We start from the raw sequence: 144,179 nt of genomic DNA, 5'->3' as shown, positions 1-144,179 counted from the left end.
TCCCCTCCCATCCCCCCCTCCACTCCACATGTAGGGTGATGCCTTCTAGGAGGGGGTCATCTAAATCTGTCAAGTCATTTGGAGTAGGGACTAGGCCTTTTCTCCTGTCTCTAGGTTAAGGGAGTATTCCTCCATGGGGGATGTGTCCCCAAAGTCCTTTTGTGTACTAGGAATACATCCTGGTTCCACTGTCTGAGGTCCCTTAGACTGCTCGGGCCTTCTAGCTGAGACCCATGTTCAGGGGGTCTGAGTCAGTCCCATGTTGGATTCCCAACTATCAGTCTGGGGGCCCATTAGATCCTCCTTGTTCAGGTCAGCTGTCTCTATGTGTTTCTGCACCCTGGTCTTGTCCTCCCTCTCTACATCTGGATTCCAGTTCGGCTCAGTGTTTGGTTGTGGGTGTCTGCTTCTGTTTCCATCAGCTACTAGATGAGGATTCCAGGATGGGGGATAAGTTAGTCGTCAATCTCATTATTAGGGTCAACCTATTTTGTTATAGAACTCAGGACCACCAGCCCAGAGATGGTGCCACCCACAATGGGCTGAGATGGTCCCACCCACAATGGGCTGGGCCCTCCCCCATCAATCATTAAGAAAATGCTCTATAGGCTTGTCTATAGCCAGATCTTATGGAGGCATTTTCTCAATTGAGGCTCCCTCTTCTCTGATGACTCCAGCTTTTATCATGTTGACATAAAACTGCCCTGTATGATGTTATCTGTTAGAAGATCTTTTTATTGAAATCGTGACTGAGGACCCAATGCAAAACATCTCAAACGAGGGATGAGTTTATAACTAAAATGACAGGAAGAGGCACAGATTTTGATGAATGGGATTCAGTCTTCAACAAGATGACTGGGTCCATCTTTTAGCTTTGCCTCACCACTTCCTGGCTCCACTCCACTCTGTAGCATGGTGATGTTAGGCTCCCATCCTGACAGTACCCAACATCAGATCAATGGAGTTAGAGGTGCTGCTTCAGCTAGCTTGTAGGAAAGTCCTGGAGTTCACTCTGACGGGGTGTCTACCCCAAAGTTAACCATTACACTAGCTGACAAAAAGCAAACAAACAAACACTGTCCCATGAAATGCCACTTGTAAAAGCTGAGAATATGCAGGTGAGTGGCAGTAGTCACCAAGAAAGAAGTTGTTAGTAGAAATGTAAAAATGTGGTAAAAGATAGTGTTTACGCCAAAAATTAGAATCAATTGCCTCAGTATTGAAAGTGTCACTGGTACCCTAACATGAGAGGTGGGCAGTCTTGCAGGTTTCAAAAGGAGAATGGCTTCCCTCTTCCCACTACTCCCAGCTGTCATTTCATCTCATGCTGGGCAAAAGCATCCTCTCCTGTAAATGCCCAGAGAGGCCATCCATGTCCATGCCCATGGACTATTGTTTTGAGATTCTGATCCTCAAAGACCCTTTGGACTTGTGGAAAGGAATGAAAATGAGGAGGGGCAGGTTTCTATGGGCAGTGGACTAGGGGTAGCTGCTCAAGGGACCTACTGACATCTTTCCTGCTGCCTGAGACCAGTTTCCAGCCTGGAATCCTGGAGGGAAACCTTTCTCCCACACCAGAACCAGACAGAGTATGCAGATGGGATGCCACAGCAGGAAGGAGGCAGTCTCTGCTGTGCTGTCAGGAAGCATGCTCCCTTCCCAGGAGAAGCCAGAGTGTTTGTCCTTAAGAAGGGGGCTGGGAGAAATTGAGGCAGGGCTGGGAGAAGCAATCAGTGCATACCTACTCAGTGGGAGCAAGCAAGCTTCCTACTCAAACTCCTTAAAAGCTTGTCCAATTCATTCAAGGGTACTTCCCACTTTCTTTTCTAAGAGGCTGGATTTATGTTGAGGTCTTTGATTCATTTGGATTTAGTTTTGTGCATGGCAATAGATATGGATCTATCTGCAGTCTTCTATATGCCAGCATCCAGTTATGCCAGCACCATTTGTTGAGGATGCTTTCTCTTCCATTGTATAATTTTAGCTGCTTTGTCAGAAATCAGATGTTCATAGGTGTGCAGGATAATATCAAGGTCTTCAATTTGGTCCACCTGTTTTTGTGCCAACACCAAGCTGTTTTCAGGACTATAGCTCTATAATAGAGCTTGAAGTCGGGGATGGTAATGCCTCCGGAAGTTCCTTTACTGTACAGGGTTGTTTTAACTATCCTGGGTCTTTTGTTTTTCCATATAAAGTTGAGTATTGTTCTTTCAAGGTCTGTGAAGAATTGTGCTGGGATTTTGATGGGGATTGCATTGAATCTGTAGATTGCTTTTGGCAAGATTGCCATTTTTACTCTGTTGATCCTACCTATCCAAGAGCATGGGAGATCTTTCCATTTTCTGGTATCTTCACTCCGGTGGGTGCTGTAATGTTTAAAAACATTTGGAGAACAAAAGCCCATTTTGAAAGCATGTTCTACAAACGAATCATGATTTCAATTGTGTGTTCCTTCTCAAGAAGAAATGGGCAAAAATGTACCCAGGGTTTGTTTTTTAAAGGAGGAACAGTGATGCTGAACAGTTGGTTTTATATTAGCCATACAGGAACAATTGTGAATGTCCACCTTTTGGAGTGTGTGTTCTTGAAGTACACAGAAGAAGCAGTAATTTGCACTTCAGATACTAACAGAGAAAATGAAAGTGACTTCAAATTGTATTCATTAATTTTCATACATTTCTAACAATAGCCTCCAGATAGGTTAAAACTCATCTTTTACTGTCTAATTTGGGGACATTTTCTGGTATAGTTGGTCATAAATCTTTCGAGGAATAGTGCTTTTTTTTTTTTTTTTTTTTTAAGAATTAATGGTGATCCCTCAGTGGGGGCAGGGAGCCACTGTCACACCCACACCCCTATATGTTTTTTCTTTGTATCTGAGGTGCTCCTCACAGGCTTGGCAGCCCATGGTTGCCACCAATTTATGGACACTGTCCCACACAGAAAGGGCACGTCACCACATTTTCCTGCTAATGCAATCTGGTCTTCCTGGAATTTGTAATATTTTTCTAATATGGATAGGGACTATTTTTTTTGAGAGTGCATAGTCATGTTAAAGTAAATACCCTGGAGAAATACTTTCAATTAAAATTCAGAGGGTTTAGAAATCCAGGCTACAAAGGATTTCCCTGACCTACAAAGCCTAATAAGATTTTTTTCCTTTCCATTTTATCCCTTCTCATACCTCCTAAGTGTGTGAGGCTGCCCTGCTTTCTTACCTGGTGGCCCCATTTAGATCTGCCCTCTAGACATTTCAGTCAGCAAATGGCTTTCAAGAATATTTCGAGAAAACTTGACATACTGATCTACTCTCAAACTCGATGATTTTTTTTTTTCTGGTGTAAAAGATTTTTTTTTAAAAACCCATAAACGCAAACACATGTGCATATGTGTGTGTTGTAAGTACACATTCATGTAGGTATATGCATGCCTAGGTAGGTTACCGTGTGTGTGTGTGTGTGTGTGTGTGTGTGTGTGTAGGCCAGAGGTTGGTGTTGGCTGCCTTCTTTGATTGCTTTCCATCTCATTTTCTTAATATTTATTTACCTAGTGTGGATATAAGCACACATGGAGGTCAGAGGACAACTCCTCCATGTGTGTTCTTTGGCTTGGCAGCCAGCACCTTTATCTTCTGAGCTGTCTTACCGGGCCCTTCTCTCCACCTTGTGTTTGAAACTTGTCTACCATTGCAACAGAGCTTACAGTTGCCTGGGCTGGCTAACAATGAGCTCAGAGATCCACATCTGTTTGTCCTTCCAGTGCTAGGGTTATAGGTGAATATCCCGGTGCTAGCTTTTGTGTGGATGCTAAGGATCTGAACTCAAGTACCACAAGTATGGTGGGTACTCTATTGACTGAGTCATCTCCTTAGCCTAACCAAAAAAAAAAAAAAAAAAAAAAAAAAAAAAAAAAAAAAAAGTCTAGTCAAGAGAAATCTGAATAGGATTAGTGGTGCATGTACATGTTTGTGGTATCAACACTTGGAAGTCTGAGACAGCAAAAGTCCCTGCTACATAGCAGCAACACTGTCTGAAAAACAATCAAACAAACCAAACCAAATAAATCAGCAAAACTTCCCCTCCAACAACAACAATAAAAATTAGCTAGCAGATAGGTAAAATTCATGATGACTCATTAAAGGGTCAATGTAAGAAAACAAGGTCATGGCTGGCTTGGTGATTAAGTATGTTCCTCTTATAGAGGACTTGAACTCAGTTCCTAGCAACCATGCCAAGTGACACACAACTGCCTGAATCTCTAGGTCCAGGGGAGTCCCTCTTCTGGCCTATAGCTGAGCACATACCCATATGCAGATAGGCATGCACATATGCACAATTAAAAATAAATAAATACTAAGAAAACTTGAAGGGAAGTTGCAGCAAGGATGAGATGGATTTGGTATGTGGATATACAGTTAGGAATTGTCCTCTCTCTTGTAGAGATCAGTGGTGACATTCCAATTATCGCACAGGCCATGAATACCTGGGCTCAGAATTTTGTGGTGAGTTTCACATATTATATATGTGGCACACATGTTCAGTTTAAGTACAGTGCCCCAAACCTAGCTACTTGATTATTTAGAGTTCTCACTATAAGGATACTAAATGCCTGGGCTTTCCTAATTGGGAAAAAAAACTCTCTTTATCTGTAAATGTGTTCTCATTAAGATTCTGGTTAAAAGAAAAGATACTAGCCCCAAATTTGTTAAAACACCCACATTAGAGCCTAGAAGCAGGAGATAGGTAAGATGAATGCAAAGAGTTCGTTACAGTTGATTCTTGCTGGGGGAAGAGCTAGAAACGGGGAGTTCCAAGAGAAACACTGAGCCAGACACTTCGGAGGCCTTCTGCCCGGGGGCCTACAGGCCAGAGCCTGTTCAGAGCACCCAGAGATCGCCTCTGTGAAGATGTCCTACGTAACCCTCCCACCCAGTCCTAGTGCCTAATGATGCTTTGTTTCACTCCCAGGATCTGAAGATACAACAACCACTATTGCTAAAGACACTATTGCAGGACCCAGCATGCGAGAGGGAACAGAGGTTTGGGGAAGACTATGAAGTTTAACTGCACAGATGATCTCATGTTCAGTCATCAAAATCCAAGGAGGGAGGGACTTGCTAAAATTTCCACTGCTGGGGGTAACGAGTCATGACCTCATTCTCTCTCACACCAGTTGTAGTGAAGATGCTAAGAATAGCAAGTAGGATCCTTTTATTGGATTTTCAGGGAACACTCTGGGAGGCTGGGAAACAACTATCACCTTCAAAAGTTGGCCTCCAGATGGCTGACAAGAAGCAAAGTGTCTAACAAACCTCAAGAAGTAGGGTAAAGGAACTCTGAGAATACTACAGAATTTCTTTACAAAGGAAGCACAAATTGGACTCTGAGTCGCAAAGTTGTGGGATTGTCCTTAGGAAAAAATAGAGAGCTGGGTGTGTAACCTCAGTGGCACAGAGTTTACTTAGCATGCTTGAAACACCAAATAGACTAAGTGTGGTGGTCCAAGACTGCAATCCCACCACTTGGGGAAGTGGAGGCAGGAGGAACAAATCACTCTGCCCTGCATCACAAGCTTGAGACCAGCCTGGGCTACATGAGTCTCAGGAAAGAATAAAAATAGGTCAAGAGGAAGGGCTTAGGTTAGGGCAAAGCAGGGCTTAGTGGGTCATGTTAGAACCGTGTTCTCCTTACTACTCCACCTCCCCAATGTCCTGTTACACTCCAAGCAGTCTCTCTAGAGCAGCCACCAACTTGTGCTGTTACCTGGCAGCTCTGAGGACAAGTTCAGTTCTCTCTACTCTCCAGTTTCTATAATACCTAGATGATCGTGAATTACAACTTAACTTCTAATCGGTGCCTTCCTGTCTTATGAGTCCTACTGGTGGGCTAGGTCACATGGCCTAGGATACATTATGTGCAACTTATTCTCCCTCACTCACTTCCCAAAATAATCAGAAGTGTAACACACACCCCAACTCCCATTGCTCTCTGGAACTGAGGCCTCCGTCTCTTTCTTTGCAAGGACCCCCTCATGCTGTGCGTAGTTGTTCTCTATCTGTGTGCTCCCCCACTTTTCTGGGCTCCATTATAACTCCCTGTGGACATGAGTCTCTCCTGATGAAACTCTTTGGAAGTATTCAAAAAGAAATAGGAAAAAGAGCTACCTTCAAAGCAGCTGGATGACAGTTTGGGTTCAGACCCCAGCATCCCTGTTTCTTCCAGACATATTTAGAGGGTTCAAATGGACATGGTACCCTTAGGGATGCCTTTGAACTCATGATTCTCCTGACTCATCCTCTTCAGCGTTTGCCCTCCAGCATGTGCCACGTAAGGGATGCTACTTTCAGTACTCAATTCATTCAACCACCCTCTCAGTGGAAATCATCTGTAGACATAACCTGCTACCAAACATTTTATATAAAAGGAATTGATAGGGTACTAAGAGGATGTTGGGCTAGAGTAATAGGAAACCTGTTTGTGGTGTCATTCAGCACACAGGGTTATTTTTTCTAGTGTAATAAGGTATCCAGGAAGTCGGTTCTTTTCATTTGTTCAACCTTGGGTCCTCTTGGCTGTCCCTTCAAAACCAAAATAGGGGTGGCAAGCTCTAGCTAAGTGAGGCAGATAGAAAAGGCAGAAGGAAGACATGAGACAGCTGTCCCCATCTCAATGAAAACAGAATTCTACCCAGAATGGGAGTCTCCCCTAGTGTTATGCTTGAGCTGTACCTGCTTCTAAAAGGATCTGGTACACTTTTTGCCCCCTGTACCTCAGAGTATGGATGTCTTTGGAGCCATGATCATAGTAGCAATCAAATTAAAATGGGTGCAGCTGAATCAATTTGACTGGCGTTCTCCTGAAAAGGAGAAATGTGGATACGGAGACATGCATGCTGGGAGACTACCCAGTGAACATGAAGCAGCCACCCATAAGCCAATTTGAGAGGCCTGGAACTGGGGCTTCCCTCACTCAGATGAAAGCAATCTTGCTAACACCTGGATTTCAGCCTTCAGAGGGAAGCAATAAAATGTTACTGTTGGTTAACCCGGCCTGTTTTGGTTTCTCAGCAACTCTAGGAAACCAGTACATCGCAGAAGATTCCCACTTGAATCTTATTGGTCAAAACTCTACCCCCAGACCACTTCTAGCTAGGGAAGCTGGGGAGTTCAGTTTTGCACTTGAGAAGTGGATGCAAGGTAGTTAGGGCATCCTTCAGCTTGGAGTAGAAATTTGAAATAACACCTTGGAGCTCAAGTTGTGCAGTGGAAAGAACATAGGGCTTCCTTTGCCATGCCCACCACATCGATTCGTACATAACTTCTAAGTTATTACAAAGGGGAGTACCATGTCTGCTCTTAGAACTTAAGGGCTGGCAATATCAGGAACTTTCCTGAGGACCCAGGATAGCAGCAGATAGGGATGTTGCTTTTGGAAGTGTGATTGTTTATTCAGTCTGAAAGGGTTAGGAAGATTCTCAGATCCAGTAGCTAACCTGGAACAAGCAAGACTTTTATTGGAAGTTGTGGCAATAGAACAGGATTAGAAGCCCCCTAAAATCTAATTCTTCCCCCAAAGGAGGTGTCATTTGTGAAATGGGAAGGATGCTACAGAAAACAAGCCTTTATCCTCAGGGTGAAGAGGAATAAACAGGTAAGGATGTTGTTGTCTGGGAGCTTCATAATACTGCCTACATACAAATTCAGAAAGAGGGTATCAAGGGACCCCAACTTGAAATATTTCTCTTTTTAGCATGTGTGTGTATTTGCATGTATGCTGTGTGTGTGTGTGTGTGTGTGTGTGTGTGTGTGTGTGGTGTCTTTTTTGATGGTAACATTTCTCCATTTTATTTTCTGGGACAGAGTCTTTTGCCAAATCCAGATCTTTGCAGTTTCAGCAAGCCTTACCACCCAGCTCCCCCAGACAACTCTCTGTCTTCTCCTGGAGAATACTATTATTACAGGAGTATGTCACACTGCCTTAGTTAGGGATGATATTGCTGTGATGAGACACCATTACCAAAACCAACTTAGGAAGAAAGGGATTTTTCACTCACAGTTCCATGTAAGAGTTCATCATCAAAAGCAGTGAGGATAGGAACTCAAGCAAGGCAGGAACCTGGAGGCAGGAGCTGATACAGCAAAGGCCATAGAGGGGTGCTATTAACTGGCTTGCTCCCATTGCTTGCTCAGTCTGCTTTCTTAGAACCCAGGATCCTCAGATCAGGGATGGCCCTACACACAATGGCCTGGGCCCTCCCCAATTAATCGCTTATTAAGAAAATGCCCTATAGACCATTCTTATTGAGACATTTCCTCAGTTGAGGTTCCCTCCTTTCAGATAACTCTGACTGTGTCAAGTTGATGCAAAACTAGGCAGCACAACTGACCCCTTGTCAGCTTGACACACAAACATACAATGTTTTATTTCTTGTTCATCTCCAAGATTACATATGAATATCAATGTTACAATATAAGCATTCCAAATTTTAAACATCCCACAGTCTTTAAAAATTCAAACACTTAAAAATTCAGTCTATTTAAAATATTTAGTCTCTGTAAAAACAGTCAGTCTCTCATAAATCCAAAGTCTTTGTAAAATTAAAAAAAAATCTTTAAAAGTTCAAAGTCTCTCAACTTCTCTAAACAAGTTGGCTACTTTCTTATTTCAAGAGAGAAGAGCCAGGGCACTCACAATGAAATCCAAGCAAAATTAAAGTCTAGTTATGTGAATTACTCAGTGTCTAATGTTTGGGATCCACTCACTATATCCTAGGCTCCTCCAAAGGGCTTCGGTGCTTTTTAGGCTTGTCGTCTAAGCTGGGGCAGGCTCCACACCACCACTGCTACTGTTCTTGGAGGTTATCCCACGGTACTAGCACCTCCTAAATGCTGGGGTCCCTTGCTGCAACTGGCTTGCACTTTCACCAATAGGCTCTCCTTGAGGCTCCATCCTTGTTCCACAAAGACAAGCCTCAGCTGTTCTACACGATCTCTTCATGACTTGAAAACCAGTAATACTTGGGCTGGCTTTTACACTACGGAGTTTGGCTGCCAGCATGAGGTGCAACCTTGGCCTCTTCTGAAGCACAGCTTCTGCATGCTGACCCAGAGGAAACACTTCCTAGACAATTTCCCTTCAATGATGGTGGGTTATTTTTGTTTTGTTTTTTGGGGTGGGAAAGGGTTGCTTTTTGTTAGGTTGGTTGTTTATGTATTTATTTATTTATTCATTTATTTCTTTATTTTGAGACAGGGTTTCTCAGTGTAACAGCTCTAGCTGTGTGGAACTTGTTTTGTAGACCACACTGACCTGACCTCGAACTCATAGAAATCTACCCTGCTCTGCCTCTCTAGTGCTGGGAATAAAGGCATGTGCTACCACTGCCTGGTTTTCTGGTCTCTTCTTAATCACCACTAATTTCTCAGCTCCAGCTGACCAGCATCAATTATCCCGGCAAAGCAAATGTTTTCCTTCAGTGGTTCTGGTCTCTTGCTAATCACAGGAGAATCTTCAGCTCTAGCTAACCAGACACCACAGACTCTTCACACAAAAACCTCACAAGCCCAGCATCCAACACTGCTTCCAACAAAAGACTTACTTTATTTTTTTCAGTATACTTTTTAGTGACTTTGGGAGGGATTTCACATCATGCACCTTTCCCAGTACTTCTATGTCTTCTCTCCAGCCTTCTACCCTCCCGCTCCCCTCCACACACAAGAAAAATTTAAAAACAAAACAAGAAACAAAAACTAAAAAAAAAAAAAAAAAAAAAAAAAAAAAAAAAAAAAAAAAAGAAAAAGAAAAGACAAAACACTTTGCTCCTCCACCCTTCCTGCCTTTCTATTATATATCCATTTGTCATAATGGCCTGGGGAGCTGTGGTGTGTCACACAGTACACACTTTTGTCTAAGCAGCTTTACTTGCAAATGTTCACTGCAGTGAGTTGCTGGTCTGATCCACCTCACCGACTACTAGACCCTGATGATCCCTCAGGACCAGTTTCTTCACTTGTTCAGGCAGCTCATAGATGGAATAGATGTTGGGGTGAGCCAACTTAAAGTGCTGGCTGTGAGCCTGGGTGGTAGCTGAGCTGATCAGTCTGGGCTTCTGCCAAGACCACCCCCTCAGGCAGCTCTTCCACTGGCCACTGGGGCCAGTTCTCTGGTGGGGACAGGGGAAGCTCTCCCATGATCTCCAGGGGTAATGTGGGCCACAGACATCAACACAGATCTCAGCTGTGGTAGGAACACTGACCCAGACATGGCCTTTGGCAGCAGCTTAGGCTTGGATGTCACCATGTTTCCAAGTGACAGCACAGGCCATTCAGATTAGTGTGGTCCTGGTGACAGTGTGGCCCTTGGACACCAATGTGGGCTCAGGTGGTGGCCCAGATGCCAAGCATTCATATGGCAACATTCTTATCTTACAAAACTCCTATAGAACAGCCCACTGAGCTTGGAATACTCAGTGGCTTTCTAGCCCAAAGTTCTTCCATAGTCCTTCCCAAAACAATATGGTCAGGTCTACCACATCAATACCCTTCTCCTTGTACCAAATTTTCTTAGTTAGGGTCAGTATTGCTACAATAAGACAATAAGATCAAAAGCAACTTGGGCAGGAAAAGGTTTATTTCATCCACTGTTCTGTGTAAGAGTTCATCATCAACAGTGAGGGCAGGAACTCAAGCAGGGCAGGACCCTGGAGGCAGGAGCTGATATAGAGGCCATGGAGGAGTGCTGCTTACTGACTTGCTCACATGGCTTGCTCAGCCTGCTTTCTTATAGAACCCAGGACCACCAGGCCAGGGATGACACCACTCGAAAAAGGGCTGAGCATTTCTCTGTTAGTAATTAAGAAAATGCCCTACAGCCAAATCTTATGGAGGCATTGTTTCAATTGAGGTTCCTTCCTTTCCAATGACTCTAGTTTGTGTCACGTTGACATGAAACTGGCCAGCACACCTGCCCTCCAAGCTTTTATATGGATGCAGAGGAATGAAACTGTGGTCCTCACATTTGCCTATCTAGTATATAGTTCACTGAACACCCCCCACACCCCACATACCTTCTCTAACTCTAGGGTATAGCCTGGGGCTTTTATTCAAAAGTACTTTGCAGCTCTGTAGGTCTAGATGGGGCTGACATTCTATGTTGCCCAGTTGTTTAGACCTGCCCTGGTGGTGCAGGTCTAAAGGCCATACTTGGACAGCAAAGTCCATCCTGATAGCCATAGGGAAGCCAGCCAGGTACCCAGAGCCTTCCAAACTGGAATTCTGAGGACCTGCTGGGGTTGACCCAGCACGAAAACAGGAAGGATCCTGGCCTGAGTAGCCTATAGATTTTTTTCAACAAATTCAGCCTACAAAACACTGTGGGAAAGTGGGAAAGTTGGATGGAGAGACACACAGCAGAGGACAATTACAAACAAATGGTACAGATTAGCCTGGAATGTTACAACAGAGTATGTCACGCCATTTAAAAATCATTAAATGATAATACTCAGGGGATTCTGGAGACAGGCCTAAGGTAAAGACCTTATTTCCTGAACTCTGTGGGAATTTTTACAACAGCCTGCTTGGAGGCCCACCAAAATCTCCTAAGTCAAGATTGTATTTTTATTTTGACATCATTTCTTTTAAAAATTCTAGGAGTTACAACTAAACTCATTGAGTGTATGGACTCAGAAAGATAAGCAATAATCTCTAGGAATCAACATCTGTGCTTTAAGTTGGAGTGAGGCCAAACAGCATACTGATGCTGCCTGTGTGATGACCTGGGTACAGGCAGGACTATGGGCACAGCCAGTGTAGCAGATCATGGTGCTGATGCTGTGGTCTGGATTCAAATGTGCCTGGATAATTAGCTCCTAGCTGATGCTGCTATTTTAGAAGGGTGTGAAATCTTTAGGAGGTGGAGTCTTTCTGAAGAAGTGGCTCACTAGACTGGTCCTATTTCCTGTCTGCACTCTGCTTCCTGTCCTATCAGGATCCAATCAGAAGAGGACAGGATTCACTGCCTGCCAAATATCCACCCTTCTATATTGGACCCTGTCTCTTTAAACTGTGAGGAAAAATAAAGTTGCTTGTCAGAAATTTATCCACAGTGATGATAAAATTAACTGATACACATGGTTTCCTTGTTGGAAGGATGATGAGTTGTATAATGTATGATAAATCATCCCAGTGCTTTACAGAAAGGCTGATTTGAGCTCCATGTAAGAAGGGTTTGTTGGAAGGCTTCAGAGTACTACTGTCATCTAGATACATCACCCTCAGAGTCCCTACAGGGTAAGCACACAAGCAATCACGAACCGTGTAGCAAGGCATGAGAGCTTTCCATTTAGTTCACTAGCCTCATCACCCCGGAACTATGCAGCCTAGAGTGGTTTGTTTCAGTTTTCTGTGTCTCACTATTTTAAATAGATGGACAGTTGGTGGGTTGTGCTTCACGTTATTCTATGCCTACAACACAAGACAGGCACAGGATAGTGTATGGCAAGTCCTTGTACAGGACCAAGTACATAGCAAGCCTGTGTGTACTGACTATAATTATCAGGTCTACCCATTTTGCAGGCCAAAGTGATAAGGAGTTAGGAAGGATACCAAATGTGTTAGACTATTATATTTAATATGTGTTAAATTAAGATACACTTGTAAAAATTAAGTTGAAATTACCTTAATGGAAATATAGAACCCAACACTGACCCTAAACTGGTGGAAATACAGTTGGAATTCCACTACATATTCTTTGTGGTGGGCAGTGAAAAATGAATACATCTACAGGAACTAAAATTGGATGGGTTGGATGAACAGCTTTCTTTTTTAAGATTTATTTTTATTTTATTTTTACTTTTATTTTGTGTTTTGCCCGAGAGAGAGTGTGTGTGTGTGTGTGTGTGTGTGTGTGTGATGTGTGTAGTGCCTAAGGAAACCAGAAAAGTACATCATAATCTCTGGAACTGCAGGTCATATGCTCCCACGTGGATGCTGGGAACTGAACTCAGGTTCCCTGCAAGAACAGCAAGTGTTCTTAACTGCTGAATCATCTTTCCAGCTCCTAGATACATATCTTAAAAGGAAATGTTCGGTTCAAGGAAGACAAGACTCCAGGAAGATTTGGTAACTGCCAGCATGGCCTTTAGGGGTAAAGGAAAAGATATATTGGGGTGGCGGGAACTACAGAAGACAGATACATACCAGTGTGAAGATGTAAGATAGACACCATCTTAATCTTAGAACTGACTGGGAAGCTTACTCCAATCAGCTCTGGCACTCAAAGTCCTTCCCTTGGAAAGGATCATCTATTGTTGCTGTTCACTGCCCACCATCTTGCACATGCTAAATAAATGTTCCAACAAAGAGCTCTGCCTCTTGGTTCCCAGACAGGGTCTTACTATGAAGCCCACACTGATCTGGAGCTTGCTCCTCACCCATCTCAGCATCCCCTGTCCTGGAATTAGAGATGTGTACCATCATGTCTGCTTCAAACCCAGCTTTTTGAAATTGCTGAAATTTCTCATCCAACACCATCTGGTCTACCTTTGCTGGAAGCACACTAAGCCTCACCGTGGTGTGGAAACACTTTCTAAAAGCCGAGACTGGGAACATGGAGTTTCAGGTTACTCATTGTAAAAGCCAGGTGGAATCTGCCCTGCATTTAGATTTCCATCCAAGAATTTCTTATCATCTTGGTAAAGCAGCTATGATTTTGTCCATACCCATTTCTCCTAGTATTCTGGTTGTTTTACAGAGGGAGGAATCTGCTCTAATAATCTTCTCAGCTGTTACTCTCCTTAGTTTTCATTTAGATCTATCTTCGACTAACATGTCAGTTGTGAAATGGGAAGAATCACATTCATCCTTGTAGACCTAATCCCCAACCTAGTGCTTGACAGGACAGACTGTCAGTTGCTTCTGAGTAATTGAAATTATATAGCTTCAAATGAGAGAATCTGGGTAGTGGCTTCACCAGAGTAAAAAACCTGTAGCTCAGTTTTCCCTCATTTTAAAACCAATGACTAAATTCACAGAGCTGAGATTTTTGTGCTCTAGATACTTTGATTGACAAAGCAAATTTAGAGTGCGTGAGCGCATGCACACACACACACACACACACACACACACACACACACACACACACACATAAAAAAATCACAGCATGATCAGTATTTACTGGGAAACCTAGCTAGAATGATAATGGGAACCAATTACATTTCTGTTTTTCTTTTTCCCTTTATATTTGACTTTTGTCTTTTATTTAAATATGAATAGGTTTCTATATTAAAGATCTTGTTTTTTATTGTATTTATTCATATGAATATCCAGAGGTAGAAAATAATAGGCAAGTATGAAAATAAATAAAATTGATACCATGTGTTTATTCAAGTGTTACCAAGGACAATCTTGTATAAGTCAGTCCATTCTGAAAATGAAATCACAGACTAAGAGGTTGCCATGGTAAGGACAAGTCAGAAAGGAGAAATTCAAGGTTGCCATTGCTAACTGTAAAATTTGTGAAGTAGATCTCTTTCAAGCCCAAGTGACCTTGAAAGGCCATTTAGTACTAGGACATCTTACCTCCTGACGATGTGAAAGAGGCTTGTAGTTAACTTCCTAGCTAGTGTTGCTGCTGGTTCATAAAAAGGTCCATTATCACATGGTGTTTTGTAATGTGATGACATTATGATTACATAGTTTCTCCTTTTAAGAAAATGTGTCAACGCTGACTTAAGACTACAAAGGTTCACGGGAGAGAGACTTGGTCCTCAGCCTGTGAAGGGCTATTAAGATGATGTTCAGCCACCTGAATCAAAGTCTCTAAAACCATGAGCCAAAAGAAACCATTCTTCAATTTAAGGTGGTTTTTCTCAGGTAGTTTATCACAATGAAGGGGAGCTGGCACAACTGGAGGATGCTTTATTGGAAATATATTTGTAGAGAAAGATTGGGTGTGGTGGCACATGCCAAGGAGAATCCCAAGTTTGAGGTCAGCTTGGGCTATATAGTGAGCTTCAGACCAACCTGAACCATAAGAGGAGGATAGCCTGTCTTTAAAAATGAAAACAACAACATACATACTGAATATTATACATTAAACATAGTATAGATAGTATTCATATATACAGAAAAATTCAGTTACTAAATACTAAAATCCCCTGATGCTCAAGGCCCTCATATGAAGTGGTAGTACTTGCATATAACTTCTACACATACTCCTGTATACTTTAAATCATCTCTTGCTTATTCATAATACTTAATATGATGTAAATGCTGTGTAAATACTTGTCACACTGTATTGCTTAGAGAATAACTAAAGAAAAATGTTTATGCATATTGAGGATACACTTCTCTAGGTATATGAGTGCATCTCTGCTCTGTGGTTGACTGAATCCAGAGCTGTAAAATCTACATAAAAAACCAACAAGCACAGAGATTTTTTTTTTCTGGAAATCTTAGAACCTTTATTTTCTTGAAGTCCATTTGGCATCATTTGAAGTAACATTTCCTCTTGTTTAGCCAAATTGACAGAGCTGGTACAATGTACAAACACTACCAGAGAAGGGGGAATCTCATTTAAAACTTGCACTTACATACTTTATTGGAAAAGTTATGAATTTTTTTATTTTTGCATGTGCAGTTGTACAATGTACACAAACATACATACATACACACACACGTGTGTGTGTGTGTGTGTGTGTGTGTGTGTGTGTGTGCAAGTGACCAGGCATGCACATATGTGTGAGTCTCTGTACAGAGAGAGATCAGAGGTCAACATTGCATGTCTTTCTTGATTACTTTCTACCTTATATAATGAGACAGGGTCTCTCACTTGAACCCAAAGCTTACTGATTCAGCCAGTGTAGCTAGCCAGCTTATCACAATGATCCTCTATCTCTGCCTCCTGAACACTGGGGTTACAGGTGGGCTGCAGTGCCCACTTGGTGCTGAAGTGGGTGTTGTGGATCTAAACTCCTGTCCTCAAGCTTGTGGACCAAATGTATTAACCACCTACTCATCTCTCCAGCTCCAGATTTAATGAATTATAGAAAAAGTAACATGCGTTTTTCTACAGATGGTAGAAAATTCTCTGTAGGATTGTTCTCAAAAGGGTTGTGATGCAAAGAGTCTGCAGAAAAGAACTGAACAAAGGAACTGTTCTAAAGCAAACATTGTCCAATTATGAGAACCGGCACTTCAGAAAAACAAAGAGGGCTGTAATCTGTGGCACAGGTAAATCATGTGGCCTCACATTTGGATGGCTGGATACCGAGAAGACTCCTTCTGGGCTGCACTGTTTTTGGTCTTTGTGAAATGGGATTGCTTTGGCTTCCCATGTAATGACATTGCAACTTGGATGCAATGTGGGAAAAGAGCATTTGTCAAAAGCAAAAATGAAATGACTGCTCAGGGTAAAGCATGACCACATTGACCTAATGTAATCCTTGACCATTGTAAACAGCAAGGAGAGTTAGTTTAGAACTAGGAACAGTCGCAGGTGGGCACTGAACCATCATGTCTCTGTTAAGACTGCTGGGGAGAATGCCCCAGAATTTGCCTGGTTACTCCTGAGAAGAGCAATGACCACCATTAAGAACTGTGGCCTTTTCTACCCATTCAAAAAGCATCCTTCGTAAGGAAAATTCAGTAGAATTCAAATGAGCCACTAGTCAGCAAAAACCTGCTGCTGACATTATTAATCTTCCAAATTACTCAGATCCATCATATACATAAAAACTCATCATCGGGCACTTGTGGAATAGGTATCCTTCACTTAAGAAATGGTCACTGTCAGCAAAGTTTGCAGTACTTAGACTTTCTATCAAATCAATCTTATTTTCCCATTGATTTCCATTACAAAATCTGAGATGCATTCTGCTGTTAACTACCATTAACGGCCTACGGAACCCTTTGGAAATGGCACACTTAAAAGAAAAATGATAATATCCCAATAAAAGTGACATTGATATTTAATATATTAATAATAACATTGTGTTGTATTCAACATGTCACAACAACAACAACAACAAAAGATAAGGGTAATACATTAAACTGCCTTACATTCACAGAGGAAAACAATCCCTAAAACATGGAAGCTTAATTTATGGCTACTTTTATAACTTCCTTGGAGTTTCTATCCTTCTACAGTAAAAGTCACTTTTTATCATTTAGAAAAATCTTCTCATTTCCTGCTGGTTTCTTTCTTTAAATCTTTGCTCAGAAATCCTACCAGGCCTAACCATAGTGGCTTAACCTTGTGACTGCAGGATTTGAGGAAACTGAGAGCCTTCTGGGAGGAATGCTACAGAAGTTAGCACTGAACCTATTAAAGCGTAGAACAGATGCTACCAGTGCCCTGTGGAACTCCTAACAGAACCCAGGAATTGTCTAACTACTGTCTACCACTGGTCATACATCTGTGTTTACCATATTATCTTAGCACAATATGTTAAGTTGGACTGAGTGTTTTACTGAATATAAATTGAATGAGTAATTGAACTTCAATGACTTTGTTCATTCTTCATCAGTGCTTCTAAGGTCTAGTTTTTCCTGAACTGGACAAGTGACTGATGATATTGATTTCCATAGAATCATGCTATAATGGTAGCATTAAACATCTAAACATAAAGCCTGGGCTGGATAATCTTGACAATGGGCTTTCTCTGTATTCCCAAGTTTCTTACTTTTTCATCACAGCCTATGAAGTTTTGTTAAGCAATATGTTACCAGGGAAAAGCAAATTAACTCCCTAGCCCATGTCTACAACTGGTAATGCCCTAGTCATCCTTTTACCCAATTTGTATGACCCAGAACAATGCCAGCCTCAACAATCTGGGTTGGCTTTGACAGTTTATGTGAAAATAAATGTCCTATTAAACTAGTACCCATAAAATTCTGAAACACTAAAAATAGAAAGATTGGGGTACAACTTGAAGCAATATCAGCAGGCTACTGGTTAAGAGTCTTTGGTTAATTCAACCAAGACCAAACTTATTTTTTAGTGGATCATGTTCAGATTTCTCAACATGCCAGTGTCTTAAGACTGAACCCACAGAGAGAGAGAGAGAGAGAGAGAGAGAGAGAGAGAGGGGGGGGTCCACGCTAACTAAACTCAGAAGGACTAAACAGAATTTTATTTATAAACATTTTTTAATTGACGATAGCAATCATGATAATCACAGTGGCCATTTTCCTTAAGGAAGTGCATCTTTTCCCTGCAGGCTGAGCAAATGAGATGCCAGAGTATGAGTAAAAGGAGAGCATAGAATGAAAATGAAGAGAGATATTCAATCTCTAGAAATGTTATTGTATATTTGTGTGGTGGTTTGAATGTGATATTTCTGAGGCCATGCTGGAGGAAGTATGCCAGTGGGGTTGGGTTCTGAGAGCTTAAAGCCTCACCCGACTTCCTGTTCACCCTCTCTGTCTTGTGCTTACAGTTCAATGTGAGCTCTTTGTTTTTTGCTCCTGCCATCAGGCCTGCCACTTGCTGTCAGCTGTGCCTGCCATCATGAATTCCAACTCTCTAGGACTATAAACCAAAAATAAACTCTTCTGTAATTTTTCTTAGTCACGGTGTTTTGTCACAGCAACAGGAAAGTAACTAATACAAGAGGCCATATAAAGCTGACTCTTTTCTCGACTTTGACTCACAGGGACAACTTTCTCCTGTCTTCTCTCTCTTCCATTTCTGTCTTCAACATTTAAACCCTGTCTTCTCAGTTTTAATCCACCTCTTGTCATGCTCGTTTACATGATATAACCACAGAATACTCCCTAATTCACACTTTCTTTTAATAAGAGGTGTGAAAAGAAGGAACTTATGAATACTTGAAAGTATTTTTTAAAATTTTATTACAATTATCAATGCATATTAATGAGTTTCATTGTGATATATTCATGCATGGAAAGCATTTATTAATGATAAGATCATTTGTAAGTTGGTCACTCTTTCAAATGTTCCTTGTTAATACTTCCCTTCTCCATGAAGAGAGAGGCAACATAATGCAAATGCATTCAATTCTGTTGCAAAGCGAAACTGCAGATCTTGCAATGGTGTTCATAATGCCAATGAAAGTGAGGTCAGGGAAGCCACCAGCAAATGAGGACTGCAGAGTTAATCTCAAAATGAAGGTAAAATCAACAGGCAAGGTGACTATATTGCTGTGTCAGAAAAGAATGCTTCAAATATGAAAGAAGTGATATCTTCCAGGATATCTATGAAGTCTCATATTTTCATGAAATGTCCCTCTCTTTGATTATGCTGTAAAAGTCTAATATTGGACAAAGTGACATAGGAGTTGAGTAGTTCCTTCCTCCCACTGTAAGGGTTATTTCCTATGCGCTGATGGCAAAGGACTGATTGAGAAGAGAAAGCACATTGGATGTGTTGAATTAAGCAAAGCTAAAGTTTTGTGTGAGATGAGGTTCTTCAGAAATGAGAACCCAAGGAAAACTGTTTTGTGTTTTGTGCCTAGGTTTGATGAAGACTGGGCAGTTGTGTGGAAATCCAATGTACAGTGATAAATTTAGAAGATAAGCAAGGCCTGCTGCTCAAATGCTTCTGCCAGTGTTGGGCAGGATATTTTCACTATGAGGATCTTAGGGGAGACAGTGGGAACTCACAGGGTGACATCCTTACTTGCTATGGGCCACTTTGGAGGACAAGAATCCTTTTTTTTTTTTTTTTTTTTTTTTTTTTTTGATACAACTTCAGGGGAGCAAGGAGAAGCCAGGGGCCAGGGTAACCCAGAAAGATTTTGTTTCATTTTCAACCCAAACTACTCAGCCAGAACAATGCCATTCCTTAAGACAGTGTGTATCCCAGATAGGTGCTTCATAATTCACAGGCAAAATCAAGTGATGTATTACGAACTCATTCCACAATTAGCACAAAACTGTACAAAACACGTTTTTTTTTTTTTTTTTTTTTTTTTTGCTCAGTACCACATAGGTGTCTTTAGACTGAAGTTAGTTTTAAATTACTTTTTTGAGAATTTCACACATAAGTACATAAGTACATGTTTTGATTAAATACACCCCTCCCTTTCACTCCTACAACTTTTCTCCTATCCCCTACCACCATTCCTTCCCCATTCCATCCTGGTTTTAAAATACACTGAGTCCACTTACTGCTACCTGCATTTAACATTGAGTTTTAGTTTTCAATAAAATTCTAAACAAACCTTTTTTATTAAATATATATATATATATATATATATATATATATATATATATATATATATATTCAGTTTCTGTTTGAGGTAGATTTTCTTGAGGAAGCCCTACCAGTCTTAAGCACAACAGGATAGGACAAAGCATTCATATATTAATGAAGCCGAACTTACCTGGTGGCAGTGTATGCCTTAGTTATGCCTATGAGTGACATGTCTGTATCAGCTACTTTCATGTCATTGTGGTGTGGTCCAAGGCTCATTAACAACTTGAGGGAGGAAAGGCTCATATGGGCTTATGGTGTTGGAAGGGTGAAGTCCATCATAGCAGAGAAAGCATGGGGAGGTCTCTGTCTGTGGCTGCAGGTCACATCTAATGGACCATGAAGCAAATAGAGAAGGATCAGACCCAGGCAGGTAGATCTATAAAGATCCCACAACTTGCTACCTACTCTGGACAGGCAGGCTTCAACTTCTAAAGGCTCCAGAACAGTACCACCAACTGGGGATGTGAATGTTTTTAAGATTTACTTTATGTGTATAAATGATATATATATGTGTGTGTGTGTGTGTGTGTGTGTACACATACATATATATCACCAGGCACATAATACATACATACATTCTGACTCCTGGTGCCTGCAGGGGACAGAAGGGGGCATCAGATTTCCTGGAAATGGAGTTACAGATGGTTTTGAGCCACCATGTGGGTGCTGGAAATCAAACTTGGGTCCTCTATAAGAGCAGCAAGCACTCTTAACCACTGAGCCATCTCTCCAAGCTTCATATATTAAATTTTTATTATTTATTAAAATATTCTAATTTCTGAATTCATGGAGTTAATATTATTTACTTTTGGGTATTCCCTCTAGTATCACTTCCAAAGTATTTTGTTTATTTAAGGCAGAGTCTCACTGTGTAGCCTGAAACACAGAGATTCAGTTACCTCCACCTCCCAAATGTTGAAATTAAAGGTATGCACCACCACACACTGCTATTATTATTGGAAATACTATCATCAGTGTTCCCCAAGACGATGTTTACATAGGAGAGAGATTTTGGAGTCAACTTGGAGGGGCATCTATATCTGAATTTGTTTCTGGCACATAACAGACATGGGACAATGAATGAAATACACACATTCTCTGAACTTCAGTATCATCTTCAAACACTGCACTAGTAAAGACCAGATGTGAACGACATCAGATGTCAGATACTGCAAAGGCATTCAACATGGGAATCAGAAAAGTGCAGGTTATTTTTGTTCCCTTTTGATCTTAATTTGTTGATTATTTTGTATACTGGGATACTTTACATGTGATTTTGCAATGTGAAACTATAATTTCTAGGATATTAAAAAATACCTAACAAAATCCAATATACAAGAAAGCCCATTGTGAGTAGTTGGGCAGTGGAGTCCAAGAGGCTCCCAAAACAATGTAGGTTATTTCTATTGACTTTGATTGCCTCCCAGAGGTTGATGGCTGATCCCTATTCGCAGAAAATGTGCAGAGGTTGGACTCAGAGGACTCAGCTAGGCCTGATCTGAAAGATTCCTCTCTGAGGACTAGTTTTTACATCACTGGAAGACACCGTGCAAGTATTCAAGAGAGGCAAGGAACCCTACCTACCTGGGATGCCTATAAACTACAACAACCATCACCATGGCATGGTAACCCTAGTGGCAGTCATTTCTTGGTGGTAACCAACAGCTCTGTAATGGGACTTAAGGCCCCTCAGCAGGAGGGAACTCAAGGAAACCTAGCCAACTACCCAGGGCTAGTGAGGTCATGGGTCTTAGAGGAGAACCTACTACTGCTACTTTATTAGGCCAACTTGTCCTTACACCCACAGGTGAATGTAGCTCCCACCCTTCATCAAAGGAATGTCCCTTTACAATAGACCAATACCATTACAGAAAACCACTACTTGTCAAAGAACAGTTGCTACATCTACAACAAACCCCCTGCACCCAAGGTTCAGGAAACACCAAGGAAGAATAGGTAGAAAGAATATAAAAGCCAGAGGACCAGGAAATCTGTTGTGAAGTTATGTCTCCTAGAAATGACAGGGAGCATCACCAATGAGGCCTCAGAACAAGTACAATACCAAAAAACATGCTAACAGTGAAGGCAGAAATCTCAGCAAATGCAGGCAACTAAAGAATGCTGAGGAGAACATTTTCTCCAGGCACGAGTTTCCTGATGCTTAGCTAATACCAACTGGTCAGCCCTAAAATCAAGTACAAGCAATACTAAATGGACTGAGCAGGTTATATTTGATATATATACATATCAAAATACACCACATACACACATATATACATATATAAGTGCAACAATAACAAGAAAAAGAGGCCATGAACTTGAAGCAGGGGGCATGGAAGGAGTTGGAGGGAGGAAAGAGAAGTAAATTTAATTAAAAAGCAAAAACAAATTAAAGCATCTAAATATGATAAATGTTGAAAGCATACCTTTTAGACTACATTAGAATGAATTCTTGAATGTCCTATATTTTGAAAGCAGAACTCAAAATGTTACTTATACTTATAAGATTTACTTTGTAAAACTTTTTGAACATTTTTTTTTTGTAGGTCCAGTGCCTGCAAGTTACATGGAGAAAGCTTCAATGGCACTTCTCCAACCCGCTAGAGCAGTTTTTATAAATATATCTTAACTTAAAACCAAGAAACCCAATGTTTTGCCAAGCGGAGCCTCATACAGAAATCTTTTAAGTCCGCCACTCATGGACTTGAAGCTCTGCCAGGTCACTTCCTGCCTATCTAACCATGGTCAATTTATATACTAAGCCAGAAGATCTTCATCTGTTAAGTTAGAGTAATGGGAATTCCTATATTGGGGTTGTCCTGAGTGTTAAAAGAGGCATTCTTTACATATGCATAATGTGTGATAACCAGTCACAAAAATCTTCAAAAGTTAACATATATTTTGTTCAAAAATGTAATAAGCCAGGTGTGGTGGGAAACTCAGGAGGCAGAGGCAGGCAGATCTGTGAGTTTAAGTTCAGCTTGATCTATAAAGTGAGCTCCAGGACAGCCAGGACTACACAGAGAAACCCTGTCTCAAACCAAACCAACCAAACAAAAGCAGTAATAGTAAAAATACAAAACTGAAATTCCCTTGAGCCTTCAGCAAATTATGTGATCTTGCCTTGATGTTGCCTCCTGTATCCAAGTTCTTTTTCTTCTTTTATTACTCATGAATACATCTTCTGCACTAGGCTCTTTCAATGGATTTCTGCCCAAGCCCTGTCACCAGATAGTATGGGGGTAGAGTGGAGAGGGTGAGGTCTAAGAAATTAATGAAAGGGCTTGCTACCTTGCTTTCTTTTTCAAGACTCTGGTCTGTTCCCTATGAAGGCTATTAGTAGTTCAGATACTATTTAACTTCCTTGCTTAAAGTCTGGAGACAGTGACAGCTAACATTTAGTACTTCTAATAGTGCCATTACCATGCTAGGTGAATTGTAAACAGTATTTTGTCTCTTTTGGCAAATAAAGGCAGAGATTTGCATTCTTGTTCCCGTGATGGGTAGGCAGAAGCCTGACTGCCATTTGCTCAAATCATGCAGCCAATCAGTAGCAGCGTTCTTACAAGCAAGACATCAATTATACAATTAATTTTGTTACTTTGACCAACAATCCCTGGCACTGAAGGGTAAATAAACCAGCTTTTCTTCAATCTTAGTAATTTGTTTAATTTCCTTTGGAGAATTGGGAACATTGTTATCAAAGGACAGGAAAGGTATGGAGTCAGTGACATTATGTTCCTCCACTGAAGGTACAAGCAAGTTTCTGCAGTCATTCCGAAAGTAGTCCAGCTTTCGGTGTATTTTGGAGAAGCTTGTACCACACTCGCCATTTAAGGTCAAGCAACTGGGCAATTCTTAACCACGTGCACTGAGCAGGTTTCCATCTCCGAGTTTGCAGAAGCTCTACATCTATGGAACCCTGCACCATTCCAGCTGTCTGCATGACCCCAGGAAGCTACAGGATAAACCTCGTGTAAGGATCGGCTAGCTAGCTGTCCCTTCCAGTCTGTACCCTCTATTCTCTTCCCTTCATAGTCAAGGATGATGGACACTAGTCCCCTAGCCAGGTCTCGGGTTCGGATCGGTGGACCAGAGGGCCTTAGGCGATCGGCGGCGCGCACGGAGGCGCGCGGGCCGGGGCGGGGACAGCGTGCGGCGTCGGGGGCGGGCGCAGGCCGCGTTTCTGTGCAGCTCGCCTTTGTTCTCTGCCATTGTGAAGCACTTCCTCCTCTGGCGCTTCATTTCTGCACTCTATGGGGAATTTGGAAGGGGCTTTTGGGGTTTACTTTTGGGTACGTGACCCCGTCCTGAGCTTGGCCTCTCTCTCGCAGCCCTTTCCCATGCTTGGCGGGGAGGCCGAGTGCTAAGAGCCACTTGCCCCAGACGGATGCGCCGCCGCTCAACCGGCTGCTCCCGCAGGAGGCATCCCAACCCAGCACCGGGGATCGCACCTCCCGATCAGCTGCCGCGGCGACCCGTTTCTCGGATCCGCACGGGGTCCGGGCACCAGCGGCTCCGGAGAGCCCAGCAGCGAGGGTCGGAGGCCAGCGCGCAAGCGAGCCCGGTCGCCCCGGCGTCCCGGGAACCAGCGCTACTGTCGCAGCAGCCCTCCCCGGCGAGCTCGAGCTCCCCGGCCGCCTCAGCCCCCTTATATAGCCCTCTAAAAATAGCTTGCCTCGCACCGCCTTGTAAGGCAGCAGGGAGATCCGCAGTGCGCCAATCAGAGGCCGCCGTCGGGGCCAGGCCCCGCCCCAGGACCCGCTCCGAGTGCCGCATTGGTCCTCAGTGACTTCATGAGCCCCCTGTTTACCTTACATGGTCACACGCGGCCTAATAGACACCCTCCTCCGAGATCCCACGGCTGCGCGCAGAGCCGAGAGGAGGGAGGGAGTTTGGGGAGGGGGAAGAGCAGGAGGTGGAGACAAGAGGAGGAGGGGGGACTACAAACTAGCGAGGATGGGGTGGGGGTGGGGAGGGAAGGGAAAGGGTGGGGGGGAGAGAAGCGATCGCGAGAAAAAAATGCAACCTCCCAAAATAAAGAGCAAAGATTGCATTAGGAGCGAACAGCGCTGCAGATATAGATGGCAGCTTCGTGTCAGTGAGTTTGCGTTCCCCTTCCTGATCCACGAGCTGGAGTGATTAGAGCCCTGGAAGGGAATTGTTACTCCCGTGAAGTCCCCTTTTCCTGGCAGTCATCTGCACTGTACACGCTGGATCCCTCTCATCCCTCTCTCCATCCACCCCACTCACTCGCTCCTCTCTCACCTCCTCTCTCCCTCTCTCCTGCATTGATTTTTTTTTCCCTCTCTCTCTCTCTCCTTTTTTTTAGTTGACTGAAACAAAACAAAACAAAAGGGCCACTGGATGTCTGCCTTCTTGGGGGGTGAGCCAGACAGACTGACAAACAAACAGACCCAGCTGAGCTCGGGGGAGGGTTTCTCCTCCGGTTTTGCCCGGCAGCAGCAGCATGGACGTGTTGGCTAGTTATAGTATATTCCAGGAGCTACAACTTGTCCACGACACCGGCTACTTCTCAGCTTTGCCATCCCTGGAGGAGACCTGGCAGCAGGTGAATGATTTAAATTACTTGTGTAAATCGTGTTGCGGCGGCGGAGACGCAGGGGCTGCGTTGGTGTGGGCTTTGAGTTGAATTTTTAAATTTTTTCTTATTTTCTTAATTTATTTTCGTCTCTGTGTTGTTTAAAATATTTTCTGAAACAATCATATGCGCTTACCTCTCCACCCACCCCTAACCCCTTAGTGTGCTGAGCCGAGCCGGTCCTAGCTGCCTGCGTTTCTGTCACCAACACACATCCTTGCGCACACGTTGTCGAGCTCACTGTCCCCCAGCAGAGACCTGCTGGCGAACTTCTGGGGTTTGGAGGAGCCGGGTGAAAAGGCGGTTGAGCAATGGCTGACAGGATACCACGTCCCTAAATTTAGGAGTTCTGACCTTCTTGGTACTTAAATCAGGTTCATCTATTTCAACTGGTGCTGAGGACCCTCTTGGGGGGGGGTGCACGGAGTGTTTCCCCCAGTTATTTAGCAAGTGTCAATAAAGAACTTGATTTTTAGATTAGAAGCTGAGCTGTAGGAAGAGAAGCCAGGTGACAAAAGATGCTTAAGGACATATACAAGGAAGATGGGAAGATGTATCTGTCTTAGACTGACAATGCATTGTAGGTTTCCCCAGCTAATGCCTCCAGAAAGATCAGCCAATACTGTGCCCTTGTTTTTCTTTTTTGTTTGAGGTGCCTCTCAGGTTAGCGCTACCTTGGACAAAGGGTGGTGTGTGCTCCCTACTTTTGACTTTGTCTTAGAGGACTAGTTAAGAAACTCCGAGGATGCTGAAGGGAACTGGTGCCAAGTTGGCTTGGCATGGAAGGGAGATTGAAGCCTGACTGGAGACAAGTTCACTGGGCTTTGTGAAGTGAAATAAAGAAAGTGCTGGTCAGTGGAAAGTGCTGGATCTGCTGCGGAAACAGTGGTTTTCCCAGCAGCGATTAGGAGCTGCTGAGGGGACATTCTGCAGGAAAGATGGTGGTAGATGGGGGCAGGGCGAGTAGGGAGAGGGGACACCATGGGTGTTTAAAAACTCTACAGTGAGCACTGTGGAAAGTCCAGGAAGACGGTTCGGATTTGAACGCTTGAGTGTGAACTTGTACAGTCCATCCAGGAGAAAAAACCACTTGCCCTTGGGGAGAGCTGTGGGATCCTTGGTGTGTGGCTGCTCATGTAACTTCTCTGCTCAGTGACAGCAGCTTGTTAAGGCTAATGAACGGCTGAGTTTCCTCTGCCAGGATCCAAAGCAGGATCTGCCAGCTTGAGGCTGGGATGTAACAGTTGCTGCTTTAGGAAGAGATGTTTAGCTCATGGTATCCGGAGCCAGTAGCAACGTGCTTGCTCTTCAGACCATGCCATTGTTAGTAGTTGCTTCCCTTGGCTAGAAGCTGCGAGTTTTCCTCCAGGTATTGGCTGCCTATGTCTGTGTGTCTGTGTGGAAGCATGCATTCCAGTCGGAAGACTGGAAGAAGGTTGCGGATGCTGTCCTTTGGTAAACACACAGCCACAGTGCACATATTTCTTTAACGTATCTTCCCTCTCCTTAGCAAGACTAGGTCTTATGAAGGCTCTCTCTACATCCCTTTCTACCTTTATATTTTGCATATAAAGTAAGCTAAAATGTTGCCAGAATATCATTTTGTAAACAGCCTTCTTTTCACACTGTCAGCCCATTGGTGTGGAATCAGTTGCATATTAACAACCGTCTAGACTGGTTAGGGAAGGGAATCTGTTGATTTAGTCAGCCTGCCCCAGGCAGCCCTTGTTTGTGACTAACTGTTAAGCAGTGTTGGAGGGAAGAAAGTTGGCTTTATTTGTTACAACGTTCCCTCCTGATGAATCACACAACTTTGTTTTGGTTCAAGTTTTTAAGGTAGTAAAGCCTGCTTGTGGGGTAGAGGTGGTCTGTTTAGAAGAAACCTGCTTTTCTAGATCTGCCTAGAGAATCCAGAAGGTACAGCTTCAAGGAAACATCATTGGCTTGACAATTAGGGGATGTATTAGATCTATTGTTTCCTCAGAAGCCAGCTCTGCTCTTCCTCTTCCCCTTCTCCTCCCTCTCCCACCTCCCTCCCCCTCCCCTTCTAGAAACCTCTAGCTTGTTTTTTTTTTTTTTTTTTTTTCCTTTTAATCACCAGGCAAAGGAATTCTCACTTCCATCCTCTTTCTTATTTCTTGCCTCAACTGTCTCCAACTGCCATCTTCTCTCATCTTAAAAACCTCTTCCAAGTCCACATGGAAACATAACTTGTGGCTCTCTCTGCTCGGGACTCTGTACACAGCTGCTCTGTATAAAGGTAACCAGGACCTGAGTTCATGCTGATGACAAAACCTTTAGCCTTTATCGCTTCCTCCTGGCCTGTGTCCATAGCCCCTTGCTTCTGAGTCTAAGGGGTAGTGGTGGTTTTATGCAACTATTAGTTCACAATTAACCAGATGGTGAAATGTTGAGACTCCTTTGCTTAAAACAGCTCAAGAAGGTTGCTACAGAAACCCCAGACAGGAGGAGGCTTCCCCATGATGCTCTGGGGTAACCAGATTTTAGAGGTCAAGTGAGGAATCTTTATTAGATGTTTTTCTTAAAGTGAGCAATATACCTGGCCTCAGGGACATCTAGAGTGGGGGTGGGGGGGATCCTGATAATCTAATTTGGTTTCTAGAGAATGGTTTTGGTTGATAAATCCAAGAGTATCTGTGCATTGGAAAATTGAGGAGGGGCTATTTGTCGACTTTGCTTCAAACTCAGGCTACTGGATTGTTTCCTGTGTCAGTGAGCCTGTGACAAAGACACTGATTGTGACAGGACTACTTCCTGTCACTTTGACATGGATTCTTAGGCAGCGATATTCAACCAGAGTTCCGACTCCCAGAATTGTTGGTGTAATTAAAAACCCAAACAGACTTCCCGAATCAGCAGCTCTATGTCTCTGAACCCTAACTGTGCTTAAGCACTTGGCCCTGGTAAGATCACTTCTGCCCATCCTCTAACTGTAAATCACACCATGCTTATGGGCTTATGTGGTCCATTATTTTATTGGAGTCAGCTGACAGAACTCTGAAGCCTGCCAGCCTCAAGCTCTGTGAAAACTTGCAGGAAATATTTCAGAAGCTGTTTGAACAAAAGTTGAAAACAGTCAAGGGCAGGACAGATGCTAGAGTAGATTTTAGAAAACCATTTGATGGTAAAGGGAGATACATTCATGAAGTCACAAGAGAAGTCGGACTCTTAGCTGATTGCTGACTCAGAAAATAGGAAGTGTTTCATAGAGCACCTTCATTTTCTTTCAGAGTCTACGGAGATTCAGAATTTTTATAGATTCTTTATTCCAGGCATGCTGTTTCATAAGGACAGTCCCCATCCACGTAATGACAATGAGTATCATTTGCACTTAACTTTGCTACATGTCATTGGGAAACATGGCATGCTTACTTGAAAACTCTTATGGAATTATGCTCATTGTTAATGCTGATTCATAAATGGCAAATGGGGTCAATTTCAGGCCTCCCTTTTGCTTGGAGAAAATTTTCCACTGCTACTGGAAACAAATAAATAAATCATAGAACATCCTTCCCTCCTCCTCCATTCCCCCATTGTTTTAAACTAATGGCATACTTGGCTTCTGTAAGGACTAAAGTGTCCCCATAACTCTGCAGTTTCATCTTGGTTTCAGGCGTCCTAAAACACTTTTTATGAGGGCTTTTGGTATGAGGCATCTCTAGGGGAAAACCTACAGAAATGGTTGCCTTCCAAGAACAGCTTCATGGTACCGGAGCTGGGATTTGGTCCGTGAGCCACATTGCCTCTGTGTGATCTTGCCTTTGCATTGCCTCCCACAGGCCTGGGCAGCCAGGTGCTATCTCAAACAGCAAGACAAAGCAAACTGCAGGATCTGTCCATCCGCAGGTTTGCCACTGTCCCAATTTGCAGAAAACCTTATCATGAATTAGGATTTCTTGGCAACAGCACCACCCCGGAGAAATTTGTAGACACAAAGGAGCCTTGGCAACCACGTTGAAAGAATAAAATAGCTGGCTTTTTTTTTTTTTCTATGTGATTTGTGTGTTCATCAGTTACTGTAAATCAATTTCTTTATTTGAAACAGTGTCTTGCTAGAAAAAAAATCGGAACTGCCCTGATTCTGAAGATTTTCTTTATAAAGATGCAGTCAACTAAATACATGTGGCTTTAAAAATGAGAGCACATGTGAATGCCATCAATCATACACTTGCCTTTCTGTAATAGATTCGTTTTTATGTTCTTTTAATAGACACATCTTCATGTGGGTTTTGGGACTCTCACACATAATCATTCAGTCTACATGTTTGCGATTCGGTATTTTAAAGTAAGCAACAATCTCAATGCAGATATTGCTACTACACCTGTCATCAGTAAGAGAAAAGGAACTTGCCATTCTTTGTTCTCCATGCCTCTCATACCCATCCTCACCACTGTGAGGAGAGAGGGATGTTGGGGTCCCATCCATTTAAAAGGCAAAGTAGAAGATACAGAGTGACAGCTTTGTCCTGAGATGATTTATGGATGGGCATATTGGAGACCTTAAGTGTTCCAATGTGGCTCTTCTCTCCCTGCCCCCTTCTAGATAGAAATGCCTATTGAGGCTAATTTGCTTCTCCACTTAAATGGCGATAGTTTAGAGAGGGTCGGAATGGAGCTTTTAATAGCCATTCTCTTATGACTCTTCAAATTCTCCCTTTACAGAATCTCACTTATTTTAGCTGTTTGAGTATAGGCACTACAAACTTACTTTGTCCAGTTCCAGCTAGCTCATGGTGGGAGGATACCTGCTCCGATATTTGACCAGTGAGTTGGGAGATGTTCCCATCTGGAGTTTTTAGTTGCCTTCATTGGACCTATTACTGGTGAATGTATACTATGCCTCTCAGAAGTTGGCTCACTTGCTGTAGCTAGCATGCATGTTGGAGTTAGGATTTGCTGAAAGTTTAGGACAGCTCCCCAACTTAATATGAACAACACCAGGATGGTGAGGGTAGGGATTTCAAACCCTGCCAATCCCTTTGTTCTCTGGAATCAGCTAAGCACTTGTTTAGCATAAACAGGTGGAAATGTGTTAGCCAACTCTACCAAGGAAGGAGCCAGAAAACTCTACAGCTACTAATAATACTTAATCATTAATGTTATACATAACATGAAATAAATATATATATACTTATTATAACTTAATGTTCTTACATTATGTATATCATTAGTGATTGAGTTAAGTTATATATACATGTATAACTTAATGTTATGCACAACACTGACAAGCTAGAAAATATGTTACCTACTTATATGCCCATTTTAGAACATCCTCAAGAGAAAACATTCTTCCTGAATCTCATTGAGGAGCCCCCCAAATAAAGTATTGCCATTTTTAAAATGTGTGTTCACCCAAATAGTCCTGACCCTGCCCATTCACTTTGCAATGTAGTCATTTCTGCTGCCTTGGGCTTGTCATTTGGTGACTTAAGAACTTGGTCTGGTAGGCTGCAGTCTGTTTTGTCCCACTTTCCATTGTAGGAGCTCTGTCTGTCACATCCTTTTTGTGCATGCTACAGCTGAGTCAGCAGCCACGATGGGGATATGAGTTCCAAATGTCCACCTGCTTGAAATGCAAATGACCTCCGATTCCAGGGGGAAACCATTCCTGATTGAGCTGACGATAGATCCAGTGGTGCTGTGTGGGACTTTGCTTTTAATAAAATATTGTATATATATATATGTAAAACTATATTAAGACCTATTCCATGGTAAATATTTCATTTCTTACGACCTTCTTCATGCAGATTGTTGTGTTTGAGTCATGCAAAGTTGAATAGGATGCAGATTTGGCTCCACAGTGGCATCATCCCATTAAATAATACAGCAAAGGTTGCCATTGTAAAAATGATCCCTTCAGTGGAGTTTTTGAACACTACTCTGTACCTGTCTGTTTTCACCCATGGGCTTGCTTACTTAAACCAGGTTTGAGATTTTCTCAGCTCTATTGTGGACAAGCCTTTTTAGCTCAGGGCATGCTGGGGGCCAGTGAGCAACAGTGTGACTTCACATGTTCGTAATGTCCAGGAAATGTCATCCCTGTGTGTGTGTCATTCGGAAATGACTTGATGTAATTAATGTAATTAATGTAGAAGCCGCATGCAGTATCTATTTCTGAATATGGATTCAATAACATTTCCTGAGGGTCATCTTGAAAGCCTGGCCTCTAGCTTGTAACAAAGCTAAGAATCTGAAAGTCTGGTAATTTCAAACCTTGAAAGGGGTTCTGGTGTGCCCAACTCTGGAGTACTGGAGCTGAATCACTGTAAATTGTTGAGGCCAAAGGAGGTATTAGCACTGATAACTCCAGACCCTAGGACTCAGACCTGAGTAAGTTTCAAATAACTGTTTACGAATATACTTCAGCTCATTTCTCCTTCTACTATTCCAAAGAAACAAGAGATTTAAGAAAAATATTTCTTTTACCTCAGGAACTAGAACAAAAACAAAACAACACACATACACACAAATAAATAAAATCCCATTGGCATTTCCTGTGTCCTAGAACAAATCATAGAATATTTTAGAGAAATTTTGGTTAGCATAATACTCCCACTCTCAATAATCTATAGTGATTTTTAAAAATTAAATATATATATATATATATATATATATATATATATATATATATGTTCTTTTTGTGTGGAGAAGAGGCAAGAGCCTCACAATAATAATGCCACTCTTATAAAAAGTGTTATCGTTTAAGTAGTAACAAATTGATGGGAGGTGCATCCAGATATAGGCCCTTAGAGGCTAGGTAAAAGACAGACCTGGGGTTGATACAGAAAGCAGTAACTGTGAAATGGCCCAGTCACACCTTGCCAAACTAGCGACTACAGAAAGCAATCACATGTTCATGGCAGTCTTTCCTGAGGTCTTTTAAATTCTCTGCAAATTTGGGTGGATGTGGGACTGGGATATTGCATAAAGTTAGACAAAAGTTACTATCCTTTCTAATGGGACGGGAAGAAATTCAGTCTCACAAACAGAATATGGACATTTGTATAGCTGTTACCTCTCCAGGGTCCAGGACCCTCTTTTTGACTGTCTACCTCTTCTAATGGGAGGAGTTCTCTCTGGGAGCTCACCTCATGGTTCTCTTTGCCTTCTAAGAGCTTAGAAGATGAAATTTCTACCCCCACCCGAGTTAAAGTCTTCCTCTGTTGCCTGATCTTCGTTTTCGCATTGGAGATGTGCTACAGGGGTTTTCAGGTTGTCCACCAATTGCCAAAGCTCTGACTTTTCTTATCCCGTCTTCCCTATTTCTTTTGTGAGTGTGGCAACCCTTCTAATGATCTAGCTTCAACTCACCAGCCATCTTTCACTGCTCTATATATACTCTATAATAACAAGTTCTAGATCGGAAGAAATCCTGTGAGTTGAGTATAAAATTAATTTTAAATCTTCTCTTGAGTTGGCTTTGGTATGTTAACCCCTTCTGTCACTGCTCCATAATTGTCTTTGTATCTCAGTATCTTCAGTCACCTTTTGTGGTCAGCTTTCAAACTTCTGGTGTCTCCATATTATGCATAAAATACGTCTAAAGTGTCTAAGTGTCAAGTTGTTCTAAAACCAGGCCCATATAACATTAGCAAATTCCCCCTGCTCTTAAAAGTGGCAAATGCCATCCAAATGAGGTGAGTGGCATTATCTGCCTTTTTTTTTTTTTTTTTAATTTAGGATTATTTTTTCCTTTTACCTCTTTTTCCTCCTTTCCCTTCCAAAATACTCTTTGTCTAAATTCCATATTCTTTAACTTTCAGATGGTTGTTGTATTTCCCAAGAAACTACCCACCTGTCTCCCTTGTCAATAACAACTGCTACTATTTTTCTTTTTGAAAATTTATGTCCAACTCTTTATTTCCTTGTGAATTTTCTTCTTGTACTATTTTCTACTTAGGTTTATTTCTTAAAACAGAGTTGTACCTTAATTATGATTTTGATAGTTACCCTTTAATATTTAACCTGCTAGGTTTCAGTGAGTCCAGGAGATGGTTCATAGTTACTTGAATGCTTATTGTGGTTGTGGTTTAAGATGTAAGTATTGAACAGTGTTTCTCAATTACACAGACCAAGTAATGTCCCATTGGAGGGACTGAGTGAGGCCTCTACATCTGTCAGGCTTCTAGTTTATTCCAGTATGTAGCTTCAGATTTGAGCCATTGATATACAGAGGGTTAACTATCAGTCACAAGGGCCTAATGCTTACATTAGAGCATTTTGTTCCTTGTATAATTCAAATATAAGATGTTTCTAAACCAAGTAGAACAGAGCTGTTCAATATTCCTCAGCCAGCTTTGGTGGAGTGTTGAGGTGTTGAGTTTTGTTAGGAGTAGCTGCCCAAAAGTTGTTCTACCCTCCTAATTTTGTTTTTCCAAACATGGTATATCTAAGGCAATTCTGTTTGGCTCACATTTCCTATGGCCCACCCCAAGTTTGCTTAACCTGGCCAGATTCCATTTCTGGAAGCTTAGTGGTATTGGGCATTAGTATCCAGTTAAGTGACATTTATCTCTGGTAAGTGTGCAGTCTTGAGTTTTCTTCTTAGCTCAGCCTTTGCCTTGGTTTTAAAGGAATATATGTGTGCATGTATACCTGCCTGTCAGATGGTACAGACAGGCATTAGGGACCACATCTCCATTTTTCTTACTGACCACATTGTTTGAAAGTACACTCTGCTTTATGTGAAAAAGAAAAAAAAAATTCAAAGGAGCCATCCTTCTAGTAAGAGGAACAGAAATAAACTAGAAAAATTACTGCTGAGGCTATTCGGGCAAAGAGGCAGCCTCGGAATCCATGGAAGGCTTGACTCTTGTGGTAATGGCTGGGGGCATGTGGTGATATTCACAAAGAAGCCTTAGAAATGCATCTTTCTCAAACTGTGATGTTTGCAAAATTTTATCTCCTGTAGCTTTGTCCTTTTATCTATAAGCTGTCTTTGAAGGGGTATGGTTGGCAAGAGAGACCTCCAGGAGAAGCTTGGGCTCTGAGTTGAAGGATGCTTTTTGGAAAGCTCAACCCAGCTGTGAAAATGGCAATTAGCCATGGAGCAATTGCCCTGTGAGGGAATGCCCACCTGCTCTTGACCCCATTCACATCTGCCTTCCAAGGCCAAGTGAGCAGAATTCAGTGGAGTGGTCATAGTGTTGGTGCTCAGTTTTGGAGAGGCAAAAGGTTTGCTCAGTCTATAAAGGAGTGGAAATGCATAGTACCTACCTCTGACATCTGAGCCTTTGTGTTCTGGTCATCCCGGGACCTTAGTCCCTGCTCGTGGGGCACAGCTCTTCCTTTGGCATTGGAGGTCCTCTGTGAGAAGACTGCACATAGCAGTTCTCCTGTGATCCATAGATAGCCTGCTCGATGTCTGGTTTGAGTCACACTGAATTCTGCAGTCAAAAATTGTTAGCCCTGTGACTCATGGCTCTTATTTTCTTTAATAATGACCAACAGATGATTTACTCCACGATAAAGAGTTTCACATTTGTTTATGAGCATCCTAACAAACAGATATGTCGAATTTAAAAGTTCCAAGGGGCTCATGGCCTCTTGTCGTTGACACATTCGTTCTGTAACTAGGAAGCAGGGGAATATTACAGAATTTCCTACTCAGAGGTGAGAAAATCGAGGTGGAGATGATTAAGCAAGCTATCTTACTGTGGCTGCAAAGTAAACAAGTTGCAAAAGTAGTGGTAGATCTGCTTGCATCTTCCCTCCTTTCATCTGGTTAGTATTCTTATCATCATAAAGAGCTTCAAAATAATACCTAACACATATCAGATACAGTCTAAATATTATCTCCTTTGCTTTGAGTAAACAGTGTGTGTCGTTTCATTTTATCTTCTACACAACCACGTGACACACAGTCTCTGCTTGTCCCACTTCACAGATGGAGTCCCTGTGGATCTAGACATGCAGTGGCTTGCCTAAAATCACATGCCATGAAAGTGGTTTGGCAGCGTCCACACTGTCCTTCCAGGTTTTGTCTGTATACTGACTCTTAGTTTGGTGGGAGACATGAAGGCACGAGTCAAAGATATGGTACTGCTGGACCTGTAACTCCTCTCTGGAACAGCCTGTGCATCTTGCTCTTTGAACTTTGGTTTTCTCCTCTCTGCATGGTCCACATGCTCCTCAAGGTTCTGGCCGTTTTGTCCTACACAAATTACGTGGAGGTGGAACCTCAAGAAGGTCACTGCCGACTCTTGCTCCTTATTTGGAATAGGGAGTTAACTGCTTCCTAAGAGTTGGCTCTGTGACACAGCATAGGGCATATAGCAGTCACTCAGCTAATGCCCCTAGTACTTAAAACTGGAGAAAGGAATGCATTGGACCCAGAGTGACAGTCTTGGAATTTTCTTGGCTTCTTCATGCAAATATCTCACTGTTTCCCTTCCCTTTGCACCTATCTTATTTATAACTTACTTCTCCTGAGTTTTTCCAGTGTGCATTCTCCCCTCCTCCTCGGAGCCAGAATTAGGCATATATAACATAATACAGTGCTAGTTACCACACCTCCCGTTTCCAGCTTACCTGATGACTGAGCTTACAGCAGCTTATGAGAACAAATCAGGTTTTATGAGATCTATAAATATCTCGGATAGGAATTTTATTTCATTTTCCTCCTTCAAATAAGACATAATGGAAGCACTCACGTACAGGAGGGATATTCTTTCTGTGATAAAGTGGGGTGTTTGTGAATAGGCCTTGGAAAAGCAATCATTTGATATGGTTGTTCATGTTGGGGGTTTTCTGTCGGGGAGGGGCCGTAGCTGTGCATACACTGCTATAAAACTCAAAGATTATATCTTGGAATTTAAGGTTTGGTTCAGCACCTATGGAGAGGTTTATTTTACAGAAGCCAGCCTGGTGTGTAAACTGTGTTCCTTCCTTCAGTAGATTTTGAATCTCTTGTTTTCTTTCTTTTTTAAAAAAAATTACATTTTTTTAATTATTTATTCATTCTACATACTGACCACAGTTTCCCAAAGAAACTGGGAGAGTCCCATTGGCCAGTGAGGGTGATGAGCTTGCTCCCTGAAGGCTTCCTCTGTTCCCCTAGTTGCCTCCCTATCAGCTGACTTTGGGGAGGGTGTCCTCACATCCCTCACCTCTTCATGGGCTGCCCTGGGAAGATGTCAGATCACTGCATAGCACTCAGGATGCCGTTTTCTCCAGGATTTAGATTTTCCAAATATGTTTAAGCTTCTCCATTTCCTTAAGATATATTAAACAATACCTACAAATGGAAAAGCCTTCCTCCCTCCCTCTCTCCCTCCTTCCCTCCCCCCTTCCCTTTTGCCTTTTCTTTTGAATAGCAGCTGGAAGGAGCTGTGAGCCCTAGATGTTAACTCATTCATTTTATAGCAGATAAAGTAGCAGCTACAGTGAAGTAGCCTGTGTGTGTGTGTGAGCCTCACTTTTTCTGTCTGTACAATGGGAGTCTTGGGCTTCCTTTATTATTCCATATCCAGGGCAACCTTTGGAAGTTTAGCTACAGATTTAACAGAGGTTCTTTTGTTGTTTCTTTCTCTCATCCCCATTCTCAATAACTCATTTAAGTAGGAAATAATTTAATTTGTTCTCGAAACAGCGAATCATGTGAACTAAGTATGCACAAACCAGAGGAGGACTTCTCCCCTAATGTTATCTATTTATTTATGAATTTATCTTCTGCTTATCTTGGAATCCATGTGCAACACAGTTCCAGGATTTGCCCCTGCCGTGTACGGCTTTCCTTCTGTGTTTCTCCTCTGAAAACAGACTTTTTCTATTCTTCTGTTTCCTAATGTGTACTGTGGGGGTACAAACAGGAGCTAGATTGTCAGACACACAGACAGGAATGTCTGAGGCCACACTGGCTTGAAGCTGTGTCTTATTTGGCCAGCATGCATGTTTCAGTCTTCTTTATACCTTAGATGGCTTTGCACAGGATGGCATCCTCTTCAGTTAACCTTGTCTCCGATGCTCCCATCCCCCTACATTTGTGATCAACATACGTTTGGGTTTGACCCCCAGAGCAGCACTCTGAGGCCCCTTGCACCTCCCAGGGCTTTGGGACAGCCCTGACATCTCCATCACTCTTTCAAGCTTTGTGCATTCACTCAGGATCCATTTTCATTTCTGTTCCAACCTCTCCCATCTTGTTGAATGCCTTTCTTTGGGACTGATTCTGTTTTATAAGGCAATTTCCAAATTGCATCTCACTTTTTCCTGGTCATCCAGGTTCTATTGTAGATCATGGAAATCTGGGGTGGAAAAGACCATCTGTCTCGCCCCTCCCCCGCCTGGCTGAACAGTTGCTCCAGCCTTCATTCTTTATTGGTGTCCGCAACATTTTCCAACTTGGAAAGAAACTGACTCTGAGTTTCCTGAGCTGTGCAGCCTCTTCTTGTTCTAAATGGGAATAAAAATGGAATTAAAACACACACACACAAACAGAACAAAACAAAAAGAACCCCAAAACTCCTCAACCCCTTTAGTGCTATTTATACTGAAAATTGAACCTTAAAATTTATTAAATAAACTTTAAAAAAACTCAAATTTTTTTTTCTCCCAGCAGACATTGCTTTCTCATTAACAAAAAAATGTTGTGACAACTCTGATGTAGAGCATGTATAGAATTCTGCTGACCACTTTCCACTTTAGCTGCTTTTCTTTTTTCTTTTTTCTTTCTTTCTTTCTTTCTTTTTTTTTTTTTTTTTTTTTTTTTTTTTTTTTGTGGAAGTTGACCTTGTGGGACTTAAAGAAGTGATGCTCTTTGTGTAAAAAAATCCCTGTGTTATAATAAAGTGCTTTCAGAGACACAAGGGTTTTGCTCTCTTTCTACCACCGGCATTCAGAAATTGCCAGCCAGGCACTTGGCCTTCACTTTCTATTGCTTTCAGGATGCTGTTCTACATTAGGGGTGCTTAAAGGAATTATCTTTTTATATTGGCTTCCTTATATTACTAAGGATATCACTTTTGTTGCCCAGATGGGATTTTTTTTCAGGGTCATTTTTACCCCCTTTAAAGCAGTCCTGTTGACTTACTTAATAGGAAGTGTCCCCCCTTTTTTTCCTCCAATCTCTAATTATTATTTTTTCTTTTCTAAAAATGCCTGATTGACTCAAGGTCAGTCTGAGCCCCCCTCTCCTCCCTCGCCCCTCTGTGTATGTGTTTGAACAAACAAATGCAAGTGCCATTTATATTACTCTTAAGATTGAACTGCTATTAAAATGTTGCAGAAAATATTTCTAGCAAGGGAAAAGAAAAAGAGAGAAGAAAAAAAGAAATAAAGATAGGCAAGATATAGGCTTGAAAGGTGTCTGCAAAACAGAAACAGAATGTTCTACCCAAGATGTGCTTGTTGACTTTTTCCTTTGGCCTTTGGGCCATGAAACCCAGAGTTTTAAAGATCAGAACTTTAAGAGCTCTATACATTTCATAGGCATCTCTTCTCCTCCCTCTCAATTTGCCGATAACCTGGATGAGCTTTAGGGGTCATTAAGTCTAAGCCAGGATTGGTCTCTCAAGAATTGTGAGTCCCCCTGGGCAGTCATGTAAACACATTTACATATTAGCACAATGCATGATGTGGATTGGCCATGGCTTACTTAGGCCAGTGCTTAGGGGAGGGTAAGTTGTGCTCCAAGGGATTTTGTGAGCATCTGCTAAATAACACAGAACCACCTAGGGAGACAGCTTTATTCCAGTTCCAACTTTCTCTCCATCTTTCTAATGCAAGCAAAGTCAGCATTGATGTAGCTCCTGCCTTTAACCTCTCCATTCTTCTCTCTCATTCTCTCTCTTTCCTTTCGCTTGATTATATCACTAATGCTATTATTACTGTTTTAGATGAAGAGAACACGTTAGAGATCCAGGGTATCTGATTGGCAAACATTCAGTTAAAAGTTCCTAATTGTTGTTTTTATTTTATAGTTGTCCCACATTAATAGACATTTTAAATAAAATCTTTTTTTTGAGTTTTTTAATTTATTTTTTATATTCCAATCCCAGTTCACCCTTCCTCCTCTCCTTCTGCTCCCCCGACTCCCGCCCCCCACCTCCCATCTGCTCCTCAGAGAGGGTAAGGCCTCCCCTAGGAAGTCTACTAAGCCTGTCCCATCATCTCACAAAAACAGCTGATCAGAGCTAGTGAGAGATCACTGATCCAGGTCTGATAAATGGTGAACCAGCATAAGACTGAACTAGGCTCCCTTAATATAGGTGACAGTGATGTGACTGGGACAGTATCTGAGGTCATTGAAAGTGAGTCCGATATCTAACGCTAATAAAATCTTTTTAAACACGTGCAGCTCTAGTGAGGAATGTTGCTACAGGCAGGTTCGCTGATTTGCTAGAAATGTGTGATGGTGGTTGGGGCTGAAGTGGATGTGGCATGGAAAATTTGAGGGATTCAGTCTTGTTGTAAGGATAAACCGAAACAAATCATCAAACTCTATTCTCCCATCTACAGTGGCGGTATTGTAATAATAGGATTGCAGCTATCACGTGACACATGGGGGTGAGCACCTTGTATACCACCACATGGCATCCTATACTGCTGTTTTCTGGGCTGTGGTTGGGGAGACTTTGGCTTTAAGCTTAGAACTAATGTTTCTTATTGACCTTTAAGCCACATTTTTAAATATGTTGACATATTTTAAAAACAATGTGTGTGCATGCGCGTGTGTGCTTGCATGCATGCATAAGTGCATACGTGTGCTCAAGTTTTGCCTGGTAGAAGTGGTGTGTAGAAATGATGAAAGGCTAGGTCTGAGGGTGGAAGTGAGAGCTCTGTTTCTGAAAGTGGACCTGTATGGCTAAGTGACTCATTAACAACCTACTGTCACATGCCGTTCCGTGATGGGAAGATGGGGACTTACCTGGATAGGAAGTCCTGGACTTATTGGGACCTCAGAGCTTGGTTTCTCTGAGAGTCTTGTAAGTTTTTTCTACCCTAGAAGTGAGGCACAGAGCTGCTTGTGGCTGTATGCAATGTGGCCTCTTGTCTCAGCCACAGAGATGACCTTGGTGGTGGTGGTAACTGAAGGTAGGAAGGGAGCACCAGCTTTCTGAGAGGACATTGACCTTGTTTGGAGTTACTGCAGGTAAGAAAGGCTGTCACGTCCACATTGACTGGGCTGGCCAACCCCCATGAAGTCTTCACTGATGAGGCTCATGCTGACAGTGCTTTAGGAGTCAAGTGTCAGTTACTAAGGACATTCTCATTCTGTGTCCCCAAGCACCGGAAGGTGATGTCACTTCCGGGTCTCTGTGAGAGACTGTCTTCTGTCACGAGTGCATAGCAAGAGCGCTGTGTCTATAGTGGACAGTGCTATAGGAGAGGTTGTCTTTGCATTCTTGGACAGTTCACAGATTTTTCTAGATTGACAGGTATGCCCAGGAACCCCTCTTAATCATGTTAGTCTGGTACCCCAAAGAATGTAACCAATGATAGTCCCATGGAGAGAGTGATGTCTTTGAATGGGATGGGTTTTTTTTTTTTTTTTTTTTTTTTTTTTTTCCTTTTCAGGAATCATTTACTACCCCTTCACAGACAAGAAATCCCACCAGTTCTTAGTACTTTCAATGTATTTATGTCAGTTTCATATCTTGATAATTTACTTCCTCTCAGGTCTCTCCCCTCTCAACACCCCTTCCCACATTCATGCCCTGTGTCCCCGCCCCCAACCAGTAACTCAGTGAGTTCAATTTGTACTGCCTGCATATACATACATGTGGGACCACACACAGGAGCATGGACAACCTACCAGGGGGCATTTCCCAGAAGAAAATCGACTCTCCCTGCCATCTGCTGCCAATAGCTCTTCAGCTAGGCTTGGGTGTCTGGTAAACACTTCCCTCCTAGACTGTAATGCTGATCGGCTTGATTTTGTGCAGATAACCATATGAGTGCATGAGTACTTTAGTCCTGCCATGTGTCCAGGAGATGGCATTCCATAGCACTTCTCCCCATCCTCAAGCTCTATCAGTTTTTCTTCTTCCTCCCAATGAGATTCTGAGTTCTGGGGTTTTGATATATGTACACACACACACACACACACACACACACACACACACACACACACACATACACACGGGCAATTAACTATATCAACTTAGGGCTCTGTACTTGGCCTAGTTTGCTTTTTATTGCTTTAATAAGATACTGATCAGAACCAACTTGGAAGTGGTATATTTGGCTTACAGGTTATAGCCCATCATCAAGGGAAGCCATATAACTCCCGGCAGGAACCTAGAGGTAAGAACTAGAGCAGAGACCATGAAGGAATGCTACTTATTAGCTTGCTCCCTCTGCTTGCTCAGTTACCTTTTATTATATAGACCTACCTGCCTAGGTGTGACACCTCCTACAGTGGACTGGGTCCTCCTATACCAATTAGCAATTAAGAAAAAAACACTTCACACTCATGTCCACAGGCCGTTCTAATTTGAGTAATTAGTCTTCAAGTCCTCTCTTCTCAGGTGACCATAGAGTTATGACAGGTTGACAGCTGAAGCTAACTATGACAGCACTTGACGCTCGACAGTCACTCTTCTCACATCTTTGACCAGGTATTTAAGTCTCTTCCCAGTGAAAAAGAAGCTCTTCTGATGAAAAATCAGAGCTACCTAATCTGTGGGCATAAACAAATATTTGGAAGGCAGTCTGACAGCATGAACATTTACCCAAATATCACCAACAGATTCTCTGTTAAGGTATGTAATCTCCCCAGCTATGGGCGCTTGGCCACATTTTACAGTATCAGACATGAGTGGGCCACAAATCCAATCAGAAAGTGGTTGGTTACTTCCATAATTGTCATGCCACCAATGGGCTGGACAGGGTTTTGTAGCATGCAGGGTCCACCCCTGGCTAAGTCCACTGATGATTTTTTTCCTCTCCCAGTCTCCTGAAGAACACCTTCTGGTACTCTGAAAGCTAGCCAGCAGAGAGGAGTTTCCTGTTTATTTTGAGACTGATGTCTCAGTGCCCTGCAACCAAAGAAATCTACTGATTTATTTTTTCTTACAATGTTTCTAAGCTTTATCATCATCATCATTGTCATTATCATTATTAGTTTGTGTGTGTGTATCTCTCTGTGTGTGTGTATGAGAGAGAGAGTGAGAGAGAGAGAGGAAGAGAGAGAGAGAGAGAGCTTGTGTAGGCCATTGAAAACTTTGTGGAGTCAGTTCTCTCCTTCGTTCTTTACCTGGGTCTTGGGATTTTGGTCCCAGGTTGCCATGTGAGGCTTGTGCATAAATAAAGTGCTTTTACCCAGTGAGAGATCTCACTGACTCCAGTTTCTTATTCTTGTCTAAGAATCCAACACAACTAGACAGTGCATGGGAGAAAGCTGATGTCAGCCCTTAATAGATTATGAAAAGTGCACATGTTGTAGGTAGGTAGGGCCAGAAGGGTGCTGGGGTATTTCTTTCTTTCTTTTTTTTTCCTTGTGGTTATAACCAAAACCAAGACATGGTGGGGGGGGGAGTGAAGAATAGGCATGTAGCACATGCTAAGAGCAATAAGCATTTGCAAAAGGGAGGACAGATTGGGGATAGAAGAGAGATGGAGCATTAGCAAATGGAAAGGGTGCTGGAGCCAAGGAGAGAGAGGCTGGCAGAGTGGAAGTTAATGGAGAGCTGGGACCATTGGCTCTAGTAAATGTAGTGTTTGCCCCATTTAAGGGGGAAGCTTACCATTCAACCCTAGACAGGTGCTGCTGTGAGGGATACAAAAATCTGCTGACAGATCTCAGATTTCAAGAGAAGCTAAAACAAAACAAAACACAGCAAGAAAACAGCAGGAGTTTAAGGATTGCAGTCCTGCTCGTTTTCTCTCTAAAACACAGGCAGAATAAAAATGTTGAATGTTCAAATAAGCATTGTGGGCTGGGCCTGGCTACTGGGTGTTCTGTCCGTCTATCTTTTTGGCTTGGGCAGTGTTGTGCCTCCATGTCCTTTTGAAGTGTAAGTTTGCATTTCGGGGTGACATTGGGCAGTGGTACCATCTACCATGACTTTCTTGGTCTGTCTGCTTGAGTAAACAGACTTTAGGCAGAGCCCATTAAAGTCTCTGAAACAACTCCCATTGGTCCAGGCTCTGAATTTCTCTGAGGAGATGAAGTTGGGCAGGGATAGTCCTTACCCTGCTGACCCAGTTTTATTCTGGGGTCAGGAATGTTACAGAACACTTGAGCATGCCACTAGGTTTTTGCCACCAGTATGATTTGCAGGGAAGTGTGGCCATAAATGCTTGAGATAGGGGCTTGATAGACTGTTCATCTGAAGAGCTGTGCCTTTCTCTGTAAACTTAAATATTTGTGTATATTGAAAGTGTAGCTTTGGTTTTAGAGAGAGGATTAAAAGGACTCAACTACTAAAAAAAAGTATGTTAAATGGTTCAGATCAAGTAGCAACATTCCAAGCTCTTAGCTATGACAGTTAACTTCATTTGAAAACAGCTTTGTTCTTTAAAAAAAAAAATAAATAAATAAAATCTATCCTAAAATAGTTCAGAAACTGGCTTGTGTTGGCCCAGGGACCCTGGCCCTGGGACCATAGAAGTTGCCTGGCCAGGGATGGTAATGTTTGTCTTCAACTTCAGAATCTTTGCTCCCCTTAAGTAGGTCCCCTTTCCCCTCCATTAGGGGCCCCTCACTGTGCCTTTCCCCTTAGAGCATGAACTTGCTTCAGTTCTGAAGACTGTTTTGAAATAATTATAGACTCATGAGAAGTTGTTTTTTAAAAAAAGAGTACAAAGAGACCAAATGTCCTTTCTCAGCTTCCTCCAATGAGCCCTACACACCCCTCCTGAGACCTGTTTTATTTTGAGGCATTTCTTAGGAGCCTGGGTGAGGTAAGAGCCCAGGAAAGCCACACCTTTATGAGAAATAAGGGCTGGGGGCTGGGGTGAGTATCGCGGTAAATAAGGATCAGGATAAACAAATAGGCCGAATAGATGTTTATTCAGGCAGAAATAACTTACAACCTAGACAGATGAACACCAGGAAATTCAACCCGATCCTCTCCTGTCCCAGTCACGCCAGAAAGAGAGCACCTTCCCTGGCCCCCTCCGACCTCCTTCCACAGGTCACTTCCGCCCATGGCTCCACCCCCCAATGGGCGTGGTCAGTGCCACAGAAGGACTATCTCACTACAGGTGAGGGTGAAGCTCTGCTCTGCCTGGCCTCTGCACCTTGCAGCTGATAAAATGGAAAGCCAGTTATTTCCCTTCTATAAACAAGAGAAGAAAAAGTAATAAAAACTAAGTAATAAAACTATCTGTTGTGGATGCTGTTGTGCATAAAATTTCAATCTGAAACATAGGAGAATCCTGATTGCCAGTTTGGGGAAGGGATGAGATATAAAAGATCTCGGGAAAGGGAAACTTTGACTAGTTATAACTTTCTGCTCTGTTTAAATGCTTTTGACTTTCCTGTGGGATCATTACTTTTTCAGTTTTTAAAGAGTGGTCTAGGTAATAGAGTGCTTGTGTCTGTGTGTGTGTGTGTGTGTGTGTGTGTGTGTGTGTGTGTGTAAGTCTTACATGTTAGCCTAAATGATAGCAAGATTCTAACTTGGCTAGTAATTTGGACATTAAGACAGCCTGTAATAGCAACTGCTGCTTTTTCAGCAAGGACAAATAGGGACCTTTCCTCTTCCTGTAGCCGTCACGGGCTAGAAACAAGAGCCTGACAGGTGGAAGTCAGATACCAGCTTTGTTATTGATGAAGCTTTGTATAGACCCAGCAGGCCATCAGGTGCAGTCCCAATCTAGCCTCCTCATCTCTAACCACTTCTTGCCCTAGGTTGAGCCACCAGTGGCCAGATGTGTATCATCATCCCTGTCTTACCTGGGCTTCGGTAGAGCCACTGTGTCTGGGCCCACGATATGGGTAGAATCAATAGAAGACAGCTCTCCAGGGGAAGCAGAGCGTGGGTAGGGAAATGACAGGTGAACCATGCATTGACCTATTTCCTTTGCCTTTTTCCATTTCTTTTGGGCAGCGGTGAGTGAAGGGAGTAAAAGGAGTTCTGGGAAGCTGAGTTCCCAGGGTACCTTGACAGACTTTTCTTGTGAAGGTCTTATAGACTCATTGAAGAAGAGAAAGGCTTTGCATAAGATAATGGAGACAAAAGAAGACAGAACTTTCCAGGGGATGTGATGGGAAGCCAGGGGCATTGAGGGAGAGAAGGGAAGTAGAAAACAATGTGAGCAGACATTGCCCTTACTCAGGGGTAGGGCTAGAGGGAATATTTCCTCTTAGTATTGGAGAGAATGGAGCTAATACAAGGGAACAGATTTAAAGAATAACTTTGCCTGAAAGAAAAAAATGGAAGGAAGTGAAAGAAGTATTTACCAGGAACCTTAGTGGGCAGATAGGATAAGCAGAGCTATGAGAAGACAAGAACCCCTGTCTTCTTAGCCTTTTACTTACCTACCAGCTACTTACCTGTTCTTTGACACATTACATCAGAGCAGATATTTCTTGCCTTGAAGTCAACTGACCTTGCTAGAAGAGTCCCTCATTCACCAATAGTGGGTGGTGTGATACATATGAGAAGGATCATACTCACTCATTATAAACCAGTGGATGTTTGACATGAAAGGGGACTGATCTACAGCTATAACTCCGCAGCCCTCCTTTGTTTTTCTTCATCCCTTCTGTGTAATCCCTCCCTCCTTTTATTCTTCTCTTTCTTCAAGGATAGAGTTAAGCTCTGTGCTGTGTGTTGAGGATGCTGTAGTGAACCAGAGTGGCATTGTCACTGCTTCCATGGAGCTTAGTGTATAGAAGTGGAACAAGAAGAGAAGAGAATAAATCTGGAAGAGTGAAGTATCACTGAGACAGGAGGAAAGGAATGGGCTGCCAAGAATGGATGGTGTTCACAGACACATCTGATGTAGCCAAGGAATTTTCCTACCTATCTTTCTGAAACTGGTTTGCCAGAACTTTCCCCAGATGTTTGTAGTTACTACTCTGAAAGACTCTAAAATGGAACAGATATTCTTGCACTAACTCTTGAACACCTACATTTTGAATCTCTTGAGGTTATATAATTTTCTTTCTTGGTATTTAACTGGAGTTTGCATGTTTTGCTAAACAAAAATCTTGTCATTCTCTATATTTTCTGTATGGTAGCTCTTTGTATCTGTTCCAATTATGAGTCAAAACTTTGTATAAAGTAATGTGTCTGTGTCTGTAACTGAACATGTGCATGTCTTTTTTTTTTTTCTTTTTCCCTTCTATGTCCTTTTATCCTAAACAACATGGTGTGGCAGCTAGTTCCAAAGCACTTATACTGTAAAAGGTGGTATAAACAATCTAGAAATTATTTAGAGAGGCCTGCACTCATTTTGGATAAAGTGTTTGAGTAGTTTTTAATGTCCGAGATAGGGAAGTTATTCTAAAAATTAGCCTCCCATATCTACTGACAGCAGAGACTGAATTTACATTTGTTTTACAATAGGGAATGGTCAGGCTTCTATTTAGAATCGAAATCTAGAACTGAGAAGCTGAAGGAGGCCCTGGCTTCATAGAAATGAGGAATTTGCTTGGTCTGTAGGGAGGAAGGGTGTGGGTTTAACATGGATCTGAGAACTTGCTGTGTTTACCTTTAATGATAGTTTGCAGTTTGTAGGCAGGCTTTAGTACTACCGAGGCCCAGTATCAGGAGAAGACACGTGCTTTCGCATGAAGGCAGAAATGAGGAGTCTGATTTCACTGAGTATTGTGAACTTTGATGGTAGCTTTGATCTGGTGATGCAGGCATTTGGATTGGGTCATGAGACCTAACGGAGGGAACAGTGACGACTTGGGTGAAAGTCCTAGGCAAGGTGGAAGTTACACGAGTATAGTGATGCCAGCATCTTGGTGCAGCTTTAGCATATCTTCTCTGCCTTTTGTCCTGGTGAATACAAAACAAGTGGAAAGTATTCATTTTAGTGTTTGAAAGTAACTCAAATCCAAGTGGAAATTTAGTCACAGTGGGATATTTTAGAAATTTATGGCTGTAAATGAATGGATGCCATGCATGTGTGATACACTACAAATTTTTGCCTTAGCCCCTGGCATGATTTTCCCCTCCTTGGCATTCAAGAAGCTACTAAATGCTAGCTCTTTGCAGTCTAGACTTTGCTTGGTGTAGCTGTTCTTGGTGCACTGTAACAACACTTGAACCTGAAGACATTTATTTTTTAAGGGAACCCTGGGTTCCTCTGCTTCTCCTTCAGGGTCCCTGCCTCCCAGGCATTGCTAGCTTTAAATGGGTAGACAGCATCCTCTCTGCGTCTGCCCTCCCGTCATCTAAGCGTGGTGAAGCCCTCTCTCATGATATTGCAGAGCCCATAATACTGCTGTATTGATTTTGCCATCTGCAGTCATAGAGGAGTGTGTGGGGGCTGGGCCTGGAGCATGCCATGAGCTATTTCCAACTCCCTCCAGCTCTGGAGCTTTTGTTGTCACCCTGGAAGCTGCAGCCTGCAATGCTCTCTATCCTGCTTGAGGGAGCTGTGCCTCTGGAGCCCTTCCTAAGGTGACCAGCATCGAACCCCAGCTGTTGCAAACAGAGCCCTTCCTTCATAACCAGGTGCCCTAGCTAGACCTGGATTGCCACCTGCATCTGGAGAAGGGCCCCTGGGAGCAGTGAGCGCCATTGGCTGCCACAGTTGGGTCACAAACTCTAGCCTACAGGAACGGGAGAGGTTTCCTCTTTGCTTAGAAAGCCAGAAAAACATCCACAGTGAGAGGCTACACAAGAAAAACATGCTCAGGCCATGAACCTTTGGTTGGATCTTTGACAAAGCCTTTTTGAGGATTTTGAAGGAAGGAAAGTGTTTCAATGTTTTTTGTAGGGGACAAGTTTTTCTCATTTCAAATTTCAATGCCCCCTTCCACTATGTGTGTTTGTGTATATGTAAATACAAATATATATGTTAAAGCTAATGATCAGGTCAGTGGCTTACTGACAGTTATTTGATGGGGAGACTTTCTTGGCTCATTGGAGGCTGTGTTTAATTTAGCAACATTTTAAAAAATCTGTTTGGGGTTAGGGGGTTTATCTGTATTGACTGCTTACATGTTTTGATTGTATTTTGTGGTTTGTTGTGAGTGCTTTATGTTGGAAGACAAATCTGGAAAAGCAGTGCCTGAGAAGACTGTGAAGACCCATAGCTTCAGAAATAGCACTTCCCTGATTTGGCACTGACAGACTAAAGCAGCAGCCAGGGCCTTTCAGTGAGGGCCCCAGGAAAGCTGAACCAGAGCAGACCAGCCATGTGACCAGCAGCTGAAAAAGCCCTTGGCCTTTTCTGGGCCTTGCTGGTACATTGCTCACTGTTTCTGATCGTGTACCATGCACATCAGAACCCCCTGGTTGGGATATCTTTTCCCAAACACACAGTGTAGCTTTGATGCCTCCGGGCCCTTACTCGTGTGGCTTGTACTTCAAGAATGTCATTGTTCTGTCCTCTACTCTGTCAAAGCTCTCATTGGTCAAGGTCTACCTCGAATGTGACTCTGTCACTCCATTTTCACTGGCCTCTTGAGGAAGATTGCATTGGTTCCTTTACTGTGTTGCCATAGCAATGCATCTGTCCCAAGTACTAGGTACATACATGTTAGATCACCTTCCATTGTTTGTATTTCTAATCACAAATACAACAGCAGCTCCATAGCCAGATGTCCTGGCTGGACCTGGATAGCAAACCAGGAGCATGAGAAAGGACATTGGCTAGGATAATAATGTTACAAACACCACTATAATATACCACAGGCAATCTACAGTGACATACTGAGCTACAGGATCCCCAGAAATCTCTATCAGTGCCTGATAGAATATAGAAATTCAGGAAGTGAGTGTTAAGTTAATTTCAGAGCAGGAAAAGATATAGTTCCTGCCTCCCAGAGACCCACAATTGAGGCAGACACAGTTTACAGTCTTACCAGAAACTTCTTTCTTCTCAGTCATCATCCTGCAGAACAATCCTACTTATCAGGGAGTCTCACTCAGTCGCTTCACAGAAGAACATACAATGAGAAATAAACACCGCTAATCAAAATCCTTAAACATTTTCTTTCAGTTGGAGAATTAATTATGTCTCTGCTGAGCCCACCAGGCTCCAAGAGATAGTTTCAAACCCTCGGACACAGATGGCCCTAGTTAATCCCAGTGGTTCACAAAACAAAGCAAATAGAATGAACATGACAGAGAGATTTGTGGGAAGTGGAAGGATACAGGGTATGGTTCTGGGGTGAGAGGTTAGAGTTGTCATTATGCAAAGTGTACGTGTGAAATTATTTCTAAAAAAAATGTGAAAGTATATAGAATACCAGAAACATATGATACTGAAGTACAGTCATCTAGTTCATAAGTAAATAATTTTATTAAATATGAAAATGTTTTTTATGTAAAATTTATTTTACTGAACAATGACCAATTGTACCATGCACCATGCTTAGCCCAAAAGAAGTTTAAAGCTTCCAGGTTGCTTTGTCATGGTTCCTGCCTGACATCCCAGGCTACCATCTCTGTAGTTCAGCCTCCTGTGCTGAGATGCTTTGTAAGAAAGGGATGGTAGCCAGGGGTGCTAAGTAAGAGCATTAACTGGAACTCACCATGCAGTGTCGCGTGCTCCGTGTTCCTTCCAGCAGCTCTCTCTTCCAAAAGGGTATTTCCTCAGAATTTGGGGGAGAGTGGTTCAGTTCTTCCTTGCCAGGGGCTACCCCTAAGGGCAAAAGTCGATAGCAGCAAAGAACTGTACCCGTGTGCTTGAATTGATTCTTCTTCACTTTGTTTTGGAATAGAAGCCTTGGTTTGGCTCTGGTGGGTCATCTGCTCTTCTCATACACTCTACATTTTAATAGTTTAAACATGTACAAGATTTCAGATAACCTTCTTGGATTTGAGGCCTTTTGAAAACAGTCAACATTGGGTCTTCATTTCCCCCATGACACCAGCATTCTGAAAGTATGTACTGCAATCCAGTTTACCACAGTCCCTACTCCCTCCCTGCCCACCCCAACTGCCTTAAGTCCTTTCACGCATACATCTTATTCCTTGTGTTCCTTGGCCCCTGTTTGTATTTGAGAACTACTGTTTCATCAGGAAGAGGATTTAATGCCTACAGGCAGCAATCCACAGAAATAATGCTGTCTGCCACAGTGTAACAGTTGACTGTGTCTGTGAGATGGGGTAGACGCTATAGTTTCAAGTCTATCACTGAGATTCTTGGAAGCATAGCACTTTTATATGTAGAGGGATCAGAGTGGTAAATCCATCTCCTTTGTGGCTAGCTTCTTGCAGACAGGCAAGATTTTGCCATAAGAAGTTTATTATATTTACAGTCAGAGGATTTTCATGGTATTGAAAAGGATTGTGTATAGCTAGTCCATTTTTATTAACACATTTAGTTTCTTGGTAAAGAAACTAAGGAATAAGGATAGGGTGACTCACTGAAGGACACACAGTTAATTAAGTAAAGGGATCTCTGGTACAAGTTCTCTTGACTTTGGTCTGCATTCTTTCGCTTGCATTGCCCTTGGTTTACATGATTTAAAAAGTGCGGTAGTTGAAAGACCTTGCTCTTCTGGACAGTCTTTCTCCGAAGTTACTAACAAAGATGATCTACCACCATCCATGTCTGAACCACACTCAACTTCATCTACAGTATCCCTTTTCCATGTAGTCTGTTACTACCAAATGACTTCACACAAAACACTACAAAGTTAAAGTTTACATTCCAGGTGGGAAGCAAAAGCAAATGTTTAATGGATCTTTATGTTGGTGGCCAGGAGTTTTACACCAAAGGGAGAGACTTGCTGTTCTTCTTTCCATTGCTCCCATTTCTACTCCTCTTCCTTAAAAAGTATTTTTACACTCTTATTTTTATTGGGTATCTGTGTAGGGTTATGTATGTGCACTTCAGTATACGTGCCCTCAGAGGTCAGAGGCATTGGATCCCCCTGAATCTTGTTGTGATCAGTTGTGAGCTGCATGACATGGTTGATGGGAACCAAATTTGTGTTTTCTCAAAGATCAGTGTACACGCTTCACCAGTGAACTGATGAACCATCTTCTTTGTTGTTTTAATGATTTAATATGTGTGTGTGTGAGAGAGAAAGAGAGAGAGAGAGAGAGAGAGAGAGAGAGAGAGAGAGAGAGAAAGAAAGAGAGAGAGAGATGGATTGTTTTGAAGAGTCCTAGTCTTGCCTGTGTTCTAGCTATGACTTGGTTTTTTATCTGCCAGCTGGGTTTTTTGTTTGTCTTGTTTAGAGAAATGTAAGGTTTCTATAGCCTCAGTAAATCATGGGTTGTCATCTCATAGTGTGTGTTTAAGAATTCTGTAGATAGTCTCCTTTAATAAGCAAAAGTAACCTTTCCATTCACAGGGACATTAACAAATGCCAAGAGTGTACATGTCATTTTTGTTTTTTCAAGAAAACAAGTCGCATGCAAGGAAGAACTTAAGTCCTTGAAGATCAAACCAAATATAACCAAACTTGTAGCAGAGATATACATAATACAAATACAAAGCATCAAAATTCCCCTCAATTTAGGCCATGGCTCTGCTGGGGTCCACATTCCAGGATGCTCAGTGGAGAAAATATGTTTTCTTTACAGGCAAGTTTTATTAGCAGTGATGTTCCGGTATGTGGTTCAGGTTAATTAATGATGTAGTCACCCTGGTGTCTTGCCATGAGCTTTATTCCAGTAAGTAGGGCACTAGGAAATCACATTGGCTTATCTTGCCATACCAAAAAGAATCTGTAATTGGGACCATTGTAATATGTTTCTGTGAGGTATGTCAACAAAGCAGTTTAAGAATTCTTGTATGTATATGGCCTTTGACTAAGAATTCGTTCACTATAAATGGTAAGTGTCCTGTGAGGAGGCCTCAACGGGTACGCACATTCTTAACCATTTTATTGGCTGAAATGATTGAGACCTCAAGGTTCAGACCACCCACAAATTCCAGAGGCACTGACCTTCATTGTATGAGGAGATTTGTACCAAGAGCCATCCCCCCCATGGGAGTTTTTTTTATTATTAATTTTTTATCATGGTAATGTTTTAAAACTTAATTTGGGTTGTGCCTACATAGCAACCTTCCTTGGAGGTTGAAACAACAAAGCAACCGGATTGGAAATTAGATTTTCCCCCTTACACAGCTAATGTAGTTCTTATCCCTTTGGGAGTTCCCCTTTGCATGGGCTGATGATTTCACTGAAACTCTATGGAAATTGGTTGAGACAGGAACAAAGGGGAGAGAGGAATGGCAGTGACGATTCAAATTGCTGTCTCTTCTTCAGTGAGAGTCTGGTGTGCTCCAAAGTGCAGGTCATGCGGCGTCAGTCAAGCCATCTAAAGCTAAGTGAGGTGCCGGAGTGACTACCATCCAAACTTCAGGGTCTCCACAGTTGAGTCTTCCTGTCAAGATGGGTTGAGTTGTTAATTTGAAACCTGTACCATCTTCACATGGTTCAGAAATGGCCACACACAATTTTCCTCTTCCTTACATGGAGGAAAACCATCTCTCCTTTTCTTTTTTCTCTTCTCCCAGGGCAGCCTGAGAAAGATTCCTAGTGTCTAACATAATGAACCAGAAAGGGATCAGCTTTGTGACCCAGAACGACGACAGCTTTAGGAAGAGGCAAAGGAAATACATTAAAAAGAATATACACTTGCTGTCAGTGGCGTGCATGCAAACACATACACGCAGTCAAGGAAATCCTGTGCAGATACTGTTCAATATTGTCACCTTCAGCAACTGCTGGTTCAAACACCATCCCCTGTTAATTGAAGTTTGGCTTACTTCCAATGTTTGAGAGTTTGTACCCATGAAATAATGACCTGAAATAAATTGTACCTCTCAGTAGAGATATCTTCTTATGTAAAATTTGTAAAGGGAATGGTGGAAGGAAATGCTTCTATGTTTGGGAATTCTGGGAAAGATGGACAAAGGGGTCAACAAAAGATTTTTCAAAGGATCTCAGCAGTGGGAGAACTCTAAATAGCAGGAAACGGAAGTCCTGAAGACTTCTGGGTTTGAATGGAGTTTTCTACAGGAGGACTCCTCTGATTGCTGTGAGCATCAGAGTTGTCCTTGCCATGGACATCCCATTAAGTGGCAGAAGTGGGAATAAATGATACAGAGTGGGTTGAGCCTCCCTCTGCCGCTATCCTTTCCCTCAGGACAACAGTTAATAAGCACCCGTCATGCAGTTGCTGAGAGGGGTGGGTTTCCTTAGTCGGAGTGGCACCTGAAGTACATGATGCAATGTGGACTGCTGAGAAGAAACAGGCAGGTGTTTTCCATCTGTCTGGAATGGGCATGGATGCGCAGCCAAGGAGGCTTTGTCTTCAGGAGAGGCTGCCTCCTTCCTGTTTGATAGGTTTGAATCAGCAGATACCTTCTAGGTGAAAAGATGGAGCCTCCAGATCAATATGACAGTATTTGGGGATGGATTTCCTGGCTTGGGAGATCACCTCAAGTGTGATCTAAAATTCCCAGTTGAGGCATAACTTCATTTATTCATTCACTAGCATATTGGCCAGAAGTGGGGGCAGGTTTTAAAAGACATTTTGCTGGGATTCATTGGTACATTACAGCCTCTATTCTCTGGAACTACTGTTCTTGTAGGAAAAGTTAGACAGGTAAGTATGAGAACCAAGAGTTGAGATCAGTCCAGGACTTCATAAACACTAAACTGCAAGTGAAACAGGGTAGAGACGAATGGATGGAGTATTTGTCCACATTGCTTCTCTTCTTGGTGTTTTTCCAGAGGCAAAAGAAGCAGGGGGTGGTAATTCTGTGAAGGAAATAGATTTTTCTTCCACTCAGGCACACACTCTCAGGGCTACCCCATGAAATAGAATTGTCTCTCGGCTTAGACTATGAGATTTATTCTGTATTGTAAACATATAACTTTATCCGCAAAAGCCCTGAACGGACATGATGCTTATAGTTAAAGCTTCGTAGGAAATATGAACAGGGACCACCACCCTGTTCCTTGCATTTTCCCAGTGAAGCATTTTTTTTTGCATTCACCGCACTCCTACTTCTCCAGAATTGTGATCACTGATGGCTTTTCGATTGAATCTGGGTTTACTTCATTCATTCAATCACCTACCCACCCATTCACTCATTAATTAAATGCATGAGGCAGGTCACAAGTCAGGAATGGGCCCAGTTGTCTTCGAAGCTCCCACACTAGCTAGGTTTACATTTTGGATACTGATGAGGCCAGTAGCCACGTGGAGGCAGGAAACACAAGATTGTAGCATTCTATAAACAGGATTACTGAGTGTTCCAGGCTCTGAGTTCCTGTTTGGAGGCAGGTCTTATGACACCATCTAGGCTCGCCAAGTCCCTTCCCTTCAGCCCGGTATTGACAGTGAGCCATATCTCCTGCTTCCGACCCTGCTCTCCAGAACTTTCAGTCCATCTATTACTATTTCAAGGACTGTGCATACTTTAGAAGTTCAGTCCATTCTTCCAGGAGATGAGAACACTGAGCTCAGAGAGGTTAAGGTTGCTCCATCATGCGGCCATCTTAAATATTTTATGAAATCAATTCTGCGGGCATATAATTACACAAAATCACAACAGTCCAGAGCAAGGAAAAGCAGCTCAGGGCTTGCTTTCATTGTGCCCTTGGCTGCCATTTTTCCTGGTCTGAGGAATACAACACTCTTCTTGTACCCTGCGTTGTTTTTATATTCTGTACCAGACGTTCCTGGAAGCTGTATTTTCAAAGTATCATCAGCCACAAGATTGTATCTGCCACTGAGAGCCCAGTGGGCTTTGAACCTGTTGTTCTTGGGAAATTCAAGCTGCGAGAGGGAGAGGAGAGCGCTGTACCTGTGAGCTATAGTGCTTTGAGTAAAAGAAGTAATTGCGGGTGTATGTGTGTACTGTGGAAGGGCATGTTTAATTAACCCAACTGAGAAGGATGTAACAGTATTCTAGGAGGGAGTCAGTGAATTAAGTTTACTTTAAAAAAAAAAAAAAATCCCAGCAGCCTGCATCAGTGATCTAGGAGAGGAAGGGGAGATGATGTCATTGTTTTCCAATGTTCCCATCCTGGCTGCTGAGAGTGAGGGGCCCAGGGAGTGTGTGGAGGGTGTGTGAGTGTGTATACAAGGTTTACACAAGGGCGGGGTGCATTCGAGTGAGCTCTAAAACACGATTAATAACCCCTTGTCAGACCTTTTTCTGTGACTGTGTTTTTCAGTAATTTTAGTTTGAATGAGAGCTCTCTAGCCAATTAATGTTTATTTGTTTCTTTTGGCGAGGCACGTTGGGGGAAGGGATTCAGATTGGTGAGTTTAAATTTTTTGTTTTGTTTTTGCATTTTGGAGGAAGTGAGTAGCATGAGTTTGGATTTTCAATGATGTCCCCCCTCCTTCCCCTCTCTTAAGAGGCAGGAGGCAAGACATGGCCAGCTGGTGCCTTGAACTGACACAGGTGCAGAGGCTGTGGGGGGTGGGGAGCCAAGAATAATTACAGGTTTCTGAAGCATCAGGGCTTGCCTGACACAAGCGCTCGTCAAGAAAACTGCTCTTTATGGAAAATTAATGGTGAAGCTGAACACCCGTCAAGCTCATCGTTGTGCTTGGGATACCGTCAGTAGGGAAAGAGGCCTTCTACTAGGCCTGTGGGCGCTGAGAAGCCCTCCTTCCCGAACAGGAACTGTTTGGAATTGTCACCAGCTGTAATAGACTTTTCCTTTTGGGCTATCCCGTAGGGAGTCGTCTTGTTTAGTTTTCAGATCTAGTCCATTGCTCTTGACAGCAGTATATGGGGTCATTTTCTTTGACTCTTCTGTGTAGTAATGACTAAAAGTGGGACATCTACTGAGGCTTAGTTTGGGGCTACTAAGTAGCAAATGGTACTTCCACCTGCTTGACCCTGAATGGTGGCATGGTTGGGAGAGATGGATAGAGGAAACAAAGTGTCTTCTCTGTCTAACCATTGGAGAGCAATGGTATCGAAATCCCAAAGCTGGAATTTAGTTCTGTTCCACCGTTAAGGAGCAATGAGCAATCTTCCTGAGTGCTAACTGTAGACCTTTGGGTTTCAATATGTCTTCAAATGCATTTGACCTCAAATTGCCTTCAGATAGGTTTCCAGATGTTCTGAGAAGTAAGACCTGGAAAAACAATGAAGAGCCTAGCTTAGAGTTCTGTTTGTGCTTGGAGTCCAACTCATTCCTAGTTTGTGCTATTAACTTAAGAACTGATACTATGAGCAGGAGAAAGGCATTCCAGATTGAGGAAGGAGGAAAAACCTAGTCTTCCTCTTAGAACCCCAAACTCAGCTTTACATGAGTTGTGTGACTTTAGTGTTTAATTTGGTTGTGAGGTGTTTGAACAATTTGCTTTGTGCATCACAACTAAAGATCCCTTGGAAGATGAAAGGGATATTTGAGGATGTTGCACATCGTGTACCCAGGGAAAGTAATTTCAAAGACACCATCCTTTTCCCAAGCTTTTAATCACATCTCCTTCCTTCCTTCCTTCCTGGCTTCCCCAAGGAAAAATATACAAACAAATATTTTCTTTGTATGTTGGAAACCATTTGAGGAGGAGAAGCCCTTGAAGAGGTTTTGTTACAAATTTCCTAACTTTCATGATTGTTTAGAATTAAATTAATGTTCACAGCATTGTCTCTCAGAATTTACAAATTACTAGAGGGAGATGTTTTAATTTGGTTTCAGCTCTAGCAACCAGTTGATGTGAGAAAGAGTCAGGAAGAGTGTGATCTTGCATTGCTTGTAGTACTCTGGTTGTTTTGTGGAGTTCAGCAGTTCTGACAGCAGTGTGTAATGCTATTGTACCTATGTAGTGTGCTGTTGATGTGTTGTTGTTTTTTTAACCTAATAGCTAAAACATGCAGTAAGAGATTTTTCCCTATATTGCAGTCTTGCTTACTCTAATTTTTAGCTGAATTCTTTCTTTTCCAACTTTCTACCTTAAGGTGCTGCTGACAAAAATCAAGAAACGGTGAAAATTGTCTTGGAACTGACATTCGAAGCTGTAAGAGTTGAATTAGTGACACTGGTTCATATGCATATTCTGTCCTGAAGTATGCTCAGTGTGGCTATGGTCTTTCTCAACTGACTTTCAAATGTCCAGGCAGTGGAATTCAAATACTTGGAAGCTGAAGCTCTCCCACAGGTTGACTGGGTTTGTCAGTGGTGGCTCTTCTCATCTAGTCCCTGAGAAAAATGGTACCACATCTCTCTGGTTCCTTTTCTACTTTACGATACTAACCTAATTTTAAAAGAGTAGAAATATGTCAGCATCTTTGATCTGGTCTTTTATAAATATTTTTGTTGATTACAAGAGCTGGATGAGTCCTTTCTGGGATGTGTCTGAAGATTTCAAAGCACACACAAAAAGTGAGCTTTGGGCCCTCCCTGGAGAGAGCGAGAGGTTGGTTCTCCTCTATCTCTCTGTGAGGTTCTTTAGGGACTGTGGCACCATGGTTAATAGCACGTGGCAAAACCGCATATAATAATTGGCAGGAAGAGGTTCCCCTGGGCAGCCAAGTACAGTTCACCTGTGTGTAATTACCTGGGTGAACATTCTTACTTGGAACAAAAGTTCACCCCTTCCTTGCCAGGAGTATCATCGTCACCACTCATTAGCATCATCAACAGGAACATCAGGTCAAAGTTGGATCTGAGAGGAAGCACAGCTTTGCAGGTTTCAAAAACTGGAAGGCTGCATTTCTCATTTTTGCATCTATATGATTTTCCTAAAATGTCTTATCTCTGTGTAGGCTTAACTCTTGACCTTTTTAGGTAGGACAAGCGGGATGATTGTGATAAAGAACAGCTGCCAAAGGACCACAAATGACCATTGATTGATTAGCAAATTAGGTATTGATTACTGACCTTTTATTTTTTTGACTTTGCATTATTCCAGAAAAAAAATCATTAGCCAAATGCAATTTCTCCTCCTCTGGTGTTGGTGTTCTTCCTTCCTTCCTTCCTTCCTTCCTTCCTTCCTTCCTTTCTTTCTTTCTTTCTTTCTTTCTTTTTAAATTTAACTTGATAACTTGAATGCACTTAGATCCAAAGACTCCAAGTTACTTGAAGTTACTTGTTATGCTATAGTTATGAAAATGTATCAAAAATATTTTACCTATAGCTGTGTCTCGTGTTCCAGTTGAGATGGAGAATAAACATTTTATGCCCCAAAAGATTTGAAAGGGGGTGGACCCAGGGAGCCTAGGCTGGAGCCTGTACTTTTTGCTTTTAAGATCATAATCTTAAGCATCCAGACATCCCACCAATCTGTCCTCACTTTGATTCATTTTGCAGATATGTTTCATTGCCCAGGCTTGGGAAGGAGTGTCTTTCAACATTTGGCAATCAGCACATTTTCTCAGCACCAGGTTTTGTGGACCAGGCTTCCTGTGGGAGATAGACTCCATGCTGAGATTAGAGTGCAGAACGATTAGTGGGAAGGAAGCTGAAAGATTGCATCAAGGAAGTGAACTTAGGGAAAGGGAAGAGGAAAAATGAGTGAGAAAAACCCTTCAGGGAGGTGCCTTGGGAGATGGTAATGGTTTACCCTCTGGAATGGTAGATTTGGTGTAATTTGTGATACAGTAGACATGAGTGGAACAAAAGCCATTTGGTGACTTTGGCATCATATAACCGAGTGTTTCACATTTCTCTTGAACCTGTGACAGTAACTGTTTACTGCCAGTGTGTGTATGGGGGAGGGGGGTTGATAGACTTGTGTGCTGAAAGACTGAAATTTTCTTGTTCTCCTTCAACTTTGGTTTCTGGAACTTATCATAGAAGCAGAGGGTATGGCAGTAGTAGATTTGAAATCTGTTTAAAATAATTTTTGTTTACCAATTTCTCTCTGTGAAAGAGAGACAGAGAAGGGAGGTTCGTGTCAAGGTACCCATGTGGCAATTAGTTCACTCCTTCCACATGTGGGTTCTAGGAATCAAACTCAGAAATCAGACCATCAGGAATGCTGCCATTTCTCAAGCCCATTTTCTTTCTTCCTTTCTTTTTCTAAAGCCAGGTCTTGGACTATTACCTTTAACAAGCTTGTTTAAATAAGCAAAGGCTGTGAAAGCATGAAGCGAGTCATGAAGGAGCTTTCAGAAGCAGTTTCAGGCGACATTTATTAGGAGACTGGGCAAAGAAGCTGTGCATCTCCAAATTGGGATATCACAGTCTTCACAGAGCTCATCTGTGACTCCTAAATGCTAAGAAAATCACTTAGCATTTGGGGACATTCTTCTCCTTTGCCAAAATTAATGGCTTGTTCAGGATTCAGGCTGATGCAAGGGATCAAGCCTTAAGTTGTGTTGTTAGGTCAGGCTGCCAGAAGCCTCTGTCGCCAAGGTGAGGTGGCAGGCAGGCATAATTTGTGTCATTAAAGTGACATTTGCTGACCCAGACTTTGGAGTTTGGTAGCTGAAGTGTCATCAGGATAGAGACATATGAACTCTATTCAACTGTACAGCCTAGAGATATTACTAGCTTGCTGATGTTTACTCTTTTCCATACCCTCCTTCCCCGTTTCTCTAATATATCTAACCATAGTATAATTATCATTGCCAGGAAATTATCACTGGGGAAAATACCATTAGCTAATTTATATACTTTATTTGAATTGCATTATTTTCCCAATATTGTGTTGGTCTAAGATCCATTATATTTAAATGTCATATCATATTGTCTCTTCTAGTCTGTGACAGCTTTTCAACCTTGCTTTATAGTTTATGGCCATGACATTTGTAAGTGGCCAGTTGTTTTGTGTAATGGATTCTATTTGGGTTTGTCTGATACTTTCTCATAATCTGTAGGAATATCACAGAGTAATGTAGTGCCCCATTGAGCATATCATATAGGGGTGCATGTTATCAATATGACATGTCATTAGTATGTTAACTGTGAACAGTGGTTCAGGTGGTATCTGCCAGCTTTTCCCACTGGGAAATTACCATTTTTGTCTTTGGATTTAACATCTGGTTGGGAGATTTGAGAGGACAAATACCTTGTTTCTTATGTTTTCATCTCTTCAACTTGAGCCTTCATTGATTAGTCTTACTTGGTATCCATACTGCTTTGTTGTTTGTCTCAAGGTGGTTTTTTATTAATGCCAACATTTCTCCATATAAGTTGTAACTTTATATATGGGAAAACTGATCTTTTCCATCCAACTATTTATTTAATCATTCGTTTATAGTAGTGTGGGGTTTTAGTTTATTTGGGTTATGATCCAATTTCCCCCTTATTGTCCAAATCTGGCTACTGAAGACTTTGGTAAATTAGAAGTATGATGCCTTTACTGCACCCAGCTTCCCTTTTGATCAGTCCTTTATGTTTCCTTGTCTTCTGGAATCACAGGATCTTCTAGGCTTAGCATACAGATTTATCCCAGTCCAGGAAACAAGTGTTTTTTTCTGGTGAACCCTGCCTCTTTTTTGCTGGATTATCTTATTTAGGAACAAAAGCCCTTGTGCTTTTGCTATTGGGCAAGTATGCCAGTGTGTATACTTTACATCATATACTCATTTATTTCTTTATAGACCTGTATGGGTACGTAGAATTAATATATATTAAAGTCCATGAACACATAGTAGTGCTTAATTTCTGATTAAACATGGAAGGCATTGTTTAAGGCAGCCTTACAGATATTTACAAATGACATTGCAAATGAACTCTTTGTCTTAGATGTAATCTTGTCATAATGTTCCGTTTACTCATAGCATTTTGGTTTCTATACTCTTGGCAATAAATTCTTTAAACTCATCCTAGGTTCCAGCTGAAAACATGTCTTTTATCTCAGCTTTATTTTTAACAGAAATTACAGAGAGTGGATTTCTCAAGATAGAAATCCCTCCACAGTGACTTCATGGGGTTTTCTGCACCCGGTTGACACTCATGGAAGATACCCTTCAAATTAACAGCCTTTCTGAAGTAGTGCAGAATTTAGAGATGTTGATATTTCCATGTTTCTAGTGTAAAGATTCCAAAGCCTGGCATACTGGGAGCACTATTTTTTAAAAAGCCTTTTACAATAGTATCTAAATGTGTTTACACTATTCCAGCTTCTCAGAACTTACAGTATGAAGGGATCTGAGCCTCATAGCAACCCATTCATTTCTCATCTTTGAATTGAAAACTGTATAAATAGACAGGGTATAGTAAAGCTCCCATCTATACCATCCATAGACACAGCATCTAGGTGTGTGATGTTGATCCTTTCACAGGAGACAGGCAACTACCCCCAGGACATTCAATAACCCATGACTCAGCTGACTTTTGCCTGGAATGTGTCTTCCTCACAAAACTCTAGTTCTCCTCTTTGGGCAAAAGGGCAAGAAGCATTGTGATTGTATACTCAAAGCCATGTTTTAGTGGTCATTTCTAAAATTGCCTGCCTCAGCAAGATGAGCCATACTCAGGGCCGTAATGTAAGCCTCAGTAAATATAAAAGGCTTGATATCTGTAGTCTGTTATTTGATCACAAAGTAATAAAACCAGGAAACAGTAATGGATATGTAGAAATATCTCCAAATATCTGGACATTAACATTCCTTTTACTTGCTCCCAGTAATGCTAGGTTCCTCTTCTGAAAAAACTATAAAATAGTGAACCTAATAGAAACGACTGCGTGAGGGTGCTGGAGAGGGAAGAAGCAAATGTATTTTGATGACAAATCCATGAGAGTAGAGGAACTATACAGTTATGCTCTAGGTTTTTTGTTTGTTTTGGTTTTTAATCTTCATTGGGTGTCAAGGGTGAGGACTTTTGAAAGGTAGAAGAGATAGAATGACCTGTGTACTTGTTGGGTGCCTGGTACTGTACGTGATGGGAAAAGGTGTAAAGGAGGAAGGAGGAGCTTAGCAGTTTCAGGATTTTATAACAAACACAGAAGTGAGTCCACTAGAGTGATGACCGAGGGCTTCAACAGTGGAAAGGAAGTAAGACTCCATAGCAATTAGGTGGAGAAAGAAAGGAAGAAAAAAATGTTCAGTCATAGAATTCACAAAAGGGTCCAACGGGGTAATGCAAATTCTAGACCCAAGAAGGTGGAGCATTGGGTTACTTGTTTCTAATATAAAGTACCTGATAGAACTGAGCCAGGTGAGGCCATGGTGGCACTCACCTTTAATCCCAGCAATCGGGGGGTAGAGGCAGGCAGATCTCTGTGAGTTCGAGGCCAGCCTGGTCTACAAGAGATAGTTCTAGGACAGCCTTCAAAGCCACAGAGAAACCCTGTCTTGAAAAACCAAACCAAACCAACAACAACAAAAAAGAACTGAGCCAGATACTTATTTGGTTGGCAAGTAAAGCATCAGATCTTAGTTTTCAAGTAAGCCTTCCTTGACAAGCACCCCACCTCAGACAGTGGAGAGTTCCTCACTGACCCCTCAACCACTTACAAATACACTTGCCGTCACCTTGCTTTGTGAATCCATGCCACTTTTAGCTCATGACTGTTTATTCTGCAACTACATCACATGGCTCTTAACAATCATATCCTATATAGTATAAATCCGTGAGCCTTGCTACAAGCATACTAGTAATGGGAATGGCAAATGACTGTGGCAACCATTTATTGGTTCCTCGAACTGAACACCAGCTGTGAAGCCCAAAGCTGATTTTTAGTTATGAATCTGTTTCTTATTCAGAAATTCAAAGATTTACCTGGTCTGACTTAACACCAGTTGCTTTAAATGTTAACAAAATAAAAGCCTTGACAGACACAACATGACTAGATATTGTCATCAGAACATGTTCTGAACAGAGTAAATTCCTATAGCCAGAACACTGGTTGGATAGAACGGCTGGGAGGCAGTAAGTCTGGAATGAGGCACATTTTGAATTGCCATTAGCATTTCTCATTTGAAGCCTTTAGAAGTAGAAGTGAGGTGAGTGTACAAGTCAGCAGCATCATTTTATGGAAGAGTTTGGAAGAATAAAATTGAGGAGAACTTTGGAATACAAACTTATTTTTGCCATAAAAGTACTTGTACATCTTGCAAGGATTTAGGAGCACCTTGGTTTAAGAGTTGCTAAAACTTTTTTGTCGGCTATTTACCAAATGAAAGTTTTATACTATGATTTATAATCGTCTATATTCCATAGGTCTTTCACTCACTTTCAAGGCCAGGCTGGGGCCAGGGATTCAGAGGTTTGCCTGCCTCTGATTCCTGAGTGCTGGGATTAAAAGTATGCATCAACACACCTAGTAGTACCTTAATTGCTGTCTTGGAACTTATTTTTACTGGATAGTCAGAGGTGACATGCATTGGTAATGAGATCCATTCCTCTTGCCACACAGTGGAGAACAATTGCATTTGTTATAATGTACTATGGACAGTAGAGGTTTTGTTTTATGTCTCCAAGATTTTATAATAGGCGTTCTATAGAATGATATCCATTCCTTGTGGTCATAGAATCCAGGCCCAAGTCAGGGCTGGCTCTGGCTGATGTCTCCAGAAGTTGCCTCTGATTAAACATGGTTTTCTTTGCAGATCAATTTGGGAAGTTGACTTAGCTTTGTAACTTGTTCAGGTCTGTCCTGCACACTGAAATGGTACCATAAGTAATCTTTGTTCTATGTCCATCTTGTTTCCATGGCAAACCCTAGGGGTGCTTGGAGCATCTTAGCTGCTGAATTGATGGAATTGAAAGAGACTGTGATTTGGGTGTTGAGGGGCTATGGATTTTGCAGGTGTGAAATAGTCCTCTGAGGCTGCAGTTTTCTGTCTACTGCAGTTAGCCCCACTGAACTCTTCAGAAATACTCAGAGTATATACCTAGGCATCAGACTGAAGGGCAAGAGCATTTGCAGACATTTGCCATGAAAGCCTTTACACCCGTTTGCCTCCGGGTGTCCTTTGCCTCTGATGGTTATTTCTCTTCTTCTTTCCTCCACAGACATGCCTTGAGTTGGAACGCTACCTCCAGACAGAACCCCGACGGATCTCCGAGACCTTTGGAGAGGACTTGGACTGCTTTCTCCACGCCTCTCCTCCCCCGTGCATTGAGGAAAGCTTCCGGCGCTTAGACCCCCTGCTGCTCCCAGTGGAAGCCACCATCTGCGAGAAGAGCTCTGCAGTGGACATTTTGCTCTCTCGGGACAAGTTGCTATCTGAGACCTGCCTCAGCCTCCAGCCAACCAGCTCTTCTCTAGACAGCTACACAGCCGTCAACCAGGCCCAGCTCAACGCAGTGACCTCATTAACGCCCCCCTCATCCCCTGAGCTCAGCCGCCATCTGGTCAAAACCTCACAGACTCTCTCGGCCGTGGATGGCACAGTGACGTTGAAACTGGTGGCCAAGAAGGCTTCCCTCAGCTCGGTGAAGGTGGGAGGGGTGGCGGCGGCGGCAGCAGTGACACCAGCTGGAGCAGTTAAGAGTGGACAGAGCGACAGTGAGCAAGGAGGGGTAGGGGCTGACACTTGCCCTGAAAACAAGAAGAGGGTCCACCGTTGCCAGTTTAACGGGTGTCGGAAAGTTTATACAAAAAGCTCCCACTTAAAGGCTCACCAGAGGACTCACACAGGTAGTGGTACAAGTTGGCCGCAGGTCATTTCTTCCTCTTTTGCGCGTTCCCTTTGTAGCGGGATGGCTTCTCTTATAAGAGGTTGCCTTCATGCTCACTGGGAGGCCACAGTGGGGCAGGAGGGCTAGCAAGGGAAGTGAAGGACTCACTTCTGACACTAGGGCCTTAGGTTCCCCCAGAACAGGACATGGGTTTTCCACTGCTTGCTTGAGGGGAGCTGGTTTCAGAGGCAAGGCCAACCCCAGCAGAGAACCAGGCAGTTCTGAGGCGGAAGGAAGGGGGCTCTGGTGCCGCTACACACAGACACGTGTGACATTCCTAGTCCCTCCACACTGGTGTTTGCCATTGTTTTGTGAGTGTGGCTCCACAGAGCTCATCCACATTAGAAGTTGAAGAGGTACCTTTCAAAGCATCCACAAGGTAGCCAGGGTGTCCTAGTCACTCTTTCCCGGCATCCCTGATTTTTTTATCAAAGTCACCAACAGCAGGAGGGTTTCAGAGTTCATTAGATGTGATCATCCTATAATTAATTGGCATCTCCTCTTTTGCATTGTTCTCTGGCGCGTGCTTTATGGAGAGATGGCAGAATTGCTTTTTAATGAGCTTGTTACCGAGAAGTTGCTAAAGTGATTACATGGCTGTGTGTGTGTGTGTGTGTGTGTGTGTGTGTGTGTGTGAGGTGGTGGGTGGGGGAGGGGACTGTATATTTCACTCCCTGGTTTCTGTGCTGATCCCAAGAAATCCCACTGCCTTTGGGGCAGTGGGGTCATTTTGAAGTGAAGGGTTCACACAGAAAAGAGGGCAATTGCCATTTTCCTCATGACTTTTTTTTTTTAAGTTTTGGGGTTGGAGCTTGAGGTGATGTCTCTTCTTGAATGCCTAAAGTGCCGTGAGGAGCAATTACTGGGACTGGTGGTTTGTAAGTGGGTTGCTAACAGCGCCAGCGTATCACTGGTATGGTTCTTGTGTACTGCTTAGGGAGAGTCCCCAAAGGTAAAAGGGAGAGTAAAAGTGTTCTCAGGGTAAAGTAGGTGGTGGCCTGTGAGGTCCGAGAAGTGCCTGGGGCCAGATACGGTGATGCAGGCCTTTCAATCCCAACACTCAGAAGTCAGAAACAAGTGGAACTGTGTGAGTTCTAGGCTAGTCTGGTCTAGATAAGTGAGTACCAGCCTAGTCAGTGCTATATAGTAAGCTACCCAACAACAATAATGCTCCAGCCAAGGTCTCTCTTAGCTCTGATGGTCAGGTAGTCCGTATAATGTCTTTGTGTGACCATAAACAGTTTTCCTGTGCATACTGTGTGAGGAGAAGCCACAGGTTTGAGCCTCGGTGGGACTTGTTCTTTGAAAATAGTTACTCAGAATGAGTACCAAGGTGGAACTTCTTATGCGTTGGCACTGGCTTTGTGGTGGACTTAAGTGCCAAGATTCCTCACCACAGGAAGTTTACTGAAGCAGTCAGGGTGAAGCATGAGAAAGGCAGTTTTGACTAGCAGCTGAGCATGGCAGTATAGTCAAGTCCACTGGGGTTTGAGTCCTGCCTCTACTACTTCCTAGCCTTATAACCTGTGCACATTGTCTTCTCTGATCTCCATCTCCTCATCTATAAAGAAGGATTAGTACATCCACATCATAGTTAGCTTCCAAAAAAAGAGCTGTCTACTTGGCAGACAATCATAGCTCATTAACAAGAGTAGTGGAGTTGTTTTGTTATGGTGGTTTGGATTATGACTCTTGGTCTTGACATTGGTTAGTGATAAGTGAGTGAAACAGCTCCATGTAAACTAGAAAACAGTCGGTTAGCTAGAGCTAAAGAAAGGTTAAGTGTCCTTAACCACGAATCCCAAATGTTCCAAACTCCAAAACACTTATTTAGTGTGTATGTATATGTGTTTGTGGTGGTTGTGGGTGTGAGCACACACATGCCTATGGAGGGAGGAAGTCAGCATTCAGTGCCTCCCCTAATCTCTTCACCCTCTTAGTTATTGAGAAAGGGTCTCTTACTGAACATGGAGCTCACTGATTGGCTAGGCTGGCCAGCCAATGAATACTCAGGATCCTTTTATCTCCACTTCTCTAGCTCTGAGATTACAGACCACAGTATCTATCTGTCTGTCTGTCTGTCTACCTACCTACCTATCTATCATTTATCTCTCTTCCATCTATTTATTTATTGAAAATAGCTTCCTTTCTCATATAATATGTCCTGGTCAAAGTTTCCTGTCTCACCACTCCTTCCACTTTGCTGCTACCTCCCCTCTCCCTCAGATCCATCCATTCCCCCCTTGTTTCCCTTCAGAAAGGAGCAGGCCCCTGAGAGACCACAACCAAACACAATAAAACAAGGTACAATGAGACAAGGCAAAAACACTCACATTGAGGCTCAACAAGGCAACACGATAGGAGGAAAAGAGTCCCAAGAACCGGCAAAAGAATCCGAGACATACAGACTCCCACTGTTAAGAGTGCTACAAAAACACCAAGCTAACAGTCATAACATGTATGCAGGGGACCTGGTACAGACCCATGCCAACACTGTTTGCTGCTTCAGTCTCTGTGAGCCCCTATGAGCCCTGCTGAGTTGGTTATGCAGGCTATGTTCTCATGGTGTCCTCTATCCCCTCTGACTCCTACAATTTTTCTTCCCCTTCTTCCTCAGGGTCTCCTGAGCTTTGAGGGGAGGGACACCATGGACACCGCTTATTTAGACTCTCTCTACATAATGTCTGGCTATGGGTCTCTGCATCCTCTCCTGTTTGTTGCTAGAGGAAATTCTCTGATTACTACTGGACAAGGCTCCAGTGTATGAGTATAGCACAACATCATTAAGAATCATTTCATTGATTTTGTTGTTGTTGTTGTTGATGATGATGTGGGTGCTGAAGATCTGAATCCAGATCCTCATGCTTATGTGGAAAGTATTTGACCAACTTGAGTCATCTGTGCAGACCCTCTGCAATTTTTGTATTTTGAGATCCCTATTTGATACCACAAGAAGACAATTCCACACCTTGCATTTTACACAAACCATGGTCAAAATGCAGATAGACTAACAATGATGTAAAGTATTCCCTTCTGGCTATGTGTATAAGGTGTCTAAGAGACATCAGTAATTTGTTTTTGAACTAAAGTCTTATACCTGAGATTTCCCATTTTGTGTGTGTGTGTGTGTGTGTGTGTGTGTGTGTGTGTGTGTGTATGTATGTATGTATGTATTTCAAGATCAGAAAGTACAAAGTCTGGAACACTTCTGCACCTAGACATTTTGGAAGAATATTCAGCATGCAGTCAAGTGACCCCAATGCTGATTTGTGGATGGGGAGGGATTATGCCATTGGACACCAGGGTGCAGGGTTAAACTGGCCCTGCAAGCTCTGGCCTAGGGAAATTGGCGGGATATAGAGTATGGCTTTCCTCAGATAGTAAAAGAAGCCATCATCATCCATCCTCAGAAGTGTGCTACATCTAGCCTGTCCTGGAAGATGAGCATGGCTGGAAGGAGAGGAGTAGGTGCTGTAAGAAAGAGAAATAGATGTGAAGGAAGGGCAGTGGGGAGAGGGATGGGAGATGGGAGAGGGAATATGAATTAATTTGGATTAAATGGATGGGGATCAGAAGTATTTATTTGGAATTGGTGTGAATGGGGCACATGGGGAACTGAAAATGAAGGCGATAATTTATGTGGCGTGGATGAACTAAGAATAATGAAAAAAGCACGAAGGGTAAAATCAGACTAAGTGCCTCCATAGGGAGGGAATGGGCTGCTGAAAGCGTAAGGGCCAAGGTATACGGCAGTGGAAACTGGGGTGAGAAAGGGTCTGCTTGCTGAGAAAAGCAGCCCAGTGGGCACAGCGCTGACCAAATGAGGAGACGAAATTGTAAAAGTGGACTGTGGCTGGATCCAGGCCAGCCATTCGAGGGTATGGTTCACCTCGAGTCAGTGGAAACCGTTCTGATTTTTCTGGCATTTGGGGATAGAAAAAGAAAGGCCAGAAGGAAAGAGAATTCTGGAGAAAGGAGAGAGACTGGCATTTTGTTCTCTAGAGTTATATATATTTCCATATCTCTTTTATATGGTAATATGTTGCAAAGGAGACACAGTTGCAAAATGAGATGAAATAAAATAAAATGTGTGAGCCTCTGTCTCCTCCACATAAAGACAATACATTGCTGGTGACGTGAATTTGCTCTCATTGAGGAATTTTAAAAATGTTATTCATTTAGTCTTTATATAGATGGGATTTACTAGGCTGGAAAAGATGAGCATTTTTTTTTTCTTTCTTCTGTGGCTGTTTTTGAAGATGCTGAATCCTGTAAACTTTTTGGCCCATAGGATATCAAGAAATGGGTGTTTTAGGTTTTTTTTTTTTTGTAACAGATATTCAAGTTGGTAACTTGAGTACAAATACTGTGTTTTAAAGGAGAAATTAGGGATAGCAGATCCAGGATGCAGAGGCAAGAAGGTGAGGCAGGAACTGGATGATGGGAATGTTGAGAACAGGGTCCGAGTGAAGGGAGGTGTGTGTAAGATGACCTGTACTTTATTCACGTTTTCGGCAGTCACGCCGTTGCACACCTTTGCCCTCTCCCCCCCCCCCCCCAGTCTGTGCAGTAGTCTTTCTCAGTCATTGATTTGCTATGATCATCCATCTGCCTACAACCTACAACTTGTCCAATTACCCTTCCACTTTGATACCAGGAGAGTCTTCACTTCCAGGGTTTAAGAAAATCTCTCTGCCAGGCCCACTTTCAGCTGCACACTCTTTCTTAAGTCCACAGCCTTCTGCACAGAGACAAAGCTGCTTTCCCCATTTCTTCTTGATTCCTTCTCAGAAGAAAGATGGCTGAGGTGGAAATGGTGCTGTGCACACCCAAAGACCTTTCTTGTTTAGCAGTTCATAGAAAAGTGTGTCTATATTCATAACAGTAGACAAAGTCAGGACATGGGTCAGCGATTAGATCTTGAGTTCTGGGTCACCCAGAGGGAGATAGGCAGGATCCTGCTCTATTGGGTGCTGCTTAGAGAATTCCTTCTGTGGGGTGCGTGCTGGAAGGTAACACGTGCAGGAGGGCATAGGTTTTACGTTGGAGAGTGTAACAGGACACTTTCAGCTCATGGAACACTAATGTGAAGTTTGCTTTAGCATCTTAGTCTGCTTTGGAGCAGTTTTAGTTGAAATAAAGAGGTGGTATAGTTTATTTTCAAATGAAAAGATGAATAAAAATATTTCAAACAAAGAGACAAATGTGGGTGTTTGGGAGGTAAAAAGAAATGATTATAAAAAATATACATAGTAGAAGTTTTTTAAAATTTGAATGTAATTTGTTTATTTAACTTGTTCAACAGACACTTTAAAAGTTCTGCTGTGTGCCAGGCATTGTTTACATCCTTTACAAATGCAATCCCTTCAGTTCTCATGTTAAATGGCATGGGACCTCTGTCTTGTGTTACATATGAGAAAATGAAATGACTGTTAGCATCACACAGCTCCAGGATTTGAATCAAGGAACAGTGCTCAGGTCTGAGGTTTTCACTTCCATGCTCAACTAATGACAGAGGGAAGTAGGGTTCATTTTGTTTTTTCATAATCTATTTTTTATTTTTGTTTTGTTTTTCAAGACAGTCATTTCTCTGCATAATATTCTGGCTGTTCTGGAACTCTCTTTGTAGAACAGACTGTCCTTGAACTCACAGATATCTGCTTGCCTTTGCCTCCCAAGTACTGGGATGAAAGGCACGTGCCACCACGGCCTGGTTTATAATCTGTTCTTAAGAGGAAATGGAAAACACAATTTAAATATAGATAGACAATTAAAAACTTTAAATAAGTAGTTACAAGTTAGAAGCACCTTAAATATACTTCTCCTTAGTCACCTGGGACTCAGAACAAGCAAACGGCAAAGCTAGCTACTATTATTATGATCATTATCATCTTCAGCCTTAGGGTTGAGGAGAGATTTGCTTGCAGACATTCCAGTTTGTGTTAAAACGGTAAATATTATTCACTATCCCGGTGGAATAAGAAGGACAAGAAATATTACATATAGGGAAACTGAGATTCGAAGAGGTAAAAATGACAGCCTAGGCTGTGTAATCCTCCTACAGGCAGAATTACAATTTGACCTAGATCTCCTTCTCGTGGGTTTTCATCCTTTGTAATAGGTTGTCTTGCTTCCTTTATTTGTCCCTCAAATGAGCATTCATTGTGGACATTGCTTAGTGTCATTGTTGCTGTGATAGCACACCTGGCAATGTAAGGAGGGAAGAGTGTATTTCGGCTTCAGTTTCGGGGTGCAGTCCACCATGGCTGGAAATGTGGCAGCAGGCAGGTAAGATGGCTGATCTGACTGTGACTGCAGTTAAGAAGTAGAGAGAAATGAATTTGGGTTCTCATACTATCTATCTCCTTACTGTCTGGCACTCCAGGTCGTGGAGTGGTGCTGCCCACGTTTCGAGTGGGTCTTCCCACCTGTCTAATATCTAGGAAATGCCCTCACAGACACACTAGGGGGGTTTTACCCTAAGACAGCTCTAAATCCTGTGAAGTTGACAGTCAAGATTAACTGCCACCTTGCCCCCAGGTGAGAGACATTGTGCCACTGAATGATTGTCAGAGAGGAAGGAAAGCCGTTCTGAAGAATCTTAAGGGAAAATGGATATTGAATGAGAACAAGAGTTTGTAACTACAGGAGGAGGCAGCATGGAAGATTTCCCGCCTAAGAAGTCACTTTTCCCTTTCTGGATGGGTGTTTAGTGATGCCGTTCATGTTTTTAAGTGACAGGAATGTGATAATACACTAATTTATATAAATAGGAGACCTGATTCAAGGTCAGGCGTATCGGCAGGATAAAATTAAATACCTCAGCATCAAATTGCAGGGGGCCTATTGGCCCACTTTCAACTTCCTCAGTGCCTTGGATTGGACTCCTTTGAATTTACACAATGGCAACTGAAATGGGGACAATTTAAAGACATTAAGGGGCCTTTAAGATGCTAAGACACATGACTACTAATGACATTTATCCATGTGTTGAGGCAGAAACTCATTAGGCCTCAATTGTGGGATGGAAAGTAGAGTAAGGGTTAACTGCTCAGTTCACAAGGTGGGGGGTGTTTAATGGTCTGGATTTAGCTTGCTCAGGAGCTTGAAAAGAAGATGCATGAAATGAGGTGGTAGGAGACGACTGATGGGAGAATTTTATGATTCAGAGAAATCCAGACTTCACCACATGATAATCTAGTAATGTGAAATCTCTAAACATTTATGAAGATAAATTTATCTAAACACATGTTGAGTAGAATAGTTTAAACTCAGCACATGCACAATAAGCACATTAATTTTATCATTATACTATAGTAATAAATATAGGCTTTGTGGGACGCCTATTCCAGATGTCCTTTTAATGGGTAATTGGTGTTCACACAGTAAATAAGTATGTTAAAATAAAAGAACTGAGAAGAAAGAAACATGATATTAATCAGTATTTTATTGCTCTACTAGAAGCTCTTCCTCGCCCCATATCTGAGGACATGTTTCTTCTGGAACAAAAGCCTAAAATGCAATTTCATAACAGTGTTCCATTAGGAACGTCTTCTCATGGGAGAGTACAGTCTGGATGGTGGTAGGACATCTTCTGTTATGGGAAGCATATTAATAACCATAACGATCACAGTCTTCCTGCGTAGATATCGGCCTGTTTGAGGGAAGCAAGGTGAAGCTTTGCTAGGAGTAGAGGTTGAAGGATAAGGTTCTCTCAGGAGAACTTGCTGGAAGTGGGCAGTAGATTTTATGTCTCCTGAAGTTGAGCTGTAATGGAGTTGGTTATGTTTGAATTGGGAAGAAGAGTTGAACCCTTCCAAACAATCAGAGGACGGCAACATTTAACTTAGATGTGGTCCTTTCTAAAAAGTGAAAAGATCACATATGAAAAACATCCTTGTAAATCATGTCTTTGGGGGTATGCGTGTGCTTGTACATACATGTGTAGAGACCAAAGGACAACCTCGGGAAGCTGTCTGTCTACCTTGGGTTTTGAGACAGGATCTCTCACTGTGATCTGAGGCAGGCTGATTGGACCAATCTGGCTAGCCAGCAGGTCCCATCTTCCTATCTCTTCCTCCCCAATGCTGGTGTTTTAAGTGCACTCCACCACAGCCAGCTTTTTCTGGGGTGCTGGGATGGAACTCATGGCATAAGTTTGCATAACAAGCACTTAGCTGACTCAGCTGTACCCCCAGCTGTTGTGTGTGTGTTTTTTTTAAAGTTACTGTTTTTTATTTAGAGGGAGGAAATATATGTATATATTATTCTCATAGTAGTTGTGCCATTTCCTCTCTTCATCCTTTCCTGTCCCCTCACTGGTCCAATATGTACCCATACATTTCCTTCTGCTTGTGTGTGTGTGTCTTACTTCTCCAGATCACCCCAGGTTGTTCACCAATTCTTTTGTTAGACCTCTTCCCCGATGTCCTGTTCTTCTCTGTTTCCATTCACATATGTGTTTATACTTATGTCTAGGTTCCCTCAGGAGTATCTGACGGAGTCAGGTTTGTTTCATTCTATTTATTAAATTTGAATCTAGTTGAGGTTATAAGTGAAACCTTGACAATGCATCATTGGGAAACCAGCTTTTCATATACAGTAATTCTGAGGAGCCAATGAAATTGCTTGGGAATCTGTGCTTCTGAGGGAGAGAGTCCTACCCTTCACAGCCAGGCAGTTCCTGTCCCTGCCATAATGAGGGTATACTGAGGGCCCTGGGCAATCTGCTTTCCCCAAAGCCCAGTTCATGTCTGTCTGCCTTTCTTTCTTTCTTTCTTCCTTCCTTCCTTCCTTCCTTCCTTCCTTCCTTTCTTTCTTTTTTTTTTTTTTTTTTTTGTTGTTGTTGTTGACTCCCAAGGTTTTTAATAAAAATCTTTCTTCTTGTACTGACTTCTAAAAAAAAAACCCCACAAAACTATAGCACTGAGGAGGCAGGCGTATCTATGTTGCATTCTAGGTCAACCTGGTCTACAGAGCTGTCACAGAGAAATTGTCTCAAAAACAAAATGCTGTCCTAAGAGTATAGCATATTCCAGGGAAGGGAATGGACTGGTTAGCAAAAATGGCTAGAAGGCCAAGGCTGACAAACCAAGTTTAATTCCAGGGACCCAGACAACACAAATTTTCAGTATCATGTAACAGCTATACAACCTCAATCGTCAATCAGAGGCTCACATACACCCGGAACTAAGATGAGGCCTAAGGAAGCCAATTCCTCTCCTCTTCATTCCCTATCCAAATACCTGAGATGAAGAGCTTTTCCCCCTCTCTCTCTCCTATTGTTTCTGTAGCCGTTCTTAAGTTAGGATCCAGTAGCAGTAAATAAGGTTGATTGGTGGCTTACATGTAGCCAAGTGTAACAGGATGATTTCTTCTTTTAGTTTAAAAAATTCTCAATTGTGGGAGATTAGAGAACTTTCAGAGTCTTTAAGTATGTCGGGGGACATGATGGAAGTATTAGAAATTACTCTACCCCTGCATCCTCTCTGGGTTCTCTGTCTTTTCCTAAGATGAGCTTCTTGCCAGCCTTATGTATATGGACATGGCAATTATCATACTAAATGACAGTGGAGATGTGACAATTAAAGTAATCAAAAATAGCATTTTTTTAACATGCTTGTAGGGAGTTATTCCCCGTTCTTAAACGGCTCCTGTTCTCAGATGCTGCTCTGAATGCTGTGGCCTCTGGGGCTTATGATGGGGCTCAAGCCCCCTGAATTACATAGGAATGCGTACAGTGACAAGAAGTTTACCATGATTTGTTCTGTATTTCTGTTGCCTTGCCTCTTCCAGCACGGTTGAGGCTTAAGGAGGAAGGTGGCTAGGGATTGACCCCGAATTGGAGCCCATAAGCCTTCAGGGAAAGGAAGATCAAGGACTATAGCATCACCTGTTCCCTCCAAGCTTAGATCTAACTCTGTCTAAGCCAAGCCTCTTTGGTAGGCCCTGTTTTCTTTTGCCCTTGTAGCTTCTCCTCTTTGTCCTTCACAGTGTGTCTGCACTTGGGTAAGATCTCTTTTGTTTGTGTTTTTGGAATAAAATGCATTTATAATTTGGACCCCTTTTCTGTTATAAGCCACTCTAGTATTATAACATATACTCAGGTTTCTTTTAGTGTTTTTGCCTTCAGAATACAGCCTCATTTTATCATTGTGATGAACACTAAATATATGGAAATCAGGAAGATGTGCATGCTGTTTTCAGGAACTCATGTTTCAAAAATTCCCAAGTGTATTGGGACAAAAGTTTCACCTATTTCACCAGATGAGCTAAAGATAATAAAAGCTGTCAGTCTTTTTGTCACACCCAAGCAAGTGGATGCTCTCTTCCAACTCTCTTTCCTAGTTAGGCATGCTATGCTTTCTGACATCTTTTTCTGGATCCCTCATTTCCCTACTAGGGGAGTCTGAAAGACTTGTATATAAGCCATTGTCAAAGGAGGACTATCCAATGTTTACTAATGAATAGGACACAAGGAAAAGGTTCACCCTGGTATATATTCCACTGGATATCAACATCAAGTATAGCAGGAAATGTATTTTAGAATAACTGTAGGAAAGTCATATTTAAAAGTTTTCTGCCTTCACTTTGTGTGTTCATGGAGTTGGATGTCACCTTAGTGGGATTTATTGCTTGGTTATGAACTGATACCATGGAGATGGGAGCTTCCTTACAATGGGATACACAGCATCCTTCACTTGCACTCAACTTGTAGGATGGAAATGATTGCTGATATTGAATTCTCAATTGCTCATGAGCCTGTTGAAACCAGTATTGGTATTTTAGAAAGAGCAACAAAAGATACATCTCCCTTCTCTGATATAGGTAATAAGACATTTTATGTTCCTAGTGTTCAGGAGAGCATCAGAAAATCAATATGAATAAATTCAAGTACACAGAGGATCCAACCTCTTCGAAAATGCAGAGCATAGCAAATGATAGGAAGTATTAAAAAATACTTTTGTTTCACTCAAAAGCAAACGCTTGCATGCAGAAAAGGTTTCACAGGTTCCTTAGACATTTAGGCAGAGGGAGTATTGCTGGCTTTTCTTCTTCATTCTTTGTTGTTGTTGTTTAGTGTTTCAAGGCTTACAGCTAAACTGAATTTGAAACTAAATACTGTCATTACAGAAGATTTTTTTTCTGAGTTCTTCCAATTTCTCTGGGGACAAAATAATGGTTGCTTGAAGCAGAGGAGAAACAGTAATTAGGGCAAATAGTAATACTGTGCATGATTGAGGAAAATGTGGGGTGGGGGAGAGAATTCTACAGACAGACTTGTACAGCTTGTTACTAGGAAACCACATCAGCATTAAATACAGTGTGCTAATTGGCTATCCTGATTCTGCCTGGGTACCAGCCTGGGCCTGCTACACAGCTGTTTCTGCTCCTTCTGGTTGCTAGGTAACTGCATCATTTTCCCCCTCCCCCTTTTGTATTCTGGAGGGTAATTGGCTACTTCTGCTCCTGGTGTTGCTGCTGGGTACCAGTCTGGGCCTGCTGCTCTGCTGTTTTCCAGAGGGATTTAATGGGGGAGGGGAGAAAAGAAGAGAGGAAGATATGCTGGCAATTAATGGAGCATAAGTGCAAATTCTACACAATGTCTGGCACCTGCGTCCCCTCGTCCTGCTTTCTCCACTAAACCCTTTAGCTCTGAAAAACACATTAGGCTCTTGAAGTCTTTCCTTTCTCTGCATGCCTTATGAGTATAGTTTAAAAGAAATAAGGCATTTAAAGACCAATCACATAAATGATAGATTGGGTCTTCTTATGAAAAAAAGAAAAAAAAACTGGCAGAATATTACACACTGGCATCTGATAGAGGCACTAGCAGAATCTGCACAAACATTAAAATTTCTGTCACTAACAAAGCAGCAGCTTGAGCATCTCCAGGGTAGTACCACTTTCTCTTTTAAACGGACAGAACTCTTTTTTATCAGCCGCCTTGTTGATACGTGGTGCACAAAGTACAAAACAAAGTGAACCAAAACATAATAGGATTTCTCTGGTGGTTTTGTCTCCTACAAAGTAGTGGAGGAAGGCTTCTGGACCCCGCTGACTCGGCATTGTGGGTTTTGTTCCTCTGATGTGCACAGCACATATCCTTTGCTTAAGGACAGTATGTTGTTGCAGCTGCAGAGAGTCATAATATGTGTTTTGCTTAAGATGATCACTTATGGCAAATGACCCAATACGAAGCAAAATAAATGAAGCCAGTTCTGGGATTCTTAAAAGAGTTTTTTTGTTTGTTTTTTGGGTTTTGTGTGTGTGTGTGTGTGTGTGTGTGTGTGTGTGTGTGTGTGTGTTTGTGTGGTGTGTGTGTGTGAAAAGTATAATTACAGTTGTCATCACCTGTTCAAGTAGAAGTTTCCATTTCATCATTACTGAAATTCTCACTGGAAGTGTGAGGAGTCTTCAGATGTGAAGTCATGCTCCAAGGATATTTCACTTTAAATGGTTGAGAAAAAGACTGTGTAAATTGGGCCCCTGGAAGAGATAGCTCTCTCCCCTGAGAAGGGGCTATTTTATTGAGAAAACTGGGAACATGTTATGTGACTGTACACAGCAATAGTGAGCAAAGGGGACTCTTACTTGACACTAATGGCTGCTGCTGGCTTCCCATCCTAATGAGATCGCCAGGCCCTTTGGAAAGTGCAGCAGGAAAAGCCTGTTGCATATACAGACCCTTCCACCCACCATAAGCTAAGATCAGGCTCTGTGAAATTATTTCTGTTCAACAGGACTTTAAAATCAGTGGACAGACTCACCTTGTGCTAGATGGATGGTGAAACTATGTCATATCCCATAGGCCAGTAGCAAACCAGCTGGTCACTAGTTGCATTCATAGAGCAAGAGTCAAATCTTACCTTTACAGGATGCCACAAAGCAGATAAAATGATATTTCCACTGTCTGCATTAAGAGGACCAATTCTTTTTTTTTTTTTTTTTCTTATTTTACATATCGATCCCAGTTCCCTCTCCCTGTCTCCCTCCCATCCCATTTCCCTCCCCCACTCCACAAGGAGGGTGATGCCTTCCAGGAGGGATCAACAAAATCTGTCAAGTCATTTGGAGTAGGGAGTAGGCCCTCCCTCCTTCAAGAGGACCAATTCTTAATCACTCCTAAGTATTGTACATTGAAAAGATGCAGCCGGTTGCTCATGTGGCCTCACCAGAAGTCAGAATGTTCCTTTTTCGTTTGACAAGTTTGATATTCCAATGGAGAGAATGCTGTTCATTGGAAAGTTTTAGTCATTGTTGGTAGCACATTGCCAGGATAACATTTTTGAAGTGTGTGTTGATTGTCTTGTCCCTAGTTGACTTAAGCAGTATGTGAATTTAAAAAGTCCCAAGGAGTCCTGAGCATTTGTTGTGCCTGGCCCTATTTGCCTTTGTCCATTACTTGGATATGATAATATGGCCTCACTGTATTTCTGACCAAGGAAGCTCATAGGCAGTGGTGGTGGTGGTGGGGTGTCTTTGAAGTCTTGGGTGATTGTGGTTAGTCCCAGTGACAGGTAGACATCAGTACACACTTCTGAGTTCCCTGTGTACTCTCTGAGAAAACAGATTTATTGTTTTGGGTATTTCCATTTCTAAAAATGCAGATATCCAATCAAGTATGTTTTGGAGTTCAGAGGAAGGAGGAATACCACATAGTTGCTTCAGCTTTTCTGTTCTTCTCAGTCTTAAAAACAGGCTTTCTAATTCTCATGCTTCACAAAGCTAAAGCCTGTTACAGCAGGTAAGGCAGTTGGGACATCTGGACAGAGGAATCTGATCACTACTTCCCCAGCAAGGATCAGTGCTAGTTTGTAGTGTGCCTTTGTGGGGATCTTAACTGGTGGGGGGGGGATGCAGCCCTGTGCTTGGGAGTAGAGCTGGATTCTTCTTCCTCCTTCAGCCTTTCAGCTGGACACCAAGTGTTTACTGTCTTACATGGCCACCTTCTCACTAGGGTAGAGACCTACTCAGACACCTTTCCTGACTCTTAAACACTGAGGCTAAAGATCATTTAGCAGGAACAGGAAAGTCAGCAGTTTGAGGGGAAACCGAGGCCTCCTCTCCATGGCTGAACAGCCCACTACTACATGTGAAATCAAAACTCTGATTCCAGCTGTTTGCCACAAATGTGAGATCATCAGTTGCTAAATACAGTGGTTCCCAGCTGAGGGTGGGGGAGAGTTTGCCCTTGGGGGACATCTGGCAAATTCTGAAGATGCCTTTCATCTCCCATCTTGGTGGGGGTGGAGACTGGTAATACTAGCATCTGGTGAATGCAGGCTAAGAGTCTGCTAAATATCCCATGGTGCACAGAGCAGTCTCACAGCTGAGGTGGAGAGATGGTTGCCTGTTACAGCCTCGTCATCTGCTCCCTGAGTTGCTATAGACAACTTGAAAAATATTTCCTACCCACTTAAGATCATCATCCAGGCCTTCCCTTCTGCTTAATGGCCTTTGACAATATGGACCAAATAGATGCATTACATACACTATTATTTCTGTTGAGACTTAGAACATAAGCCATTTCCCCCTTTAGGAGGTGAAAGAAATCACCCTACCTGCTATATGCTTACCTTTCCAGATTAACATTTGTGAACACCATCCTTACTGCTTTTGCTAAAGGCTCCTGACCTGTAATAGTTTGAGATTTTGCTGAGGCAAAGATTTGAATTACACGAGCTTTCAGCTTGCTGGAAGTAGGCCTAGCTGACCAGGCTCTGCATTGCCATGTGGTATTGTCTTTCTATACCTGTCTGCTCATGCGGCGTGCCCATGGGGATTTATGATACCCATTTCCCTGCTATGAAAAAGATGAACTCTTACAGTGCAGAAACAAGAGAGATGTATTTCCAGCCCCAGAATGTTACTTTTATTGAGGAAACGTTGCATTCTATTTGATTTGCTGCTTCAGTACATTTTCTGTCACTCACTGTGGGGATCTACAACAGCACCACAAGGAATATACTAGAAGCATTTGGAATTTGTCGAGAGAACAGAGCTATTTCAGATAAAGACTTAAGTGGGTGCAGTGTAATGCACAGGTACTTTATATGTGCATTTTGTGAGGAGATGTGAATTATGCATTGGCCCTCTTAGCTGTATTCATATGCATAGAAAATAAGATTGTCAGTCATGCTATCCCCAAATACAATGGACAGTATGCTATTGTAATTGTGTGGCACTGTTCTTGCTGCTTGGGCATAATACTGCTGACAGTATTGCTGTGATACATGAGGATGTGGCTGAGTACGTGACATCTGTGGCTTTCACACAGATTAGCTTATCCATTGCCACTTGGAGAGACTGCCATTAGTGTGCTGGCCTCGTGGGGTCATAGTGTCATGTTTTGGATCACAGTTGTTATTGGACCTTCGTTTTAGACCCTGGAGGGAATCAGTAATATTTATCTCGATGACCTATAGATGCAATGGTTATTTAACCAGTTCCCTAAAGCAGATACACCAAAGAAAGGAGAAACCGAGACATCATGACTTGGGCTAGCTATGAGGGTGAGAAGGCAGTTTTGCGCCAAATCTGGGATTGGCTGTTTCTCCATTGTTTTATCACTCATGTATACTATAATGTCCCTTACATCAATCTTTCTAGCTTTCAAAGCTCTCTCATTTAAATCTCACCTGCCTATGAATAACTTATTCTCATACCCATTTTACAGATGAAATGGACAACAGAAGATTGATAAATGTGTTCACTGGTGACTGCCACAGAGCTTGTCACACTAGTTCCCCTTCAAGGCCTGTTGTTTCTTTGGGGGCCCCTGACATCACAGTCTGAATGCATTGGGTTGTGTTAGGGAAAATAAATGACTGACTAGTTTCTGTTCCGTCTCACTCACACGCAAGCCGGTGATCATAGGAAGTATCATCTGGTCCAGAGGGATGACACATTCAGAACAGCTGAGAAAGTGAAATATCTTACACATTCTGTCCATGGGTTTCATTGGGGAGCCCGTCTTAGGTGGGTATTCCCAATTGCAAGCCAGTTTGAAAGATGCAAACAAATGTGAGGTGTGGATTCTTGAAATGGGCTAGCAGAGAACTGGTGGCAGGAAGTATAATCAGAAAATTCTCCCTGGCCCCTTAGTAGCCACCGTCTTTGGTTATAAGGCTGGGAAGTCAAATGAAGATACTGTAGGGAAACTGAAGGATGTGGTGTATGAATGGATCTCATGTAAATTTTTCATTCTGATTTTACTTATTTCGGAGTCTTACTAGCTGTGTTTGAAAGAATTTCTGTTCTTTTATTTTTGCTTCTATGAAAAATAAGAAGTTAGGAATAATTCTGTTCGGTTCTTCCCCACCCCCAGTTTTCTGAGGATCATTGTGGACAAGCTAAATGTCTTCAGAAGAAGAAGCCATGGGAAAATAGAGGAACTGTGTATCCAGTAATGAGCAAAAACACTAACCTGGGCTAGCATGTGCTGTGATCGCTCCTTTGTATTCAGAAAAAGCACCCATTGAAGAATGGGCTGTTCTATACCATTCTGTCTAAAGATTGTACAGGGACCCTGAAACAATGGGCACTGACATTGTCTCCTAGAGATCTGAAGGAAACAAAACAACTAATACCAGCAGACAGATTCCTAGAAGGCAAAGGGACCAGCACACATTACCCCTCAGGGCTCACTCTTCTGAGGACTGTTTGACTGCTTGCCTGTGGATTTCTCTTTGTGTGGTCCTCTATTTTCATGTATCATTGTGTTTCCAAATCTGTTTCTCCCTTTCATTTCATCCTACCTGCCAAGGAAATAAACTGAAGAAGTCATTGTAATTGGCTTGCCCTACCCCCATCTCTATTTAATAATAGAACTTAGCTCATTTGCCATTTGCTGTTAAGCATTTAGAGGACTTTCTAACCCACCCGCATGTCCTCCTTCCCCAGCCCTGCTGCCACAGGTTTTTCTGTGGTTTTCCTTAGTGTCCCTTCTTCTACCAAAACCAGAATGTTTAATGATCAAAGCCAAGGACTGGAAAGAATCCTTTTCAACCAAGGAAAGCCCTGAATGTACCCTTCCTGCGACTGCCATTGTGCAGTTTAGAAGGGCCATAGGCACAAAGCTTATTAGATCAATTACTGCAGGCTCACTGTTAAACTTTTTTTTTGATCTCTTGTGAGACGAATAAAGCAATACTTAGAATTAACTGAAAAGCTATTGCTCTATTGAGGCGTTAAATCTTTGTATACACAACCACATTGTCCAAACACGAGTCCTTTCATATGTGATTTAGACTCGGGCCACTGAAATTTTGAGGTCTGTGGGTCAAGGGCCCATATTGACATGGTTTGAAAAGTCACCTGATAATTCTTGTGTGAGTACTGCTGCAAGGAAGGCTGGGGACCCGTGGAGCTCCCTGCCTGATGCCACATCACAAAGAAGAGCTAGCTGGCATTTGGCAGCTAGCTTGTGTGTGACTAGCGGGGGTAGGGGACTGTCCACGAAGAGAGGCTGCTGTATATGGGAACCAATTGGGAGCACTTGGCAACCACTGAGGCAGGGCAGTGAGGCAGCCTGGATGTGTAGAAAAGAGCAGCTATAAAATATAAACGTGTTTATTATTATACTGGGCCGGTGCTATATAACTTTACACAGTCATATTAGTGATTTATGGCTGAAACTCCATATGGAGGGGAAGCTTGCTAATTTATCCAAATTGACAAGGAGGGCTCTAAAGATGCTCAGAGTGGGAGGAGGAGACGGAGCTAGAAAATGGTCTCCTGAAGCAGCCTTTAAAGGTGGGGGCAGGGACTGCTCTGTCTGAGACTCCTTTGTTCATTTATTTTGATAAGCAGAGCTTGGCTTTAATTATTCATGATAATGCTTGCCCTGGAAAGAGCAGGCCTCCGATGTCACGACAGCCTCAGGCTGGTGTTCGGTTCTCTGTACAGTTAACACTGAAATGTCTGTCCCATTTTTCTATGTGAGATTTCCTGTGCTTTCTTCACCTGAGACCTGAGAACTAGTTTCATTTACACCCAGTGCCCTCTCTGGGGACTCCATATTGGCTGGAGTAGAGGGAAACCGTTGAGTTTCTGGAATGTTCTGAATAAAGTATGGGGCGCAGTTGCCCTTTACCTGTGCTGTCTCACTCAGTTCTTATAGGGAAGGCAGCATTTTTTCAGTTCGGGGGCTTAGGCATCTGCATTAGTAAGTGGGCATTGAATTGAGCTGACCTTGAAGCCTGGGTATGATTGTGAAGCTTGTTCACCTGCTCTACTAAAATTTCCTACGAAGGAAACTAAGAAAGGGGACCAACAGCAAAGATCCCACCTCCTCTCAGCCCAGTGGGTCCCATTTGCTGCACTTTCAGCCTCTTTCCTGGACTTCACATCAATTACCATCATCATTTCCGGCAGCATTCCAAAGCATTTCTTGGCTTAGCAAAATCTGTAGGTAGTTGTTCTGAGATCCTCAGAAAGAAAGCACTTTGGAGCAGTGTGCTATAATTCTACCATCCCCAGGACATCAATGATGTATGCCCCTTGAAGGAGGACTTCATGCATGCTGGCTGCTGCAACCTTATATTTTGATAAGTCAAAAATATTAGCAATCTAATGCTGAATGACCCATCCACTCTGTACGTAGTGGGGCCCTGGGTGACAGCCCTAATACACACCATTCCAACCAATTGCCATGTGTAAGGTCACTGCTAAGTATGCTTTGTATCTACCCACTTTCCCCATCTTTGCTGCTGTGAATGGTAAAAAAAAATTAAATAAATCTAAGTTCTAACCACTGTCTTCTTTCCCTGGGATGCTTGCAGAGCCTTCTAGAATCCTTGCTTCTCTTCACCCAAAACCACTGCCTGCTTCCAGCCATTCTGTGTGGAACGAGTGATAACTTCAAAGGCAAATTCTGATGATGTGTGACCTCCGCTTAAAAGCTTCCAGTTCCATGCTTTGTTCATAGACTGAACTCCAAGATGTTAAATGTGGCCATAACAATGCTTTCCAACAGGAAGATGATATGAGCATCACATATGTAATCATAATTTGTTCTACCCCTTCCAATTAAAAAGCAATCACTTGCCTCCAATTATGAATTCTAACACTGTTTTATTTACTCAACATCTAAAATATAATTTCAAATGCAATCAATATAAATAATCATTGAGCCATTTTGTATCCTTTCCCATATCACCTCTTTCTTTCCTGCCCAATTCACACACTGCAGTCCTGTGTATATTGCTCACTTAGTGGTCTGTATTTCCATTCAGACCACTAACATTGGAAGTACTCAGGGTCTGCTGTGCTGGAGGCTCTCTGACTGGATGGTACCAGTCTGTAGGCCTGTGCAGGCTGGCCCCCGCCTATTCTACAGTCACACTGTACAGCTCCTTGTTGTGTGACAAGACTTTTTCTGGGGAAATTCAACACATGTGCCTAATCACCACAGAGTAGTAGTCCACCAACTTGGTGAACCAATGAGTTTTCTTGAGATTCCTTCCAGGAACAGAAAGTACTCAAAGATAGCTGCATCACCAAAGTGTACGCCAGCGTGGGTGTGGGTAACAACTCACAAAAGCTGGGAACCTGGTGCATATTCCTTAGCCTACAGTCAGTTCAGCAAGTGGGAGCTTGCTCCTGCTGATCTAAGCATCCCCCAGGGCAGCTCAGCTGGTTTCTGCTTCTTCCAGACAGCTGATCTACTCTCTGTCTGGGAATGGCTCTCAACAATCTATTTATTATTGGGAGGGAGGGACCTAGTGAATCTGGTCAGTTTTAGGGACTTCCTGAACCTATTTTGGGTTGTTTACCTCCTATTTTAAGGAGCTTCCCTGCAGGATGGAATGTTTGCATCTGGGGAAGACCCAGACATAAAGACATAAAGCTCTCTATCAGCACACACATTCCAGTGCCCCTCTTTGCTTAGCCATGTGTAGGAGAGGATGCAGCTGGGGAATGAGAGAACCTCACTCCCAGGAAGGAATTTGTAGGAAATAGTTCTTAGCAAGGCTTACAGCCATTCCAGACACAGGTGAAGAACAAACACTTGCTCTGTCATTGGTCTGTGGCTTTCCATTTTTGGTTTACCTACAACTGTTTCAGGCAACAAAGATATTGAAGAAAGTGGGAGTAAAATGGGAAAATACTGATAAAGTTGACATGCCATCTTGTCTAAGAAAAATGAACGGCCTACCTACACTACTACCTTACAGCCAATAGTGTGCACTGAACATAAGACCTAGGACCCTGGAGGAGGAGTTTTAGTCTTTTGCAATTTACATTTCTTTGTTTCTTCATGTTTTCAAAGAACTACAATATGGATCCATCTAAATAGCTCTGACATTATTTCCCACTGAAACATTTGTTTTATCTGAACATATTTCCAAAAAGAATGTAAGTGTGCATTTTTCTCTATTTTAATTGTTCAAAGAGGCAGTGAGGTAGTGATTATGTGTGTTAAGTAAATTAAAGTAAAATTGCATGGTCTGAAATCTTCACTCTTCCCCTCATACTCTAGGTGAATTTGTAAATAGCTTCATCTAGAGAAACAGAGGGGACTCTGTCTCATTGGGGTATATTGAGAGGATTCAAGAGCAGAATATACATAAAACAGCTCAGGGCCTTAAAGGCTACGGCATCTAAAATGTGCCTGATAAATAAATATTAGCCTATGGCCCATCCCACCATGATTTGTAAAACATGACATCCCATTAAAAAGAGGTAGAATTAGGCCACAAGTCTTAACTCAGGGTGACCATTCCAAGTCTGTCTTCAGAGACACATTTCTTGTCAAGTTTGTCTTCTGGGCATATATTTTCTTCTCCCCCACATTCACTTTCATTATTCCCCACCCCCTTCACACAGATGCATAGATATATCAGGCAGAAATATAGATGCCCCTTCAGGGTTTGCTTCTGCATCTAATAGAAAGGGGAAATACATTTCATTGAATGAGGTATATGGTGTGGTGATTTACATGCCATAGTTTAACAATGTTTAGAGTTTGGGCAGTGTTTATGAATACAATGTTTAGCTTATGCTGTGTGGCCCAAATCCTTTGTTTTTCTAACCAGTGCCACATCATGTGTTGAAAAGCTAGAATAGAGAAGGACATCTCTACTGAATGAAACGCCAGTCTCGGGACTTGTCATCGTCTACCTTCACACTGGTCTTTAGATGTCTTAATGTTCCTTTTACTTCACAATAGACCTGTGAGGCTAATGCCAAGGAAGGAATTAGCTCCATTTTGTTGAAGTGAGATGATTCAAAGAGTGCAGAACTCTCCTAGGAATGTATAGTGATTCCTACCTAGAGCTGGGCTAGAACCCAGGCCCCCTGCTGGAGAGGAGTGTCTGTGTGGTATATGTGCATGTGTATGTGTTTTTACTTTCATACAAGATACCTTTCTTAGAGCTGGCAACATGACTAAAGGGGAGGAAAATGTGATTGAATGGTGGAATAATTTTTATGCTAGAGGTCCTGGTCACCTGGACATGTGTCATTTTCATCTGCTTGTTTCTGTTATCATGTGAAATCACTGGGTCCTAAACAGAGCTTTAGTGTTCAAGACTCAAACTAGTTGAGGATTATGTGTGAGATCTTCTTTTTCTCTTTCATGAGAAACCTGGGCTCTTTCTTAGCTCTGTTCTAAGAAGTTGTTCAACACCTAGACTCTCCACTGTGCAGTGTCCCTTCTCCTTAGGGGTCATGTTTTAAGGAATTACTTGTCCCTGTTACTTAAGGTGGCTCCCAACAGGGCTGCTTTCCAGGAATCCAGTTTTCACACAGCTCTTTTGAAAGTGGGAAACAGTGGGGCTATCCCGACCTTTAAAAGTGCAGCTTGAAATTACATTTGTCACTTCTACTCGTACCTTATCAGCCAGGGCTTAGTCATATGTCAGCAAGTAATTGCAAAGGAGCGGAAATCATTTGTTTGTTTGTTTGTTGCTTTTTGAGGCCTTTTGAGACAGGATCTTGCTGTGTAGCCCAGTCTCCCCTGAGCTTGTAACCCTCAAGCCTCTAAAACAGTCAAGTGATAGGTATGTCCCACGCCTGATCAAATAGCAGTTTTTTCCTTAGAGTTTATCAGCTTAACTAAAAGTCAGGGTATTCTTACTGTGGACACGATTAGCATAAACAGAAGCAATAGCTGGCCATATGCTTCTGCCCTAAACATAGTTTCTTTTTTTAGTCTGTAATGCAGACATCCTAATATTGGCGCGGGGTGGGGGTGGGGGAGGTTTTGCTTGTGAAGTGCGTTCTAGTTGCTAGTGCATTGGGAATCAAGATAAATGAGTGGAAGTTAAGCTTCTGAGGTGGCCGATGTTCTGATTGGAAGTTTAATGTACATTTGCATGTTGTGAAAATACAGCACTATTAGAATAGTATGAAGTGAATGCAAAATCACTGACTTGATAGAGCAAAGCATATGGGGTTAGATTGGCCGCACACTAATATTTCTTGCACCTTTCCTCCCTCCAGAATGGGAAGTCAAATTGCATTGACATTTTCTTCCCAGGATGCCTTCATTTTTCAGTAGAAGAATAAAGAGGAAATATTATAGCTGTGGGGTTAGCACTGAGAAAATGTAGGCTGTTTAGGGTTAGGGCTCTGTAGTCTGACAGATTGTATGGGGGTTGCTTCTGCATATGTGGGTGTTGGGTGTTTGTGGTGATTATAGATTTGAGGGGAAGGGCAGGTTGAGTGTGTGTTGGTGTAGATTCCATGGATGGCTTCATCATTGTGTTTTCTTCTTGATGATCCCTATTAGGGAGTGCCAGACAGAGGACAATTGCAGATGGAGGGAACAGTGCTTGAAGAATGGGTGAGAGATAGAGCAGGCCTGTGTGTGAGCATGCGCGTGTGCATGTGTGTGCACGCGTGTGTGTGCATGTGTGTGTGCGCATGCATGCGCATGTGTGTGTGTGTGAGTGGAAGGTCTCTGACCCATCTCTTGTGTGTGTGTGTGTGCGCGCGTGCATGCGTGTGTGCGTTTGTGTGCTAGTGGAAGGTCTCTGACCCATCTCCTGTGTGTGTGTGTGTGTGCGTGCGTGCGTGTGTGCATGCGTGTGTGTGTTAGTGGAAGGTCTCTGACCCATCTCCTGTGTGTGTGTATTTGTGTGTGTGCATGCATGTGTTAGGGGAAGGTCTCTTACCCATCTCCTGTGCATGCGTGTGTGTGTGTGTGTGTGTGTGTGTGTCCGTGTGTGCATGTGTTCATATGTGTGTGTTAGTGGAAAGTCTCTGACCCATCCCATCTTCTGGGTCTAGGAACATTGAGGTGGATTGTTGTTGCCCTTAAAGGGACCATTGGTTTTGTAGTTCTAGGACTATAAACAGATTGTTCAGTATGATAAGTGTCACACAAGGAAGGATGGAGGAAGAAAGAGGGAGAGAAAGCCTACCTGTGCTACTGACACTTCCCAGAGTACAGGCTTCTGAACTTACGAAGGTCATGTGTTGTGTCAGGTTCTGAAAATACAAGTGTCACAAACTGGAACTTTGTAATTCAGTCCCTTGGTCTGGCTGTTACCATTTGTCTGTCCACTCTTAGTGTTGTTTCTCATGTATTCACCCGTCTCCTCTACTATGGTATATCAATGTTGCCTGTCCCTGGGCCTTTTCATTTGGCCCTTCTCTTTGGAATGCCCTTGTCCCTGGCATCCTTCAAATTTCAATATGTCTGTTCTCCTTTGGGGGCTTCTGCTTTAATAATGCTAATGAGTGATAAGGCTTTTCCTCTCCACATGGCAGCACACACACATATTTACCAAACACACTGGACCCTGCATCATTTGTGTGCATGCCTGCCTGATGCTTTCCCCCGGGATTTCTCTTATGGAACCACTCTTTCCCATTCGCTTTCCTCTCTAGCCAAGTAATTGGTGATGCATATTAGAACTAATGCCAGTTCTAAGTGTGTATTGAAGTGAATTGAAGAAGTCTGAAAGTCTGAGAATTGGCCCTGGTATGCTTCCTGTGGAAGATAATACATCTTAAAGGTCTGTGGATCTGGTAGGCAAAGTGGTAACAAGCTTTTACACTATTGGATTGGAGCTGATGGCTGTTAGTATTCAGTATTGGCCTGTCCTTGAGGTTCTGACAGCACATGCCCCCTGTAGTCACTAAGAGCACCACCTGTGCATATTCACTAAGTTCCCTTTTTAAAGGGCCCCGCCTGCCCTCCATACTCCTCTTTTTTTCTCTTCCTCCCCCCTCTGTTCTCTCTCTCTCTCTCTCTCTCTCTCTCTCTCTCTCTCTCTCTCTCTCTCTCTCTCTGCCTTTTTCCTCTCCCCTGCTGCTCCTATCCATGAAGGCCAGTTTTCCCCCCTCCTCTTTCCCCTTTTTATGAACCCTTTCCCTAATTAAAAAAAAAAAATCAGAAATCTCCTCTTGAACTCTGTCACATGGCATCTCTCTCTCTCACACACCGATCTTTCTTTTTAATTACAACAATGGCTGTTTTATGAATTGGTAAGTGTTCTATTGGATTCAAACAGTGTATCTGAGCCTGTATTAGATTGTGAGTAATGACAGAGGCAAACAACAAAACGTCTATCCCAGTGCCTGGTCACACACTCTGTGCTTAGTATTTACTGGATTGCAAGCGTGAAATGTCCCAGTTTCAAGAACACTTTGAATCTCACGTGGGCGGGGAAAATCAGGACACAATATTGTGCCACCAAAGCTAACTATCCCCAGGAACTAGAAGACAGGTGGCCAAAGACTGAAGATGTAGAGAAGACTAAAATTGGGGGGGTGTGTAAAATACTTTAGCAGGGGCAGCATGTGGAAGACAGACATCTTATGAATGCCTGCCAGTGACACTCTAGTAAATAGAGGTCTGGAGAGGTGGTGATATTTAGAGAGGATGGAGACATGTACCATGTCTTAGATATGGTAACTAGCTGACAAGGAAGAAAAGCAGACGGCATAGCTTCATGGATGCCTTCTCTTAATTACTTCAGCAGCAGTGGCGTGGAAACAGCATCTGATGTAGGTTTTCTTTTTTGAGTTAATATTTTCTTAGGCTTTTTACTAAGATAAAATAGACAGTTGATTTATACAATGGAGAAATTCAACCTGTGTGTGTGGTGGGGGTGTTTGACCATTTTGGAAGAGATTTTTGTAGGTTATTTGATGGCTTAACCCTTCGCTTGTTTGACATTTGTCTCTAAAGTAATTAGACCCACACATACTCTATTGAAAGGTAGCTCATCCAGAGGAGGTGTCTACCCTCCATTATCTCTGTAAATTCTCAAATTTGTGCTTTTTAGGGTCTGATAGAATTACATTTTTGACTTGTTAAATTTTAGAGCAAATTATCTCATGAAAATTGGTATACTTAGGCTACATCTCCACCATCAGAGTTGTATAATTAGGGAATAACAAAATAGCATCATGCTCTTAATCAAAACATACTCAGGATGCTGATTCCAGTCATTTTATAACTTCTAAAAGCAGCCCTGAAGTGGTTTTGGATAATCCTGTTCCATTTTTTAAAAATACATATTTCTTTTTCATATTTATAACATACATAATAGAAAGCTAACTTCTCATGCTAATAGTAATTCAGGCTTAAATTATTCAATTTTTAGTAAGAACTAAAGAAACGTGCAGCATATCCAAGACAGTACATTGGGCGTCATCAACTGGATATGTCATTTGGTGGCTGCCACACATCTCAGTTCTGGCTTGTTCTAATGTTATGCCCTCTGAACTGTCCTGAACGCCCCACCGCTCCATGTTCTATGATTCCCAAATATCAGCCCCCTCAGATTATCTTCAACTTCCCAGAAATCTCCTGTGGATGTGGGGAAGTGTCACATGGCCTGCCCTTGCTCAGACTTGGATGTGCCACATTGTTCCTTTTCTTACTATCAAACTCCAATCAAGAATAAAGACTCCTTGCCATACCCACTTGTATGTACACTCTGGGACTGTCAGCCTTTGAAATAGATTGAATCTTTAGGGGGTCCAGACATTGTCTGGACCTAATGAATGTCTTCAAGATTCTTTATTCTTTACAGTTTTTGTTGTAGTGAAAGCCTGTTCTTTAGTCCTTTATGACGATCTTTATATTTAAAAGCAAATCCCAAGGGTTGACCAAAGATGAATGTAAATAAAGCTCATATTTTTAACAATCAAATTCCTACCTGAATATCAGCATGAATGGTAGAAACTTGACTTAGGGAAGAATTATTTTATTAGTAAATGAAAGAATTATCTTATGTATTAATTTCAAATTAGTTCCCATGGTGATAACGTTTTCATGTTGAAAGGAAAAAGATGAATACTCTAGTAACTTTCTTCTTCAAATTTAGCATATGCCTGATCTTTAGCTGTATTGTAACCAGTCATCAGCAAAATATATTAAATTTCCAAGTGATATCAAGTTTTCATTAGATTAATCTCTAAAATAGCTGATAGATAATTTTTAAAAGTAAATTCAGACCAAATACAAACAAAACAGGAAAAATATTTTTGTTAAGTATCTTGGTGCCTTTAAAAAGTAGTAGTAGGTAAATTGTCTCACGTTCATAATTTGAGGACATGGATTACAAAATATGGGTGCTGTTGGGATCTTCATTCATCCCCATCTGCTTTTCTTTTTGAGGGGGGGATTTCTTTGAGACTGTTGGCCTTGAACTTTCTGTGTAGCCAAGGATGACCCTGAATTGCTGCTTTCTGCCTGAATGTGTCAGTGAGTTGACAGTCTTGTTGGAATAACAGTGCTCCTATCCTAATCATTGTGAGATTTCATTTTGCTATGCTGGCAGTATGATGTCCAATGGTTGTGCTTTGCCCAGCCTCACTAAAACATAGTAGAACAGGAAACTCAACTGCAACTGTCCTTGGGCTTGTGGAAGGTATGGTGGGTGTGTCTCCAAGGGTTCCACCTGACTTTCTGCAGTTAAACCTATTTCAGCATCTAGGCTGTCTCCTTGCTTTCATGGCCAACCCAGTTTTCCTCCATCATTTCGAACACAGTCAACAGGAGCCTGACATTTTGCCTCCTAAAGACTGAAGCCACAGGACATGGCCCTGAAGGACTGACTTGTTTGATTCTCTGTATTCTTCTGGCCATGCAGTGCAGGGCAGGGTAAGCCCGAGAACTGACTCAGTTTGCTCCCAGCACTCCAGTGTAAGTCTCCTGAAGAAGCCTGGTGCCTTTGTCCTCACTTGTGTACACATGACAGGGGCCTCTGTTCCCACCGTCCTCTCTGGCCTCTCACATTCCAGATCCTTTGTTGCTACCCCCATCATAGATGGAAGTACCACCTTCCACTGGAGTGGGCTTTGTAGTTCATCAGTCACATTCACCCACTAGGTTTCATCAGGGCACATATGCCAAAACACAGAGAGGACAATGGCAGAGTTGGTTTTCGCCATCCACCTTGTTGAAGCAGTCACTCCTGTTTTGGCAACCATGGTGTGTACACCAAGCTAGCTTCCAGATGAATCTCCTGTCTCCACCTTCCCTCTCATTGTAGAAGTGCTGGGATGACAGATGTTCCAGCACCACATCTAGTTATTTCTCATGGGGTTCAGGAGTTGAACGTGGTCATCAAGCTCCGGGCATGTCTAGGTAGTGCATTTACCCACTGAGTCATTTTTCCAGCCCCAAGAACTCTTAAGTCTTCACGAAGTTAACTGGTGACTGATTCTGTGAAGATACATGACAAAGGTAGAACTCGAATGATCCATTTCCCCCTTTGGAACAATGGTTTCTGAAACATGGGCTAGGAATTTGCTAGACATGCAGATTCCTGAGCCCTCTTAGTGAATCAGACCCTCAGGGTGGAATCAAGCTGTTTTTTCCTAGACCTTTAAGGGACTCCAGTGTTAACTGAAGTAAGAGAACTCCTGCAGTGGGATATTATCTATAGCAAGAGAGGTCGCTATGGGAGATACAAACTACTAAAAATAGTGGTTATGCTGGGCTTCTTATGGCACTTTTATGGATGGATATATATATATAATTTAATATATATGTCAAAATTAACATATATGCATGTTAATGGAATAACTCAATAATACCTTAAACTTTTTGTGGTGAAATTTAATGTAGCCCTATGAAGAGATTAAAGTGTGTGTGTGTGTGTGTGTTACATACATACACATACACACACACACAGAGGGAGGAAGTTTAGACTGTTTTATGGATGAAGTGGGAAGTTGATCATGGTTCCTAACTAACCTCAGTGAAATCTACTTTCTGACCAGGGAGAGACTCCATCCATCTATTGAGAGACCAGAGAAATCATCTTTGAGTCTTTTAATTGAATGAACATTTTATAAATGCTGCAAGCATGTGTTCCCATGCCCCTAACACATGCTGCTGTTTAACCAAACAGAGTTTCCTTCCTTCTACACCTTTACTTGTCTCCACCTTGATATCCTGACTTGAATATCACTTGATCAGGCTCCAGACTCATGCACAGAGATTCTGAAAGCAGGACTCTGTCATAGAAGGGTGACTCAGGCAATCAACCCCATTGGAAAGTCATCCAAACGAGGAGAGGCTGCTATTATATTTGGGGAGTTTGCCATAGCCTTCCAGACAGGAGAGAGAAGGGGAAGAAAGGAGAAGGTTTAAGGTCCACCAAGGTAAAATAACTGAGTTGGACTACCAAATTTCTCTCTCTCTCTCTTCCATCATCCTCTTATAGTTGAGAATTCGTGCAAGTGTATGAGTGTAGGAGAGAGCTTCTCACAGGAAAGAACATGGAAATGTCCACACGATGTAAGGTCATGGGCTGGACATGAGCAGCAACATGGTTGTATTCAGGAGGATGAACCTTTAGGTTGAGTTGGTCATGGGGCGTGTGAAGTTCAGTCCAGAGCAGAATATATGTATGCTACAAAGGCAAGTTTTTATTTTATTTATGTAAAAAGAAGGCTGGGGGGAGGGGTTGTCTCAGTGACAGAATTCTTACTGGGCTTGAACAAGGGCACTCCCAAAAAGCAAAAGAGAAACAAGTTAACTTAATTTTAGCAACATGTGCTACATAAACCAATGGACACAAATGTGATAGCATAAAATCAGTATGAAAATATGTTGTGTCGTATTTTCCATTCCTTTTACAGTGGGTCCTTAAAATTTAGTATGCATTACTTTTGATGGTTTATCTGAATCCCTGTGTTAATCTTCCATTGGTGAATGTAATCCTGCTAAGAGCACATGACATAGTATACTGCTTCAGTCTCTTAGGTCCATCTTACAACTACAGGGTCAAGCTCTTATATATGTTTGAGGATGTGATTTAAATTATTTCTTTTTGAACAGCCATCTTAAAGTAGACACTCAGTCTGTGAAGAGTTCCACTTAGCTAAGTTAACCATTGCTTTGTAGCTGTTTGAAGAATAAATGTAAAAATAGAATAGATAGTAATTTGCATTGTGTAAATGCAATAGCTTAGATCCCAGAACCTGGGAGGCCTTGGGTGAGGGAGTAATAGGTGAGTGGAAAATCAACGTGGAGCATGGATCAGTGAAGACACACTTTATTTCATGTAGTAGCTTTTGGAGATGCTTTCGATATCCTGGCAAAGTATAGCCTTTGTCTTATTTTCTACCAGTCAGACAATCCTTTATTGGAGAAGAAGAGAAACTACTTAAGATACAGCTGGAATCAAAGAGAAACCTGGGCGATTTTCCAAAGCAGAGCCCATCAGTAACTCAGTACTTTTAGACTGTGGTGCCTACAGCCTGAGCTGGTGTGGCCAAGCTTGCAGTGACCTTTGCTGGGTGTTGTTTTCGGTGTTAGAAAAGCTTGTGGCATTGTCTCTCCTGATGATTCAGTCCCTGGGTACCATGCTGGAATCTTTAGTGCTGTGGAGTGGGGTGTGGAAGCAATTGGTAGGTCTTTGCTGATGGCCTCTGCCTGTCCTTAAAGGAAAAGTAAACCCATTGCAATATTCTCCATCCTCTCCATTTCCTAATCTGAGAAATTTCTGCATTCTCAAGACAAGTCCTAGAAGGACTGGAGCAGGATATACCAAGATGCCTGATAATCACATTTCAAATAAGTAAAGATTCAAATTAGTCCTTTCAGAGCTCTAACCGTGTCAAAATACCTCTCTTAAGACATGGATTTGAAATGACATTCTGTAAATCAGGAAGTAGACTTAGGAAATCTGCATGCACAATGCGCACTTCCAAGGGTCTTTTAAAAATCCTTGAGTGCACGATTCTGCTTCATGCTCATATTTCATGCTACCATCTGTATCGTAAAGGTGAACTTGAAGCCCGGTGCATCTGCTCCATCAGGGATGCTCTCCACTCGAGCCCCAGAGGCAGCCTTTATAAATGGGCTTCATAAGTTGATGCACTTCACTTTCCAGGGGGCAATTGCTCAGGATGCCGAGGTCCTAGGTTTGAGACGAAGGTGGTCAGGATTCTCTTTCTTTAGGCTCTAAGAGACAGGAAGAGATAGAAATGACCCCTGATGGTGAAGGAATACATTTAGTCCACTTCCAAGAGGAATGTCAGATTTAAACAGCCAAGCACACGTTTTACCTCTTAGGCAGGCAAGAGTTGTCTTGCGCCTGTGTGGATTCCAGTGTTTACTGACAATGAAGATGCAGTAGGTTTGGAGTATTTATTGTTGTTGTTGTTGTTGTTTTAGTGTGTTCCATGGGGAGGGGTGCTACAGGATGCTCAGGGCTGTTACCATTGCAATGGACAAAATAGGTGCTTGCCTGAAGCTTGTCAGTGTAGCAGAGGAAGGGGACAGAAAGCATGCACCAACATCATGCCATCTCATTTCAAAGTGAGTAAGTGCTGTGGATAGTTGGACAGACTGCACTTTGTCTCTCATTTCACAGCTGCCCTTGAACTCTGCATCCTGCTGCCCCACCTCCCACATACTAAGATTACAGTGTGTGCACTGTGTCACCACCATTCACCTGCTTTTTTACAGAGGCTAACGAGGGTGGAGTTACTTTGAAAAATTAAACGAAGGAACAAGAATGTTCCAGGCATAGGGCAAAGCAAGGTCAGACAGAGGTCCTGAGGTAGAAGTGCATGAGAGAAGATCAAGGAAGGGGAGGTTGGTAGATGAGATGAGAAAGGTAGCCAAGCTTCAGGTCGTGCTAACTGCATACTATGTGGCTCTGTAGACTTGGGACTTTTTTTTCCCCTGAGAATGATGGGCAACTATTAAACATTTGTATTTCATTTTAATATTCTTTTGAGGTGGGATTGGTTGTGGCAGCCTGGTGTAGTCTGTTGTCACCTTTCATAGAAAAATGTTGTGTTGGGGGGGGGCAGTGTGCACACGCAAGTGTGCTCATATGTTCAGATGTGTATGAATTTGCATGCACATGTGTGTGCATGCATGTGAAGTTCAATATTGGGTATCTCCTGTTAGTCTCTACCTCTTTTGCTTTGGGGCAGTCTCTCACTGAACCTGGAAGTCACTGATTTTGCTAGGCAGGCATCCTGTCTCCACCCACTTCTGCGTTTATAGATGTGTGACATAATACTTGGGTTTTTTTTTTTTATGTGGGTGCTGGGACTCCAAATTTAAGTCTTCATGCTTTTGTGAAGAGTACTATACCTACTGAGCCATCTCCCCAGCCCTCAGAATAATGTTTTCAGATGCTTTAAACAAAATCCATGGAATATCAAAGAAGCCAACTGGATGGATATATAATATGTCAAGGTGCCCTAAAAGAGACACATGCTGTGATCTGAATTTTCAAAGGCTTCTGTGCCTGCTTGAAGAAGAATTACACTGTAAGGGCCAAGAATGGAAGCAAACCAGTAGCTTGGGGCTAGAGCAGCTGCTTGCCTTTTACCTTCCAGGACCCTGATCTCAGAAGCTGGGCTGTGCAACTCCGTCTTTTTGAGTGCATGGGAGAAAAATGTATGACTTCTATTTATATTTAATTTACAATCTTTTTGAGTGCAAGAAGAATAATGTATGACTTTATTTATATTTAATTTGCCCTCATTCTTTTTAATGATTGCTCTATTGAATATAGGCTTTACAATATCTTAACATGCTAGGACTTTAGTACATTTATATAATTCATGAATAAATCTACATGTATTTAGGGTGCCTGGCCAGAAAGTATTTATGGCCGTGGTGTTGTTTGAGCTATCAGCTCTGGCGATCGCAATTTAGGGAGAGTAACCCTGTGAGAAGCAGAGAAAATGCCATGCGTTTCAGCTCCGTTTTGTGGGAGCACCTGAATTCTTGCTGCAATTCAACCCTGATAAATGTCAGTTGTGTTTCTCAGCACCCTTACCTCTTCTGAAGAGCCCTCGTGGAGCTGTAAATCACCTCTGAGGTGGCATGTCTCCCCCAGGGAAACAAGTTTCTTGAGGTGATTGCCAGGGAAGCAAAGTGGTTCTTGATATTCAACCTGAAATCTGGAGGCTCTGAAGGGTGCTCTCCTTCCCGAGCTGGGAGCTGGCCATGCAAAGCCACCTCTGTGATGTGTGCACCTGCATCTACTCTGTGATCCACTCGGCACTCTGGACCTAATGCTTTAGATGTCTCTTAATCTGCCTGTCTCAAATGCCCTCTCCTAGATGTTTTTGTTCACTCTTGGGGGTGCATTGGGATGAATGGCATAGCCGTTCTAGATGTCACCTGTCCCGTGCTTCATTTTTATACCCTGGAGGAGCATCTGGTGTAGACAAGAAGGAAGTCAGGGTGAAGGAGAAGGTCCAGTGGGGAGAACTGAGTTACATCTTACTTAGTCCACTCACAGTTGAGCAGCTGCCACTATCCCTCCCATCTGTCCTCCTCCTTCCTCTTCCTTCTTCCTTTTCTTTCCACTCCATCCTCTTCTCCCTCTCCGCTCCGTCATGTTGTGCTATCCCATTCTCTTCCTTACTCTCTTCCTCCCTCTTTTATTTGCTCTCTCCACTTACCTGCCTTCTCCCATCTGCCCCCACTTCTCTCTTTCTCTCTTCCCTGACTTCCCCCTCCCACCCCACCCCCCCACCCCCCCACACACAGGGAAATTCCCTCTACAGAAAGAAGACGAACCCTTTCATGAAGTGCGCAAAATCTCCCATGGGTGAACTAGTAGGATAAGAATTCATGCCTTTTGGGTTTCAGTGGGCCCACACCTCAGATCTGGTGGGGTGTTGCGGATCTACGTGAACCACACTGACCATGGTGAAAATGCTAACAAGAATTTTACAGACCTGCCCCACCAGTACAGATCAGTTTAAGGATCTGGGCCCAGAATGTGGACGTACAGCAGCCTAAGTTCCCTGCTCCTGAATGAGAAGGCATATTCCCAACTCCATATGTCTTTTCTGCAACTCTGGCCTCTGAGTCCTGTGTTTAGGCTCAGGACATCCTCACTCTTCTCCCCAGCAGGGAATATCCTATCCAGGGTTTCATATCCAGGAGGTAGCAATCAGGTAAACCCAGCACTGTTTGGTTTTCTCTCTATATATATCTATATCTATATCTATCTATCTATATCTATATCTATCTATCTATCTATCTATCTATATATATATATATCTCCTCTTTCCTCCTATACTCCCAATACTCCATGTATTCTTGGTTCCCTCTGAAAGGCATTCATGTCTTACTCCTCTTTCTTATTGGGTCTTGCAGGTCAGTGAGTTCAGGGGGCACCAATTTAATGAAATAACAATTTCAAGCATGACTGGGTGGTGGTGGCACACACCTTTAATCCCAGCACTCAGGAGGTAGAGGCAGGTGCATCTCTGAGTTCAAGGACAGCCTGGTATACAGAGTGAGTTCAAGGACAGTCAGGGCTACATAAAAAAATAATAATAATAATAAGTAAGTAAATAAATAAACCTTGTCACATAAAACAAACAAACACAAAACAAAAAAGAACTTCAAGCATGTTTGATTTTATTCAGGTTGATACAAATGGAGAATTGTGAGAGCTTTTATAGTCAATGTCAAAGGGAGGAAAAGATGGAAAGAAAAAACTAAGTGCTGTAACTGGGTAATGTTTTCTTAAATATTGTATGATGGGAGACGTGCAGAAAGATGGGTGCATCCATTGTACTTTGCATAGGTAGCCTAAAACTCTGTGTGTGTGTGTGTGTGTTATGCAGTGCTCTTGTGGCTGCATCTGTGTGTGCGTGCAGATGCACGTGCAAATGTATGTTCATGAATGTAGAGGCCAGATGTCAGCATCAGGTGTTTTCTTCAGTTGCTCTCCACTTTGGTTTTTGAGATAGGATCTCTCTCTGAATCTGGACCTCACTGGCTTGGCTAAGCTAAACAGCTGACTGGCTTGTCTTACTCTCTAGTGCCAGGATTCCAGGTGTGCACAGCTGTAACAAACTCTTTTACATGGGTGTCGGGGAAGCTTATTCGTGTGTTTATGCTTATACATCAGGCACTTGAGTGAGCCATCTCCCTGGCCCTCCAATTGTGTATTTTTCAATAATATGAGTCTCCCATGTGCCGCTGCTGTTCTAATTAATATGTAATATATAAGCCATGTTGTTAATTTTTACAAACCTATTGTTATCTCTGAGAAAACAGGAGCCCAGAGAACTTTGTTAACTTGCCTCAGGTTATACAGCCATTCAAAATTAATCAGCCTTGCCTGTGGTCAGACGTGGGACCCCAGGAAGGTTGACTTTGGACCCTAAATCATTGTGCTCACCTGCTTGTCAGTGACAGGGCTCCAATGTCATGATTTCATTTGGGGCTTTAAACATTATTTTTCTACTTAATGAGGACCAGCTCACTGTATAGTTAGAAGGATAAATATTTGTCCTATTTGATGACAAATGTGATGGGTTAAAAAAAAAAAAAAAAAAAAAAAAAAGGCCCCAGGCAATGTCACGTCATGCACATTTTCTTACATATTCCTCCATCTGTATTTACTCTGTGAAAAGGTCACTTGAGCACCAGCTCTCCGAATTCATGTTTCTCAGCAGCTTCTCTGCAGCTAAAACCTGCTCTACAAATGGACTTCTAAAATATTTTGGGGTTATGTATATTGTGACCCAGTATGAACACTCTAGAAGAACCACTGAGTCATGGGAACCTCTTAAGTAGGACCTCTGGGAGGTCCCTGAATGCCAGGAATTGGGAAGTGTTTTTTGTCTTTCTCTCAGTTGATGGTCCTGCCTTCTGTCCATCCAGTCACACTGGTTCTGGGAGGCTAAGGTGTTGTTTCTCTCTGGCTATGGTTTGTGATGGAAGAGGAGGGGAAGGAGAGACAAAGAAGACTGAAATGGTAAATTACTGTAGGTTCTTGAGAAAAATAGAATTAGAAGCATTTGTGGTTCAGATGAAAATAGCACATTTCCTTTCTGCTCGGACCATGGGGCTCAGAGTGCTCCGGGGAATAGAAAATAAATAAAAATTGATTCCTCACCAGTTGAAGGAAATGCCCTGACTCTGGGAACTGAAATGACAGCCCCAGCACTGAAGATCTTGTAAAGCCATTTTTGAAGGTTAAAAAAAGGAAAGAAACAAAAGAAAACACACCACCAGGAGGCTTAAAAAAAAAAAAAAAAAAAAAAAAAAGAGGCATGCTCGCATGCTCTATTAGGGAACACACAGACTACTTAATGACCTGAGAGGCCATTTTCTAAGACATTACCAGGCAGCAGAACCTGAGCAGGCCAGGTGTGAGAGCCTTCCTTGCTGACCATGGTCCTTCTGTGTCTTTTGCAGGTGAGAAGCCTTACAAGTGCTCATGGGAAGGATGTGAGTGGCGTTTTGCACGGAGCGATGAGCTCACAAGGCACTACAGGAAACACACAGGTGCAAAGCCCTTTAAGTGCAACCACTGTGACAGGTAAGGCAACATAGAAGCTGTTGGACTAAGGAGGGAGACTGTGCGGTAGGTTGGAGGCTGGTCCACACATACTCTGGGACTAGCCACAGGCCTGGTTCATACCCAGCTCCAGTGCAGTGTGGTGGAGGTTGGTCCACGCATATGATGTGGCACTAGTCACAAGCCTGTCTCATGCCCAGCTCCTAGCAATACCTTCTACTTCTCTATTGCTTAAAAAAAAAAATCGAGAAGATGCTTTATTCTTTCACGTATAAATTCAGGTTTTTGATTTGGTTGAACAGTATTTACTCAGCACTGGCCTTGAACCAGTGCTGGTCACTGGGTACAAACAAGACGTCAGACATTGCTCCTCACACAGGTAAATAAGGCAGAAAACTACAGTATACAGGAAATGGTAATAGAATATCTCATTGTAGCCGCCTATTCTGATCTTTTTATTGTTGTCCATACCACCTTTCCTCATCTCTCACAGTGAAGAGAAGAAAAAAAAATTGATTAATGGGAGGCAGGCTTATTTCTAAGACTTTTTTTTTTTTTCTAATGCATTATTGGAAATGAGTTTACTAAAGGAAGGGCCTGTTCTTGGGGCATCTGGACTATTCCTTCCTCGATGAAGATATGCTCAAGGGTCCAAAAATGGCAATACTCTGCAAACTCACTCTGTAATTTAATTTCAAACCTTCAGCATTTGATAGTGGAAGGATCCCGTAGCAACAGATAGTAGCCGAGTAATAGCATCTGACAGTCCTGGCATTATCAGCCGATAAACCCCAAAATGGAGACTCTGCAGGCCAAGGTGAAGGCAGGATTAGGTTTAGACATAATCAAATAATGGGCTTGCATCTGAGCATGTTATCCTTCTAATCCTATTTCTGTGTTTAAAGGGAAGCTTAAGAAAATTAACCATCTTTTTAATGCAATACTAAAGGTCTCAGTTATGTTGAGAAAAATGCTTCTAATACAATAAAAGCCCCTGAAAGCCTCAGGGTTCCCCGGCTTGGACAGCAGCTTGCAGGATTGGGGGGGGGGGGGTAGCAGGATGTCCACAGAGGCCTGGCCACCCTTGGGAGGAAATGAGATCTCTCTCACTTCCTGGCTCTCCCAGTCCCTGTACTCCACACCTGCATCTCCCACTGGCCAGGCCCTTCCTCTGAGGGTGTGCTTGCTTGGAGAGTAGAGCAGGGATGGCTAAGTCCATGTTCTGCCAAGTTGGCCTGGTGTTCTTTTGAGATGCTTATAAAGAACACTTCTGTTTTTCTTCCCCCATTCTTCCTGAAGAGGATATTTCCCTCTTATCTTCATCCTATGAGAACTAAATAAAGACCCCACGCCTCCTGGAGTGCAGAGATAACACCCCCCCCCCAGGCCTGAGGAAGTGTGCCTCTAGCAACTATTGTCCTCCAGTGCCTGGAGAGCTGTGTCTGCTACCCAGGAACACAGCCCTTGTTCCACACCCATTCCATTCCCTAGAAGGCCTCTGCAATGCAGTAGGCTTTATTCCTCGGCGTGTCCTCGTCAGTGTCGCTGTGTTTGACACCATCCTTAACCTCTATCTCACATGACCCCTGGTCAGTACTCCTCAGCCCTGGCTAATGAAGAAGCCTATAGGTGTTGGCTCTGCCCACAAGCCTACGAAGAAGAGCTTCCCCCTGTTATTAACTGGGATCAAGATGAGGTACCCACACAATCCACCCTATCTCTGAAGGGTGTTGAGGTTGTGACTTGGAGAGCGTGGCGTTGTGGGTTGTCCTAGTGCTTAGAACTAGATTGTGAGCACTTATGAGGAGATTGCTAAGTCAACCCCCTGAAGAATTCCTGACTTGGAGCAGCCGACACATTAGCAGTCAGTCACCCACTCAAGTGACTGATGTGGAAAAATATTCCAAGCGTCTTGGGTGTGGAGGAAACAGCAGTGATGGGTAATCTGGTTAGTCATTTGCTTTGTTTTCCTCATCAAAATAACACCATGGTCTTTGGAGATGGAAGTTGCTATATGGATGGCACAAATTCTGTGCTGTGATACCTAGGGAAGTTTGAGTAGGCCAGAGTCCCATGCCCCTAGGTCAGGAGTGCATTTTCAGTATCAGGAGTGAGGGCTGGAACTCGCTAGTGTCTCATGACAGGCAGTAGCTCTCATGTCACTGTCTGGGGTGCTAAGAATAAACAGGTCTGGGAGCTGTCGTGAGGCCCCAAAACAAGGGCTGCAGTGATGGGGAGCTGCCATTCCTTAGGAGACTTTGACCTTTGGGAACTGAGGCTGTCTACAGCTGGTAGCAGGGGCCTGTGTGCTGGTGGCGTCACAGTGTGTGTGAGTACACTGCTGCCTGCCTCAGACTGAGCAGTCAGCCCCCTTTCTATAGAGGCTAAATGAGGTTTAACTTCCCCTTTCTTGAACACATACCATGTATAATGTACGCTTTTATTTGTCTGTGTGAGTTTTAAAGATACATGAAGTAATTATATTTATTTGTTTCCTTTGCTTCCTGCTTGAAATTGTTGAGTGTAGTTTTTATCTAGAACAGTTGTACCTGACCATCATAGGCCCATGGCTGTCATAGACTGGAGCTGAATAGCTGTCACGTGTTGTGATGATGGCTTTTCTACTGTCCCTACCATTCCCTGTTGCCTGTCCAACATGAAAGCAAGTCATTTGCTGTCTAGTATGATCCTACTTTCTGTGTCATTTCCTCTCACAGGGGCCACCATGTCTTCATATTTAATGTCGTATCGTAAGGGGAAAGAGCCAGTCTAGGAGTGTTCTATGTAACATCCTTGGCTCGGTGCACTTCCATACTTTCCCCTGCCTGGCCCCTGAAGACACTGAGTCTCATAACCTCAGGCTTCCGGTTCAGGCTGGAGGAAAAACCAGTGAGGTGACTATACCACTTCCTTATCATCAGACAGAACCTACTGTAGCCCTGCAAGTAATCCACGCCAGAGTGTCACAGCCAGGAGAGCATAAGGCTACAGATGGTGGTAAACAGGGTTCCAGTTCTTCTACGGGGGAAAAGGCAGAATAGCACTTCTCCCAGCAGGCTATTAGAATCCAGGTGGGACTGTTATCAAGGTGGTCATGAAAGGTCTTGGAGAGCTGGGAGGGGATGTTTTAGTATTTATAGCAGTACACCTTTAAGTGAGAAAAAGTGTTAGCTGGGTCTCAGCCTCCTAGTTCCCTGGAGGGTTGTAGTTGGCTTAACACACATTTCACTTCAGAGCATCCTGACCATAAGCAAGAGAGTAATTGTAGGTTTAGACTAGTCCTCCATAATGTACCAATTTCAATCAATAAAGACCGTGTTATGTATAGTCATTAGGCTGTTGTGTCATTATGAATACTTCTTGGGGTATAGGACCCTTAAAATGATTGGATTCTGCACTTCTAGATGCCCAGTTTATCTAATTCTCTTTCCTATTTCTATGAAGAACTCAGTAAGTATAAATTGATAAATATACATTAATCTTGACTAAGTACCTAACCTGGTATATTAAATTTGAGTGGAAACGTTAATGGTAGGGAATCTGGTCTAAGTCTAAATATCAAACAGTTCCTGGAATTTGAGCAAATTAAGATGCTTGTTTGGGTCAGTTGGCACGCAGTTGTATTTCATAGCAGGCTAAAGGGCTTGGCTTTTTTCCTGAATAAGGTTGAAGGATAAGGGTAGATAGTTGAACATATGAACATATATGGCTAGATATCCTGCCACAGTAGAAGCAGAGGAAAAGCTGAACACATGTGACTGTATAATGTTCTACACCAGGGTTACATTCCCAGGTTCTGAGAAGGAAAGCAAAGAGGCTTGACCCTCTGCCAAGGCCCCTCCTTGTCTCACCAGTTCAAATGCCCACATACCCTGGAGGCAGACAGGATTCCAAGAAGCTGCTCTATTGTTTTCTATCAGGTCCTAATTCCCCCATAACCACTGATCCTCTCGGTTGATGTTCTGGTTGTTGTGGCAACCTGTGACCACAGAGGTCTCGTGTTTAGTGTTCATTTACACTACAAAATCACTCTCTTGCCAATCTATAGCTTCCAAGTTCAACCTAAGTCTATCTTGCTGGGCTATGGTCAAGGTTCTGGCAGCCTGCATTCTATCCTAGAGCTGTTAGGGAGGAGTCTATTTCTTGCCTTTTGTCAGGCTCTAGAAGCTGCTCATACTCATTGCTTGAGACTCCAATCCTCTATCTTCAGAGCTGCCTTCTTTCAATCCCCTCTTCCATTTTTAAGGACTCTGCCTTGATGATGGAAGCTTAGAGTCTCTAGAAATGGTATGGGCATCCTCTAGATGCTAGAAAAAAGCAGAGAAAGGCGGGCGGCCAGGGAGAGTTGAAGGAAGAAGGGAGAGACAGTGGGCCCCACAACAGAAAGGAATTGTGCAGGTTAGAAACTGAATTAATTCCCTGAAGACTATTTATCTGTGTCACTATTTTACAATAGATCAAATCTGTTTCAGAGTTAGTTCAGAGGGATTGTCCAGATAGCTTGTTCACTCCAAGTTAGGGCCTAAAATAAGCTAGTAGGGATAGGATTGTTATTCAGGCATTGTTGGGTTAGATTGTTTTCGGCTGTAATTTTCCCATTCCACAAGTTTTTCATTGTCTTTTTGTCTTATTTATTGTCATCTCCTTAGGTTCTGTTGTGCGTGTGTACCTATTTAAGGAATGGGCACAAACAGAGGGTGTGGAGACTCTTGGGGTCAGGGGACAGGGTGGGTTTGTGGTTTGTTTGTTTTAAGAAAGAACAAACACAAGGAAGTCTTGCTTTGGACAGGAAATTCTGCAAACCTGAATGGGTGGCTTGCTAATGTCTGAGCAAGGGTTCTGAGTCATGGGGCTATCTCAGACTACAGGGATACCTAGGGATGCTTTCATAGGCAAGGCAAGGGCTGGCATAAGGAAAAAAAAGGAGAGAGGGTCAAGCGTGGAGGTTGCTTTACATGCGCATAACTGGTACTCCAGCCAGAACTCAAGATTGCACACTGTTGGAACGTGGAAATATTACATTAGTGATGAGATACAGAACCCTGCCTTAGACTGCTGTTAGTGTAAAAGGTTATTTATTCACAGATAACTGTCACAAATGGAATTCGGTTTGTCTTTAAAGCTGGCTGAACCCAGGTTCTCAGATACCATCAAAATTGTTTCTCCCTTTCACCCCTTTCTCTGCCCACTTCCTTCTCCAGCAGGCTTTCCCACAGCTGCAATATAGGCACTAGTAGCCCCAAGCTCATCCCACACCAATTTAGTATTCCCAGTAGAAGCATGTCTCTCTTCCGGTAATTTCTGCAGCTCATAACTGCCTCTCTTTGGCTTCTGTGGGTCATGTGACTGTTGCTTAGCAATCACAGCCACCATAGCTTTCACCTTTGAAGGGAGGTCAGCTTTATACTACTGAGAACGTAAAAGGGTTTCTACCCAAGAGACTATCATGTGTCTACTACCAGTAACGAGGAAGAAAGATGACCATAACATCTGCCGAGGAAGGTGCTCCATTATAGAACTTAAGCATCAAGTGTTAGTCCAAAAGACTCAGCCCTGGTCTCTATTCCTCTCCTCCCACCTATGTAGCCTCAGCCCAGCTCTTTAGCACACAGAGAAACAGACAGATGTGCACACACAGACAGACTGATTCACCATGGAGATGTCACTAGCATAGTGTTGAGGATACTCTGGCACAATGCCTATACACTAGAATATACTCAGTCTGTGAAGGCCCTTCTGTATTCTTTGCCTTGACATGAATGTATTGTGCTTGTTATGAGCCTGTGGGAATTACAGGTAGTACAAGCTTTTGTTGTAAAGCTTGAGACTGCAATCTGGATGTTGAAACATCAGTGCTCTATCTCCTACCTGATGATGCAGGCCAGTTATTCGTTACTGTATTTACAGCATGTGAGCATGATGTGAGTTTTGCACATTCGTTCCATCTTAGATAATTACAGTCGTAATCATAACAGTTAATATGCATTGACATCTTACTCCGTGTGACGTGACATTCTAATACTCGTTTTGTTTAATCCTTTAAGCAAGCCTATGAGAATGCTTCGAGCATCCCTGGCAGCCACACAAGTCCTGGGAGAGTTAGGGTTTAACCCTAGCTGACTCCTCAATCACACGTCCTCATCCCTCCATAATGCATGGGTGCCACCTGTCTTTAAGATGGGTCATTGGGTAAATCGACAGAAGTAGCTGGACCTTTCTAACATACTTGTTGTTTATTGTTCTAGGTGTTTCTCCAGGTCTGACCATCTTGCGCTACATATGAAGAGACATATCTAAACAAAACAAAAGTAAACAACAACAACAATGAAGACAACAAAACACCATAAAGGCCAGAGTTGCCATGGCATCAGCCAGTGTTGGAAGGAAATGCCATGAGGCAGAGGGCTGGACTTCAGGCGGGGAGGATTGCCTCGCAGAAGAAAGTTCTCGCTTACAAACCTCTGTGTACATACATGTACACGCACACGTACACACACCCTCACACACACAGACCCACACACATACCCACTGTCATGCACTCAACTATATTTAAAGTATATACGTCTATTTCTTATGCCTTGTCCTAGCCAGATGGTAGAAGACGAGGAAGAAGGAAGCCAGGTGAACTCAGCAAGGCGCTGGCTGCTGACTCCAGCACTATTGGAATAACTTCCAGCTGTTGCCAATGGAAAAGATAAAAAGCAAATGGATGTCTCCACCGTGGCCAGCAGTATGAGGGGCTTACAGAACTTTGCTTCTCAGTGCAACTTGATAAGAGAATCCAACATCTCACGGTTGCATATGTGTAGCACTAATATTTCTTTTTAAATAGTTGGGGGAAATTGACCTAGAAAACCAAATTGCAGTTTGGTAGCCAAACTTAACTCCTGGTTTATTTGTCCTTTGTGTGTGAAAAGTCCTGCTATTCCGTGCGTCACACTTCCTCCCAGAACTGTCGGTTGGTTTTGGTTCTTCTTAGGACCATTGAGATCCTTTGAGCCGGTACCAACGGCCTTAGTGGCGGCAGACTATGGATTCACACCTTACACCTTTCTGGCCTGCATCTCTCTAGACTTCACTCTCAAGGGAGGAGTTTTCTTTTCTTACCTTTTTGACTCTCGCACATCATATGCACTAGGGATTCTGGAAACTTCTAGCATGACTGCAAAGTGGCCAAGAGAATAAAGTCCTTGATGATAAGTCACAGTATACCCCTTGAGCCTCACCTTCTTGCCAGTGCTAGATTTTTTCTTTTTAATCTCTCTGATTTTTGCTAATGGAAACTTGAAAAAAAACAAAACAAAACAAAACAAAAAAAGCTTATTTGGAAGCTTAAATGTCTTATCTTTTCTTCATGGACTAAACCTCTCCAGGACTCTCTCGGCACCTGGATGTCCAGCTCTCGAAGCAGCCAATCAGACGGGACATCACAGTTCACTCATCCCTCCTTGAGGCATGATGACCTCAGCTCACAGTGAGCAGCCACTGTGCTGTGTCATTGTTCCCCTATAACCAGTTACAGCATAGATGTCGCTAGTCTCAAAGGGCAGCTGCATATTTATTCTAACTCTGGGTTATGACCTGACAAAAAGCCAAAAATATCACTCTTTCCAGGAGTCGGGGGAGAGGGGGGATCTGAGGATGCCTCCCAAGTCTAGAGGCTTCACAAAACATCATCCCATCCCTTCTCTCTTACCCACTGAGCTCATGGTACCCACTTGTTAAATACATGCTTCAAAATGCCATTGTGGGGATAAGGGTTGTCTATATAGGAAAGGATGGAGGTGTCTCTCTTGTGATGTGTCTAGGGGTTTGGGAGGACTTTCTTTAGGGGAGAGGGAACTGGTTCTTTTGGCCAGACCCACCATGGCTTGTGACCGAAAGCACCCAGGATCAACGGAGGCCTCATATTTACCCTGAAAGCTGACTCTAAGGGGAATTATATTGCTTACTTGCATTTTACACACATACATCCAATGTTGGTTTTTATCTTCCCAAATTCTTAGCTAGCTGGCACTGGCCTAAACTCCAAAGACTGTCTTTAGGACCATTAAATGTCCTATGCAAGTAAGCGGGGTGGTTATTAGGGCAGATTGTATATTTTGTATATTCTGGGACCATCCCTTCAAGACACGTCTAACAAACAAAAATGGCATTTGGTCCGCTCATGGTTGCTGCTCCTTCATACCAGCTGGCTCCCTCCCGCCATCCTTTGACTGTGTGACTCATTGACTGTTAAAATGCGACCCCATACACATTTGGGACGCAAAACTGAAGTCTTTTAAAGGAAATAATGAATAATAATAATAATATAAGCAACACAAACACATAATGACAGCGACCTTCAAAGTCCTTGGCACTTGGGTTCTCAGCTTCCTGCAACTTTTGTTTCACTGAAATGTTGAATCTACTCGTCTGAGGGTGAAGGGACCTCCTTGTCACAAATGCTATAGCTTCCAGTTGGACACTTGGAGCATTTCGAGGTCTGGCCTTTAGAATTTTTTTCTTTTACTTCCTTTTTCTGTTTTCAATTTAGACCAAAAATAAATAATACAAAAGAAAAGAAACCACCCTAAACACACAAACACACACATACACACACACACACACACACACACACACACACACACACACCCATTTGCTAGAAGCAATTATGTATATGTTAGTTGGAGGGTATTAAAGAAAAAAGAAATCTGTTTTATTCCAAAGATTTAAAAGTGGACATGACTTATTTACTGGAGCACTGCTTGCTGACAATCTCATCTCTACTACATTTGAGTGCATTTTGCAGCCAGTCCATCAGGGCTCACCATGGGATTTTATTTGAATGTGTGGTGCATCCTTTTTGGATGAAGGATGTGTGAGGGACCTTGAACCTCAGTTGTATTGAACTGTAGCGCCTCCAGTCAGTGCACTAGATGAAACTTTAGACTACCCAAATTCTGTTGCTTTGTCTTTTTTTCCCTTCTGCAGCAGCCTCCAGCATGAATGCACGCACACGCCAGGGATGGCATTAAGCCATGGCTGCCACGATTCACAGGTGTTCTCTCCCAGGCTGGGGCTGCTCTTGCTCTCAAAATGTTATTATGAAGGTTTATAGTACTTGATTTAAATTTTGTACTGACCAACGCAAGGCTCTATTTAAAAAGAAAAGGAAAAAAAAAAGAAAGAAAAAGAAAAAATACGAAAAAGAGTAATCATTGCTATTTGTCCCTCTCGTCATCTGTGGTTTCATTTGAATGTGGCAGAACAAAGGCTTCTTGGTCCTCTTTGATGTCTGAAATGTTTGGTGATTTCTCTTTTGTATCAGTGAGGTCCTTTGTGATCTGCTCCTGTCCTCTATTGGAGCAGGGTGCACTGGGATGCCATGACGGTGCTTGCTTGCTTCAGAGTCCTTTGTTGACTGTGGGAATTGGCCTGAAATTTGGTGGGTGCTAAGCGCGTGGCTTTAAACTTGTTCTTCTCTAGCCCCAATGGACACCTGTGGAGGAGAACCAGTCCACAGCGTGGGCTGGGCAACCCTTGGACATTTTGGAAATATGTTTGTGAGAAATCATCTGTCCTTTCTCAAATGGCAAAGATGGTCTCTTGGAGCCTTGGGGGGGTGGGGGGGGTGGAGAGCAGGTTTTCCAAGAAATAACCTCAATATATATTTTGCTCCCAAGAGGACTGGTTATCTAGGATGATGTAATGGATATTTGAAACACGAAATCCCTTTCACAGTTTATGACATTACCTCCTAACAGTCCAAGGGATCACAAATTTGAAAGAGCAAGCCTGGCATAGTGTGTCATAGGCTGTCCTCTTGAGCACTCTATCCAGGGTCCAGAGTTGGCTGTGTAGAAGATGTGTTTCTAAGCCACTGGCGACTTCCTTTACTTCAAGTTTCGCCTCTTTCTCCTCCACACGACAGTCAGGGATGTGGAGACCTGACATCATAATGCTGCTCCTTGCTCCTGGCCTCCTGTCCCACTGTCAACTCACTGGCCCAGCTTCATGGCTCATGGTGATGAGCATTTTGTCCAGAAAAAGAGAGAGAGAGAATGTTTGGATTCCATGATAAAGCTGCATTTTTATAAAAATATTGGGGACCCCAAAATGAGCTTCATGCTGGCCATTTCCCGGTTCTTTTCCAAATTCCTTCACAAGCCCTTCTGCCAGTCCTCTCTCCCTGCCATCACCTCCCCACGTGCGCCTCCTCTACCCTCTCCCATCTTTGATTGCCTGATGATAACAGGGTAAAAAGACAGTCAACCTCATGCCTGATGAGCAGAATGGATTCCTAGGTTTTCTTTTTGGTTTTCGTTTTGGAAAAATCTTTGAAATCAGAGAAGAGCTTATTTGAGGACTTGAATTTGGGATAAGCTTCCAAATGATCCATGTCTATTTGTATCCAAGGGAAAACAAATGGTTGGGGTTGGGGGCTCACCCATGCATTCAGAACATCCTGCCTGCAACCTCCACTCCTGCATCCCATGGGAAAGCCCAAAAGAAACAGATTGCCAGTGCAAGCCTCAGTGGTTGGTTTTAATAATTCTGAGTGATTTCCTCTCTGGAAGCCACTTTATAATGTGAAAGGAGGAACTACTTTTATCTCCTCAAAAGGGCAAAGGTAAGGAGCATATAACCCATCAGAGTACACAAATCAATCTGCTTTCTCCCTTCAAAAACAAGAAAGCAAAAGACCTCTGGTCAACATATGGCTGAAACCTTACACCCAGAATATTGTCCAAGTGAAAATTCAGTAAGTAGTACCTGGCTGAGACAAATTCATGAAAACCTTCCCTCAAATTTTCTACAAGTGGCAGAAGTTGGTGCAGGAGGATAGCTAGTTCTGAGTGTCCAGGTTGCATTTTGGGAAATATGGGTGATGCTTAATTTGGAACTGGAGGGCCCGGCCTGAGTGTACTTTGCTGCCTTTGTGGTGGCCTGGGGTTTTTTGCTTGTTTGTTTATTTTGTTTTTTGCTTTTGTTTTTCCTTTGAGGATCTTTGGAAGCATTTGAAATGGGACAACAGAAATATGTCAAAGGAAGCAAAATCTGTTCCTATGTGTCTCATGACTAATGCCTGAGGCTTCAGGGTTTCTTGTTTTTAACAATTAAATCTCCTCTCTTGGTTCCTCTAACAGATCCCAGAAGGGGGATAACTAAGCTGCAATTAACTTTATGTGCATCTTACCAATATAGTACTGTATTCTTCAGGGGTTCTGTATTTGCTTGTAAGTCCTCGAGAAACAGGTATCCAAAATGAGAGTGAAATCAAGGCTGTTGCTTCAAAAATATCCCAAACAAGATACTCTTTCAAAACAGGGCTCCCTCTCTGTGGTCATGAGGGAAGGTTGATATGTTCTTGGTTGGGGACCGTTTATACGATTTTTTTCAACTGTGAGCTTTGACCCCAGCTTCTGTCTACTGCCATAAAAAGGACCCCATGTCAGAATAATGAGGGTGGTGTGTGTGCACACACCTTTGTGGGTGTGCATGTGTACCTACTGTACCTTCACAGAAGGAAAACAGGCTACTGAGGTATAAGAGGGGTAGCCACCAGTGCCTAATCTCTTTGGGGGGGATGAATGCTTATAATGCCAGTATATAAAATCCACACCACTGGGAGTTAGTTCCATGTACAGGGGAGGAGCAGTGGGTGGGGAAAGGGGATGTTTTATTCCTAGCCCTTGGGACCAGAGGCAGAATAATTTCTGTAAATCGGGTCCTGAAGATCTGGGGGCTCATTGGTTTGTTCTTTGTTTTTGCTTCCCAGCATGCATTTCCTAACCCAAGCTCAGTTTGATTTCTTCCGTTTCCACTTCTGCTCCATTCCAGGGAGGGAAAAAAAGTTCCACCTGTTAGGGCCAAGATCTCCTTGCTAACACAGAGACAAAAATAAATGTTAAATGTCTTTGGAGCCTCCCTTCCTTCCCTCCCACCACCCGGCACCCTCATGCCTGCTCAGCTCATAATACATGGCTCCACAGCCACCATCATTTTCTTTCTACTCTCTATTACCCTCTTCACAGTTGCTTGAAGAAATTTAATTTTGCACTATACATTTTCGTTTTGCCGGACGTGTCTAACAAGCGTGTTTGGAAAGACTTGCCCCCAGCCCCTCCCCTCCCCCCACCTCCCCGTCACATTCTCTCAGGCCTTCTCTGGTATTTATAATATATCACAGAAGTACCCAGTCTTATAGCCCTCGGTTATGCCTTTTTTTGACATTTTATTTTTTTTAAGCTTTTTATATATATATATAAATATATTACTTTGTCAAGTTTTTTTGCTGTACAAAAGTCTTAAGATTTAAAACTATTATTTGTATTATATGATGGTGGTATGTTAATGTTACAAAATTATTAATGAAGAAAAATTTATTTTTGTTACTGGTCTGTTTCATAATTCTTTTTTAAATTGGTATATTGTAAGATATCTATGCAAAAATGTTATGTGACGCATTTTTATTTAAGAATGTAATATGTGTAATAAACAGTAGAATGTGTTTGGCCTTGGGATGGCTCACTGTGTTTCCCATCAGCTCATTTCATTAGGAGAAAAAGTAATCATCCAAGAGGTTCAAATGTGACCTTCATACTACTTTTCTTTCTTGGAGGAGGGGAAGCAAAAGATGCCCCCTCCCCTCTGTGCACATACTTCATGGTTTCAGTGAAGTAAAAGAGAAACAGCAAATGGTTGGAAGTTATGAAAAGCAATATTTTAGAATGAGGTCGGTTATAGGATGCTGTTTGTTTAGGGAGCTGGGAGAGGCTTATGGAGAGCGGGTTATTTGATGAAGGAAACGGGGCAGTTTGCTCTGTGCTGCTGTTAACCAGAGTGTGTTTGAAAAGGATCATCTGAAGCCGTTTGTGGAAAAGGGATGAGCGGGACCGGTAAAGGGAATCCCTGAGGTAAAGATGGGGCAGTATGTACAAGAAACGGTGGACAAGAAAGGGCAGGAAATGACTAAGCAGGGCCGGAAAACTCAAGTGGCTCCACAGAGCAAGTACAAGCACCCCAAGAAGCAGAAGAGAGGAGAGATCTGAGAGACTTCCCAAAAGGAAGAGATTACTAACATGGCTTCTGCACTGGGCTTCTAGAGGGAGCATCAAGGTGGGAAGCAAGGTGGAGGGTCCAACTGCCGGGATCCCGGCGTCCCTTGCCCTGACATTCCCCCGGGGAAGCAATATTATTAACTGAAAGCAACAATAAACACTCTGTCCCATGGGACACACCTCATGCTTTAGGCTTCCTGAAATGAATAAGATGGCTAAAATCCTCTATCCCTTGTCACATAAACCTGAGGAGAAATTTCAGTAAGTGCCCGCAGTAGAAACCATGAATACAGGGACTGAACTTGCTACAGGAGAGTAGGCAGTGCTGCCTGACAGTGGAGTTGAGGAGTGAGGTGGGAGCAACTAGGAAAGATGGGTTACCTTGTTTTCCACGTCAAAGAACAGTAAGGGAAACAGCAGGTGCTTCGGGGATAGAGAATGGCTTTTGGAAGTCTAATCCTCACCTACGCAGGCAAGTGGCCCAGAAAGGGTGAGAGGAAACAGTTGAGCCAGACATGGGCGCTAGAGCTGCAGGGTTCCTTAGTCCCTAGCCTTCCCGTAGCTTCAGAGGGTGAGCAATTGAATTCTCATAGCCAGAATCATTCTCTAGAAACGTCTCTGAGCAAGAAGGGGAAAAGATAGCTTTGCAACATTACCTGGGACAAGGCTTGCTGCTCCACTTCCTTGATTTAGGATAAGGCATCACATTGAACATTTTAAGTGGCTCACAACCTGCTGTCTGCTGGGGTACTGACAAGAGGGTAAATCCAAACTACACAGCATAAGGAAATGAGATACATTAAGTAGCACTCTGGATGACTGCAGCAACCTTCTTTAGAGTCCGTTTTTTGCTTAGAATAGATTGAAATGTGTATAACCATATCATAACCCTTAGAACATCCTTTTTAAAAATTTCATTTGTCTACCTGTGTGGTATGTAGGAATGGGTGTAGTGTATGTGGAGGTGTGTGGTATATATGCAGGTGTGTGTGTGTGTGTGTGTGTGTGTGTAATGTATGTGTAGTGTGTGTGTGTGTGTGTGTGTGTGTGTGTGTGTGTGTGTAGTGTAGTGTATGTGGAGATCAGAGGACAACTTTCAGGAATCAGTTCTACCATGTGGGTCTCATAGTCTCAGAGTCTGAACTCAAATGATCAGGCTTGGTAGCAAGTGCCTTTAATTGCTGGCCCCTGAGCATTCATTTTATGCAGTATAAATTTTGGAACAGCTCCAGTATCTGGGTTTTGCTTCCCTGGCACTAGAAGGCTGTACTTTATGTAAACTAGTAGTTTTACTTTTTCTTTCTTTTTTTAAATCTTTGTCCTCCTTGGATGTGGCAAAGTTTTTGTTTGACATTTTTCTAGAAGTATTTATCTTCTTGTGAAGTAGCAGATCAGATAAGTGAGATTAGGAATGTCTTAAACAAATAAATAGTTGCAACTGGAAGGCAACAGTAGCCTGAGAGTTGGGTCTGACTCTCCTTGAACGGGAAGAGTGTGAGCTTAATGGAAGCTGCAATATGAGTTTGTGTATCCAGTTGAGAATGTTGGCCTAATGCTAAAAAGTCTCAGAAAACGCAGGGTTCAATGGAATTGGTAAATAATTTAGTGGTTTTTAGCTCAGCTTCCACTTACAAATCGAGGGGGAGATAACTGCCATTTTTAACTAAAATAGGATTTTGAGGCTCTCTACAAGTGGCCTGGTTGATCTACGATGAGCCAATTTCATCTCCAATTCTCAATGTTTCATCTGGTACTTTTAAAACTGTCAGTATTAACTGGTTTAAATTTTATTGCCTTTTTAAAAAGTACATCTGACTTTGCTATAGCTATATATACAATCAAAGCATATTTTAAAATGATGAAATGGTCAAAAGAAAGGCAGGAAGGGAGGAAGGGAGGCAGGGGGGAAGAAAGGAAGGTGTAAGAGAAAAAGAGGCCAAGAGTCCAGCAATCTGTCAAGACTGTATAGATTGCATAGACACTATCCACCATCCCAGCCATTCGCTCTCTCAAGTAGAGAAAATTGTTACACTCAAAGACAAATACTGCAGGGTATCATTTATAGAGAGAATCTTAAAATGTTGAATTCATAGAAGCAGAAGACCACCACAGGCTGAATAGGGCTTACAGCAAGAGATAGTGGTCAAAGAAGACAAAATTTCATGTGGAAGAAATAAGTTCAGTAGATTATTGGACCACATACTGACTATAGCCAATTACATTGTATTCTTTTCTTAAAGATTTATTTTTATTATCTTCTGTTGTGGGGGGCATGTATGTGTGTGTGTGTGTGTGTGTGTGTGAGAGAGAGAGAGAGAGAGAGAGAGAGAGAGAGAGAGAGAGTGTGCAGGCTCCATGAAGTCCAGAAGAGGGCACTGGATCCCCTGGAGCTGGAGTTTCAGGCTGTTGTGAGTTGTGTGATGTAAGTGCTGGAAACATAACTCAAGCCCTCTGCAAGAGCAGCGATCATCTTAGTGGCTAAGCCATCTCTCCAGTCCCAAATAACCATATTCTTTGAAAATAACAAATAGACATATTCTCATCATATTACCCAAATAAATGGGTAAGTATATGTGAAATAGTATGTTAATTTTAGATTGATTGGTCTGCCATGCAATTCAAAACATCACATTCTACATTGAATATATACTATTTTTGAAAGTTAAAACGATTAATAAAAATAAGTAAAGGGACTAGGGCCTGACGAGGATACCTGGTTTTATTGATGCCACATTATACATATGACAGAGGTGACCATTTACATTCTGTTTCACTGCTTTAGGGAAACCAAGAGCAACTTTGATGTCTCATATCACACCAGGCAACACTGATTCCATCTTCTTGCTTGCTTCCCATTTATCATAGAAGGTTATCCACTTGAATCAAGAGAAGCTCAGCGAATTCTACCTTGCCCAAATTCATATAGCATGTTCTATGCATTCCAATGAAGTCATCCTAGGGGGTGTTGATAGGCAGCCATGTTCTACCGGTCTTGACTATAGTCCTTCAACTTGAGCTACTTGAGTGTGACATTCAAGAGCCTTTTGATATCTTTGCTCTATTTCCTTAGTGATTTCCTTCAGATTAGTGTGCTGTTTAACCATGAAGTCTAAGTTTTGGTTTTTTACTGAGCAAAACTATTCCCAGATCATTGGCTTGATAACTATTTTCTTTTGAAATATAAACGAAATAAGTAAATAACTCAGAATATAAAGAGCCATCTTTGAATTACATGAGAATGCCCAGTTGCTGCTGTTGGTACTTGAGATGCACCATTTGTGGCCACTCTCTGAGGTGCCTGCTGCCCCGTTTCTCTTTAGCTAATTGTTTAGTCCCTGTGCCTCTCCTTGGAGCACATTTCAAATTGAATCTAGAAGTAAGTGCATATGAAGATTTAATAAAGAATGGCTTGATGCCTGGGAAGTCACTTCAGGATGCAGGCTCTTGCAGCCTCTGTGGCTTTATTAGTGAGGCAGATGTGCATGCTCTGCCTCGCTTCCCCACCTTGGAAGACCCATGTGTCAAGACATTCTCACGGAGAGTTCACATGTAGGTTGTGCTGTTAGCCTGGGGGTGGAGCTTTGAGTATGAGGCTGCAGCAAATTCTCCTTTACTCCTGCCCCAGGGGCGAAAGTCAGTGCCCAGAAAGCACTGCATGCTGGGAGGCTCATTTTCAAAATGGGCTACCTTCACCCCATGATTGCTGGGTTTCTAGCCAGCACCTATACCCATATGTGTACACAGGCACATAGCTAAACCATGTTGCAGATTCTTCATGTCCTAGTATTAAATATTTATACTTTGCCTAATGTCTTTCCTATTTTGTAACCTCAACTAAAAAGAGGCAACTCTGTCTTATCCATCCTTAATCTGGATCCAGCTTAATATAAACAAGTTTGTCTTGAAAGTGTTTCAAGCACAGAGACACTGAAAGGTATGGAGGTTATAGATAGGGGGAGAGAACAGAAGTAGTGGCCTACTTTGGAGGTGTAAACTGCCAGGCCGGCTACACTTTATCCATTACTGCCAGGCCATGGGGCAGCCAGGGGATCAAGGGACTGAAGCAGTATTTGTCGACAGTAAAGTCTCCCATGTGATCAAAACAAAGAATCTCTAGGAACCTGAGTTTGCATAGCTGATCTCCAGGAACAGCTACTAGTAACTGGGTCATCGCTAGATGAATAACCGTGGAAACCATATATCCCTATTATGCGGCTGGGTTTGATTCTGCTCTTTGAAGTGACAACTTCCAGTTGAGTCACTTAGGTAGAAAGTCACCAGGTGATCCTGACTGATGAGGATGTTTGAACCATTGGGCTATATTTACAGACACACTGTGGGAGACTCTAAATAACATCAGAGCCAAAGCGGTGATGGTGAATTTTCTGTTATCCCGTGGTATGTTCTGTTCTTGGCATTAAAACTGCAACTATTTTAGAAGTATGTGAGCTATGGTTACAGAATCTCTCTAGCCAAATAATCCCAACTATTAGAAATGAGATGTGCAGGCAATATTTCCACACAAGAAGGTACACAGTACCTGATAGCAATACTAAATAACAGGCAGAATTTAACGCCTGTCTTTGATTCTGGGGACCTTTAGCACCTTTTGCTCCCCATCTTGGGATCCTGTTCTTTGCTTGCTGTTGTTTCCTTTTCCTTTGCGTTCATTCTCTTCTTCTGGCTTATCTTTCTCACCCCTCTTTTGTCCTCTTGCCTGTTGTGATAAAGCGCATGGGGGACTTTGGCGGATTCCATCAAACTCAGTCTTGGGACAAGCACCTTTATCCAAGCCCTGCCCCCATCCCTCTCTGGGTCTTTTCTGAGCATGAGCCTCGATGGGCACGGTTCTTTGAGGAGATGCACTTTCATTTTGTTGGCTTTGTTCCAGTCCTCATGTCTGTGCTTGGCAGCTGATGCTCTGTGCAGAGATGTGCTTTAACAGAGCCATAGCGGGGTGCAGGAACACTCAGTCTGAAGGTCTTACCAGGTTGGGGGTATAAGATCACAGTTTGGCCCCTTCCTGGGCTGCAGAGGAATCAGTGGTACCCTGTCTCTCAAGGTCTTAAACCTTTGCCCCTCTCTTCACCAGAAGAAACCTAAACCTGAGTACTTGAAAAGAACCCCATGTTAGGGAGAGCTGGAAGTATGTCTGTCAACCCAGTATTTTGAGCTAAGTCCAGTTCTAGATCCAAATGTTCCCAGTTAGGACTACATGTCACAGTTGGAGAATATGGGCTTCTCTGTATTCTGAGAAAGCTGCCCTAAAAATAACATCTCTGGAAGGCCCAACAGAAACACACGAACAGAGAGGCATTTTCAGGATTTATGGAAGTTCTTCCTTAAAATGTTTAGATGCAGGTACTTGCTTCTCCCCTTCATCTGACCTACAGGACGGAGACTGGGTGGCTTGGGGAACAGAAAGGGCACGCCATAAATCTGAGCTAATTTGAAAAGGGAAGGATGAGGCAGATATGCAGTAATCGATAGAGCAAAACCTTGTTCTGTGGTCAGTGTTTAGTGGCCCTGCTGCTGGAATGTGATCGCGCTGATCCTAACCCTGAGCCACCAGAGGTGACATGAGTTCACAGAATGCCCTCCCTCCCTGTGCTCTTCGAGGCACAGATTCCTTAGTTTCCCACTAGAGAAAACGACTATGGATGAGCCTCTGCGTCTTCACTTTTTATTCCTCTGCATTTTTCCCATAAAAGAGGAAAACGACCAATCACACCCTCCCTCCGCTCCCCACCCCCACCCGGCCGCCACGTTTGCAGGACGGAATGTACGAATTCGAAACATTTCCTCCTGAAAAATCCTGTTGGGAGAACAAATAGGGAAAGCAAAGCCACAATGAGAACAGGGACTCAATTGTTCCTCCACTGACTCAGCCCTCCTGATGCCTTCCTTGCCCTGCCGATGCTGATGGGGGGTGGGGGATGGGAGAACCAGGCAAGAGCATGCTTCCTGGCCCTGGAAAGGAAATAGCATAAAAATGCTTTGACTGAAAAGTGAGTGCACTAATTGATTGTTAATGACTGTGCAGCCCTAAATGTCTGGAATTTGGTTTAGATTCAATGTAATTTGACATTTGCCAACCATTATTAAATCCCTTTGATGCTGTCCCTGTGCAGCCGTGATGAGCAGCTGATTGGCTCTGGGGGATGGAAAATGCAACCGGCTGGGCAGGGAGTCAACGGGTATCTGGAAGTCAGCCATCCTCCCCTCCCCCCTGGGTGGGTGGCCTTCCCCACACCCTGTCATCTCTGCTTCCTTATTTGTCTGCAAAGGGGCATCTTTTCCAGCACCTGTTCACCCGGCACTGAGCAAGGCAGCCTCTGTCCTACTGCTTTTCGCTGAAGTGGAAGTCATCCTGCCCTTTCTAATAACAAAACGCATACTACTGTTGTACCAAGGGTCAATAAAAGATGCAGGGATGGCCGTGCAGAAAAGCTACTGTGGGGAAAATAGTACCTATGGGAATTTGAGGATGCTCTCTCTTTCCTACCTCCCTCTCATTCTCCTCCTTCTTTCCTCCCTCCTTCTATTTCTTAATTTCTATTGGTCACAACACCCTTGGTGCCTCATCTGTTGCATATGATGCAATAAAGCTTCCACCACAATTGCTCCCCCCCCAAAAAAAAACAAACAAACAAACAAACAAAACTCCTTCAGTTTCTTTCCTGGCATGACTTATCACTTGGCTGCCCCACAGAAACTGGGAGTCTCTGGGTCTGACATTCCAGTTTCCCAGGAGAGAGAATTTGGTTGTCTAGGTTCAGGGCTATACTTCATCGCTGGCAAGATGCATGTGTTTGTCCTTCTAGAGCTTAGGTAAGCCATATGTAGGCAAAACACAAAGGATATGGCACCCATGGAGCCTTTTGCAGGGCAAGGCACAAGGCCTGCTCTTTCATCTTGATGTAAACTATCCAAATACTCCATCTAGCCTTACAAACAGTTCAGCCTTCCATGACGGTGCCCACTCACCTTAGTAGACAGGTTGGTTCCTCCTCATTCACGGAGAATGGGAGAGTTCTTCAGAGCAGCTCTGAGAGCCAAGAGCAGAGCACAACAGTGACAGAAAGCTCTTAATTGCATTCCAACCAGAACAAAGCTTCCTGTCCTTCTTTCCTCTGGTGAGACAGCCTGATAGGGCTAAGTAAAGGCTCTGCACTCACTTTCCTAGCTCTCTGGATGTGCCTCTGGCGAGCTGTGTGCCCTGAGGTCCATCGCGTGGCCTTTCTGGACCTTATTCTTTCAGCTGTGCTTCAAGTGAGAACAATGAACCTGGTAGGAGGGAGATACCCTGCCATTTCCTCTCCTGCATCAGATCTTTTGAACTATGCTTTCTCTTGCAGTTTGGAATTACTTCCAAAAATATTTCAAGATTAATTTTTACAAGCATTGAGGAGCTTTGAGCACACGCTAATTATGAATTATCTACCACCTATACCGTTCCAGACTCTCTGGGCTCTTTCAAGACCTTTGTTTACAATACTCACCTGAGCCCATGCAAGTGAATGACAGTGCATCCTCCGTGAATGCTGGGACCGTACTCATGAGCATCATAAACAAATCTTAATACTGCAGGAGGGTTTCCTAGTCCATGTATAGCCCTGTCACAGTCTCTTTGCCTGGTCATCTTGGTCCCCAAACACAGTGTCTCCCCAATTCTTCACTGAGTCAACCTAGCAGCTGATTCATTCACACCCGAGGTAGGTTTGACCCACCCTTTCTCCAGTGACTCAATCCCCGAAAAACTAACCAGTGTGTTCTCAGAAAACGGAACCTGGCTGGGAATGTTTGTCATTTTCTTAGCTAAGAGGTTTTTTTTTTTTTTTTTTTTTTCCCATGTTGGACCTCTGATTTCCTACAATTCTTGGACAGCACTGGGAGGAAGAGGGTAGGGAAACATGTCCCCCTAGAGGGGCTGTGGTTAAGTCTGCTCCTTTCTGCTGGGACTTCCCTTCAGGGCTACAGCAATCTGGGTGCCCTGCCCCAGCACTGCTGTGCCACCACACACTCTTACACACAGGAGGGCAGTGTCTTTGATGGTGTATTTTTAGATGATCTGAACAGAATCGTCCCTGCATCTCTACCCCTCCCCCAGCAGCGTGACTTTCCGTTTACTTGCCTGTTCAATGGTCTGGATTTCCTTCCAAATAAAATGTAAGCAAACCCAATGCACTACTGTGAGAAAACGGTCCTGCTTTGGATGGGAAGTGGCTTTCAAAAAGAAGTGGTAGGGATGGAAGATGAGAAAAAGGAAAGACACTAAGGGTTCCAGCAGCATCTGCATGCTGAGCTAAGAGGATCTTTGGTTTTTAAGTGTGTGTGTGTGTGTGTGTGTGTGTGTGTGTGTGTGTTTCAAGACAGGGTTTCTCTGTGTAGCCCTGGCTGTCCTAGAACCTGCTATGTAGACCAGGATGCCAGGATGGCCTTGAAACTCACAGAGCTCTCTGCCTGCCTCTGCCTCCCGAGCACTAGGATAAAGACACAGACCTCCACTGCCCTGCAACTTACCCTCTTTTTGAATCAGTCTCCTCTCTCTCTCTCTCTCTCTCTCTCTCTCTCTCTCTCTCTCTCTCTCTCTCTCTCTGTGTGTGTGTGTGTGTGTGTGTGTGTGTGTGTGTGTGTGTGTGTGTTTGGAGCTTACCTTTTCAGCTAAGCTGGCCGGCTGGCCAATGAGCTCCAGGAATCCTCCGGTCTTTGTCCCCACCCCTTCCCCAGTCACAAATGCCAGTTTTTTTCATTGGGTGTGATGCGATAGATCTAGACTCAGGTCCTGCTCATTCTTGCCAGGCTAACACTGTACCAACTGAACCATCTTTCCTCTAAGAGAAACCCGATAGTGACTGTCACAAACCGATCACGGTGGCTGTGCATTTACAGCTATGACAGAACATCTGATTTCATTGTTTTATTATCTATATTTTAAATAATAGTTCATATGGCAGGTGACTAGGAAAACAGCCATTATTTAAGCCTATCTCCCTCACACACACACCCTTTGTTTTTGAATGAGGACACACTGAAGAACAGGGAGCTCAGTTACCTGGGCCCTAAAAAGGAAGCCCGTAGAAAAACAAAAAACAAAAATCATTGCTAGTCTAATAATTCTATTTCTCCTCATAGTCCTGTCCAGCCCATTCCAAGCAAAGTTAACACAACTGTGAGAGGTTGTGCAAAGAATTGTGTCATTTAACAGATGTTTATGTTTATAATTGAGTTCTAATATTCTGGAAGTTTGCTTAAACAGTATATTCTACTGTATTTATATTAAAGCAGGCAGCTTCATTTTACAAGCTAAAACACAATTAGACCATTGTATTTGTTCTTTTACAAGAGGAGGCATTTTCATTTGGAGTGTATGACACAGGAATTGGGATAAGGATTAATTAATTTACTAATTTAGCTAATGAGTATACAGTAAGCTAAAGATTGTGCTAAACATTGGGAATTCAAAGACACACAGGGCAATTTGTATTAGTTAGAATGGTGTGTTTATATTTACTCATTTGCTTTTGGTGGTGACGGAAACTCAACATGAAGAGGCCTTGCACAAAGGGGAGTTCATTATAAGTATCTTAACACATGCATAATTCATTACAGGAATATAGGAGTGGAGTGTGTCTTCTAGAACCATTAGACTAGGAACTCTTCTGCACTTCACTAGAGATTTTGACTTCATATCAGAAAATGTGGTTGCCATAGCTCTGAAATGCACCCCGTCAAAGTCAGAGCCACTGACTTCCAGTTCTTGGTGACAATACTGCTATTTCCAGGAAAAGCCACTACTGGGCTCTGTTTGGGTCAGGAGCTCATGCTATACCCATTGGCTCTATGTCTACGGGCAGCTTCCTCCTCTTCAGTCAGGGCCACACCCACAGCCAATCAGCAGGAGCCAAGTGTGGTTTCACAAAGACACAAGACCACTATGAAAGAGCCTGTGATACCCACATGAGAGCTTCATGAGTATAGGTGGGAAGTTGCTGTTTCTGGAAGGGGCATCATGGAAAGATAACCCTGGGATCATGAGACTGTGTGTGTGTGTGTGTCTGTGTGTCTGTGTGTTTACCTGCACATGTGTGTGTAGACGCTAGAATTCAACCTCAGGCAGTCTTTCTTTGGTGGTATCTACCTTGGTATCTACAGGGCCTCTCAGTGACCTGTGGGTCACCTATGAAGGCCAGGCTGACTGGGTACCATGCTTCAGGGATCTACATATCTTTGCCTCCTCAGGACTAAGATCATGCACACCACCACACCTAGATTTTTCACACGGGCTCTGGGGCCAGTACAGAAAGCACTTTGTCAGCTGAGCTAGCACCCCTACCTGATGCTGTGATTTAATGTGAGTTTCATGGGAGACACATAGATTTACTTTAAAGAGAGAAACTGCCTTGCCTAAGGAAAGGAACTGGGGAAGGTATACAGAAAAAAGTGAACTTCCTTCAAGTGAGCCATGAAATAGGAAAACAAAGTCCGCAGGGAAAAAGCATTCCAGGAAGTGGGAATACCAAGCATGGGAGCTCAAAGGCATGGAAATCCAGCACAAAGACACACAGAGAAAAAATCAAGAGGAAGAACAGAGGTCTGCCCTGCCCCCGTTCTTTTGACCTATTTTCTATGGAGCCAAGGAAGTTCTGAGGTAATGGACTATATCACATAGAATCCACTGTGATAATATGCTGGACATTGTTTAATGTTTGTGGGATACCCCAATAGGCAGACTGGACAGAGTCCCTGGCCAACAACTGAGGAAAACAGTGTGTGAACTGTTAGTTAAACATCTGGTGCAGTACTACAAAGGAAACAGACAGAAAATGCACTTGACAGAGAACCTTAGGATGGCTAGAAGAGGCTTCTCCAAGGCAGTGACATTTGAACTAAGCCCTGAGGAGAATGAGGACCCATGAAGAAAGGCACTGTAGAGCTGGGAACAGGAAGCAGGTCTCTATGGCCAGAACATGGAAATGAGAGGATATCAGATTGATGACAAGTCAAAGGGGGCCAGTAGTTCCCTGTTGGCAAGGGGTCACACTAAGAGCAAGAAGGAGCTGGGCCACTGGAACAACAGCACACCCTTTCCTGACTTTCAGGATGAAATAAGCATCCATGTCCAGCCAGTTCCTTAGATAAAAGACTGAGATGTTCTTGCTTCCTTAGTTTTCCCCTCCTGCCCAGTCAACCAGTGTCAAGTTCTTGTTCTCTAAAACAAACCTAGAGTGTCTTGATTTCTTTCTGCCTTCATCTATGCTCTGCTCTCTTGTCTAAGCGGTGGATGATGTCTTAGATGCTGTAGATGCAGCCTTAGAGAGTATTCTACTCTCTTGTCTAGGCTATGGATGCTACCTTTGTGCGCCTAGTCCATGCTCCACTCGGAGGGGTGTCTAAGGCAGAAGCTGGGACTGAAGGTTATATAAGGTGACAGACACACCAAGGGCACCATCACAGCACTTGGCTTTTAAAGTGTTTTCCATATGTTTGATCATTTAATTTTTTTTCTTTTTTGTAATCTTCCTGGTACATTTCAATATGACAAAGAGATCAAGGGATTTTGGACAGGAGACTTGAATTTTATGTCCTAGTTTGAAAGACACGTGGCCTTGGGCAAGCCCTAATTTCTTTCAGCTACAAATCCCTTCTTTGTGTGTGAGGATGCTGGATACTTATCATTTCATTCCTATTACACAGGGCTTCAAATAGAAGTGAAAATGTTTGGCAAGCAGAAACAAATTTTTACATGAGCATTTTATTATAGAGCACTGGGGTCTTTAGCTTTCAGCAGTTCCTGATTCTTAAACTTCAACCTATATGATGTGTAGCTCAATTGGTCTTTCTGCTAATATGGGAACTAGTAATTCTCGTTCAAATATGGAAGCCACTAGCCTTTGTACCATTGTATGCTTGAAACATGGCCACTGTAACTGAGAAACAATGCTTATTGTGTTTTCTTTTTTTTTCTTTAATCAACTTAAATTTAAATTATCGTAGGTTCCTAGTGGTTGCTGAGTAACCAGTACAAATCCAAGCCCTCAGCATTCTTGGGGTCCTGGTCTATAAGGCAAGGACCTCCCAGGGCCTTTCAGCTATTCTTCAGGGTACACAGTTCAGAAGCAAATAAGCCAATTCAAATACAGTGAGGGATGAATCCTTAGCCAGGTTTCTTGCTTTTGAGTTGAATATAATTCTAGAGTCTTTTTTAGGTTCATAGTTGGTTTATGTATCAACAAGAGGAAAGACTTCAAAACAAGAGTCTCAAGCAAAAGGCAGCCTTGGAAGATCAGCTGCCTAAGAAACAGTCTCCTGGGAGTTATATTTGAGCATGGAGTTGTTCCCGATTTAACAGTCTTTCTTTCCCATTAGGAAAAATAGCTATGGAAAACCAAGAGTAGAATTTTAAAAAGGGTGTGTGTGCCTAAGCAGGGATTGATTCATGATGGCCACTGTCTCGAGATCACAAGGGGCTTCTCTAATGAAGTTGTCAATATTTTGTTGTTGTTGTTGTGTAGGATTACATTCCTATACCTGGGTATTTAGATCACAATGGACAAATTGACTGAGAAAGGAACAAAAAGAGTGTAACGTGGTTGAATTGTTTAGGAGAAAGGAGGAAGAATTCAGCGGAAAAGAATCAAGACGGTGGAAAAGACTAGCAAAGGGGAAACGCCGAGATCTAAGAATAGCTTTTGGAGGGGAAATGAATACAGAGATGAAACCAAGAAGAAGGAGAGAGAACAGATTGGGGTGGGCAGGGTGAGCATCAAAGACATTGCAGCTCCATTTGTGAAAAACTTTCTCCCTCCCTCTTCTTCCCCCTGGAGTGTGTGTGTGTGTGTGTGTGTGTGTGTGTGTGTGTGTGTGTGTGTGTGTGTGTATGGCGGTGGGGGTGGGGGTCAGCTAAGGAACAAAAATAAAAATGGCCAGAATAAAATTACTTTATAAAGAAAGATGGGAACAAGTTAATGTGGATAAAGAGGAACAGCTGCCACTCCCTTTAATTAAGGGACTATTAATGGAACAGGCAGGTAGCCACAGTGAGCCTTTGCTCCTTCAGGAGCTACTGAAATTCCAGGTAATAGGAATGGAAGGCTGCAAAGTTATGAGAACAAAAGTGGTAAGAATGCTAATTTAACTGATAATAATATTATTCTTAGTATAATGCTTGGGAATTTTAAAATCACACTAAATAAATTTAAATGACTCTGGTTATCATCCAATTATGATTGTTTAAATAAAGTAATATAATTAAATGCAAAAAAAGTATTTTAAGCAATCTCTCTCCTGTTCTGAATTTTTCTTTTAATGGTTTTCTGTTTGATTCTGAAGTTATGACTGGAGGTAATACAAACAGATGCAACTGTGGAGAAGAGAAAAATAGTAAAGATAGTTTCAAAATGCATTATTATTATTACTATTATTATTATTACTTTCTCCTTTCCTTATTCCATTTTCACAATGGTTAAGTTTTTTCTTCATATACCATTGGTTTAACTTCAAAACAAAACAAAACAGAACTGTGCCCATGATACATGGCAGCAGCAACTCATAAATTCATTTAGGGTCATGGTTTCCAAGGGTGCAATCCTTCATGATAGAAAGCCGGGGGGGGGGGCATCTCAAAACAAATAGTGGTGAACCAGGAAGCAGGGAGCAAAACAGGAAGTGGCTGGGGGTAAAATCCCCACAAGGATCCATGCTAGACTTCTGCCCACTGATCTACTTCCTCTAGCTAGTCCCCACCTCCTAAATTTCCAGGGTTTCCAGAACAGCCTATCTGCTGGGATTGAACACTCATAACTCAAGCCTGTAGGGGGCACTTCACATCCATAATGTCCAATTTTTCCCTTCATCTTGGTCTTCCCACCAAGCAGGTTCTCTGACAAGGCCTCCAGCAGGAAACCGGTCATACAGAGGCTCAGTTAGGCAAGCAGGCTTCACAGAAAATGATCTGTATGGTGGACTTGAGCTCTGTAGAACATAGATTGGCGGCCTCGGCCTTATCACTCACTGCCTGGGGTTGCCACCTGCTTCCTTTATGGACAGCCAGTTCCCAGCTTCTTCTCAGTTGGACTTACAGCCTTGTTGGAGGGAGTTTACGAACCTCCAGGTTTATTTAAAATTATTTTTTCTGATAAATATGCAGCATTGTAAATTCACTTTTAAAACCACAGAGAAAGTTAAAGTTCTTAGAACCTATATAGAAAGTCACAAACCCAAATTATTGCACCTACTTTAAAAAATTAACATATATATTAGCATACATGGTATCTTATCTGTGGACTGTCTGTAGGATCCTTTTTAAAAAGAGTGTGTTGGCTACATTCCTATACTGATAGTCCGTGCTTCATTAACTCAAAGATGCCTGTAATATTAAAATTACCTGCCCACTGTAAAGAAGAAGTACTGCTGGTTATCATTGGCAGAGTCCTTTAACTGTAAGAAACTAATTAGTCAGGGCTGGAGAGATGGCTCCGTGGTTAAGAGCACTGACTGTTCTTCCAAAGTACCTAGGTTCAATTCCCAACACCCACATGGTAGCTCACAGCCATCTGTACCTCTAGTCTTAGAGGATCCAATGGCCTCCTCTGTGGGCACAGCACATACATAGTGCACAGTGGAACAGGCAGGCAAATCATCATACACATACACATACAAGTAAATAAATATTTATAAAAGAAAAGAGAAACTAATTCATTTCAGAGATATTATCACTAATTTATAAAAATTATCTTATAAATGATAAGCTACCCTCCAAAAAAGAACAGAAACTAAAATGTCTCAAAGATATTATCACCAATTTATAAAAATTATCTTATAAATGATAAGCTACCTCCCCCCACCAAAAAAAAGGACATTTCTGTTGTTATCAAACTTCTTTTTTGTTTTCTTTGCTGTTTGGTGGCTGGACCACAAAATACTACACAGCTAAGGCTTTCCTTACTCTGTGTTCTTCCTCTGCCCCCTGGGGCTCAGATCGAAGACATGAGCTACCATGCCTGGCCTTCATGGACTTTTAAATGTGCTATCTTTGCACACCTGTCTGCATTTCCTAGGGTTAAACTCCTGAAAACACAACTGATGGAGTGCAAATGCAAATTAGCTTGCTTCAGCCGTTCCACAATGTGTATGGATTATATAGAGACATCTTTTGATGATTAAAAAAAAAAAAAGTATTTAATCCCAGCATTCAGGAGGCAGAGGCAGAAAAATCTTGGTGAGTTTGAGGTACACCTGGTCTACAGAGCAAGTTCCAGGACAGCCAGGACTGCTACACAGAGAAACCCTGTCTGGAAAAACCAACATAGATAGATAGATAGATAGATAGATAGATAGATAGATAGATAGATGATAGATAGATAGATGATAGATAGATAGATAGATAGATAGATAGATAGATAGATAGATAGATAGATAGATAGAATGGTTACTGATAGGCCTGGTAGACTAAAGTAATGAATCCTGCCGATTGTGAGCAATACAGTCGCGTGGTTGTCGGTTGTGTTTTAAAATGCAGGACTCCTTAGAGCCCTTTACAACATCTGTGTAAATCTAACTACTACTCAAATAAGAAAGCATCCAAACCACTTTTCTCATGTGTTGTTCCTACAGTTCTTGCTTTTTGTCTTGGCATCTTCAGGACTTTGAGATAGTGATGCCTGCAGTGGATTTCCTGACCATTTTCAGGGAGCCAACCTCAGCAACAGGAATATGTTTGAAGATCTACTTGATCGCCTTTTATCTTGCCACAAGTTAAGGACAAGGTTCAAGGGTTGGTACCATTTGCAGGTGACAACAATCACAGCACCAGTAACTAGGATGTGCTCCGGGGCCACTTTCCTAAGCTCTTTTGTTCATTTGATTTGAAGTTGCTGAAGGCCTCCTGGGTACTGAACTGTGGGAAGGGAGGATAGCCATGAACATTCCTGTAATGGGGGAGAGAGGTGAGATGCGCCACATACAGAGTCACAGGAAAACAAAGATTTTTGGTTTTTATGAGACAGGGTACAATTTGGTAACAAATGTGTAGACATCGAGTCCAGAATTTGAATGTGATCTGGAGACAGAATCCCCTCTCCCTCTGAAAGGGACCAAGACAAATTCTAATTTGCCGTGACCCTCTGGCAGTACAAAGATGACTAATGTTCTGTCCCTTTACAGGGAGCATCTGTGTCCTGAAGTGTCCCTCAAGACTTATAAGGCACATCAGCAAATGCTCGATCTTTTCCTGGAGCACCTGAGGCATAGCAGTATCTCTGCTGTCCTGTATATTCTATAGGGGGGGCCATGGCTACTCAACTCTAGGCTTAGGCACACAGATCCGGGATGCTAGAAGCACATGACCTGGGGGCTGCCATTCTAAAAAAGCAGGGGTTCAGGGAACACATTTCCATGTCCAGTGGTGTGGAAACAAAAGTCTCACCCACAAAGCAAGCTTCTCTGTTCATCAGCAATTCAAGTTTGTGGGCATGTGCTTCCCACACCAAATTTCATATGAGAGGGGGAAGGAAAGATAAATGGTTCTTAAAAAAAAAAAAATACAGAAACAGTTCCTAAAGGCAAGTTCACCTGGCTTTTTAGAAGCACCACACTGCTGTCTGACTACAGGGCTCCAATCTAATAAGGATGGCAAGAAACAGAACACTCATTTGCCCAAGCTGAAAAAGAACACTTGCACCCGCCCCAGGCCCTGCAAGGCAGGGCATATGTTTGTAAATAGCATGCAGGCTGCAGACCGAGGGTGGAGTCCAGATGGGGAGGCAGGAAAGACAACTGGGCATAGGCGTAGTTCTCAATCAGAACCATGCACCAGAACTCCCCCGGGCACTTCAGCATACACATGGGCCCCAAACATACCCCAGACTTCCTGACTCAGAGTCTTGGGCCAGGTTGAGCTTTATTTTCCAAGATTCTTCTAGTAATGCAAACACACTCCTGTGGTTAAGAATCACTAAGCCTGGAAAGGTCAGAGAGGGCCAGGCAGCCTCATTTCTTATGTATTGGGGCTCCTGTATAATTAAAAGACAAAAAATAAAAACAGAGCTTTAAAATTACACAAGTAGGTAAGCACATTTTAGATACTATAACCTGTGTCTACAGCCCTTCTAATCATACCAGTATAAATGGCAATGCAGTTTAATATCACAAGATAATTAAAAGATTTGTGGAAATAACTCTTAGAAACCCTTGGTCAGGTGATGCAGAAATGGACTGGAAGTTTGATGCTGTGCATGTACTTGGTGGCTTTGTTCAATCTTATCAGGTCCAACTGAAGGACGCCACCTCACCTGGAGAAGTGATTAAAGTGTGGTGATGACCCTGTCTTCCTTTGTTAATGGGAATTTCAGGTTTAGCATCACCTCGTGCCCCTTTCCATTCTGACCCCTCAAGCATCCCTGTTGTGAAAGTCCTGGGTTTCAGCTCTAATGGTGAAAGACTTGGCCTTGAGAGTCAATAGTAATCCTTTTGGAGATGACTGCGTTCCCTCCATGGGAAAATTAATACAGATGTCAATGAGAGCTGCTCACACTGGATGTGCTCCTGTTATCATTCAGGTTCTGTGTTAAGGTCAGACAGTAGGTTTTCCTTTCCCACCCCTGTGGTCTGGATGTGATGTCTGAGAACATACAACCCAAGAAAAGCAGCTGGTCCCCCAGTAAAGGTGTCCTATAATTCCTGTCTCAGTGATGATGATGGTGTATCTCTGTTTGGCTTTCACATGACCATCACTGGTCCCCCGGTTCAGGTGCCCTACAATTCCTGTCTCAGTGGTGATGATGGTGTACCTCTGTTTGGCTTTCACATGACTATCACTTCTATTTCACCCAGGTCCTAAACTGATGGCACCAGACACAGCCTTCAGATTTGGTGGGCAGAAGTACATAGAACAGGAGACACAAAATTGCAAAGTGAGCTGAGCTACAGGCTAGTAGGAAATCTTATAAGGCCGAATGGCAGATCTGGCCCTTGTGGGGACAAAACTTGGCCACCTGCTCCTCTGCCTGGAACCTTTCCTTTCTTTCCACATCTTGATCCTTTGTGAATTCAATGCACTTATCTTCTCATTCAGTGATGTCTCCTCTGAAAGAAATCCCTCTATGGGTGACATGTATCCCTAGCCACATTCTTCAGGGTGTTCAAATGTTCCTCCAGGCTCACCCAATAGACACTCACCTTGCAGACCTATGGGAGAGCAGCATTTTCGTCTTTCCACTGCATTATCTTCCAGACAAAATCAAGAAGGCACCTCTCCTTCTGCTTCTGCGTATTTTCAGGACATCGGGACATCTGACTTCTGCTCTCACTGAGCTCTGGCCCTGACCTCAACATCACCAGCATCCCTCAGAGTACTCAGCTCCTCCAGGCCTTGCTGTAGTAAGTCTTTCTCTGTACTGTCAGCCAGCTCCCAAATAAGAACATGAAGACTTCTTAATTATGAAAGCTTGGCCATTAGCTTAGGCTTGTCCCACTACCTCCTCCTCCTCTTCCTTTCTTTCCCTGGAAATACCACCTATACCTCCTGCCTAGTTATTGGCCATTGAGCCTTTTATTACACCAATTACAGCAATACATTTCTCACAGTGTGCCAATATCCCACAACACCTGCTGTTGTTGTGAGATGTTGAGCTCCTGGTCTTCTGCACGTTGCTCTTCTTTCTCTGCTCCACTGCTCTTTGGAACTGTTTTTCTTCCTGATTTCTAGATGTTATGATTTGTAAAAACCCTTCCTACCTCTCCCTTCTATGGCCAACTCCATCTATTCCTACTGCTTTCCCACTTAATGCTATAAATGACTCATCTACCTGTCCATCTCATCTCTGCTCTGGATTGGTCTTTCCTATTTCCTCTGTAAACTCTTCTACAAAACCACATCTTCTACTTTATAAGGATTAAACTGATCACTTTTCCAACCCTGAAACCAATCCATTTTTTTCTCCCGTAAGTCCCCAAGGCTTATCCCCTTCTCAGTCTTGAAGCAACTCCAGGTAGTTTCAGATGTGCATGGATAGAGAAGATCAGACTCATCTCTGTGCCATTTAGGGACCAGGACATGGCCAGGTCACAAAGATTCTTCCAGCTTTAATACGTGGCATCCAAAGATGTCTCAGGGGTTGGCATCCCAAGGGCAAGAGGAAACATTGTATTGAGAATCCTGACTGAAAATATGTGTACACCGGGCAACGTGGACAGTGACACACAGCATTGTGTCTGCATTTCACTGGCTAAATCTGGTCACCCAGACTAATAGCAAGGAGCTAGCTAATGTTACCTCGCCGCAGGTCCTGGTGGGTTTTAATGAGTGGCTGCTGGTCTCTAAGTTCCCCTGAAATCTGTGTTCAAAGCTATGAGGGGAAGTTCCCTCTCTCTTTAGCTCCTCCCCTTTCTGGTTGATCATAGAGCCTCTTGGTCATTCCTCCATGATAACAGTCACCATATCCAGCCTCATGTTCCAATCCTTAAACCTCCATCTCTCAACTCTTATCATCTTTCTAACTTGACCATCTAAACTAGGGCCCTTCTCCTTCTAATCTCTCATTACCAAACAAAACCTTCTCAACCGACGCATTCTACATACCAGGTTAAACAGCAAGGGGGAGATGAAGAAATGGGTAGATTTATAATTCTCTTGTCACTTGCTTATTGATGCCTGTGATGGGGAAGAGCAGGGCACCAGGACATATGTGGAAAGGACTTCTCCTTCTCCGACCATTCCATGAAGCAGGATACATGCCTGTCTAGCTCACTGCTCCTCACTGCCCTTTGGGTAAGTTCCCCTCGCTATTTCCATCAGTCACTGCCTTCATGCTTAACTGTCACATACATGTATGCACATGCTTGCTGTGCTTGTGGCTCGTCTCACCAAACTGGGTGCTCCACGAGTACAGGGACTGGGTCTCATTTGCCAGCAATGTCACCACAGAGTGCAGACCAGTGCTGACACGTGGCAGGAAGGAGGCTAATCTGGGGGTCAGATTAGCTTTCTGAGAGAAAGGAAAATTTGTCAGGTTTGTAATATGACAAAGGAGATAGGTGGGGGTAAGTACTTGTTTGAGGCTAGGAGGGAGTATGGCTGAGGTTCACGCTTGAGGAGGAAGAGAGCAGGGACTGGAAACTGATTTCAGTAAAGCGTGTGTGTGTGTGTGTGTGTGTGTGTGTGTGTGTGTGTGTGTGTGTGTACCGATGAGAAGCCACAGGAAGATCCAATTAGAATTTTAGATCTGTGCTGCTCTTTCTAGAAGTGATTAGAGGAGAACAGGTTGAGGCTGGACAACCTGGGAGAACACAGAACAATCCTGGTAGTGTGAGAAAAGCAATTCCAGTGCATTGCACACTGGTTTGCCAAAGGTACTGACTCAGGTGATATTGCCCCTGCAGAGAAAAGCCTCCAAAGGGGGAGCAATGCAGGAATTCTATAAGGTCATATTTCTAGCTTGGCTGACTTTCCAAATTAAACCATGCCTCCTCCTAGGGGCTTTCCATGACTGACCCTTTCTCCAAAACCATTGTAAACTGTCAGAACTAGATAAATCCATTTGTCACAGCATAATGGGCCTCTATTTCTGAACATTTCTGTTTATCCCGATGTTCCTTCAACTTCTAGCATTGAAAAAATTTTACTTCATTACAATACTCTTATAGGAACATAATCTTCAGCACACTAACCGTATGAGGGTGTCTGTCTCTGATTATGGGAGCCTTCCATGTATATTGGAGTCTTAAGGGGTGGGAAGGCTTAGCTCAGTCTTCATGAAAGCTTTCTCCTCGGGCTGTTTCACAGCACAAATGTAACCCATGGCTTTACTTCAGTTTGCCGAATCATTTTTGATGGAGTCTCTGACTTTCCTAGTGAGAGCATTAAGGGAAAGAGTACTCATGCTCTGCAGACAGGGCCCTCCTGAGGGCCCTGAAGTCAGATTCTACTCCCCTGTAGATCAGGGGTTCCCTCTGCCTGGGGACTTCTCATGTGTCCCCATTCAGGGTACTCCAGCAGGTCTGCTATGGCTTAAGGGAGCACGAGGTCCTTTGTCTGTGTCTTTGATTGACAGGCTCATAGAGCAAAGGTAACAAGGGGCCATGTTTTAGTCCCAGCTGAGGCTGGAGGGCTGCTCACTTCTGAAAAGGAAAGTCTCCTTCCCCTCTGCCTATCTCTTCCTATTTCCACCTCCAAACTCTAGAGCACCAAGGCCAGCCTTACAAAGCAGGGGAAGAAGACAGCTGCAGAGGGCCCAGTGGGGTTTTCTTTCTTAAGTGCTTGTGCTAGGAGGGGGAGAGGAGAATTCTGTTTGGAGGCAGCGGAGTAATTGACACCTGGAAAGCCAGTTATTCACAAACTCCAGGAAGTAAAAATGAAAAAGCCCTTTTGTACCAAGCCGGTGTCTCCCCTGTCAAGGCAGAATATGCCCGTGATAATTGCAGCCAAGGTAAGGCGCTGGGTGTTATCCTCCCTCCTTTGTCTTTCAGATCATGCCTCAGAGCCTTCTGTTTTCTCCATCTGCTAGTCTTCTTTTTGTTTTTAATAATAATTACAATCACAGGCGCTTCTGTTTCACAGAACTTTTCTTTGGATGGCTTCCCTTTCCATTTTAGGAGGCTGTGTTTACACGCACGGGCTCCCCTTGCCCCTTTAAATAAAACCTCCACCCCCAATATCTCTTAGGATGCAGCATTTGAATCAGGACCATGTCTGCAGGCTTTGGGGTGTAAAAAGCTGTGACCCTCAGAGCTAGCACAGGAGGGCGTTCGCCTGTTATAATAGGAAGATAAATATGAAAACCCACCCCGCCCCCTTTACAGATCAAAATGGAAATATCTGCCAGTGTCCACCAGACACAGGTGTAAACTGGATTTACTTGGAAAGGTCACCAAATCGCATGCTTTTTTAATATATATATATATTCAAAAACAGTGTGTGTGTGCGTGTGTGTGCGTGCATGTGTGTGTGTGTGTATGTGTGTGCGTGTGTGTGCGTGCGTGTGTGTGTGTGTGTGTGTGTGTGTGTGTGTGTGTGCGCGCGCGCGCGTGTGTGTGTGTGTGAACTCAACATAAAATGCAATACAAAGGGCCACGAGGCAAGCCATGTCAGTTCTGCTTAAGAAGTAGTAAGTAACCGACCAGGCTATTTGAATTCTGAATTCTCTCTCATTGCCCACATCTATGGATAGGATTGACAGCAAGGATCAAATGGAAGAAACTAGGAAAATCAATGAATTTTTATCCATCACAAACCAAGTAACTGCCTGTCCCTGGGGCAATCAATAGTTGACCATGCTTTTTTTTTTTTCTTCTGGTTACACCCATACCTCTCAGCAACTCGGAAGCTTGCAGGGTCTCCCTTATGCCTGTCCTCAGAGGCCCAGGTGGCATGCTAATATACTACATGGCCATTTTAGATTGTGTAGTTGGCAAATTGTCATTTCATTTTCTCAAAACTGGATCCTGAGAGGAACATGAACTTGATCCATGCCATAAATCAAGTTCTAATACCTGGAGAGAGTCTTAACCCTTTTCTCTCTTGCCAGTTCTCTCCCCTGTGGAGCTCTGAGCTCTGCCTTATGCCTTAAATACTATGGAAATGATTCAGACTCAAAGAGAGTTTTTTTTTTTTTTTTTTTTTTTTTTTTAATCACTGGGTCTCTAAGGCAAACCATAGAGCCCACACTCTATGTTTACATATGGAAAGAGAAAGGCCAAGAAGGGGGAAAGGAATGCTTTGACAAGCAGTCTTTAGTCTTCGAGATAAATAAATAAATAAAGAAAGAAAGAAAGAAAGAAAGAAAGAAAGAAAGAAAGAAAGAAAGAAATCTTATGGAAAAGGAAAGGGAAGCCAATGGGAAGGATGCCACCCGGGTTTAGAAGAAACTCTCCCTTTGTTGATTAAGAAGGTTTCTTCCTTTTGCTCTTATTAATTTCCTCTGCCACTCCTCCCTCAGCCTTTAAGTGTGAAGAACCTGTTCCACAAGCTGAGCACCTTCTGTGGCTCCATCAGACACAGAACTCAGTGGCCCAGAGCACACTGCAGGCTCCAGGTCACACAACCTGTGTAGCAGGCTGTGTGCAGAAAGAGGCTTGCCATCCCCTCAAAACCTCCCAGGAAGGCTAGCTGTCTCCTTAGCAATCAGCATTTGTGCTTTCCTGTATCTCGAACTGTAGAGGTTAGGTGCCCAATCTGCATATAAATTTTAATGCCCTCCAAGGATTAGAGTAGAGAGAGCAGTGTTACTCCAAAACGCACTGCCTGGAGTCTTTATTGGCCACTCTCTTCAGTCCCTATGCCTTCTCAGCACAGTTGTGGGATGCCATCACAGTCTTCAGAGTCAGGATGACACAAAATTGCTGGTTATGTTTCTTGTTTGTTTGTTTGTTTTTGTTGTTGTTGTTGTTTTGCCAACTTGGAAGAGGCCACCTTAATTGAGTGATTGCCTCCATGGGATTGCAATAGGCAAGCCTGTAGGGCATCCATCCACTGTGGGTAGTTTCCCCCCAGGGAGGTGGTCCTTGGTGGTATAAAGGATCAAGTCAAACAAGCCTTGGAAAGCAAACAGTAAGCCATGCCCTTCCAGTCTCTGCTTCAGTTCCTGCCTCCAGGTTCTCCCCTTGAACTTTCGACCTGGCTTCTCTCAGTTATTGACAATAACCTTTAAGGTGCCATAGACTCTTTGCTCCCCAGTTTCTGTTAGTCATGATGCTTTATCACAGCAAAACTAAAAGCAAACTAAGAGAAAGGGGGTAGGTTGTAAGCTAAGGGCTCTAAACAAATGTACCTTCAAAGCAATGGGCTGGCTGACAGCTGTTACCTGTATGACCATGGCCAAGTTACATAAACTCTCTCAGACTCAGTCTCTCCATTGATTAAAAAAAAAAAAAAGATAAAGAGATAAGAGAAACACAGCAGTGGGAGGAGCTGAAAATAATCAAAGTGCCCTATGCATGTTTAAAAGCTGTCATAACAAAACCCATTATACTATACAATCAATCCACTCAAATAAAAGTGAATGGACCTGTTATTTTGTGCAACTAATATGCAATAAAGTTTGGGAAATGAGGATTATCATTGTGATGCTTAGTTCACAAGGCTTTGAGAGGGTTGGAGGGGCAACCGTGAGCTATATTCTTGGTTATTGCTACTGGCTGCACCCAAGGACACTGCAGATCCCAGCTGAAGACTTACAGATGCTATTCCTGTTGTTTCCCTTCTAATAATTTTAATTTTTGATGAGTTGACTTGCAACTTGGTTAAAGACTTAATCTGGATCTCTGTCAAATGGACAGCATAGTCTGAGTGTGATAGGGTCAATTTAGAAAAAATGACTCCCCTCTAAGCACTTAGCAGAGGGTAGTTAACATCAGAATTCCCGGTACATGGGGTGGAAGAGAGGGGAACCCACACAGGAAGGGGTGATTCAACTCAGAAATTAACCAGAGCAGAAGCTGCTGCCCTACTTAGGTCCAGAGAAGCCTAGGGAAAGGCAGGGTTATGGAATCCAGCAAGGGACTGCGGGAAGGCAGCTAGAGCAGCAGAGGCCACACCACCATTAATGTAAACAGATAGCTAAGGCGACGGAATACCCAGGGCTCTCCTTCTCTCTTGCTCTGGGACATCCTCACTGACTAACCTGGCCTGCTGATTGGTGATGGAGAAGCTGGGGAAGTGTGCAACTTCCTTGGCATCAGCAAACTCAACAGCCGTGGGTTTCTACCTGGAAGCCCTTCATATCTGTGAGGTTGAGTGACATACTGGATAGCAGAAGGAAGCTACCTAGACCTGGGTTTCAGTTTTCCCCTGGACTGGCAAAAGAAATGGAAGTTTGAATCAATGTGATTATATCTGAGGCTTCTTTTTCTGCCCCACCCCCCAGAGTTCTTACGTACAATTGTTGAAAAAAATTCACAGTGATAATTGCTTTGTCTGGGACAAAAATAGCTGACAGAAATGACTAAAATGAGGGGGAATTATTTTGGCTCACAGTTCCTAGAATTTTAGTTCATCTTGGAAGCTCATCTCAGTCTTGATTGTGAGAGTCTCTGGTGGTCTGTCCATGTCTCTGGACTCAGAAGCTGAGAAAAAGGTAGGGACCCGGGCCAGGGATAATTTTCAAAGAAACCCTCTCCTAAATCTCCCAAAATAGTGGCACCAGCTGTGGAACAAACATTGAAAACATGAGCTTGTGTTGGGAGATTTCAGATTCCAACCATAGCACTTGCCCAAAAGCTCCAGTCTTAACTTATCCATGCGGGCTCTATAAGGTTTTGGTGCAACCATTACTGTCCATGTAATATTGTCTTTGTGGAAACCCAACAATGGGAAAACAACAAGTACCTTTGCCTTCTGTAGAGTTGCTTTCACGGAGGGCTGTCTTCCTCAAAAGTGTTCTCAGTCTATCAAGATTCAGGCTGATCTCTGCTGACATTGCCTAACCAGCACCGTGGCTTCATCTCTCTGTCCCAGACCATAATACTGTTTCTCAAAAAAGTTCTGGGCTCTGGCTCTCTTCCCAGCACAGGATGGGCTCCTCAGCCATTTCATTACCAGAAATTACAGCGATCATCTGCCTAACTGGGAACAGCATTATCTGAAACACAATTGGAAGTAAACGGAGAGTGTAGGTGGCCCCGTGATAGCTAATCAGAAATGTGACCAGCTGGCACGTCACATATGAGAAACATCACAGGTTGCTCTAATTGGTAAAAGCACCCTGGTCGCCACTCATGCAGCTGGAAAGAGTGAAGCAGTTATAATGTCTTCAACATAGGTGTTGTGGTGGGGAAGAATAGAAGGTCTGAAATCATCGGGGCTGAAGACTGTGAAGTTGGTATTTTCTTTCTTTTCTTTTTTTTTTTTTTTGACATTAAACTTTTTTTTTTTTAATTTTATATAACCAAGTCCATTTAAATGAAAACAAACATTTATAGACAATATTTGGGAATTTGGGTGTTGTTCTTTCCAAACTACTTCCTGCTGGTAAGGGGCGCTGTCATGGGGGTTTGGAAGAAGATTCAGAAATCCTGGCTGTAGTCTGTCAGGCTGCTTTGTCCAGCTGTTTTGAATGTAGGATCACCTGGTACTCTGTTTCAGGTGGTCTGGCTTGATCAAACCACATTAGTCTGGAAGGAATCCACATCTTTTCATTTTCTGTGGAGACAAAAATAGAAATCCTTTTCCCTAGTAACTTGTCCTTGAACTTAAATTTTGGAGTCAAAGCATTTTCTTAAATTTAATTTATTATTTTACATGTCGATCCCAGTTCCCTCTCTCTCCCTCCCTCCCTCTCCTCCCGCCCTCCCTCCTTCCCTCCTTCCCTCCCTTTTACCCTCTCATATGCACTCTAACCACCCTCCCCTCCCATCCCCCCACCCCAATTCCATATGTAGGGGAATGCCATCCAGTTGGGGTCATGTAGATATGACAGGTCCTGTGAAGTAGGGACTAGGGCTTCTCTCCTGTCTCTAGATTAAGGCAGTTATCCCTCCATGGGGATGTGTTCGCAAAGTCCTTTTGTGCTCCAGGGATACATCCTGGCTCCACTGTCTGAGGTCTCTTAGATTGCTCAGTCCTTCTGGCTGAGACCCATATTCAGGGGGGCCCGAGTCAGTCCCATGCTGGCTTCCCAGCTGTCAGTCTGGTGGCCTGTTAGCTCCTCCTTGTTCAGGTAAGCTGTCTCTATGTGTTTCTGCCGCCTCGTCTTGTCCTCTTCATCTGCATCTGAGTTCTACTTCTACTCAGTGTTTATGTATGGGTGTTTGCTTCTGTTTCCAACAGGCATTTGTTGAGGGCTCCATGGATAAGTTAGTTGTTGATCTCACTCTCCGGGAAGGGCATTTATGATAGCCTTTCCACGGAAGCTCAAATTGTTAGTTGGCAGCAGTCTTGTAGTTCTCTAGACCTTTCTTTGTGTTCAATTTTATCTTCAAACCAATATTGGCTCCCTCTTTTATGTTCTCTCTCTCTCTTTCTCTCTGTCTCTCTCTCTCTTTCCTGTCTTCTATTCCTAACCAGGCTCAATCTCCCTGGTCGCACATGTTTTCCTTTCCTCCCCCTCGTTTTCTCCTACTTCTCTCTCCATTCGCTGCCCCCCCACTTCCCCTGAGCTCTGGGGGAAAGTTGGTATTTTCTAAGACACCCGTGCACAACAGTGATCTGGTCTGACTCCAAGTCAAGACAGGAAAATAATCTGAAAAATGGGACCACTCAGATCCAGAATAATACCTGGTAATTTAATGTGGTATCGGGACACACACTTGAAGGAAATAAAATTGGAGTAGTTTCCCCAGAAGAAGCCAAACACAAGGGTCAAACTGTTTGTGTACCTGCAAAACAGGTACCTGCAAATCCAGATGAGTCATGGGGGATGTCCTAGTCTAAGGTCTTTGATGCTGACAAGACAAAGTCCCTTCTCTCTAAAGCAAAATAAACATTGAGAGAGTTATTGTATACTTGCTTGCCATGAGAACAAGACTGTCCCAATGTGTGTTGTATGTGGTTACCATTGCAATAATGAAGCCCTATGATGGTAGGAGTTTCATTGAATGTTTTATTTAAGTTAAATGAGACTGAGGACCAAATGGTGAGACAGCAAAGTGAGCTGCCATATGTTATGTACTGAAGAACAGGAATAAGGACCTTGACTGTCAATGGCTGTTGGTATTCTAGATTTTGTCTCTTCAGGCTCATGAGAACAGGTAAAATTGTACCATGTGGCAGCTGTTGGTTGCAGGAACCAAAAGGAACATTTCTGGACAATAGCGATGGCTGGTAGGTGAAGCCAGGCCTGTGACCAGAGCAAGCATGAAGAATAATAAAAAGAAGAATTAGTTTGTATCAACACTCTCCATGCATTAAATAAAAGAGACATGTCCCCAAATGAATTGCAGCATTTGACAATGATGTTCTAGGAAAAAGAGCAAATATTGACACTTCAATAATGTTTGCCCAGCTATCAGTGAGTGGTATACAGCATTCAGGGTATCTATGTTACTGGAATCAATTAGGAAAACAGAGAATTGATATCCTCCATTGAGAAACATATGGTAACTGCTGACATTACAGATCATGCTGCCCCTGCCAATCATTTCTGAAGTCATAGGGCTTTCCACACTGCCATCCATGTGTGTAAGGACTGAGAACGAGAATATAGTCTTACTTCAGGTCTGCCTACTGCACACTGTTCCATACACACATCCCTCCAACAGGCAGTTTCCATCCCCTGCAACTAACCCCTTCTTACCTCCCTCTATGTCCCCTCCCTCCTCCTTGCCTTCTTTTCTCATTCCCTCTGCCTTCAAACCCTTCTGCCGTATCCCCTTCATCTGCCTAATTGGTAACAGCATTATCTGAAACGCAATTAGGAGTAAACAGAAAGTGTAGGTGCCCTTTGATAGATAATCAGAAATGTGACTGACTGGCTTATTCTTCCTCTGTCTTGTCATCTCCTTCAGCCTTTGCTCCCAGTCTCTCCCCCTTCTTCCTTCCTCCCCTCTCTCTCTGTTCCTCTCTCTCTCCAACTTCCTGCCTTTCCCTTCCTCTCTCTTCCTCCCCCTCTCCCTCCTTTTTCGTTCTTTCCTTCTTCTCTCCCTCCATTTCTTGCTTCTTCCTCCTTCCCTTCCTTCTCTCCTTCCTTCTTCTTTCTCTCCATATGTCTGTACACATTTACAGAGACCCCTCTTTGTTATAGAATTATTATTTTAGAATGGGAAAAATCTCTGTTGGAAAAGGAGGGAGGTTATGAAAAATAAAAACCATAAAGTAAAATATTTTCATTGAAACTTTTGGTATAGTCTTCCATACAGTAGATCCAAAATGGAAAGATCTGAGATGTACAAGAGTTCCCTCTTGTTAAAAGGGAATATTCTAAAATACCAAGTAGGTGCAACCCCATTTTGTCCAAAGCCCTATGTCGTTCCTGTATGCATGTGTGTAACTATTACATATATGCACATGTAAATATACACACTGAATATATAGTATATAAGTTTGTATACATCTACTATAAGTTCTAATTTATAAGTTAAGCAGAGTAAGAGATTAATGATAGGAATGAATGGTAACAGAATAATTAATGGCCTGCGTAGAAATACCAGCCACATTAGTTGCAGCCATTATTAAATGAAATAAAAGGTTCTTGAGCATAAGTCTTGTGTTACACAGGACAGTCAGTCTGATAACTGAGACAGCTCCCAGGGGACTAATGGGTAGATAGTGCGCACACACTTGCAGGTATGCTGGACCATGGTGTCATTCAGGAAGTAAGAGGCAAGACAGTGTGAGACTCCATCGCAAATATAATGCAAACATTACACATTGCTAATTTCCAGAATTTTCCACTTAATAGTTTCAGGTCACGGTTGACAGCAGGTACCTGAAGCTACAGGAAAACAGAACCTCAGGGGTAGGTCAGGTGGATATTTAACTATGTTTGTTCTCTGCTCTCCTGGGGAGTTTTAACTGCTCCTTGGTCTCTGTTTCTTAGGCTGGTTGCTTCTGTTTTCTTTCCTTCCTCCATCTTTTCCCTTTCTCCCTCTCTGGCTTCCTTTTTTTTTTTTTTTTTTTTTTTTTTTTTTTTTACAATGCTATTGGCCAGGTGCTAGTTTCTAATCGGCTAGCTCTGTCTTAATTATTAACCCATTTCTATGTATTTCCACGTGGTCTTACTGAGAGAGTTGGAATGGCAGTTCTGTTCTCTCCAGGCTCTCCATCTTGATTCCTCCTATCTACTTCCTCTTTCCTCCTTGTCTTCTAGTCCCACCTGTCTTACTTTCCTATTGGCCAACAGTGCTTTATTTATTAACCAGTATGAGAAACATATATACATAATGACATCTCCCATCAAGGAGGAAATGAATGATCTCATTAACGGTGGATGAAGAATGATGGGTAGTTAGCCCTTCCAGTTGGCCTGGCTTATGTGAATGTTAAACTACAGGGAAAACACAGAACTATAAAATCACCAAAAGGCTGTGGGCAATGTCTCCAGTTTCTTCTGAGGTTCA

General features: G+C 42.8%; 1 protein-coding gene across 3 annotated transcripts; it reads left to right on the top strand.

The window, feature by feature from the left end:
• The first annotated feature begins 24,412 nt into the window (after positions 1-24,412).
• Positions 24,413-108,357, top strand: Klf7 (KLF transcription factor 7). 3 transcript variants are annotated; one of them, XM_051190347.1, is made up of 5 exons: positions 24,413-24,511; positions 25,549-25,788; positions 64,760-65,390; positions 101,046-101,169; positions 107,394-108,357. In XM_051190347.1, exons 2-5 carry the CDS (start codon positions 25,687-25,689, stop codon positions 107,443-107,445), a joined length of 909 nt encoding a protein of 302 aa, XP_051046304.1. In that variant the 5' UTR covers positions 24,413-24,511; positions 25,549-25,686; the 3' UTR covers positions 107,446-108,357. The 3 variants fall into 3 exon arrangements, with proteins under 3 accessions (XP_051046304.1, XP_051046303.1, XP_051046305.1); XM_051190346.1 differs by lacking the exon at positions 24,413-24,511 and adding an exon at positions 25,211-25,317; XM_051190348.1 differs by lacking the exon at positions 24,413-24,511 and having other exon boundaries at positions 25,218-25,788; positions 64,760-65,387.
• The last annotated feature ends 35,822 nt before the right edge of the window (positions 108,358-144,179 follow it).

The sequence above is a fragment of the Phodopus roborovskii genome, unplaced genomic scaffold (genome assembly GCF_943737965.1).
Source record: "Phodopus roborovskii unplaced genomic scaffold, PHOROB, whole genome shotgun sequence".
Lineage (NCBI taxonomy): Eukaryota > Metazoa > Chordata > Mammalia > Rodentia > Cricetidae > Phodopus > Phodopus roborovskii.
This window is presented reverse-complemented; position numbering and strand designations above follow the sequence as displayed.

Coding starts and splice junctions, on each gene's coding strand:
- Klf7 (XM_051190347.1), top strand. CDS start 25,687: ATGGACGTGTTGGCTAGTTATAGTATATTCCAGGAGCTACAACTTGTC. Junction 65,391..101,045: donor CCAGAGGACTCACACAGGTA/GTGGTACAAGTT, acceptor TGTCTTTTGCAG/GTGAGAAGCCTTACAAGTGC. Junction 101,170..107,393: donor AAGTGCAACCACTGTGACAG/GTAAGGCAACAT, acceptor TTATTGTTCTAG/GTGTTTCTCCAGGTCTGACC.